Genomic DNA, 119,434 nt, shown 5'->3' on the forward strand with positions numbered 1-119,434 from the left:
GCCGTGCCGTACCCATATCCACAGTAGGTCTCCAAGGTGAACAGCCTCTGGCATGTTATAATAATGTAGGTAAGGGAAATTGTCAAAAAAGATCCGTAATTTCAGGATAAGGATTGACTCTAAGGGCTGGGTCGGTTGGCCTGTGGTGCGAAGCGGGGCTGGGCTCGAGCCGTGGCTGGAGAAGGAGTCGCTCCATCGCCATCCTCTCGCCACCATTGGAAGTTTGTTGTGCGGCCCATCTCGCGTTCTCTCGTGCGTGGTCTCGCAAGAGGCTGCGTGTGGGGGTTCGTCGGGGTGGTGTCCGTCAGGGTGCCGAAGGCGGACCGGTGGGTGGTTGAGTCCGGCGGTTGGCGGCGGCAACTCTGGATGTGCGCCGGGCCCTTCTCGCGGATCTCCCCAGCTATGGCGCTTGCCGGCCCCACACATTGTAGGTGGAGAGGTCTCCTCTACGCTCACTAGACTTGAGGCAGAGATTAAACCCATTTGCCCCGCAGTGATAGGGCATTGCATGGATTTGGCTCATGCCCTACGAAGTGGGAGAGGTATCTCCAGCTTGTCTGGGGAGGGAGGCCTACATCTGATGTGGGTAGTACCATCCACGCCCATTGATTTGCTGCGGAACCATAAAATGGACGGAAGAAGCCTAGGTTCCCACTGGGCACGGATCACTGAATGTCAACTTGATGAAATTCAAAGGAGCATACCCACCTGTCGCGGTCGCACTCAAATCACCCGTGGGGTGACTGTGACCCCCTCATGTCAAAGTGAGGAATATCAATGAAGCGCTGGTAAAGGTGGTTCCTATGGTTCTGTCCAGGAGGGCCACCTGGGCAAGCAAATGATTGAAAGGGGATGATTATTTTCTTTTGCTTCTTCCGACACCTGGTCGATGGTGCCGCTAGATACTGCGATGGGTATTTGGTTCTCAAGCCTATAAGTATTGCACTGGCACTTGATGTCGATTGGGTGTAAAAACCCAGTTAAAGTCCGCTGAAGGTTAGTAGCGGCAATTGATGTCCAGTTTGTAAGACAGAAAAGCCTCTGATGGATGTCAATTTGATGATATCTGACCATTGCATGCTACCCTTCGCAGTCGCACTCAAACTACCTTCGGGGTGGCTGTGACCCCCTCATGTCAAAGTGAGGAAATTCGATGAAGTGGGGGTAAATGGTGGGACATAATTAAGAGTCTCTTGAAGTAGCCAAATGCCACATCATCTAATTAGTGAAGCGCATGAATGGATGAACGAGATTCCCACTGTCTCTACCTACTATCTAGCGAAACCACAGCCAATGGAACAGGCTTGACAGAATCAGCAGGGAAAGAAGACACTGTTGAGCTTGACTCTAGTCTAACCTGGAGGTCAGGAAGGCCCCAGGGAGAAGGCCCAAGTGTAGGTATGTGAGTGACACGGTCCTTCAGAGGGGCAGAGCAGGCAAATTAATGTATAATTGTGTGAGATGAAAATGGACAAACTAAAAGGTGTGGAATATAGAAGGGTAGTCAGTGGACATTCTGAACCTTGTTTGAGTCCAGTAGGTCACATGACCAAGGAGCTATTGAAATTAGAAAGTTTGAAAAATGTATGTAAAAATGTGAGATGAAAATAGACAAGCTAAAGGGTGTGCAATGTGTAGGCCCACTGATTGTACATTCTGAACCTTGTTTGAGGTCAGTAGGTCACATGACCAAGGAGCTATTGAAATTCAAATGTAAAAAAAGTTGGTGCTTTGCTTACGCTCCGCTCCCTAACTAATTCAACTAGGAATACAAAATGCTGCTCACATTTCCACATGTTTATTAGCTTTGCAAAGCGAATTAATGTCCAAATCATGAAAATAAGACCTGTGCAATGTTGTGCACAATTTTCCAACATCATGACACTTATTTGGAGTCTGTGGCTCAAGTGGTTTGAAAGCTATTGAGGGTTGAAAGCGCGAATATCCATCGAATATCCAACCTGAAACTGTTTTTACCTCTACCATGCCGCTATAAAGGTAGCAGCTAGCTTTCATTTCTTTGCATGCAGTGTAAGTTAGCAGCTGCTGTAGCTATCTATGTCCTTGGAAATTTGACAACACTACAATGGAAATTTGAACAGAGTTGACATTAGCGTTCTAGAACTGTGTATATTCTTGACATCTCCAGCCCTAGTGAAAGCTGCTGTGTGGTTTCACCTGCAATACTGTTAGTGTTCTATGGGGTTAGCCAATATAACGTGGGGTTATATAATATGTTTATTCACAATTAAAAAACAACAGCTTAGGTACCTTTTGAGATATTCCTGTAAACATTTCAACAAAATCAATCAATCAAATTTATTTTCTAAAGCCCTTTTTACATCAGCAGTTGTCACAAAGTGCTATACAGAAACCCAGCCTTAAACCCCAAACAGCAAGCAATGCAGAGGCCGAAGCACAGTTGCTAGGAAAAAGTCTCTAAAAGTCAGTAACCTAGGAAGAAACCTAGAGGAACCAGGCGCCGAGTGGTATCCAGTAGGGCTGTGTCGATTGTGGAATTTTGGGTAACGATGAATTATTATGCAAATGTTCATGGTTATTGTTATAATTGTCATTTTTGTGTGTATATATACAGTACCAGTCAAATGTTTAGAAACACCTACTCATTCAAGGGTTTTTCTTAATTTTTTTATATTTTCTACATTGTAGAATAATAGTGAAGACATCAAAACTATGAAATAACACATGGACTAATGAGGTAACCAAAAAAGTGTTAATCAAAATATATTTTAGATTTTAGATTCTTCAAAGTAGCCACCCTTCGTCTTGATGACAGCGTTGCACACTCTTGGCTTGTAAAGCATCATAATGCATCTTTGAGAATTAGCAGTGGTGTAAGTACTTAAGTGAACATATTTTTAAGTTATAAAGTAGTTTTTTTGGGTATCTGTACTTTACTTTAATATTTATATTTATGACAACTTTTACTTTTACTTCTACATTCCTAAAGATTTTTAAAAACTTTAAATTCCATATCTTTTCCATGACCCAAAAAATTAGCTGTTACATTTTGAATGCTTAGCAGAACAGAAAATAGTCACACACTTATCAAGAGAACATCCCTACTGCCTCTCATCTGGCGGACTCACTAAACACAAATGCTTTGTTTGTAAAGGATGTCTGAGTGTTGGAGTGTGCCCCTGGCTATCCGTAAATAAAAAAAACAAGAACATTTTGCCATCTGGTTTGCTTGATTTTAAAGTATCTTTACTTTTACTCAAGTAAGACAATTGGGTACTTTTTTCACCGCTAACAATTAGCTACTACATAGCTAATGAATATAACAGATTTGGTGACACCTCTGGCTCAAAAGCAAATGTAGGAACCATAGTAAGGGGGAGTACTGTACATTTGTCTAACATAATCCTGCTAATGGAAGTGTCAAGGTGGAAGTGTGTGCTTCATCCTCCAGAGGGCTCACTTCTGATTGGTGAATGGCTAGTTGGGGTGTGGTCAAGGGGCATATAACTGCATGTTATTGCTTTGGGGCTCTTCTGTTGGTTGTTGCTTCTAGTTGTATCTTCTATCCAGTTAGGTCAGGACTCAGAAGCAGTGTCAATTAGGCTATCTAGCGTGCTGTTGGCTAAACTAAACTTTCCTCTACACAACTGCCTCAGTCTCCACTCTCCTATTAGTTGAGTTGACTAAGATACCCATCAGTCCATCAGGTTTAGCCTAATCTCTTGGCTTCATACCCATCAGAGGGACACTCATCTCCTGCTCCTTCGCCAGAGTGAAGATGTCTCTCCAGGCTCCTCTCCTACCTGCAGTGGTCCTGTCTCTGGTTCTGGTTGTGTTGGCTCTGACAGGGCTGTCCCATGCCCAGCTCCAGCCCAAGGCTTCTGTCCTGGATTTCTCAGCCAGCCTGGGTAACCTCCTCCCCAGCCTCAGCCGTCCGGCCAACTCCAGCCGGATCTTCTACGGGGTAATGTTTGACGCTGGCAGCACTGGGACACGCATCCATGTCTACACCTTCATACAGAAAGACCCTGGTGAGTTATGTTAACATTCTGATGCTCCCAGATGTGTTACTGTATGCAATGTTGTGGTATTGAATTGCCCATTTATTAAACTAAATTAAATGTGTCTATTATTAGATGCTAATCAATGAACATTACACTGAATGCCCATCTTCATAAAACATCATTAATGTTTGCAAATTGTAGATTAAATGCTTATTGATTCGAGTGGATTTTGTAATTTCAAGTATTTCTTTATCTGTTGACTAATGGTTCATTTGTATATTTTGTCTGACAGAGGAGTTACCAGTGTTGGATAATGAGATGTTCCATTCCATCAATCCTGGTCTGTCAGCATACGCAGACATGCCTGAAATGGTGAGTACAGCAGTGGTTGTAATTGTCGACGCAGCAAGTGATATTCCAATATTCCCAAAACACTTCAAATAGATTTTACTCAAATTCATCATCATCATCACAACCACATTATCTCCCCAGGGTGGGTACACAGTGAGGCAGCTTCTGAAGGTGGCGAAGAAGACCGTCCCGCAGTTGGATTGGAAGATAACCCCACTGGTCCTGAAAGCTACAGCAGGACTCAGGCTGCTGCCCCCAGAGAAAGCCCAGGCTCTGCTGGAACAGGTACTGGCTAAGGCACTGCTATATCTGATAGGGGGCTAGTGTACAGCACTATTAAATCAAGTATGGCACTGCCGAAGGTGTTGACACTACATTCACTATTTCTGTTGTCATCTCTCCATCTTCCCACTCCACCCCTCAGGTGCAGGACGTGTTTGATGAATCTCCCTTCTTCATCCCAGACGACAGCGTCAGCATAATGGATGGTACAAATGAAGGTAACGTCTCGTCTCCCAATAACCCCCCCGTCAACCTCCAGTCAAACCTATTCATCAGCACTTTGGTTGCATGCTCCAACAGTGCTCTCCTCCTGATAGCATCAGTCACTGTTCTCCTTCTACAGCTTGCTGTGCTCTTTCTTTTTCATTGTGTTGGTTTTCCTGAGGCTATTTTACTAAATTACTGTAGATTACCCTGATCTGTTATGATGACGCTGTTGGAAAAAGAGGGTTGTTGTCATTAGAGGCAGTGTTGGTTACATCTCAAAAACGTGTAATTATGTGGTGAATGGATTTAGTGGCTTACCAAGCCTCGTGTGGTGTCATTGTGTAATTGATTTGTCAGCGTTTTGACCACGTCTCTCAAATGATAGCCCTCTCACACATGTAAAACGAATGCTTATGCATGTCAAACAAGTTGTGAGTTAAGTGCACTAAACTGCATTGTCAGATCAGTATTAACCCCACTTCAATTTAACTTTTTTGTTCTCATAGGAATTTTGGCGTGGGTTACTGTGAACTTTTTGACAGGTGAGACTTGTAACTTCTTGTCATAGTACATATTGTAATGCATTCTTGGTTAGACTAATCAATTATCAGGGTGTAGTGTTGGCCATATGTATATACACTACCGTTCAAAAGTTTGGGGTCACTTAGAAATGTCCTTGTTTTTGAAAGAAAAGCAATTTTTTGGGTCCATTAAATAACATCAAACTGATCAGAAATACAGTGTAGACATTGTTAATGTTGTAAATGACTATTGTAGCTGGAAACGGCAGATTTTTCGTGGAATATATACATAGGCGTACAGAGGCCCATTATCAGCAACCATCACTCCTGTGTTCCAATGTCACGTTGTGTTAGCTAATCCAAGTTTATCATTTTAAAAGGCTAATTGATCATTAGAAACCCCTTTTGAAATTATGTTAGCACAGCTGAAAACGGTTGTGCTGATTTAAAGAAGCAATAATAATCCTTCTTTAGACTAGTTGAGTATCTGGAGCTTAGAGTGTCTAGTCCTCAACTGGCAGCTTCATTAAATAGTACCCGCAAAACAGCAGTCTCAACGTCAGCAGTGAAGAGGCAACTCCGGGATGCTGGCCTTCTAGGCAGAGTTCCTCTGTCCAGTGTCTGTGTTCTTTTGCCCATCTTAATCTTTTATTTTTATTGGCCTGTCTGAGATATGGCTTTTTCTTTGCAACTCTGCCTAGAAGACCAGCATCCCAGAGTCACCTCTTCACTGTTGATGTTGAGACTGGTGTTTTGCAGGTACTATTTAATGAAGCTGCTAGTTGAGGACTTGTGAGGCATTTGTTTCTCAAACTAGACACTCTAATGTACTGGTCCTCTTGCTCAGTTGTGCACCAGGGCCTCCCACTCCTCTTTCTATTCTGGTTAGAGGCAGTTTGCACTGTTCTGTGAAGGGAGTAGTACACAGCGTTGTACGAGATCTTCAGTTTCTGGGCAATTTCTCGCATGGAATAGCCTTCATTTCTCAGAACAAGAATAGACTGACGAGTTTCAGAAGAAAGGCCTTTGTTTCTGGACATTTTGAGCCTGTAATCGAATCCACAAATGCTGATGCTCCAGATACTCAACTAGTCTAAAGAAGGATTATTATTGCTTCTTTAATCAGCACAACCGTGTTCAGCTGTGCTAACATAATTTCAAAAGGGTTTTCTAATGATCAATTAGCCTTTTAAAATTATAAACTTGGATTAGCTAACACAAAGTGACATTGGATCACAGGAGTGATGGTTGCTGATAATGGGCCTCTGTACGCCTATGTAGATATTCCATAAAAAATCTGCCGTTTCCAGCTACAATAGTCATTTACAACATTAACAATGTCTACACTGTATTTTTTTTATTTTATTTTTTTTTTTCTCCCCTTTTCTCCCCAATTTTCGTGGTATCCAATCGCTAGTAATTACTATCTTGTCTCATCGCTACAACTCCCGTACGGGCTCGGGAGAGACGAAGGTCGAAAGCCATGCGTCCTCCGAAGCACAACCCAACCAAGCCGCACTGCTTCTTTAACACAGCGCGCCTCCAACCCGGAAGCCAGCCGCACCAATGTGTCGGAGGAAACACCGTGCACCTGGCCCCCTTGGTTAGCGCGCACTGCGCCCGGCCCGCCACAGGAGTCGCTGGAGCGCGATGAGACAAGGATATCCCTACCGGCCAAACCCTCCCTAACCCGGACGACGCTAGCCCAATTGTGCGTCGCCCCACGGACCTCCCGCTCGCGGCCGGCTGCGACAGAGCCTGGGCGCGAACCCAGAGACTCTGGTGGCGCAGTTAGCACTGCGATGCAGTGCCCTAGACCACTGCGCCACCCGGGAGGCCCTACACTGTATTTCTGATCAATTTTATGTTATTTTAATGGACAAAAAAATTGCTTTTCTTTCAAAAACAAGGACATTTCTAAGTGACCCCAAACTTTTGAACGGCAGTATGTGTGTATATACGTACAGTGGGGAGAACAAGTATTTGATACACTGCCGATTTTTCAGGTTTTCCTACTTACAAAGCATGTAGAGGTCTGTAATTTGTATCATAGGTACACTTCAACTGTGAGAGACGGAATCTAAAACAAAAATACAGAAAATCACATTGTATGATTTTTAAGTAATTCATTTGCATTTTATTGTATGACATAAGTATTTGATACATCAGAAAAGCAGAACTTAATATTTGGTACAGAAACCTTTGTTTGCAATTACAGAGATCATACGTTTCCTGTAGTTCTTGACCAGGTTTGCACACACTGCAGCAGGGATTTTGGCCCACTCCTCCATACAGACCTTCTCCAGATCCTTCAGGTTTCGGGGCTGTCGCTGGGCAATACAGACTTTCAGCTCCCTCCAAAGATTCTCTATTGGGTTCAGGTCTGGAGACTGGCTAGGCCACTCCAGGACCTTGAGATGCTTCTTACGGAGCCACTCCTTAGTTGCCCTGGCTGTGTGTTTCGGGTCGTTGTCATGCTGTCCCAGCCACGACCCATCTTCAATGCTCTTACTGAGGGAAGGAGGTTGTTGGCCAAGATCTTGCGATACATGGCCCCATCCATCCTCCCCCCAATACGGTGCAGTCGTCCTGTCCCCTTTGCAGAAAAGCATCCCCAAAGAATGATGTTTCCACCTCCATGCTTCACGGTTGGGATGGTGTTCTTGGGGTTGTACTCATCCTTCTTCTTCCTCCAAACACGGCGAGTGGAGTTTAGACCAAAAAGCTCTATTTTTGCCTCATCAGACCACATGACCTTCTCCCATTCCTCCTCTGGATCATCCAGATGGTCATTGGCAAACTTCAGACGGGCCTGGACATGCGCTGGCTTGAGCAGGGGGACCTTGCGTGCGCTGCAGGATTTTCATCCATGACGGTGTAGTGTGTTACTAATGGTTTTCTTTGAGACTGTGGTGCCAGCTCTCTTCAGGTCATTGACCAGGTCCTGCCGTGTAGTTCTGGGCTGATCCCTCACCTTCCTCATGATCATTGATGCCCCACGAGGTGAGATCTTGCATGGAGCCCCAGACCGAGGGTGATTGACCGTCATCTTGAACTTCTTCCATTTTCTAATAATTGCGCCAACAGTTGTTGCCTTCTCACCAAGCTGCTTGCCTATTGTCCTGTAGCCCATCCCAGCCTTGTGCAGGTCTACAATTTTATCCCTGATGTCCTTACACAGCTCTCTAGTCTTGGCCATTGTGGAGAGGTTGGAGTCTGTTTGATTGAGTGTGTGGACAGGTGTCTTTTATACAGGTAACGAGTTCAAACAGGTGCAGTTAATACAGGTAATGAGTGGAGAACAGGAGGGCTTCTTAAAGAAAAACTAACAGGTCTGTGAGAGCCGGAATTCTTACTGGTTGGTAGGTGATCAAATACTTATGTCATGCAATAAAATGCAAATTAATTACTTAAAAATCATACAATGTGATTTTCTGTATTTTTGTTTTAGATTCCGTCTCTCACAGTTGAAGTGTACTAATGATAAAAATTACAGACCTCTACATGCTTTGTAAGTAGGAAAACCTGCAAAATTGGCAGTGTATCAAATACTTGTTCTCCCCACTGTATATACACATACATACATACATACATACATACATACATACATACATACATACATACATACATACATACATACATACATACATACATACATACATAAACTCAGAGACATCTGAAATGGCAATGGCAATTTTTATTTCTCATAAACCCTGGCTCTCCAGAAGATAACCTCAACTTGTACAACCAGAGTCGATATTGAGCAGGGTTTTATTCCTGAAAGGGACTCCTATCATCTTTCTCAGATCTCCACAGAGTGTTTCACCCCTCTGGATACAGATCCTGGGCTGTACCAAATCACAAGTGTGACTGATTCCTATCTCACCGTCTTCAGAGAGAACTTGTCAATAAAGTTGGTTCAAATGGGAAAATATTTTTTTTTAGGTCACCTCTATGCTGAGACCAGGAAGACAGTGGGGATTCTGGATCTGGGGGGTGGATCGACTCAAATCACTTTTCTACCCAAATCCAAGGTTAGGGTTCATTTGTACAAGCTGATTTATTTTCAATATTGTGCTTCTACACTATGTTGATACAGTGTTTATATTTGAATATGAATAATAAAATAATATATGCCATTTATCCAAAGCGACTTAGTCATGCATGCCTACATTTCATTTGCCAGGCACAAGATCAGTTAGACATACCTGCATTTCATTTTTTCTGGAAAGTGAATTACATTTGTTCACATTTATTTTTCCTGTGCAGAAAACCATTGTAAGTTCTCCTGCTGACTACATTGCCAGATTTGACATGTTCAACTCTACATATGACCTGTACACTCACAGGTAAACAATCTATATCCACTGATGCAGAAAGTATAAACAGTCACAAGTAATTGTTCTATATAACAAACCCGTAATAGTTTGTAAAAGTACTATCCAAATAACTATTAATTGATTGATTTGATTGACAGCTACCTGGGTAATGGACTGATGGCAGCCAGACTGGCAGCCCTAGGAGCACTGGGGGCAGAAGGTGATGGCTCGATACACTTTGATAGAAATTTAAAGGCAGTGTTCCCGCGTTAGCGGACACTGCGTTCACACACAGTAAACGCTGGGTATGTCGGCTCAATCGGAAATTACCTTTAAATTTAAATTGCGCTATAACGCTGAACTTCAGCAATACAGATTGAATCGAGCCCAAACATTCATTTACATATCATCAGCATGTTAGAATCCCCAATTCACACACAATATAGGTTTTAGAACATGCTTTTTACTTTTCAATGTTATTCATAGACCCCCATTCACCATTATTTTGTTACTTTACGCTACAGGGTTGGAGTGGAGAGTGTTCAAAAGCTCCTGTCTGCCCAAGAAGTTCAGAGAGGAGTGGCGCTTTGGAGGACTCACCTACACAGTCAGCGGGATACCTGATGGTGAGAGTCAACCAACTCACTGGATCTGCTAGAACTACCATCAAATATGTACTGTAGTAGAACAACCTTAATAATAATAGATCTGTTTTTTAGCAGACGCTTTTATCCAAAGCGATTTAGTCATGCGTGCATACATTTTACGTATGGTGTGCGTAAAATGTATCTTGGAACAGTTATTTGGGTGGTAACACAAAACGTAGCATGCTGAACTTGGTACCTCTCAAAGTGTCTTCCTATGCAGGGTACTAGGGTTTACCTGGAGTTGCTGTAAAGCAGTCTGTCACAAATGTGTATGAAAGTGCTATACAAATATATTGTATTGATTAAAAACTTGAGCTCATAACAGTATCCTGTTTCGGTCCCTGTCCCAGGTTATGCGGGATACAAGCTGTGTTACCAGGAGGTGTTGAAGGTAGTAAAGGGAATAGTTCACCAGCCCTATGAGTTGAAAGACACCAGTGTGTTCTACGCTTTCTCCTACTACTTTGACCGAGCCGTGGATGCAGGCCTTATTGGTGAGAACACACACACATACAACTTCTACTACAACCAAGCAGTGGACGCATTTGTAGCCCTGTTTATACCTGGTTCCGACAATCGTCCTTTGTCCTGATCTTGTAAACATTCTGATTGTGCCCACAATTTTAAACAGGTGTAGACGATTAAGACACATTGTGATCAGACCTTCCTGACCACCTCCGGAGGTAGTGAGGCACGCATTGTTATAATTGCAGTGTCTTTACATAGGTAAAGAAAGGTTGCCACATTTGGGAGAATGTCAGAAGAGCCCCGTAGGGTATATATTATATCTTCTCCAATTTACTAAAGTGTAGAAAGATCGGGACAGTAAAACTATTTAAGTCATCATTATCCCGCCCTCTACAAACATTGACAGGTTATACCATTGATTTATGACCTCAATATGTGTCTTAAAATAATGACTCACTCCTAGAAGGAGATTCATTCCCCTCCTCCCTCTCGGCAGGGAAAAATTACTAATTTCTGAAGTAACTGACTCAGACTCAGTGGTGTGATGAGTTCTAGATTGTTATTAGAGTGGTGTCCGTGGTCGTCGACTCGTCAGCGAGTAACATGATGAGAAAGGTTGCAGGCCCTATTAGTATGATGGAGATGTACTGTGTAGCCCTGCTCTCATTGTAATGAATGATGCAGTGTAATGACAGTGTTTCTGAAGGAAAGATTAACGACCCCCGTCGTTCCACTCTTTCAGATGGGACCCAAGGAGGAATGCTGGAGGTCAGAGACTTTAAGAAGGGAGCTAAAGAGGGTGAGAATGAGTTAAGTATGATGAGTAATGATATGCATAGCCAGAGATGGGCAAAAATGACAAAACACCATAAAGATTGATGTATCAAAATAAACAACAAAATACTTGTATTTTGAAATGAAAATAAAATACATGTACAGTTGAAGTCGGAAGTTTACATACACCTTAGCCAAATACATTCAAACTCAGTTTTTCACAATTTCTGACATTTAATCATAGTAAAAATTCCCTGTCTTGGGTCAGTTAGGATGTCCACTTTATTTTAAGAATGTAAAATGTCAGAATAATAGTAGAGAGAATTATTTATTTCAGCTTTTATTTTTTTTCATCACATTCCCAGTGGGTCAGAAGTTTACAGACACTCAATTAGTATTTGGTAGCATTGTCTGTAAATTGTTTAACTTGGGTCAAATGTTTCGGGTAGCCTTCCACAAGCTTCCCACAATAAGTTGGGTGAATTTCGGCTCATTCCTCCTGACAGAGCTGGCTTGTAGGCCTCCTTGCTCGCACACACTTTTTCAGTTCTGCCCACAAATTGTCTATAGGATTGAGGTCAGGGCTTTGTGATGGCCACTCCAATACCTTGACTTTGTTGTCCTTAAGCCATTTTGCCACAACTTTGGAAGTATGCTTGGGGTTGTCCATTGTTCATTTGGAAGACCCATTTGCGACCAAGCTTTAACTTCCTGACTGATGTCTTGAGATGTTGCTTCAATATATCCACAATTTTCCCTCCTCACGATGCCATCTATTTTGTGAAGTGCACCAGTCCCTCCTGCAGCAAAACACCCCCACAACATGATGCTGCCACCCACGTGCATCTCGGTTGGAATGGTGTTCTTCGGCTTGCAAGCCTCCCCCTTTTTCCTCCATACATAACGATGTTCATTATGGGCAAACAGTTATATTTTTGTTTTATCAGACCAGAGGACATTTCTCCAAAAAGTACGATCTTTGTCCTCATGTGCAGTTGCAAACCGTAGTCTGGCTGGCTGGCTTTTTTTGGAGCAGTGGCTTCTTCCTTGGTGAGCGGCCTTTAGGTTATGTCGATATAGGACTAATTTTACTGTGGCTATAGATACTTTTGTACCTGTTTCCTCCAGCATCTTCACAAGGTCCTTTGCTGTTGTTCTGGGATTGATATGCACTTTTCGCACCAAAGTACGTTCATCTCTAGGAGACCGAACACATCTCCTTCCTGAGCGGTATGACGGCTGCGTGGTCCCATGGTGTTTAAACTTGCGTACTATTGTTTGTACAGATGAACATGGTACTTTCAGGCGTTTGGAAATGACTCCCAAGGATGAACCAAATTGTGGAGGTCTACAATTTTTTTTTCTGAGGTCTTGGCTGATTTCTTTTGAATTTCCCATGATGTCAAGCAAAGAGGCACTGAGTTAGAAGGTAGGCCTTGAAATACATCCACAGGCACACCTCCAATTGACTCAAATGTTGTCAATTAGCTTATCAGAAGCTTCTGGAATTTTCCAAGCTGTTTAAAGGGACAGTCAACTTAGTGTATGTAAACTTCTGACCCACTGGAATTGTGATACAGTGAATTATAAGTGAAATAATCTGTCTGTAAACAATTGTTGGAAAAATGACCTGTGTCATGCACAAAGTAAATGTCCTAACCAACTTGCCAAAACTATAGTTTGTTAACAAGAAATTTGTGGAGTGGTTGAAAAACGAGTTTTAATGACTCCAACCGAAGTGTATGTAAACTTCCGACTTCAACTGTATTTTAAAATACATAAATACATTTGCAAGTAGCCGGCCCGAACAGCAACATTCTCAGTAACGTTTTACTTGATCTACCTTAGTTGAGTGCCCAGACTGTAAGTTACTCTGGATAAGTGTCTGCTAAATGACCAAAATGTATATGCAAAAAAATTATTAACATACCAAAATGAACTGCTTAGCACACTGGGTATTATTATTGGCCTTGTTTCATGGCGGATATCATTAGAATAATATTCTGCATGCTTTGCAATTGTTCATTTTTACATATACAATTCCTTTGAGTTAATTTAGACACTTGATGCCAACTCCAGGTGAAAGGGATCAACAAAATGGTCAACCGTTATGAAAAATGGGATAGAAAAATATTTTGTATTTTGAAAATACAAATGACAGCTCTCGAAAGTATCTTGTTACATAGCACATTGGAGTGTAGTTCAGCCCGATGTAATACAAATGACAAAATACTCAGAAGTAATTGAAATACATATTTCAAATACATGTAATAGAAATACTGCCCATAGCAATGGATTTATCATTACTGTGTTGGCCCCCCAGGTTTTCTGAGCAAAAAATAATTCAAAAACACACTGCACGCACTGCAATCTGGCAGATAAGTCCCGGCTGTGTGAATTGCCTCCCATTGAAATGAATGGACTTCTGGCAGAACGCATACATACAAGGCTTAGGACTTGTATAATGCCGGGAGCCGCCTGTGGATTTGACTGCTCAAACGCAGTTTCTTTCCCACACCATCAAAACAACAGCTATGCGGGTGTTGGCTAGTGCAGCTCTGATAGCGCAGTAAGGGCTAGATTCTATGCTTGAGAAGTCTTAATGGCTTACAGGTGTCTTCCTCTCGTTTCCCTTTACTGCACTGATCTGGCAATGGATTTCTGTTTCTTATTCCAGTGTGTAACAAGATGTCTAAGTACCGTCCTGTCAGCCCCTTCTTGTGTATGGACATGACCTACATCACCTGTCTGCTCAAAGATGGCTTCGGCTTCAAGGAGAACACTGTACTGCAGGTGAGACCGCCAAGTCATAATGGAATAGTCCTTTTGGCAATTCAGTAACGCAAAACCACACTTTTTAAAGCTAGCAACAAAGAAATAGTCAGACGAGATCTGTTAGACATTTTTACTTAAATAAATACAAAATAGCATGAGTGATTTGGTGTGTGTCTCCTTTCTCCAGCTGATTAAGAAGGTGAACAACGTTGAGACAAGCTGGGCCTTAGGTGCCACGTTCAAACACTTCCAGAACCTAAAGATCCACTGAGAGACATAAGCCACAGGGTTGGTTGGGCTGGTGGGATCACTGGTTTATCACTGGTTTACATGGTGCTCAACAAGAAATAGACTGAGGAATACTTGTTTTAAACTGATACGCCTTTGTGTCTTGTTGTAATGTTTTAAAGATATGCCATATTTGGATTTTACATTTGAGATGACATTACAATTGTTACAACTATTTTGTAACCCAACACATATGACTGGTACTATAGTTCAGTAGGTCTGTTGTTTTCATGTGACTGGCTGCTATACCGTAGCCTTGTATTATATACGTCTCTATTAAAGCACTGGGGGCTGAAACTCAACATAGTTGTGTTACTGTACAAATCTGGATATTTTGACCGTCTGATTTTGATTTTCATTAAAAAATTAGAAGCTGTTGTGTGTAGAGTGTGCTTGTGTTCCATATGCAGCTGTGCATTAACTGTGCCTTCGTTCCAATAGCAGCTTGTGAGTTTGAAACTGTTTCCTTAATGATTAGGGACTGAGTACATTTCTGTGGAGCACATTTAAAAGTACATTTTCAAATTGTTTTATGTAAGCTATTGAGTATTGCAGAAGTTCAGCTCCATAGTGCGATTGAAATGGTCATATGCAGCGTTTACCGAGAACGAAGTCTCAATGTGGAAACATTACCTTGAATTTCAAATCGCGCTTTAGTGCTTAACTTCAACGATAGGAATTGATTCGAGCTCTTGATTAATGTGAATTAAGCTAAAAAGCATCAGCCTTAATATTGTTTAGCAAAAGAAAGATCACTGCATTTTAGCCTTATCTGCACTCAGGCACGCTTACACAATTGATTTAGTATGTTGTTTAACAATGACAAACACAGGTAGCTAGCTATACATTGTTAATTAATAAAACATTATTTGTATACCTGTCTTTTTCTTTGGAAAGTCACCTGATAATTCCTTATATTTATAAACTACAGAAAACGTCTGTCTGTACAAGTTCTAGAACATTTTACACCGTCTTCTCATAAAACCCTCAGCAGCTAATTACATATCTACAGGGCTAAATCTGATCTTTTTTTCCATTAAAATGGTCTTTTGACCAATCACATCATTTCAGATCTTATCTGATTGGTCAAAAGACCAATTAGTGAAAAAAAAGATCAGAATTGGGCTGCCTGTCTTAACGCAGCCACAGTGAAGGATGCAGAGAGTACATGTAGAATTCTGCCTCAAATGCCTTTCCTGAAGTGTGAACAGAGATTTGCACAACAGCCTTGACTACAGCAAAGCCACCACATCCTCTGCGTACGTGTGGCTTGTCGTTGTCATGGTGACCAGGTCATGGGGTTGAGAGAGAACGACCACAGAGTCTGCCGAGCCTAAAACGAAGGGAAGAAGAAGAGATGAGTTAGAAGAGACAGAAGGCACAGGGGGGGTAATTAAATAACATGGCCATAGTTAGACTATATATATCCCCCTGTGGTTTTGGACGATGCCCTTGGTTTGAGTCCTGAAAAATATAACACCATCGCTAACTGTTAAAGAGTGCGAGATTCTGGCAAATAAATAATTTTTCTACTTACCCAGAGTCAGATGAACTCATGGATACAATTGGTATGTCTCTGCATCCAGTATGAAGGAAGTTCAGTTCTACACAGCTAGTGGTAGACTTCCAGTCATCGCGCTAACGCTAGTTATTATTAGCTCGCAAGCTAACTTCCATCATACTAGACAAACATAAAAATGGTATCCACGAGTTCATCTAAATCCACGTAAGTGGAAAAAACACATTGTTTTCCAGAATCTGGCATTTTTTAAAAATGTATTTCAGTTACAGTAAACAATGGTTGAAACACACTACATTGCACATGTGGTTTTATACATTCGATATACCATGGGATCATGCTTTTTGAACGAGGTAGGAATGTATATGCCCATACGAAAATAAACTTAAGTCTTACTTAATACAAAAAAAAATATTTAACATGGCGTGTCTTCAAAACAAAGTGTTTAATATTAGCCTGTCTTATTATAATTGTTCTAAGGTAGATCAATTAAATACAAAGCTTAGGTAGGCAGTTTACTGTAGAGGGAAATTGTAGTGTCTCTACATAGGTAAAGAAAGGTTGCCACATTCGGTAGAATTTGTCAGAAGAACCCCGTAGGGTATATTATATCTTCTGAAATGTAAGACATCTTTAATCCACACAAAATCAGAGGGAGGAGAGGGCGACTTCCACAGAAGTCAATTCAACCTTCTCGCCAACAAACTCACAAAGGCTACACAGTTAGATATGTATTTTGGTAGTCTTATAGTATCAGGTAATACCCCAAATAATGTTATGGAAGTAGGAGCAAAAGGCACTTGTAATAGTTTAGATGTGGTATCAAAGATGGCAGACCAATAGCTATGTAGAGAAGAACAGGACCAAAACATATGTATTAATGAAGCAGGAGCTTGCCGACACCTGTCGCTAACAAGGTGGACATCAGGATTGAGTTTTTTTAATTTGTTTTTATTTCACCTTTAGTTAACCAGGTAGGCTAGTTGAGAACAAGTTCGACAACTGCGACCTGACCAAGAATAAAGCAAAACAGTTCGACACATACAACACAGAGTTACACATGGAATAAACAAACATACAGTCAATAATACAGTAGAAAAAATCTCTATACAGTGTGTGCAAATGAGGTAAGATAAGGGAGGTAAGGCAATAAATAGGCCATGGTGGCGAAGTAATTACAACATACCAGTTAAACACTGGAGTGATTGATGTGCAGAAGATGAATGTGCAAGTGGAGATACTGGGGTGCAAAGGAGCAAGGTTAATAAATAAATACAGTATGGGGATGAGGTAGTTGGGTGGGCTATATTACAGATGGGCTATGTACAGGTGCAGTGATCTGTGAGCTGCTCTGACAGCTGGTGCTTAAAGCTAGTGAGGGAGATATGAGTCTCCAGCTTCAGTGATTTTTGCAGTTCGTTCCAGTCATTGGCAGCAGAGAACTGGAAGGAAAGGCGGCCAAAGGAAGAATTGGCTTTGGGGGTGACCAGTGAGATATACCTGCTGGAGCGCGTGCTACGGGTGGGTGCTGCTATGGTGACCAGTGAGCTGAGATAAGGCGGGGCTTTACCTAGCAGAGACTTGTAGATGACCTGAAGCCAGTGGGTTTGGCGACGAGTATGAAACGAGGGCCAGCCAACGAGAGCGTACAGGTCGCAATGGTGGGTAGTATATGGGGCTTTGGTGACAAAACGGGTGGCACTGTGATAGACTGCATCCAATTTGTTGAGTAGGGTATTGGAGGCTATTTTGTAAATGACATCGCCGAAGTCGAGGATCGGTAGGATGGTCAGTTTTACGAGGGCAACATCATTGATGTATGCAGAGAAGAGTCGGCCCGAGAATTGAACCCTGTGGCACCCCCATAGAGACTGCCAGAGGTCCAGACAACAGGCCCTCCGATTTGACACACAGAACTCTATCAGAGAAGTAGTTGGTGAACCAGGGGAGGCAGTCATTTGATAAGAATGTGGTCAAAAGCCTTGGCCAGGTCGATGAATACGGCTGCACAGTAATGTCTCTTATCGATGGTGGTTATATCATCGTTTAGGACCTTGAGCGTGGCTGAGGTGCACCCATAACCAGCTTTGAAACCAGATTGCATAGCGGAGAAGGTACGGTGGGATTCGAAATGGTCGGTAATCTGTTTGTTAACTTGGCTTTCGAAGACCTTAGAAAGGCAGGGTAGGATAGATATAGGTCTGTAGCAGTTTGGGTCTAGAGCGTCTCTCCCTTTGAAGAGGGGGATGATGGCGGTAGCTTTCCAATCTTTGGGGATCTCAGACAAAACGAGAGGTTGAACAGGCTAGTAGTAGGGGTTGCAACAATTTAGGCAGATCATTTTAGAAAGAAAAGGTTCATATTGTCTAGCCCGGCTGATTTGTAGGGGTCCAGATTTTGCAGCTTTCAGAACATCAGCTATCTGGATTTGGGTGAAGGAGAAATGGGGGAGACTTGGGCGAGTAGCTGTGGGGGGTGCCGGGCAGGTGACCGGGGTTGTGGTAACCAGGTGGAAAGCATGGCCAGCCGTAGAAAAATGCTTATTGAAATTCTCAATTCTAGTGGGTTTATCCGTGGTGACAGTCTTTCCTAGCCTCAGTACAGTGGGCAGCTGGGAGGAGATGCTCTTATTCTCCATGGACTTTACAGTGTCCCAGAACTTTTTTGAGTTTGTGCTACAGCATGCAAATTTCTGTTTGAAAAAGCTAGCCTTAGCTTTCCTAACTGCCTGTGTATATTGGTCCCTAACTTCCCTGAAAAGTCGCATATCCCGGGGGCTATTCGATGCTAATGCAGTACGCCACAGGATGTTTTTGTGCTGGTCAAAAGGCAGTCAGGTCTGGAGTGAACCAAGGGCTATATCTGTTCCTGGCTCAATTTTTTTTTTGAATGGAGCATGCTTATTTAAGATGGTGAGGAAGGCACTTTTAAAGAATAACCAGGCATCCTCTACTGACGGGATGAGGTCAATATCATTCCAGGATACCCCGGCCAGGTCGATTAGAAAGGCCTGCTCGCTGAAGTGTTTTAGGGAGAATTTGACAGTGATGAGGGGTGGTCGTTTGACCGCAGACCCATTACGGATGCAGGCAGTGATCGCTGAGATCTTGGTTGAAAACAGCAGAAATGTATTTGGAGGGCAGGTTGGTTAGGATGATATCTATGAGGTTGCCTGTGTTTACAGATTTGGGATTGTACCTGGTAGGTTCATTGATCATTTGTGTGAGATTGAGGGCATCAAGCTTAGATTGTAGGATGGCCGGGGTGTTAAGCATGTCCATGTTTAGGTCACCTAGCAGCACAAGCTCTGAAGATAGATGGGGGGCAATCAGTTCACATTTGATGTCCAGGGCACAGCTGGGAGCAGAGGGTGGTCTATAGCAAGCGGCAACGGTGAGAGACTTGTTTCTGGAAAGGTGGATTTTTAAAAGTAGAAGTTCAAATTGCTTGGGTACAGACCTGGATAGTAAGACAGAACTCTGCAGGCTAACTCCGCCCCCTTTGGCAGTTCTATCTTGGAGGAAAATGTTATAGTTAGGGATGGACATTTTAGGGTTTTTGGTGGTCTTCCTAAGCCAGGATTCAGACACGGTTAAGACATCCGGGTTGGCAGAGTGTGCTAAAGCAGTGAATAAAACAAACTTAGGGAGGAGGCTTCTAATGTTAACATGCATGAAACCAAGGCTTTTACGGTTACAGAAGTCAACAAATGAGAGCACCTGGGGAATAGGAGTGGAGCTAGGCACTGCAGGTCCTGGATTAACCTCTACATCACCAGAGGAACAGAGAAGGAGTAGGATAAGGGTACGGCTAAAGGCTATAAGAACTGGTCGTCTAGTACGTTCGGAACAGAGAGTAAAAGGAGCAGGTTTCTGGGCGCGATAGAATAGATTCAAGGCATAATGTACAGACAAAGGTATGGTAGGATGTGAGTACATTGGAGGTAAACCTAGGCATTGAGTGATGATGAGAGAGATATTGTCTCTAGAAACCAGGTGATGTCATCGCATATGTGGGAGGTGGAACTAAATGGTTGGTTAAGGCATATTGAGCAGGGCTAGAGGCTCTACAATGAAATAAAACAATAATCACTAACCAGAACAGTAATGGACAAGGCATATTGACATTATGGAGAGGCATGCGTAGCCAAGTGATCATAAGGGTCCAGTGAATGGTTGGGCTGGCTGGAGACTCGGCGATTCAGACAGCTAGCAGGCCGGGGCTAACAAGCTAGCAGAAGGGCCTTAGAGGAATGTCGCGACGGAGGAAAGTCTGTTTTAGCCTCCTAGTGCGGTTCCGTCGATAGACCAGTCATGATGGATTAGTAGGGTTCCGTGTAGCAGAGGGGTCCAGTCCAATTGGCAAATGAATCTATTCAGCTAACAGTCCAAAATGCTCTAGACAGCTAGCGGGCCGCAGCTAGCAGATGGGCATTCAGGGGACGTCGCAACGAAGGGGCCTGTTGAAAAAAAAAAACATTGGGCAGATTACGTCGGTAGTCCAGTCGTGATGGATAAGCAGGGCTTCGTGTGGTAAAAGGGGCCCAGGCCCATTGGCAAAATAGGAATAGTGGCACGAGAAATTGGCCAATGGACCCATTAGCTAACAGTCCGATATGCTCTAGACAGCTAGCGAGGCCGCGGCTAGCAGGCTAACAAATGGGAACTCAGGGGATGTTGCGACGTAGGAGCCAGTTGAGTAACCCCCTCGAGCAGATTACGTTGGTAGTCCAGTCGTGAAGAATCGGCGGGGTTCCGTACCCCATACCGGCAGTAAAAGGGGTCCAGGAGGGAGTGCCTGATGGACCTCTTCAGCTAGCCGGGAGATGGGCCTAGCATGGGCTAGCTCCAGGCTAATTGGTGCTTGCTTCGGGACAGAGTTTAGTCCAGTGAGTGTGGTGTAGGATGTTGCATTGGATCAAACCATGTTTGGCACAAATAGAAGAGGAGTGGACACGGTGCAGAATATCTTCCCATGTGTCATCAGTAAACTCAAACTTTATGTTCCCATAAAGTTTTAATAGCTGCGAATGAAGGATTGTGAAGAGAGTAAATTTGATCATAGCTATAAGAAATAATACCTTTTACTGCTGGGGATAGTTTGAAAAATGTATCAAATCAAATTTTATTTGTCACATGCACCAAATACAACAGTGAAATGCTTACTTACAAGCCCTAACCAACAAAGCAGTTAATAAAGAAAAATACCTACAAAAATAAGAAATAAAGTAACAAATTATTACGATAATTTATTCACTTTATTCGTTCAGGGCCGGAATATTGTTATTCTAACTTCCGCGACGCATATAAGGCCCTCCCCCGCCCTCTTTTTGGAAAAGCTGACCACGACTTCATTTTGTTGCTCCCAGCCTATAGACAGAGACTAAAACAGGAAGCTCCCACACTCAGGTCTGTTCAACGCTGGTCCGACCAATCTGATTCCACGCTTCAAGATTGCTTCGATCACGTGGATTAGGATATGTTCCACACTGCGTCAAACAACAACATTGACGAATACGCTGATTCGGTGAGCGAGTTTATTAGCAAGTGCATCGGCGATGTTGTACCCACATCAACTATTAAAACCTTCCCAAACTAGAAACCGTGGATTGATGGCAGCATTTGCACGAAACTGAAAGCGCGAACCACTGCTTTTAACCAGGGCAAGGTGACCGGAAACATGACCGAATACAAACAGTGTAGCTATTCCCTCCGCAAGGCAATCAAACAAGTTAGGCGTCAGTATAGAGACAAAGTAGTTGCAATTCAACAGCTCAGACACAAGAGGTATGTCGCAGGGTCTACAGTCAATCACGGATTACAAAAAGAAAACCAGCCCCGTCGCCGACCAGGATGTCTTGCTCCCAGACAGACTAAACAACTTCTTTGCTCGCTTTGAGGACAATACAGTGCCACTGACACGGCCCGCTACCAAAACCTGTGGACTCTCCTTCACTGCAGCCGACGTGAGTAAACAATTTAAACGTGTTAACCCTCGCAGGGCTGCAGGCCCAGACTGCATCCCCAGCCGCATCCTCAGAGCATGCGCAGACCAGCTGGCTGGTGTGTTTATGGACATATTCAATCAATCCTCATCCCAGTCTGCTGTTCCCACATGCTTCAAGAGGGCCACCATTGTTCCTGTTCCCAAGAAAGCTAAGGTAACTGAGCTAAACGACTACCGCCCCGTAGCACTCACTTCCATCATCTTGAAGTGCTTTGAGAGACTAGTTAAGGACCATATCACCTCCACCCTACCTGACACCCTAGACCCACTCCAATAGGTACACAGACGACGCAATCGCAACCACACTGCCCTAACCCATCTGGACAAGAGGAATACCTATGTGAGAGTGCTGTTCATCGACTACAGCTCGGCATTTAACACCATAGTACCCTCCAAACTCGTCATCAAGCTCGAGACCCTGGGTCTCGACCCCGCCCTGTGCAACTGGGTACTGGACTTCCTGACGGGCTGCCCCCAGGTGGTGAGGGTAGGTAACAACATCTCCACCCCGCTGATCCTCAACACTGGGGCCCCACAAGGGTGCGTTCTGAGCCTTCTCCTGTACTCCCTGTTCACCCATGACTGCGTGGACATGCACGCCTCCAACTCAATCATCAAGATTGCAGACAACACTACAGTGGTAGGCTTGATTACCAACAACGACGAGACGGCCTACAGGGAGGAGGTGAGGGCCCTCGGAGTGTGGTGTCAGGAAAATAACCTCACACTCAACAAAACAAAAGGAGATGATAGTGGACTTCAGGAAACAGCAGAGGGAGCACCCCCCTATCCACATCGACGGGACAGTAGGAGAGGGTAGTAAGTTAAGTTCCTCGGCGTACACATCACGGACAAACTGAATTGGTCCACCCACACAGACAGCGTGGTGAAGAAGGCGCAGCAGCGCCTCAATTCGGCTTGTCACCAAAAGCACTCAAACTTTTACAGATGCACAATCGAGAGCATCCTGTCGGGCTGTATCACCGCCTGGTACGGCAACTGCTCCGCCCACAACCGTAAGGCTCTCCAGAGGGTAGTGAGGTCTGCACAACGCATCACCGGGGGCAAACTACCTGCCCTCCAGGACACCTACACCACCCGATGTCACAGGAAGGCCATAAAGATCATCAAGGACAACAACCACCCGAGCCACTGCCTGTTCACCCCGCTATCATCCAGAAGGCGAGGTCTGTACAGGTGCATCAAAGCAGGGACCGAGAGACTGAAAAACAGCTTCTATCTCAAGGCCATCAGACTGTTAAACAGCCACCACTAACATTGAGTGGCTGCTGCCAACATACTGACTCAACTCCAGCCACTTTAATAATGGAAAAATGTATCTTATCTGCCTAATTCCGGGATTTGTGGAACAGTGAAGAGTCAGATTATGTTGTTTCGGAAATGAAGCAAGGCAATATAAGTAAAGTTGTAGACTAGACTGAGGTTTAAAATAACAGAAATATGACCGTTTACTCAATTAGCGGCTGTGCTAGCTTGCTGATGAAAGTTTGGTAACTGAATGCAGGCTTCACATGTCAAGTCGCATTTACATCGACTATATCCTTTTTTAACTTTTACGAAGAGAGATGAAAAACCTTGCTTCGGATATTCTGCCGACCAAGGTAACCAAAACTGTGTCAGGAGCAGACAAATATGCCCGCCACTCCAATTGGAAATCTTTCAGGAAAATCCAAGGCTTTGCTGCGGCCTACTTTAGCAATCCTCCATTCAGCAATTCACTGCCATTATTACCGTTCGGAAGAGCAACGAGATATGAAACTATGTCAACAATACTTAGTAAGGCGAAATTAAACAATGAATTAAACTGCTCTAAAATAAATAAAGGTTGTCGCAAGTTGCAGGACCATCGGGAAATGTGTGTTACGTCATTCGTGTCCCCAGAAATCCCCACACTATCCCTTTAAGAGTATTGGGATTGAACTGTATTAAGCATTCAACGGTAAAGTCTACACCAGTTGATTATGGGCATTTGACAAATAAATGTGATTTATTGGGGTTTTGCATTTGTGAAACGTTTTGTATGACTGTGAATGTCTACCTTGTTCTCGCAGCATGGCGTGGTGTACGTTCATGGGCTCCACCCCCGTAGTCATGGTGACCATATTGTCGTCAGGTGACCCGTCAGCCTCCAGCAAACTGCTGTGTGTCAGAGCCTCGCCTGTCAATCACACAGAGGTGCCATACTGTTCATTACAGAGGTGTGTGTGTGTGTGTTATATCGAACATTCCAAATGGAAGACAACGAGCCGGTTATACATAGACACACACAGGTAAACTCCAAGGCTCCGGCTGAATTAGGTGTAGTGTGTTGGGTTGGAATTGGAGGAAAAGCCTATACATCCTGTAATGCTTGTAACCAGGGTTGGTGACCATTGGCGTAATTTGTGTGTCACTGTGTTACCTGTTTCTCTGCCCTCGTTCCCCAGCACCTCCTCTCCGTGTCTCTTCCTCATGTGGACGTTCCTGCTGCCGCTCTGAGAGAACGTCTTTCCACAGACACCACACTGGTGGGGTTTCTCTCCTAGAACACATTCATACACAGGGACACTTATCACTGTCTCCAATGGCACCATATTCCCTATAAAGTGCACTACTTTTGAGCACAAGGCCATTGGGCTCAGATAAAAAAAAAAGAGTGCACTATATAGGGAATAGGGTACCATTTGAGACGCATCCAGTGACAAACTGAAGCTAAAGTTATCTAACTGACTGTTACCACAATTACATTTTTAAACTGTGCTCGTGGACAGTATGAACTCGACTTCTACATATTCAGTTGTTGTTATACCGGTAGTTAACAAAGCAACCTAGCTGTTGTCATTTCACTACGTATAGAATGAAAAGTTGAAACTGTGTTTAAATGCTAGTACAGGGGTGGGCAACCCTTTTCCTGGAGTGCCACAGGCACCACACCTGACCAACTGAGCTAATTGATCAGTTCAGTGATTGCCTAAATTCAACACACCTGGTCTTCCAGGTCTGTTAAAAACATGAAGTGCCTGCGGCCCTCCAGGACCAAGGTTGCCTACCCCTGTCCTAGTAGGTCAATTCAGATTTTATGAACCTATCTGTGGGTGTGGTGTTCTCACCTGAGTGGACGAGCATGTGTTTGCGTAGACTGGAGTACTCTGCAAAGGAACGACCACAGCCATCTGCTTCACACAGGAAAGGCTTCTCACCTATAGACAACACACACACCAATTAAAGATCACACGCTAGAAGGTACATATTAAGGCTTCTCAAATGTAGACAACACACATTAATGATAACACTTTCTCACAGAGAAAGCATTATACCACTCTCCTACACTAAGCACATATCTTCCCACAGCACTGAAAACACCTGAAACATATGAAAGACATTCACTTTACTTCTATGCTCTACTACAGGATACAGAGCAGACTAAAACAGATGTCGCTCCGGTGTATGTGCTCTACTGCTGTGTACCTCTAAGTGTGTGTCACTGTCCCCACCTGTGTGTGTGCGTTTGTGGTTCTTGAGGTTTCCTGCAGTGGTGAACTTCTTGCCACAGTTCTTCTCCTTGCAGAAAAAAGGCTTGTCTCCGTTGTGAGTTCTCATGTGGACCTGAAGACGCTGCAGCACGTAGAAACTTTTCCCACAGCCCTCCGCCCCACACCGGAACATACGGTCGTTCCTGACACACACACACACACACACATTAACATTTGAGGTGATATTTGAGTGTGTGTGTGTGTGTGTGTGTGTGTGTGTGTACCTGTGTGTTTTGAGGTGGTATTTGAGGTGAGCAGGCCAGGTGAAGGTTCTATAGCAGCCCTCAAAGGAGCAGCGGAGGTTCTGTTTAGACGAAAGCGTACGATTGGTCCTCGCCGGCTGCTCTCTCTTCACACCCTCCAACGGAAAGCTGGGCAGGTGGTCACCTAGGCAACAGAAACAGAGAGGGGATGTGATATCATAAACAGAAGTCTTCCTGTTATATAGTCAGTATCAGCTAAATGTCACACCTGCTCTTCAGTCAGTGATCCGTTTGTGGCAATAAACTACCATTAAAGTCAATTTACACACCCCCATTAAAGTCAATTTACCCACCCCCATTAAAGTCAATTTACCCACCCCCATTAAAGTCAATTTACCCATCACCATTAAAAAGTCAATTTACCCACCACCATTAAAGTCAGTGACATTACTGTTGCAGCCGTTCCCAGCCCTGGCGTCCTGGCTAGCCTTGGCATCTTTAGCTAGCTGTGCACGCGTTGCTGCTATGAGGCTGTCGTGTGCCAACTCCTGTACCCGCAGGTACCAGGGGGCAGTGCCATCCACACAACAGTCCCCGGACGAGATCACCTCCTCTTCCTCCTCCTCTGTCCCGTCTGCTGAAAAGATTAGTGGCTCAGAGGAGGCTGCTAGGCCTGGAGAGAGAGGGAGAAAGGGAGGAGAGGACGAGGGGGAGAAACAGAAAAGGAGAGGTGAAGGGAGAGGGAGACAAGGAGGGAGAGAGTTTGTCAGGGCATGATGAAGTGTCCTTGTCAATTTATCTCAGCCCTAAAATGTAAAGAAAACAAGATCATAAGACAATAAATGTGATAATTTTCCCAGCAGAGACAGAGTCTGCCACAGACAGTGTGCAGAGGAGATGATAACACTTGTCGATGTATTTGCAAAGCTGCTTTGTCACATCACAGTACAGATAACCGTTAAATAAAGAATTCATTTCAATACATATATTCACATTACAGCACAACAATCAGACATGCCCTGAAGGAAGGGCAGTGTAGAAATATAGTTGATAGAACTGTTAAGTGTTACATAACAGTGCCTTCAGAAAGTATTCACACTCCTTGACATTTTCCACATTTTATTGTATTACAGCCTGAATTTAAAATGAATGAAATTGAGATTTTTGGTCACTGGCCTACACACAATACCTCATAATATCAAAGTGGAATTATGTTTTACAAATTAATTGAGAAAAAAGAAAGCTGCACACTGCTCTTGCTAGTATCACTGCTCTTTATTAAGCTTTATGTATCGGCCTCATGGCCTTCGCCAGAGCTTTTAAAAAATAAAGGCCTTGAGGCCGACACAAAGCTTATTAAAGAGCAGTGATACTAGCAAGAGCAGTGTGCAGGTTTCTTTCTCTCTCTCATGTTATTACACTGTTACCATGCACGTGCAACAAAGACAGCTCAGATGTGCAAGTGCCTTTTGAATTTGTCAAATTAATTAAAAATTAAAAGCTGAGATGTCTTGAGTCAATAAGTATTCAATCCCTTTGTTATGGCAAGCCTAAAGAAGTTAAGGAGTAAAAATGTGCTTAACAAGTCACATAATAAGTTGCATGGACTCACTCTGTGCGCAATAATAGTGTTTAACATGATTTTTGAATGACTACCTCCTGTTCGTACCCCACACAGTCAAGCAGTAAATTTATAACACAGGTTCAACCAAAGACCAGGGAGGTTTTCCAGTGCCTCGCAAAGGCTACCTATTGATAGATGGGTAAAAATTTAAATAAAGCAGACACTGAATATACCTTTGAGCATGGTGAAGTTATTAATTACACTTTGGATGATGTATCAATACACCCAGTCACTACAGAGATACAGGCGTCCTTCCCAACTCAGTTGTCGAAGAGGAAGGAAACCACTCAGGGACACCATGAGGCCAATGCTGACTTTATAACAGTTACAGAGTTTAATGGCTGTGATAGGAGAAAACTGAGGATGGATCAACAACAACGTAGTTACTCCACAATAATAACCTAATTGACAGAGTGAAAAGAAGGAAGCCTGTACAGAATATAAACATGCATCCTGTTTGCAACGAGGCACTAAAGTAATACTGTAAAAAATGTGGCAAATTCATTCACTTTTTGTCTTGAATACAAAGTGTTATGTTTGGGGAAAATCCAATACAACACATTACTCAGTACCACTCTCCACATTTTCAAACAGTGGTGGCTGCATCATGTTATGGGTATGCTTGTAATCATTAAGGAATGGGGAGCTAAATGGAGCTAAGCACAGGCAAAATCCTAGAGGAAAAGCTGGTTCAGTCTGCTTTCCACCAGACACTGGGAGATTAATTCACCTTTCAGCAGAACAATAACCTAAAACACAAAACCAAATCTACACTGGAGTTTCTTACCAAGAAGACAGTGAATGTTCCTACGGGTCCGAGTTAGACTTTTGACTTAAATCTGCTTGAAAATGTGGCAAGATCTGAAAATGGTTGTCTAGCAATATATCAACAACCAATTTGACAGAGCTTGAATATTTTTAAAATAATATTGGGCAAATATTGCACAATCCAGGTGTGTAAAGATCTTAGAGACTTAGCCAGAAAGACACAGCTATAATCACTGCCAAAGGTGTGTCTACAAAGTATTGAGGGGTGTGAATAGTTATGTAAATGAGATAGACTGACCAGGTGAAAGCTATGATCCCCTATTGATGTCACTTGTTAAAGTCACTTGTTAAATCCACTTCAAATCAGTGCACTTTTTAACTCTGCATTGTTGGAGAAGGGCTCGTAAGTAAGCCTTTCACAGTGAAGTCTACACCTGTTGTACTCGGCGCATGGGACCAATAAAATGGTATTTAATATGGTTGCTTGGGCCCTGCGTCTCCGTACCTTTGGCGAGGTTGAGGAGGACGTAGGAGCTGCTCTCTGACCGCTGCAGGTCATGGAGGACAGGAGATGGGCTGGGGGGTGTGTGAGGGCTGCGGGGATGGGGGTTGGGGTGCACCTCCATGGGGCTCTGCACTGCTCCCCCAAACTCTGACAGGGACAGAGACCTCGTTGACACATGGCTGAGACCACCCTCTGGGGAACCAATCACAGATTACATTAGTGGAGTGATTAGTTGGCTAGAGAACCAATGAGAGAGTAGGTTCTTAGAGAGATTTAGTCCAAGTAGCAATATAGAATCTGAAAAACACAAGGTTATTGTATGGCAGATTGTCTATGATGATTTTCAGTCATTGTCTGTGATGATTGCTGGCTGTCTGACCTGTCAGGGCCAGCTGTGTGCACAGGGAGCTATCTGCAGGGGCCAGCAGGGGAAGGCAGGTGTGTTTGGGATCAGAGTCCTCCAGACCCTGCCCCAGAGGGATGGAAGCGTTCTGGACAAACTGAACCAGCAGCTGCAGAGGAGAGAGGAAGCAAGATAATTCATCAAACAGTTCTGTAGCTAAGGGTGGATCTGTATGTGCAAATGGAAGACCACAAATACATACTACTATGTATTAGTGTTGGCAGGTGAACAATGTGGAGCGCTTACCTCGGGTTTGGAGTCAAGCTCATCTGAAAGCATGGATTACGCCTTGAGAGATCTGTAGGGATAAATCACACTTTCCATTACTGAGTAAAATTAGCTGTTAACTGAGATATCCTATTAGAGTGGGGGTGAGAATAATCATCTCGGTTTCATCAGCATCCAGTGTTTCCCATTCATTAAGTCATAGTCAACCTAAATAGACTAGCTAACTATATGACTTGTTGAAACTAGCAACCAACATTTCAACAAAATATACGAAGTATATTAATTAGCAACTGAGCTGTTAGTCCGTTAGCTCAGTGTTAATCACACAACAAGCTTTGCATAGTTGCAGGTATCTCTGTAAATTACCGAGTTAGATGGCTAACTTGTACAGCTTCTAGTTATGTTTAACTAATGCAGCATCAATAAAGATGGCCGCCTAGCTAGCAAGACAACACCTCCGCTGTTCTCTCCAAAAAGGGTGGGTATAATGTGTTACGTTCCAACAGGAATCTGTTACAAACACGTCGTAAATAACAAGGTTGCCAACAAACAACGCATACAAAGTTGTATAGCAGCATAATAAGATACCAGGTAAGGGTAGGGAGTGGGCTATTTCATTACGTTTTTCACTAACCACGTTTATTCCGAAAAATGTCTGTCCTCACTCTGGTAGCCTATGGACAAACATTAAAAATAAGCTATGTGGTGAGTTGATGCCTATTCGCTAGCTAGTTAGCTAAGTTAGGTGAATTGATCATGTTACTTTGTATGCGTTATTTGTTGGCAACCTTGTAACGTTACTTTACAAAGTTTTGGAAACAGATTCCTGTTGGAACGTTCCACAAATTATACCCACCCATACAAAAATGAACAAATGTCACCCGCTACAATATAGTACCTTTGTGTTACTGGCCAACATTCATTTCCATCTCAGCTAAAAAGGTCGATTGAAAACTGTGGCTAGTTAGATAGCCGGCGAGTTTGTTGTTAGCGTTTGATTTGTTGCCGTTAATAGCATGTTAGCTTCTTATGCCAAAACAAAGCTTCTCAACAGTCAGTATATGTCACACATATACACTTTAATCAAACCACAAAGATAAATTACTTACGAAATATTAATTTATACGCTTTACCTTGTTTTCTTATTTGTACATAGAAATGTGGTAGACCCCAGTTCTACGGGAATACTTGAGGGACAAAACTGGTACTTCCGGGTTTCGTTGCTAAAATATAAACGCAAGTAGCTTTTGATTACTGACATCTGCTGGTTCTTGTGTGGTAACATCAGCTGTTATAAATACTGTAGCTACTATACTCTCCCTTCGTCAGTAGGGGTCGGTATAATTCTCAATTTCCAGAGAAAAGTACGTGCTAACTGTGTTCGTCTGCTTTCTATTTTACTCTGTGATGCTCGAGTTTTTGCATCGCAGTAGTAGCCACCGAGAAATACATTATTTCTAACAAATACAACTAAATTAATAAAAAAGATCAGGTTTCGATGTCTTGCTACGGCAGCGGCTACTCACAGGCGCTATCCCACTACTGGATGGCACGGGGGCTTTTGACCTGCTTCGTTTCAGACCTGGGCCGGTGCATCCCTCCTTGATCGACCTGGTGGCCCCGGGCTCCCCAAGGAGCACTATATCGGTACCGAACTTAGTGTGGACACCCGCTCGACATAGCACGCTACAGCCCAGAGCTCAGCTCACTCGATCCGCCAACCTTAGCCTCCCAGAGACTTGGAATACAGGCACGCGCCACCGCGACCGGCGAGGAATTTAGTTGCAGGTAAAGGTGATAAAGGGCATGTGGCGTCATTTCGAATGAAGTTTAGGCTACAGTCCTTTTATTTGCAATGTCAATGGGAAGAACTAAAAAAAGATGCTGACTAGCTAGTAAGAAATTAAATAAATAGTGGAAGTGGAGCCTACAGGAAAAAACACACTTGTAACTGACAATGAGTTTGAAATATAATTTTTTTAAACATTTAAAAACTGTTTCGGAAATTCAGTAACATGTTTAGAAAAAGCAGTGTGCTCATTTTAAGTCTGCTTAGGCAGACTCTGATCCTGGCAACCTCAACCTTCCTTTCTCTCACCAGACACTTCTGACCTCCAGCACAATGGGTACCCCTACAGTTAACACACACAACTCTTTCCACCAATACTACACATTACTTTGTCTCATGCCCTCCTGCACATCTAGGAATCTCCCTCCTACAAACTTCTGCAACATGACCATAAGCTTGGCACCTAAAACACTTTAATGGGTTTGGTACAAAAGGTCTCACGGGATAACTGACACACCTAACTTGACTTTGTCTGGTTAAGAGAGCATAGCAAGTCCCAGTTGTTATCCCTAGGCGCGTGGTGCGGAGTGCCCGCTCCCAGACGGAAGAAATGCAAAAAATCGTCTCAAGTCCACTTTGAGTTACTTTCATTGACTCAACAGTCCCCAAACTCTTCTCCACCCAACCTGACACTACATATGGATCAGTCAGAAGGCAAGGATCCATTATCTCCAAAAATATCACTCCCACTGGACCAGAATCATATTTGTCATTCTTTCCTGTCTTCCCTCTCTTTACAGATGTAACCAATGTGAAATGGCTAGCTAGTTAGCGGGGTGTGTGCTAATACCGTTTCAATCGGTGACGTCATTCACTCTGAGACCTTGAAGTAGTTGTTCCCCTTGCTCTGCAAGGGCAACTGCTTTTGTGGAGTGATGAGTAACGATGCATCGTGGGTGTCAGTTGTTGATGTGTGCAGAGGGTCCCTGGTTTGAGCCCAGGTAGGGGTGAGGAGAGGGACGGAAGCTATACTGTTACACAGACACATCAACCTCCACACCGTGCAGCTCTGAATCCGCTCCTCCAGTTTAAAAAAAATGAATCATTTCTGTCTTCAACTCCTTCAAACATGTCACTCTCATCAGTTTCACGTTCTGAGCCAATAAAGTACAGTTTTCCATTTTTGTACTTGACACCCAACATCTTCTCTTTCCCCAGGGTTTTTTCCATTTCCATTTCATACAGAACCAGTTCCTATTTCTACAGTCTATGTTAGGGTGGCAGATTTACTTACTCACTGGGCACAGGCGTCAATTCAACATCTATTCCACATTGGTTCCATGTAATTTAATTTAAATGATGTGGAATCAACGTTGATTCAACCAGTGTGTTCCCAGTGGTTATTGATGAAATGGGAGATATATATGTTACCTGAGAATGTAGATGTGCATTGTCACAGTCAGAGTGATATTACAGCCAGACATCTGTGTGACCTGGTGTCTGGAGTCTCCCTGCAGATCAGTACCTGTCTCATCCGTTCAGCTCAGAGTAACACCACTAATGATGAGTGAGTTACAGTTTCCATAATAAGTCCATAATAGGCAGGCAGAGATCATCTTAATGTCGCTGGTCCATCAGGCTTTAGATCTGTCTCTGGTGTGCACGATAAGACTGAGAAAGAAAATTTGATATTTTAACATGTAGAGAACAGTCAGACCCTAAACTCAGTCTCTCTGCTCTGTTGTTATGTTCTTCCTTTTTCACCCTCCGCAGACCAACTTCATCAAAAGTAAGATGTTATAGATCCATGTAGTTGAGGAGTGGTCTAGATAAAAAACCACATTGGTACATGGCAGACTGATGTCATCTCCCACTCTGGAGAACATAGAGCATCTCCACTGACACCTGGATAGACAAAATATGTCTCTAAGAAAATGTGTGATTTGTACTCCTGCCCTGCCCACCTGAGTCTTTTTCAGCCATCTATTTCCTGTGTTTGAGGGGTGCAAAATCTCAATGGATTGATTGCTTTCATTTTACTCATGGGACTCTTTCATACTCTTGCTAGTGTCTGTTACGTTTTCCCGTTAACGTTAAGACTGCAGAAAAATGTGTAATGACCTGTCAAACACACCCCGGTAATGGCTGAAATGAGCTCAGTGGGATACTTGAATCTATAACAGGGATAGGCAACTGGCGGCCTGCTTGAATTAGTTTAGCAGCCAGCTATTGTAAACTTGTTATCATGGTAGAATTACAGGCTGGTGGCCCCCATTGATTTTGTTAGTCAGTCTCACTCAGATATCATATCGGGTATGGATGTGGGTACGCAGACCCGCAAGCAACTGCGGCCACTCACGATGAGTTCAGATTTTTGTGGCCCCCACCTCCATCAAAGTTCCCATCCCTGATCTATAAGAACGCTGAAGCTTCGTCTGGGATTTAACGTACAATCTCGACACTTACATCACAACAAAGGGAAGAAAGATAACTTTATTTTGATGGGTGTTCATTTTTTTGTGGAACTGAAAAAAGTAATAATTTAATACAGTTAAAATGTTTACAAATTAGACGCGCTGAAATGAAAGCAACATCCAAAAATGAACACTTGGATTATAGTGATATTATGTCTGATCTCGCAAAAGTATGTTTAGACAGATGTAATCTACGGCCAAGCCTGTTGATTTTTAATCCAGCTATTGACACACTTGTTGAATTATGCAAGACAACGTGACAACAACAGTAATTAATGAGGCAGTCTAGACAGCACAGGTGAGTGCAAGTAGAGTAGACAGAGTAAGTGTTTGGTGGTTGCAGCCATGCCCCTCCCCTTTATGTTAATTCTAAAAGTTTGGAGTACCTTCATCCATTGTCCAACTGTTGCATTTATAATAATTGTTTTTAAAACTGTTTAACAATTTTCGGACCACAATACCCACCCCTATCCCACTAACCAAAAATCTGATAAATTACAGAGATCAGATAAATGTATCCCTCCAAGGGCCTGGGCCTGGGAGGACAGCACTTCTTCTGCCAACATTTCTGTAGATCTTCCGCAGATGGGTCTCGTTCAGCTGCTTCTAAAGCAATGTACATTTTTGCGCAGCCCAATTTACAACTGTTGTGATGGCCAGAAACCTGGATTTGTCAAAGCACAGTTCATGGGGTCCCCATGTTGTAATGGGAACATTCACTGTTGGTCCTTTTGTAAAGGCAACAGAGGGAGCATTCCTTCCCACTCCACCCTCAACCCTTCTCACTGCCTCTGCATAAGTAACACTCTGTCCTATTCTGAGTTTAGCTACCTGCACCTGTTTCACTTTTATCGGGCACTCTGACGACCTGGCTTTATGATTTCCTCCACAGTTACTACACTGACTGGGCTAGTCCTCCAGGCATGTCTCCACTAGATGGAAACCCCCCACACCTGGTACATCTAGGCTGCTCCTTCCTACACCCTGATGCTACATGACCACATTTCTGGAAACACTGCAGCACGGCAGGCACGGATGTTGTAACCAGGTAGTTTACCTATAGCAACCATTACTCGAGAGGGAAGATACTACAAAATAGGGGTGTGCCGATCTCGTGGTACTCATATTCGTTTTATCATACTTGATACTCGTAATCGGAAAACCTGGAGGCGTGCCTTAAATGGTGGTAAAGCCAAAACCTATGGTGCTCTATCACTCTGAGTGCATCTCAGAGCACATCGTTATGTTCCTTCACACACATTGTTAAACGACCCCAACTGATGAAAATGCACATGATTTACTTACTTAGTCCTATTAAATTATCAACGAAATAGGCTAATAAATAGCCTAATTCATGGCTGGGTAATACTGCCTGCATTTATTCCAGACACAGATTTAGATGAAGGTAGGATAATTCGCTTGCCCCATATATTGTTTCATTTTCGAGGGGAGCAAAACTTCTCTTCCGACACTTATGCCACAACATTTGTACAATCAAAATAAACGATCTACATTTGTAATTTTATTTTCTAATGAACTGTCGCTCGGTATACATGCGTGAGCAATACGAAATAATAATAGCAAGAAGCATGGACTTTGATCAAGACATAACGACAGACGTCGTCAGCAATGTAATAATTAAGGACAGACAAAGCAGGCCTACTAAATAACATTAACCCTTCTGTTGTTTTGGTTTCATGTTAATTCATTCTGTGTTCCCAGTCCAAAATGACCGCCCCATTATAGCTGATTATAAATCCATAATAATAATACATATATTATCACCTAATGTTGTTAGATCTTTTTATCAACTTAAGTTCTTGTGAACATTACACGTTGTGAACTTCTATTTGCTATTTATGGCCTGTAGGCCTCATTGACCTGAGCTCATACAACTCATTTTGAGTAAAAAAAAGCATAATGTATGGATTATTTTGACTATAACAAATACTCAGATTAAACATATTGTGCTATTTATCTTAAGACTACACTGTGTCAAAGTTTAACAAGGACATTTGATTTGAAACCATTTCAAATGTTTAAATAGTGGCACAAAATAACATCTGTTGTGTTCCCGGTCAAAACTGACCGGTATGATTTTATTAGTAAAGAAAGGACATAGGCTCAAAACTACACAAGAAAACTTTACCATATTACAAAATTAATGTCTGAACACATTAAAGAACAACAGTAACAATAACAGTATTACTAACAATTGATTAGTGGTTACATTTTGTGTGTTCTCATGCACATGTTGGACAATACGTGGCGGTTGCTGCATGTGCCTTGCAAATATATGCACTGCATTTATGGCACGTAATGCTCGTTTTGACATTTCTTGGTGCAGACAGATTACACCTTTTGTCTCTTCTGTCTCTGGCGGCCGTAGATCTTCTGACTCTTGTACAGTTGAAGTCGGAAGTTTACATACACTTAGGTTGGAGTCATTAAAACTCGTTTTTCAACCACTCTACAAATTTCTTGTTAACAAACTATAGTAAACAATTGTTTACAGACAGATTATTGGGCAGCGTCCCCTAAAAGTGACCAGACGCTCATCCACTGTGATGTCTGGACTTGGGTTATAGGTGAGTGGCAGGCGCTGTACCCACTTGTGCCAAACCTCTCTGATCGCTGCCAGCTTGTCTTGTTGACAGCGGCCTGGTCTTGTATCACGGTGGTCGAAGCGAATCACCCGTGACAACACGTGAAATGTCTGGAGTGACATTGTGGCTGTCACGACTTCCGCCGAAGTCGGTTCCTCTCCTTGTTCGGGCGGCGTTCGGCGGTCGATGTCACCGGTCTCCTAGCCATCACCGATCCACCTGTCATGTTCCATTTGTTTTGTCTTGTTTTCCCACACACCTGGTTTACATTCCCTCATTATGTGACATGTATAATACCCTCTGTTCCCCCCATGTCTGTGTGTGGAATTGTTTGTTGTAAAGTGTTTGTGCATGTCTAACTGGTTTGCGACGGGTTATTTCAACCCGTATTTTGTTGTTTCTGGGTGCAGTTCATTTTGCCTAAATAAACCGCTCCGGTTGTTACCCATGTCTGCTCTCCTGCGCCTGACTTCCCTGCAGTCAGTTACGCACCCCTTACAGTGGCATGAAAAATTGCCCGACCAGACTCTGCATCCCATAAACTGGTGGTAGATTAGTTTCTGGATCTGTACACACCAGCCAAAATCAAGAGACCCACGTATGCTTGGACGTCTGTCCGGTCTACCTCTTTCCAGTTGTCTTCGTAAACAAGTCTCCCCTCTAAGTTGGTCATGTTTATCACTATAGTTTCGATTGACTCTGTCAGGAACAGTTCGAAGCAGGATTTTATGTCACCAACCCGGGATATGGTGTATTTCGTTGGCCCTGGGGTCATTCTGATGTTTTCAGCCGACAGCCGACCTCTCCTCTCAGGTGGGGATGAAGACCAGAACAAATTCCCATTATTTGACCGGAATGTAACAACCTCAGCAGAGCCCTCTTCCTCATCACTGGATTGTTTCACATCGGTTGTCTCTTGGTCTGGATCATATTCTGTTGTCTTCAACTTCTGACACTTCCTCCTCTAATGCATCTTCACTGTCAGTTTCCTGGCCTCTCTCCTCCTCACCAGTGTCATGATCAAAGACATGATCAAGAGCCTCACATACAGTATATCGTTTGGTCATTGTGCTGCCACAGAATGAATTGTGAGCAAGGCCTCAAAAAAGCTATATATACCAGAGCTGCTAGGAAAGTTCTATATATTATTGAAACAATGTTGCGATTGTTTGTGAGAATGCCATTAATTATCATGCATTACAGTGCATTCGGGAAGTATTCCGACCCCTTGACTTTTTCCACATTTTGTTACATTACAGCTTTATTCTAAAATGTATTTAATAAATGTTTTCCCTCATAAATCTACACACAATACCTTATTCTGCTGTGTGTGCATTGCTGCGCTTACCACAAAGTAGTATAGCTTTCTTATGTAAATGTGGACTCTTACCTCTTGTCAACATGCTTGCCTACGCTCCTGCTTTGAAGTGAGAGGAAGAACATTCACATCCCATCTCTGGATTATTAGTATGTTTTTCTTTTACTGTCAGTTGTCTGTTCACTTGGGATCTCATCCATTTTCTCTACTCAATTAGCTATATTGACTCAGATATTATCATGATTCATCACCATCACCTGGCCCTTCCTTGGACACTGTGCTATCTAACCTCCAAACGAGCTTCAATGCCATACAACACTCCTTCCGTGGCCTCCAACTGCTCTTAAACGCTAGTAAAACCAAATGCATGCTTTTCAACCGTTCGCTGCCTGCACCCGCACGCCCGACTAGCATCACCACCCTGGACGGTTCCGACCTAGAATATGTGGACATCTATAAGTACCTAGGTGTCTGGCTAGACTGCAAACTCTCCTTCCAGACTCATATCAAACATCTCCAATCCAAAATCAAATCTAGAGTCGGCTTTCTATTTCGCAACAAAGCCTCCTTCACTCACGCCGCCAAACTTACCCTAGTAAAACTGACTATCCTACCGATCCTCGACTTCGGCGATGTCATCTACAAAATAGCTTCCAATACTCTACTCAGCAAACTGGATGCAGTTTATCACAGTGCCATCCGTTTTGTTACTAAAGCACCTTATACGACCCACCACTGCGACCTGTATGCCCTAGTCGGCTGGCCCTCGCTACATGTTCGTCGTCAGACCCACTGGCTCCAGGTCATCTACAAGGCTATGCTAGGTAAAGTGCCGCCTTATCTCAGTTCACTGGTCACGATGGCAACACCCACCCGTAGCACGCGCTCCAGCAGGTGTATCTCACTGATCATCCCTAAAGCCAAAACCTCATTTGGACGCCTTTCCTTCCAGTTCTCTGCTGCCTGCGACTGGAACGAATTGCAAAAATCTCTGAAGTTGGAGACTTTTATCTCCCTCAACAACTTTAAACATCTGCTATCCGAGCAGCTAACCGATCGCTGCAGCTGTACATAGTCCATCGGTATATAGCCCACCCAATTTACCTACCTCACCCCCCATACTGCTTTTATTTATTTACTTTTCTGCTCTTTTGCACACCAGTATCTCTACTTGCACATGATCATCTGATGATTTACCACTCCAGTGTTAATCTGCTAAATTGTAATTATTCGATTTATTGCCTACCTCCTCGTGCCTTTTGCACACATTGTATATAGATTCTTTTTTTCTACCATGTTATTGACTTGTTTATTGTTTACTCCATGTGTAACTCTGTGTTGTTGTCTGTTCACACTGCTATGCTTTATCTTGGCCAGGTCGCAGTTGCAAATGAGAACTTGTTCTCAACTAGCCTACCTGGTTAAATAAAGTTTAAATATATATATATTTTTTTAAACCAGACAGAGATCATGTTCCTTGAAATAAAGTTTATTAAGCAAGCAATGCATCTTTAAAAAAGTACAAAAATGTTATCTTCAGCAACACAAACACAGATAATGCATTCACTGATCATCGTTCAAACTGAAGGATGCTCTGATTTGCTTAGCTGCAAAAAGAGTGTTTTCAATGTCCATCCTTTTAGAAAATGTACAGAGCCAGTCAAAAGTTTGGACACACCTACTCATTCAAGGGTTTTTCTTTCTATTTTCTATTTTCTACATTCACAAAACTATGAAAGAACACATATGGAATCATGTAGTAACCAAAAAAGTGTTAAACAAATCAAAATATATTTTAGATTCTTCAAAGTAGCCACCCTTTGCCTTGATGACAGCTTTGCACTCTTGGCATTCTCTCAACCAGCTTCATGAGGAATGCTTTTCCAACAGTCTTGAAGGAGTTCCCACATATGCTGAGCACTTGTTGACTGCTTTTCCTTCACTGCGGTTCAACTCATCCCAAACCATCTCAATTGGGTTGAGGTTGGGTGATTGTGGAGCCCAGGTCATCTGATGCAGCACTCCATAACTCTCCTTCTTGGTCAAATAGCCATTACACAGCCTGGAGGTGTGTTGGGTCATTGTCCTGTTGAAAATCAAATAATAGTCCCACTAAGCTCAAACCAGATGGGATGGCATATCGCTGCAACATTCTGTGGTAGCCATGCTGGTTGAGTGTGCCTTGAATTCTAAATAAATCAAGTGTCACCAGCAAAGCACCCCCACACCTCCTCCTCCATGCTTCACGGTGGGAACCACACATGCAGAAATAATCTGTTCACCTACTCTGGGTCTCACAAAGGCACGGCGGTAGGAAACAAAATCTCAAATTTGGACTCATCCCGACCAAAGGACAGATTTCCACCGGTCTAATGTCCATTGCTCGTGTTTCTTGACCCAAGCAAGTCTCTTATTATTATTGGTGTCCTTTAGTAGTGGTTTCTTTGCAGCAATTCGACCATGAAGGCCTAAGTCACGCTCTCCTCTGAACAGTTGATGTTGAGATGTGTCTGTTACTTGAACTCTGTGAAGCATTTATTTAGGCTGCAATTTCTGAGATTGCTAACTCTAATGAACTCTCTTTGCTTACCATAATATGTACTTGGTCTTTTACCAAATATCTTCTGTATACCACACATACCATGTCACAAAACGAACTGATTGGCTCAAACACATTAAGAAGGAAAGAAATTCCACAAATTAACTTTTAACAAGGCACACCGGTTAATTGAAATGCATTCCAGGTGACTACCTCATGAAGCTGGTTGAGAGAATGCCAAGACTGTGCAAAGCTGTTATCAAGGCAAAGTGTGGCTACTTTAACGAATCTCAAATATAACATATTTTTGTTGTTTAACACTTTTTTGGTTACTACATGATTGAATATGTTATTTCATAGTTGTAATGTCTTCACTATTATTCTACAATGTAGAAAATAGTAAAATAAAGAAAAACCCTTGAATGAGTAGGTGTGTCCAAACTTTTGACTGGTACTGTATCATTTAAAGAAGAATAGTAATAGAAAAACATTGGTACATAATTATCTGTTAGGGCTATGGACCATTTGTCATCAATCACGAGCTATTACCAATGTGCTACTGAAACATTGAGAAATACAATCACAATTAATTGATGTCTTTGCGATAAGGAGGCAGGGTAAAATGATACAAAAAAAGCTGCCAACATTTAAATACAAGACTCCCAATTTGAGTCAAGTTTCAAAATATGTATCCAATCAACAATAGCAAACATTTACACTTTTCACCTATTCAAACTGTGGTAACAAGCAAATACATATCTTATTCAGTTCTTAAAGATGATAAATTCAGGAAGCTCACATTTTAAAATGGCTGACCTGAGGCCTATTACTAGTATTTACACAAGATGACATCTAGCAAATGAGCAAATGATATCACATTCGTTCTATTTGTAACAACTCTGAGGCACACAAACCATTAAAGATGCTTTGCAGGACAAAATGTCAAGATGTGGCACTAAGGTATGTCTGAGAGTCTGTCTTCGTATAGAGAACTAATTTGTTTTTGTCCTTGAGACCACATAATCAATTGTCTAAATAAGGCCATGAATGACCAAACATTGGAGAGAGATACTGTATGTTGGTGTATCTATTACAAAACCCAAAGAATAACAGATAAAAAATAACTTAACCTTATGATAAGTAGTGCCAACCTAGTCTTACTTGGGAGTAACTTCCCACACCATTTTTTTTATTTCAAGGCATTCATTTTATGAAGAGAAGTATATGTTATAAGCGCTTGGTTCAGCACAGTAAACACACTTTTATTTATATTTAAATGAACATCGACTAAAAGGACAACGATTGAAACTATCAGTAAAAAACATCCCTTTAGCAAAAAAAGAAGCTATGCAGGTTCGATGTTCTCAAATGAATCTTCATTTCTGCCTTGAAGAAAATAAGCAACGCTCCATAGAAATTCCTTTGGAACTACCTTCTAATTATTTGAGTGCAAATACAATAAAATGTTTTAAATAAAATTCTGCTTTTGGATAAAGTCTTGACAATTCTCTTACAAAAAATGTTATGACAAAAAGATTTCAGCCCATCTTCCATTTGAGGGACTTTCATTAGTCTTTGTTGTATAAAAAAAATGCTTTGATGAACAGTATCCTCACTAGAGTCCTAAAGGAGTCTTTATGTAAATCACTGTCTTTAGTCCATGAATTCACGAGGGGAAAAAATTATTCTGTGCTGCTTGCTTTCCATTCTCCTTAGACGTGCTCCAGTGGAAACCTACTGTATAAGTGGCTACACACTGGGCAAAGACGTCATTCAACGTCTATTCCACATTGGTTCCACGTAATTTAAACAACGTTGATTCAACCAGTGTGTGCCCAGTGGGTATTGTAAAACGTATCAATAAACATATTTGTTTGAGCCTAAATTAACACCAAATATTTTCATCAAAAACGTGTGGTTTTGTTGGGTTTAATTCAGGTATCCACTCAGCACTCTTACTAACTATACCATGCAAGCCTTCTTCAATATAGGCCTATTTTACTCATCACGATGACTGCTATAAGTGTCAAGTGGTGGGCACTTTCAGCTTCCAGTAAAAAAGTCCCTTAGGGCTTATCTCAGAGATACTCAGAGCACAACAAGACTTCTTCTAAGAAGCAGGAAGGCGGTTTGACAGGAAGAAGGCGAGCCAGGCTGGGTACAACAGAAAAGAGAGAATGCAACGTCCACCACCCTATTCCCCATACACTATACATAGGATCAAAGTAGTGCACTATATAGAGTCAAGGTAGTGCACTATATAGGGAATAGAGCGATTTCATATCATACAGAAGCCTCCCATCCATCCTGGCCTGATTTGGGGGGTAAGGCAGGCAGGCTACAGTGTTTACCAGGAGTATGCCTGGCCTGGTTTAGGGTAAAGCAGGCAGGCTAGTGTGTAGAGGGAGTTTGCCTGGCCTTGTTTAGGGTAGCTGAACCAGGCAGCAGTGCAGGGAGACAAGGTCAGAGTAACTGTCTGTTTGCGTGATCATTGTGGGCACATTACTGCCGGTCCAGCTTCCTCAGTCAGCCCAAGTCCCAGCCTCCCCCACCTCAACTCAGTCTCTCCCCAATCTAACAGATGAAACCCTGCTTTTACTTAGCCCAGGTCTAATCTGTATCTGCCTTTAAGATGCTCTGCTGCCCACTGCCCTTCCCTTTCTCTTCGGCCTCTTTCTCTTCTTCCTGGAGGCTGGTTTGCAGCTTGCTCCAGATGCTGGTGTCTCCGGTCTGCAGGGCCTGCAGGAAGAGGTTGGTGTGCTCCTTGAGCCGGTCCAGGTCTCCCTGGGTCCTGCGGTTCTGACGGAGCAGGTCCTTGGTTCTTAGGGTGATGTCCAGCAGGCCAGACTTGGACAGGATGTTGTACGTGTTGCAGAAGCGCTTACGCTTGATGTCGTGGTCATCTCCATCGCCGTTGTCGGTTGTGGCGGCGTGTTTTGGGAGGGAGAGAGGCTGGGACTTGAGTTTCTCAGGGTGCTCAATGTTGAGGGTGTGAGAAGGGGTTACGGTCAAGGACGGGGCGGGGGTGTACTCTGATCTACTGACAGCGGGGGAGGGTCTAGCAGGGCTGCTACAGGCACTGGAGTCTGTGAAGGAGAGGGCGAGCCTGCGCTGGGGAGAGGGGGACAGAGAGCTAGTTGGAGGAGGGAAACTGAGGGTGCTGGAACCAGAAGAACCAGAGCTAGAACTACCAGACTGCTGCTTCTGCTGTTTGTCTCTGTGGTTGTGATGGCGCTCCCGGTGGCTGGAGGACAAACCACCTCTCTCTGACCCCGAGGAGGAAGAACAAGAGCTTCCTCTCCCAGAGGAACTCGAGCTGTCCCCAGGGTGAGGGGCAATCTTGGGGTAGGACCTGAGGATGGGAAGAAACTTTTTTGGGCGCCGGTGTTTAGAGGAGGCCTCCTTGGGGTTGGAGGTGGTGCAGTGGGAGACCACAGGTTGTAGGAAGACCACCTGAGGCTGCTGGATGATCATGGGGGGCATGTTGGAGTAGGACCCCCCCACCACAGCTAGCTGTGAGGACTGTGCCCCCAACACTGATCCAGGGCGCTGAACTTCTCTCTTGGACACCGAGTGCGATGAGCCCTCAGAATCTGTCGGGTCTATGGTGCTGGCATCTGTAGGGGGAAGGAGGAGAAGATTGATTCGGTGTTTTCGGGACCAGAAAATAAAGAGAACTTCAATGATATGGTTGGGGAAGACAGTTGGGAATTAATAAATGGAAGTGTAGTAGAAAGAAGATGATAAGGGTGGGAGTGAAGACATCAGAGTGAAAGGACAAACCTGAGAAGCCAGAGTCTCTCTCTGAGTCTGTTCTGGAGCTTACAGACTTCATGGTTCGTAGTTTACCCATGTTCCTAGTGTGCCCCTCTGCTTTCCTTTTGGTACTACTCATCTTGTCTCTGTTTCTTTTCAATGGTCTTGTCACTGTAGTTAGTAGATGGATAAGAAACCTGGGATGCACCAAAATAAATGTCAGCATTATGATATGGTTACTACATGCCTATTACTACTTCTTCGTTCTGTTCTAGGTGGTGCACTACTTTTGGACATCTAGCCGGTAGTAGCCAACTTGCTAGCAAACATTAACCAGTCTTGCAGCCAATCATAGCATTTCGTTCCCCCCCATATAGGACACTGAAAACGTCAGACCTGGGCTGGGTAGAATACTCTTTCTGCTCTTATTCTGCTAGAATCTAGCTGTTTCTGTGTCCTTGCTGCTAGGATCATATTTCATATATTGTTATTGTCCTTGCTGCTAGGATCATATTTCAGTAGCTAGCTGCAGTTTTAGCATAACAGCTAGCTAGCTAGTTAACGTTACTCCAATTTCTAGCTATTGAAATTAGCTAGCTAACTAACGTTACTTGGTTATTACGGAATACTATTCCACCTAGTAAGTCTGAAAATAACGTAGCAAGCTACAGTTTTCTAAAACGTATTAGCTAGCAACGATTACATTACAGAACAATGCATAGACATGATTGAAACAGTACAAATGTACTTCGTGCCCTTGCCCTACCTTGTGATCGAACGTTCCCAGTCTCCGCGGCCACAGTCTGTCTGTCTGGTGTGACAGTGTAGTGTCCGCAAGTAGAAATATAAACGGTGCTGTACACGGGACTAGATTTATGGTACACCCCTGTCAGCTAGCGCACATGCAGGGAGGAATGCCACAAGAACCCGCTGTTACAATGTCTTGCTCGAGACCGTACAATTTTCAGAATGACCAACAATGTTCTCCCCGCGGTGAAAAGCAGGAGTGGACACAAGATAGTCTTCTAATACCAATGTTTTATACCTCACATATCCATATTTGGAAGTCTGTGGGCGTCTCGTCGTGTTCCAAGCGTGGAGAGTTGTGGATACGTCACATTCTTTTGTCTATGTAGTCCGCCCACTACTTAGATTTTGCGGCCTCTCATTGGTCGATGAGTTGGCACTAAACTAAGAAACGTGACCGTATGCCAAGAGTGTGGCACGTTGATCACATTGTGTCGAACAGTAAACCATGTGAGTTGTACAGTACAAGCATTTCAAATGTATGGGGAATCCGTGACGTGAGACCTAGTCTTATATTACATTACATAATAGTTCTCAGCCACTGTGTCCCAAACCTAACCTTTGGCTGTCAAGGCTCCTCTTGCAAAGTAAACACATAACTGTACAAATTATTCTGTAATCACATGCCACACCTGCAGTTATTTTACTCGATGAACACTATTTATAGGGTACACGTTTTCCCTGGTCATGCCATTATGTTATTATCATAACATCATAACATAATTAATAACAAAACATCATAACATAATTATAACATAATCATAACAAATAATGCAAACGCTATTAAATCCCTATACTGCCCTACCAAGCAAAAAGGCAGTAACTGCTCATTTGGTAATAAATGAGTTAATGTCATTTTTGCTACATTAAATACATGTTTAATCATGTGGACAAGTATCCTGCCTCTATTGTATTGTGTTTTGGAGAACATGGGTGTCATGTTAGCAGTAACTGCATAAAGTTACCATGAAACAATAATGTTTGTACCATGTTTTATGCTGCTACCATGTTGTGTTGCTACCATGTTGTTGTCATGTTGTGTTGCTGCCTTGCTATTTTGTTGTCTTTGGTCTCTCTTTATGTAGTGCTGTTTTGTCTCTCTTGTAGTGATGTGTGTTTTGTCCTATATTTTTTAAATGTATTTTTAATCCCAGCCCCTGTCCCCGCAAGATACCTTTTGGTAGGCTGTCATTGTAAATAATAATTTGTTCTTAACTGACTTGCCTAGTTAAATAAAGGTTAAATAAATAAATAAAAAACCAAGGTAAATAAAAGCCATTTTTCTCAGTTCCACGCTATGAGCAGTTACTGCCTTTTTGCTTGGTAGGGCAGTATAGTAGGCCTACATTATTTTAACTATAAAACAAACTGATGGGATGGAGGGGAAGTTCTCAGGACACACACACAAACACACACACAAACACACACAAAATCAAAACAACCCACATGAGGACAATCAGATCTTTTTTCCTCTCCAAGAGTCAGTCAGACAACACATCATGACCCCAGTACAATGAACACAGCACATTCCCAAGACAAGGACACTTTTGTGTTAACAACTCAAAATGTCATTCACACATGCCATGTCTGACACAGATAAATAATGAGATACACAAGTCCATTGTTGTAAACTCATTTACATTTTAATACATTTCATACAGAGGAATCCATATGGATTTGTTATTCTTTACTGTCTGATGAAAGTTACAACTTAGAACCCAAAGGAGTTATTTCATATTTCTACCCCTGTCAAGAGCATAATCCTACACATGAAGACACTTGCAGAGTGTAAATGTGTGTGTGTGTACAGCAGATGATATCCTCTTATAGGGACTCTCAGGTTCCGTTGTTAACACAGACATTATAAGTCTTTATATAACTTACAGGCAACTGCAAAAATAAAGGAAACACTTGAGTAAATGAGGGATACAAAGTATATTGAAAGACTGCCAGCAGCTCCATGGGCACATAGGCCATGTGAAAATAGCTTGGATTGTTTTGCCAGCTACAGTTGAAGTTGGAAGTTTACATACGCCTTAGCCAAATACATTTAAACTCCGTTTTTGACAATTCCTGACATTTAATCACAGTAAAAATTCTCTGTCTTAGGTCAGTTAGGATCACCACTTTATTTTAAGAATGTGAAATGTCAGAATAATAGTAGAGTGATATATTTCAGCTTTTATTTCTTTCATCACATTCCCAGTGGGTCAGAAGTTTACATACACTCAATTAGTATTTGGTAGCATTGCCTTTAAATTGTTTAACTTGGGTCAAACGTTTCAGGTAGCCTTCCACAAGCTTCCCACAATAAGTTGGGTGAATTTTGGCCCATTCCTCCTGACAGAGCTGGTGTAAATGAGTCAGGTTTGTCGGCCTCCCACAAAGAAATTTGTGGAGTGGTTGAAAAACGAGTTTGAATGACTCCAACCTAAGTGTATGTAAACTTCCGACTTCAACTGTATTTGCTATGAGGGGGGAACTCCCCCAATGAAATCATTGGATTTTATAGCATACATTTTAACAGCACAAAGTAAATGTACTGTCACGGGTCGCTCAAATGTGCGCTCAGTCAGAACTTCTGGGTCTGGTATCTCTCACAATAAGTCTCTTGTGCCAGACGGCTTACACGGAACCCAAACCGGCTGCGCGCATGCGCCATTGTGCATAAATGTATTTTGTCCCCCTACACCAAACGCGATCACGACACGCAGGTTAAAATATCAAAACAAACTCTGAACCAATGACATTAATTTGGGGACAGGTCAAAAAGCATTAAACATTTATGGCAATTTAGCTAGTTAGCTTGCACTTGCTAGCTAATTTGTCCTATTTAGCTAGCTTGTTGTTGCTAGCTAATTTGTCCTGGGATATAAACATTAGGTTGTTATTTTACCTGAAATGCACAAGGTCCTCTACTCCGACAATTAATTCACACATAAAAACGGTCAACCGAATCGTTTCTAGTCATCTCTCCTCCTTCCAGGCTTTTTCATCGTTTAACTTATATGGTGATCGCATCTAAACTTTCATTGTATTACCATGACAACCGGCAACAGTTCGTCTTTCAATCACCCACGTGGGTATAACCAATGAGGAGATGGCACGAGGGTACCAGCTTCTATAAACCAATGAGGAGATGGGAGAGGCAGGACTTGCAGCGCGATCTGCGTCAGAAATAGGAATGACTTCTATTTTACACGGAACCCAAACTGGCGGCGCGCGTGCGCAATCGTGCGCTATCGTGCATAAATGTATTTTGCCTCCCCACACCAAACGCGATCACGACACGCAGGTTAAAATATCAAAACAAACTCTGAACCAATGACATTAATTTGGGGACAGGTCGAGAAGCATTAAACATGTATGGCAATTTAGCTAGTTAGCTTGCACTTGCTAGCTAACGTTAATTTGTCCTATTTAGCTAGCTTGCTGTTGCTAGCTAATTTGTCCTGGGATATAAACATGGAGTTGTTATTTTACCTGAAATGCACAATGACCTCTACTCCGACAATTAATCCACACATAAAAAGGCCAACCGAATCGTTTCTAGTCATTTCTCCTCCTTCCAGGCTTTTTCATCTTTGAACTTATATGGGGATCGCATCTAAACTTTCATTGTATTACCACGACGACTGGCAACAAAGTTCGTCTTTCAATCACCCACGTGGGTATAACCAATGAGGAGATGGCACGTGGGTACCTGCTTCTATAAACCAATGAGGAGATGGGAGAGGCAGGACTTTCAGTGTGATCTGCGTCAGAAATAGGAATGACTTCTATTTTAGCCCTTGGCAATGCAGATGCTCGTTAGCGCGCGCAAGCAGTGTGGGTGCAATAATTGAATAACATAGATTTCAAAATTTATTTTGTGACGCTCGCGCACGCGACGTGTCCGGTCTGGTCAGCATGTTAGCCCTTGGCAACGCAGATGCTCGTTGACGCCCGCGAGCGGTGTGGTCAGCCTATTATTCCATCCCTTTACTTAGATTTGTGTGTATTAGGTAGTTGTTGTGGAATTGTTCGATTACTTGTTAGATATTGCTGCACTGTCGGAACTAGAAGCACAAGCATTTCGCTACACTCGCAATAACATCTGTTAACCATGTGTATGTGACCAATAACATTTGCTTTGATTTTGATTTGAAGTCATTTAGGGTCTCAACTTACTATTCAGAGTAAGAATAGTAGAATACACCAGGTGCAACTTCAACATCCCTGTATAAACTATTAAACCTGTAAATGTAAACTACATTTCCCAGAAAACCTAAAGAACTCCATGCAGGTGGTGACACCTCAGTTCCTGTTCAATGCGTAGTTATACTGGAATGTGCTTTTTTAAAAACGTTTATTTAACGAGGCAAGTCAGTTAAGAACAAATTCTTATTTTCAATGGCGGCCTAGGACAGTGGGTTAACTGCCTTGTTCAGGGGCAGAACGACAGATTTTTACCTTGTCAGTTGGGGATTCAATCTTGCAACCTTTTGGTTACTAGTCCAACGCTCAACCACTAGGCTAGCTTGCATGATGAACCTGAATAGTTGGTTTATCCCTGATTTCTCTTGGAGCTCTTCAGTATGAGCTATAGGAGAGGATTAACTCTATCTCCCTAATGGTGAACTTACTGTGACGACAAAAAGTGAGTTACAGTATGAGAGAAAATAGCTCTAAATGTGACTCTCAGTGGTAATGGGAGTCATATTTTGGAGCCAGAGAATAAATTGGAGATACAGAAATATGACGTGTTTATGCAGAACTTCACCCTTTACAGAGAGCCCAGTATTTGGAACAAATTACATACAATAAAGAACCTTACAATAATGTGATGTGCTAGTTTTGCTGTATTAAAAGTCATGGAATGATTGATAGCATATCATTCTTTCTGAGTAGCAGTTTTCAAGGAGTAGGCTTAAACGATGATTTATGAAGTAGTAAAGCAGAATCATGACATCATCCCAAGATGACAAAATTGCTTGTCCATTTACACAACACATGTTCCCTGTTGTCTCTTGATAGTGACATATATAAAAACAGTCATACTTTACCTGGGCAGGTTTTAAACGGAACAGAAGAGAGGCCAACATCTGCGAGACGCCGAGACTGTGCATTTTGAAGGAAAAAGTTGTCCTTTTTTTGTAGTCAAATTGTTTAAAAGAAATATAGCCTGGCTAAATTTCACAAAACTGAGCGGCAGTGACAGTCGTGAGTCACGGTGAAGAGATGTGACCATTATCACGCGTTGTAGAAATGAGGACCGATTGAGCGCTCCTCCGATGACCATCGCCGACCGTGAAGATCTGTCAGAGGAGAACTGACTTTTTGTTGGATCGGCTACCTACTATATTGCGGCGCTTGGACATAATCCAAAAGTGATAAGTGAAGTGAAATTCAATCCGGTTACTTTGACTAAAGTGTTTATCAAAGCATTCAAATGTCCCATAATGTCATTCGCGCTCTCTCGCTCTCTCTCTCTCTTCCCAGTTATGTGCAGGCAGCTAAATGGTTGTCAGTCCACCTTGATGTTAACCAAAACGAATTGAGATTTTGTATTAACATTTTAACATATGTGTTTTAGACCTACTTTTAAATGAGTATTTTGTCTCCTGTTTAGTTTTTTATTATTACTACCATGCACTCTGAATCAATTTATGTGCAGTTTAATACAACTAATGTGGTTCTAAAAGTGATAGAGGATGATATTTGATGAGGGAAGGAACATGACAGTTCATTATTGTGACCTGTGCAGGAGGAGATACAGTATGTCTCCATATACCAGTCCCCCCTCACACTAAAGCCAGATTGATGACCTTCAGCATCTAAAGATTATCATCATTATTTATCTTAACAGATAATGAATTCATTATGATAATGAACTGGATTTGGTGCTTTTCCAAGTGCTCAAAGCACTTCATAAGGGAGGAAAGCACCCCTTACATCCACTACCAATACAGTTTTCTCCCACTGGGGAAAAACTGTCTGAATCAATGTTTTTCTGTCATTTCAACCCAAAAAATCTATGTGATGACGTTGAATCAACATGGAAACTGATTGGATTTGAATAAAGTCATCAACGTAAAGGCTTTTTTTTACCCAACTTTTAACCTAAATCCAATGACATGGTGACTTTTAACCTAAATCCAATGACATGGTGACTTTTAACCTAAATCCAATGACATGGTGACTTTTCTGTGGTTGAATTCACATTAGTTGACAACTCAACCAAATTTAATTCAAAACTAGATGTTAAACTGCACCCAGTGGGCTCAGAACAAATGTTTTTACCACCCAAGTTAGAGTGAGCTGGTGCTTCTGACCCTGCGGCAGCAGATAGTCTTTAAAGTGGATGAAGATGAGTAGAACCCTGCAATAGACACAAGCACTATCTGCCTGGACAACACTCTGCGGGCCAGTGTACATAAAACATCGACTTGGGGTGTGCAACTCATAGGCCATGCTACTCACACCTTAGGAGAGATTACCTTCCATCTACATTCATGATAATGGCACAGCCCTGTTATTAGTTGATAAAACAACTCTTACACTGATGATGGTGAATACAGTTACTAGTAGTGATTCTGTGGAATCATAATTTATGTTATTAAAAACAGAGTGATTGACAACGAGTTAATTAGGGAGGTTTGTTTTGAATGTGAGTGTCTGGAGGAGAGACAAGCAGCGTATAAGATTCCCTCCCTCTTTCTCCCTATCCTCCAGCCTTCCCTCTATCCATACCTCCCTCTCTCTATCCCTCCCTCCGTCCTTTTCTCTATACCTCCCTCCCTCCCTCCTTATCTTTATCCCTCTCTCCTTCCCTCTCTCCTTATCTCTATCCTTCCCTCTCTCCGTATCTCTATCCTTCCCTCCTTATCTTTACCCTTCCCTCCCTCATATCTCGCTTGCTCGCTCTCTCTCTCTCCATTATTCTCTCCCTTCCTCCCCCTCGCATCTCACTCTTCTCACATAACACTTACTCTCGGGAGTTGAATCACTTACTCTGGGGGTTAGTACCGTTTGGTTAGTATGCAGTATTGGTAAACTAGATACAGGATTGGTAGACTAGACACTGTTGTCCTTCAGTTCTATACCCATCTCCATATCCGAGAGAGTTTCCAAAGAAGTACTTTCTCCCAACATGGAGAGGCTCAGGAAGAGAACAGTAGTGTGACTGTTGTGTGGTCTGGCTCAGTGATGTCATGCTGAGACCCCAACAGAGATAGCTCCGGGGAAGCCTAAAGAGAGTGAGGGAGACAGGGACAGTGGGTGTTTTTTGTGTGTGCTTGTACAGGCAGAGATTAAGTCAAACTGGGGATTGGACTCTGAGCTATATCAGATTTCCCAGTCTCTGGGCCCAGCTGCATTTTGGGTAATGACACCACACCAGTTCCCAGACAGACACACAGTAACAACCGCCTAAAAAGTTTATGATTTGTGACCTCTGAGGCACACTTTGGTTTCCCTATGGCGCCTCCTTGTGGGCGATACATGTTGTACTCAAAACCTACCTGCCCGGCCAGCCAGAATTACCTACCAATGTCCATATTGGATCCATAATCCACTAGACTGGGACCAGGCCAGATCATAGAGGTTCATTCAGGGTTTTAAGGATACAGGCATATGGTGATCTCAGCTGTATGATTACAAGTCATTGTGGGATTGGGGAATGTGTGTGTTGATATGTGTAAATTGATATGGACCCAGGAGGATAGAAGACCTTGAATCAAATACAGCCACATTTCATGTATTCCAGTTCTGACTGCCATCTTTTATTCATGCCAGAAATGGATGATAATTCATGTTTTAAACATAGTGTACACACATTAAATGATTTGCAGGTACTGGTTTAAAAAAATTAAATGAAATAGCACACTTCTCAAAGCTCACGTTACAACCCAAAATGACAAAGACCTTTGTCAGTGTTGCACAATAAAACAACTTGAGCATTCATTAGTGTGCGGGCATCTTTTCTTTATTTCATGTGTCAGACTCATGGCACTCCATACCAGAGCAGCCAGTGACTGTCGGAAAAGAGACTACTTCAGCCCAGGTAGTTCAGAGATCTGCGTGTGCTGCTCAGCCTGTTATTTCTTATAAGCATGATACAACTGGTGATTACTTTGGCCTGGTGTTCATTACTTTGAAAGTGACAGTGCTGGGAAATACCCATAAACCATCTTCAAAACAATCCTCCTGACTGCTGTCTCATGGAGTGAACATTATTCAGCCAGTGTACTCTATAGTATGCTTTCTAGTAGTGGGCATATCTGTGTGAAACATCACTTAAAGGCTCTGGAGAGTGAGAAATAAGTCTCACGAGAGACAGGGCAGAGCAACATAAACAGACAAGACAGGAACGACAACATGCAACAGCAGGAATGTTTATTTAGCGCTGTTTGAGTTGATGCATTACAGGATAAGAGCTCTGGGGAGATTGAAACTGATATTACAATGTTTTACATGGCAAATAAAAAATAAACACTACATATTAGCTGAAAAGGAATGCCTGGGGGTAGCATTCACAAGGACTACATAAAGAGAAACTTGACAGAGCCAAATTTCAAAACTGAACTGAAATTTAAATCGGTTGAACTACAATTTATCTGGTTGAACTGCAGTACATTTTCTTACTGACAGTTTCTATATACAGCTCAAGAGTGTTTTAACATGACAATCCTCAGTTCAGCTGGAAAACCGAGTCAAATCCACATTTCTGCCTCAAGGGGATAGTCAACACATGGCCAAAACTCTGTTCAAGACCACCTTGTGCACAATGAACTGGACCCAGAACTTGCTCTCCCTGACCCCAGCACAGTACTCTCAATTCAAATGCTGACTACTGTACCAGTGCAATCCTTAGACAAAACATCTAGTTAGCAATAGAGTGAGCAGAATCTGGAACACAGTGTGGCAGGAGTCTTACAGAACAAGAACAGGCACATAGACTGATAAAACTAAACCGCCCACAATCCACAGCCATCTGGGGGTTGAGATGCTGGGTGCATCTCTAGTCTAAAGTGGCTCCCTCGCCTTACAGATGAGGGGAAGGGCATGAGTAGAGGAAACCACAATAGACTATTGAGACACACCCATAACGTCTGATATGTTCACGTTACGTCTGGGGTGAGTTTTAGTGGTGCCACTAAAATGGCACCACTTTCCTTATATAGTGCACTATTTTTGGTTTAGGGTGGCACTGCAGACGCAGACCAGGGGTAGACAATAGTGTCTGGTCTGGTGGTTTATTTCTCTGTGGAGAAGGCTCTCTTCATGAGTGGTGGGGGGGTCTTCCCTGCATCATAGACTGATTCTGGCAGCGGGGAGCTGAGACAGCACCAGTCGGGGATACGGCCTGTCTGGTTGTAGTAGTCGCGCGACACAGAACGACTACCCAGGATGTCTTGCAGTGCTCCAAAGATCGCTCCTACACAGGGAGAGGAAAGCAGGAGACAGGGTTATTCAAAGCTGGTTTACAACCCCCAACTGATCCATACAGCGTCCAAGGACAAGGTTGGTTATCAACTACTCTGTCTCTCACCTCCGAGCCATGCGGTGCAGTTAGGTTTGGCTGGAGGACTGTGCAGCCTGAAGCTCTTGGTGGCCAGGGCGTCGCGATACTTGGGTTTGTCCACCAGGAGGCGTATCTCAGCCAGGAGCCGGTGCAGGAAGCCAGGCAGCATGGCCGTGCCCCCGATAATGACCAGGTTTTCAGATAGCGCCTTACGAGTGTCAATGGGACACTGAGGGGGTTCATCAGATAGAAACACATCAGTATGTATCAATCTTTCGTATTTTATCAAATGTACTTTTCACAAGTTTAACAGTAAGCTGCTTAAGACTGTCTATGGGACAGAAATAAGGATTTAATAAGAACAAAAAAAACATGTGATCAGAAGAAATGTATCAATCAGTCATTCAGATTTGTTTCATTTACTAAATCAGTTGTACTTGTTAAGTGGTTCACAGCAACCAGTGCCAAGCAGAGGCGACAGGGGCAAGAAAAAATTCCTTAAGGACTGGGTGGGACGAAACCTGTTCGTCCACAGTGCTGGTCTCTCAAGAGAGAAATCTCATTGACCGACCCTACACTGTAGAGAAGTGGACTGTTTACAAGCTTACTACACTGCCTGTCACACTTGTCCACAATGAGTGCTTATGGTACTGTGCTTACAGAGTGCAGCACAAGCACAAAGCATGCAAGAAGAGTAATGGAAGCTGCTCTGCCTATTAAGATGAATGGTCTGTCATTGGTCTGATCCGACTCGTTGAGAAGTTCCCTAAACATCAGACTGTTCCCATGGATATCAGTCTGAAAAAAATTAACTGTCAAAAATATGCAATAACGTCTACAAGGCAGAATGTTGAATAAAATTATATTTACACTTACTTTACCATGCTGTACATGCTGTTGGTCATTTTGGCGGTAGGAGGTGGAGATGGGGTATCCACAGGAAATTGTTTACCCGACTTTCTACGGCACCGGTAGGTTCTGTCACTTGTATATTCAATATGCTGACGCATTGCACATGATGCACAATACCGAATGTAGTCAACCGAAGCACTTTTTTTTTTGCAATCAGCTGGAAGTGTTTGCCGTTCCGTTAGGCTCAACCATATTGCGCACATGTTTGTCACGTTCGAATTGCATCAGTATTGAAAATAAAAACAGAAATACAAACGATATACAGACCAGCATACTGAAGGTCGGGTTGATAGTACTACTCTGTGGATATTTTGTTTCACATTCCTACCTGCAAAAGGACCAACTACATGGACAACCAGTAAAGTATAATTTTATTCAGCATTCTGGCTTGTAGAGGTCGTGAGAGGAAACTTTCCTGATACAAATGCTAATTTCTGCCCAAAGTAGAATTCTATGCAATTTAACATCGTGTCTTCAGGCAAATCGAGAAGGAACCGAGACGATTTCACCTCAGTGAACTGGAGAGTCCCGGGAGGCTGGGACTGTTGCTATGGTAACAGGGTTAAAGTCTCTCCTCGTACGTGTCGGTGAAATGCGTTCGTCATTACAAAATGGAAAAAGAAGGAATTATGGAATAGCTGACGATTTTAATTAGAAGACGCAGATGTCTGATGAAAGGTCGTTGCGAACAAATCATCGTCCAGTAATTACTGACGAAGTAACATGAATTCCGTACCCATTTTGGCAGCATCTCATCTCTTGCGGTTTGAGCAGAAAGAAACCCCAGATTAATACATGGTATTTTTCAATTATGAAAACTAATGTTACCTTGACCAGAGTGTCAAGCACTAGAGTGGCCACACTCTTCTCCTCATTGTCCTGCTCAAACAGCATCTCCATCACCGAGTCCCTTCAAAACACAACAACCCACACGTCACTCAGAGTCCCTACAATACAGAACCAACACATCAATCAAGAGTCCCTGCAATAAGTTTGCAAAAAGACAGCCTTGATTTCAATTTAATTTAATAAATGTTTTTTGTGGCCCCAAGGGGCAATTGTAGGTTCATTAGCCACCCCTGAGAAGAGCATACAGACAGACATGATGAATGATGAAAACCTTGCAGAGACAACCCAGATTCAATAATAGAAGAAGGTGACCCAGATATTAAAGAGGAGACACAGAACCAAATATCCAGGTTTGAAATATTCTGGACATGAATGAAATAGACAGAGATTACATCAGAAAACACGACCCCTTTACTGTGTTTTGTAATTGTATCACATTTCAGCTGAGAAGATATATATAAAAAACAGCTACCTGATTGTTCCCTTGATATGCAGAATCTTCTCCCCATCCAATGGGTAATCAACATCAGGGGGTGGTGTTGGTCGCTATAAGGTGGAAGAACATGGATGCAAGGGTCTCAAATGCACTGAACTATAATACTCACCAAACTAACTTTAACGAATGGCATTTCCTGGAAGAACACAGCAATAGCTACTGCTTGAATTTACCAGACAATGCAAAAATAGAAATGACTGACTGCCCAGTTGGGGGTTAAAGGTCACTGACCTCAGCCGTGCCCTCTAGGTTAAACTTGGCCTCCTGGATCTTCAGGCCTCTCTTTAGGTCACTGACAAAACAGGTCCTGACTGGACAAGAAACAACACAAACAAGAGGGTCTATGAGAGTATGCTACCGCCAACATACATGAATGGGGCGAAGATATGTTTTTAAAAATGAATTAGCTTTAGCTGCCTTTTGTAGCTAAATCAATTTACTTTAGCTGCTAAACTGGAATCCCAGCATTGTCTGTAATAAAGGCAATAAAAACAAGTGGTTTCAGTCTCTTTTGAACATACCCTTGATATCTTCCACAACTTCTTCTGGGATGGAGCCTGGGAACAAAATACAGGATGAAAAGTGAGACCTATTTACCAATGACCCACTTATCCTCCCTCACATAGAGCCCTTCCTTTCACGTCAATGGTTCTATTACTGTACTAAATGATTGTGTCTCATTGTAGTCAAATGGTGTGTGTCCGAGACAAGGAGAGGACACCAGAGGTGCACTCATTGGTTGAGGAAGTATGGAAAAAGTGAAGTAGATTATATCAACTCTTGATAAGTTCAGAGCAGTCTACTTGTCCCAATTTTAATACATACTTCTTTTTGTTGCTTGCCTTGGATACGTTTGCTACAGTTTAGTGTTTGCATTCACAACAGTCTCATGCCATTAATTACATAGGCTACATCAGTCATTTGACTGTAATAGTGCATTCAGTTGTGCCGTGGTACTGTAGTGGTGTGGTTCAGTAGTGCAGAGAGAGAGGTGGTCTATGTTATGCCTGTTGAAATTATTTATGCCATCAGGCCTGCCTAGCCCTGCATCAGCTAGCTAGTGAGCTACTGCTGCTCTTCATAGGAATTCACTCTCGGATCAGAAAAGAACAGTACTTCCAGGATACAGTACACAGGGAGAAAAATAATTCAAATAGGCCATGTGTGTGTGTATATATATATATATATATATATATATAACTAAAAGGCCCATTATTTAGAAAGTATTTTTTCTTCTCTGTGATGTTACATACAAACCAGTATCTGCTTTGCTTCAATATATATTATATATATATTAAATATATAATTAAAAAGAGACGGAGCAGATCCTTCCTTTCTTTCACATCAGGCAAAAGCAACGACTTCTGAATACAAAATGTTGCATGATTGATTCACCCAGAGAGAGAGCAATTATAAATTCCTTCCTTCCTCTACATATAACAATGGAACACCAGCATCATTATGAAGCTAATTAGGAAAATCAATTAACAAGATTGCCAACAACAGCTATTCACAATGCATGATATAGCCACAGCAAGAAAACAAGAGGATCCATGGGACGGCTGAGACAGTTTATACAATGACAAAGCACTGCTTGAGTTGTACGGTAAGTTACTTATGTTTTTGACAAGTAGGTTTCTGATGTCGGGGTCTTACCAATGACTGTAGGTAGACTCTGTCCAGTACTGGAGTCTGAGTCTACTGTACACTGTTCCACCAGGAGCCCATCCAACTCCCTGAGGGTTAGAACACACACAGGCACTTAGAACAAAGGGGGGCAAGTACCCCTGAAAGCACACACCTTGATACACTTGATTCTGTCACAGTAGTCAAGAAACTGGGGCTTGAAACACACAGCTCTCAAGAGGTGAACAAAAGGTTGTTTCCCTGAAGTTCAGTACGTGACACAAGCAAAGTAGCACACACGGCAACATCTTTACACCATCTCAAACACATGCACACTACTTACTTATGAATGGCCTTGCCACCCAAAGGCAGGGCTTCCCAGGCTGACAGGATGGGGATGCACTCATACACAGGCAGCACCAGTGTCTCAGTGTAGCCACAGTCCATCACCAGGCCTGAGTTGATGCCCAGAGACATGATGGACATGAGGTGACTGGGAGCAAACAGCACTGAGGGCACCTGGGAAACAGAGGCATCATCCTAAACATCCATTGCCTGATCTGAAAATATAAAATCCATGCCCCTTTGTGTTCCAACTACTATCAGGTGTGAGCACTATGGAGATGGCTCCATCTAGCCTCCCTATTGGCTTAGGGGAGCATTACATTCACCATTTAGCTTACACCCATCTAGTTTGGGTTAGGAGAAGGGGATAGCATTTTTGTACCAGGTAAAGTGGTTCTACACATAAGAGGCTGAGTTTACAAAGGCAGCCCATTTCTGATATTTTTTCCAATAATTGGTTTTGACCAATCACATTAGATCATTTCACATCTGATCTTTTTCAGAGCTGATCTAAATTGGTCAAAATAACAATTAGTGGAAGAAAAAAAAGAGATCAGAATTGGGCTGCATGTGTAAATGCACCCAGAGACATAGATCATTGGTCCAGCTGATCTCAGTACCTCAAACTGTTTGAAGAAGACCTTGGTGAGGGTTTCTCTGAAGTGGGAGGGACAGAGGATGGACTCGATGATCAGCACTCTCCTGTCACGGGGGTTCACCAGCAGATGCCTGGGCAGGACAGAAAGGTAATAGACAGACATTCAATCATCAATGTTATTATGGCCTGGGGTGCATCTCCAAAATGGCTGACTCCCATGGTTGCTTTAATGTTATTGCCACTGATGTGTCAGTCATTACACACACTACTAGCTATGTCAAAAGCTCCTTACCTGAAGTAGAGCGTGTGGATGAACTCCTTGAGGTTGGAGTAGAGTTCCTCTGTGTTGATGTTGTACTGAACCACTTTGATAGACTGTGAGAGAAGACACACCGATAGAAATGGTTATAGATGAGGCTGTCCATTTCAATACTCTGAGTCGGTATTCATGTCATATGAAGGAATTCCCCTCAACCACGCGCACAAATTGGGGGGGGGGAAATGATTCTTTACCATTGACCCCCATTGTAAAAGAGCCAACTATGTCAATTATTTTATTACACAGAAATAACAAAACATGCCGAAAAGCTGCTGTGTTGTTCAGTGCCTTCGGAAAGAATTCAGACTTTTTCCACATTTTGTTACGTTACAGCCTTATTATAAAATGGATCAAATCAAATGAATTCATCAAATCTACACACAATACACCATAATGACAAAGCGAAGAACAGGTTTTTAGAAATGTTTGCAAATGTATAAAAAAAAAAACTGAAATACCTTATTTACATTAGTATTCAGACCCTTTGCTATGAGACTCGAAATTGAGCTCAGGTGCATCCTGTTTCCATTGATTATCCTTGAGATGTTTCTACAACTTGGTGTCCACCTGTGGTAAATTCAATTGATTGGACATGATTTGTAAAGGCGCACACACCTGTCTATATAAGGTCCCACAGTTGACAGTGCATGTCAGAGCAAAAACCAAGCCATAAGGTTTAAGGAATTGTCCGTAGAGCTTCGAGACAGGATTGTGTTGAGGCACAGACCTGGGGAAGGGTACCAAAAAATGTCTGCAGCATTGAAGGTCCTCAAGAACACAGTGGCCTCCATCATTCTTATATTGAAGAAGTTAGGAACAACTAAGACTCTTCCTTGAGCCAAACTGAGCAATCGGTAGAGAAGGACCTTGGTCAGGGAGGTGACCAAGAACCCGATAGTCACTCTGACAGCGCTCTAGAGTTCCTCTGTGGAGATGGGAGAACCTTCCAGAAGGACAACCATCTCTGCAGCACTCCACCGATCAGGCCTTTATGGTTGAGTGGCTAGACGGAAGCCACTAGTCAGTAAAAGGCCCATGACAGCCTGCTTGGAGTTTGCCAAAAGGCACCTAAAGACTCTCAGACCATGAGAAACAAGATTCTCTGGTCTTACGAAACCAACAAATTCTTTGGCTTGAATGCCAAGCATCATATCTGGAGGAAACCTGGCACTATCCCTACAGTGAAGCATGGTGGTTGCAGCATCATGCTGTGGGGATGTTTTTAAGCGGCAGGGACTGGGAGACAAGTCAGAATCGAGGCAAAGATGAACGGAGCAAAGTACAGAGAGATCCTTGATGAAAACCTCTTCCAGAACGCTCAGGACCTCACACTGGAGGCGACGGTTCCAACAGGACAACGATCCTAAGCACACAGCCGAGACAACACAGGAGTGGCTTCGGGACAAGTCTCCGAATGTCCTTGAGTGGCCCAGCCAGAGCCCGGACTTGAACCAAATTAGCAATCATTTCTAAAAACGTTTTGCTTTGTCATTATGGATGATTGATTGAGGAAAATTAACAATTTAATACATTTTAGAATAAGGCTGTAACGTAACAAAATGTGGAAAAAGTAAAGTGGTCTGAATACTTTCCGAAGGCACTGTATATGTAACCTGATCAAAAATCCCGACCTACGGTTCGCAATGCTCCCATGTGGGGAAATGGAGCATGCGAGAAGCGCCCTGTGGCTTCAGGCTATTCAGTGTGTAAGAGTGCGAAATTGTGGGGACCCTTTGTCCAAGTAGGCTACACACAGCTATGTGTGTATAAACATTTAATCACAGGTAAGACATTTAACTTGTGAAGTAAGGTCTGTAACTGCACTCACTACTTGTAGCATTATAGTCGGTTTGTTTGGGTTGTTGGTCTTGGCTATCTTAATAATGTTCTGGTTGGTAGCTAGCTAACCCTCAAGTGGCTAATGTACATGAAAAGAGGCATGAGGGAAGCCCTACAATATTAGGTTTTTCTAAGTAGTGAGAATACTTTTCAACATTGCCTGCTACCAAGAAATCTTTAGACGTGTTGTACTTTTCTTTAATGTAGTTTTGTAATGGACTTAAACAAGCAGACAATAAGAAAATGTTGTTTGAAAAATGTCAAATGTTTGCTATGAGCCAATGGGGTAATCAAGGTAACCATGGGTTGTTTTACCCACAGGCAAACGGGGCCGCAACATCCCATATTAATTACCAGAGCATGTGAGCGGAGTTGAGCAGTTGGAAATCCCGCTCATGTCCTTTCCAACCGCTCCGCTAAAAACCGCTCCATACTCACAGGAAAAGAAACTGCCGGTCCAAATTCGCAACATTATTTTTTTATTTAAATAATCACAATTTAACTAATCTATTTATGTGACTACCCGGACCTACCATTTGGTTATGAAGTATTGAAACCAAAATATATGGATTTGAATGAAAAGTATTTGAATAAACACGAAAAGGTGAATGTAAGATGCACACAATTTCAAATAGGCTACATGTCATATTAAACAGCATATAAACACTCTAAATAGGTCAGGAGCCAGACAGGCAGCCTAAGAAGGAATGAAGATGAATTATTTTGGATATATTATTTAAATTATTTCAAGGCTATAACCTACAAAGAAACACATTGTGAAGTATTTGTGAGTGCGACACAATAGGCTGGTAGGGACAAAGCGCTCAGAATTTAAAAACATAGTTGTATTAAATCATTATAGTCTACAAATTGCACATATAGGCTGTGACTTACTTAGAATTTAATACAAAATTAAAATAAATATTACTTATTAGTGTCTTTGAATTCATTTTTAGAAACAAGTTTAAGGACAGACTCCGGAAAGAAACGGAGGAAGTGACAGATAAAGGGCAGGTAATTAATAACGTGATGGAGTCCAGTTGAGTCCGATGAAGCGCTGATGCGCGTAACGATGGTGACAGGAGGTGTGCGTAATGATTAGCAGCCTGGCGACCTCGAGCGCAAGAGAGGGGGAGCGCGAGCAGACGTGACAGAGTTTGTCCAGTCTGTGGCTTCAGGTTCATGCAATGGTGCCTGGAGAGCAGGCCAGCAGCGGAGAATATCCTCGCTACACCGGCAAAGCCACTGGGGATGCTAAACACCCCTTTGGCTACTCTTGCCAGGTAGAGATGCGGAGTTATTTTTATTTGTCTATAGGTAGGCCTAATGGTTTTTAGGCAAAATCATCCAATCAAAACGGAGAGCTCCTTGAACGTGGGAATATTCCAGGCCTATTGGGATCAAAATCAATGATGGCATATTGTATACAGATAACAGAACAAATTGAACGAAACGTTTAAGAGATCAGATTTTTGGTTTATTAATAATTTGCTATAATGACAGCTATCTACAGCAGCACAGAAGTAGACTAAAAATGCATGCTGGGCTGGGCATGGCCTGAGCTCGTGAAGTGAGCGCTACTGGGGCAAAATTGGAGCGGGTGAGAAGGCCGACGCTCAGCTTTTGGGAATCTTGCGCCGCGCTCCAATCATATTGGGATCGCTCTGATCCGCTCACATATTCTGGACTATACTGCCTGTCCATAAGTTAAAATGGAACTGACAGCATTTTAGCAACATTAAATCTTATTAAAATCTGTCATTCAAGGAAGAATGACACCTTTAAAAAAAAAAATAATAATAATAATAATTTAAAAAAAGATTCTGACAAGCGACCGCTGAGATATGCTCGTTTTGGGAATGTTTAGCAATGATGTATAAGGCATTTGTGAAAGCAGCCATGCGTTTGGACAATTAATAGACCCTGCACTAAATAAAACATCCGTCTCGTACAGGACCAGACTCTACGCAGACTGGTGCACCATAGCCAATCAAAGCTACAGTAGGCCTTTACGCAAACAACTCATTTGCCACACAGGCCTGCCATCATTCACTTTGAACTGGATGTTTGCAGGCAGTTCTAACAGCGCGACTTTAGATCAGTAGAATGCATTCGCCAAAAGCCACCCGAATGGTTTTCTGCAAATATGTAAATACCACAGAAGTTCTATTACATTTGGTAATTTTACAGTCCTATTGACCAAACAACCATGAAAAGGGTAGGCTCTCTCTCCCTCAGTTAGGCACACCAACAACTAATGCTAGCCAGAGCAAAATGAGCTAAAATCTAACAAAGGCACATTAGATAAACCCTCAACTTTTTCTGCTAATGGGCCGTGAAACTTGCACTGATAAACGATGGGGAATTGTAGCCTTCTGCAGCTGCCTTGTCCCAAACAAGCACCCAAGTTAATTGGCTAGTTGGCTAGCTAGCTACCAGACACAAATGAGGGAACATCACACTGACCATTTTACTTGCCCTAGCAGAGCTGATTAGGGTGTTTTCATGTTAGGCTGAGAGAGGATCTCATGTCAGATGATGTGGAAACAATATGGTTACAGGTTCATGTGCCTCACCTAAAGCCTATTCTCGTAGGAAGTTGCTATAGACCACCAAGTGCTAAAAGTCAGTATTTGGACTATGTGTGTGAAATGTTGGATAATGTTTGTGATATCATAAGAGAGGTATATTTTCTGGGTGTCCTAAATATTGACTGGTTGTCATCAAGCTGTACACACAAAAATAATCTCCAATCGCTAACCAGACTGCAATCTGGTTCAAGTCATCAGTCAACCTACCAGGTTTACAAACAGAACCTAAATCATCCATGTGCATTGATCAGGTCTTTACTAATGTTGCAGAAATCTGCTCTAAAGTTGTATCCACACCCATCGGATGTAGTGATCATAATATAATAGCCATATCTACAAAAAACAAAGTTCCAAAGACTGGACCTAAAATTGTGTATAAACAATCATACAAGAGGATTTTCAAGGATTCCTATGTGGAAGATGTGAAATATATTTGTTGGTCTGATGTGTGTAATGAGGAACATCTGGACACTGCACTTGAAGAATTTATGAAACTGCTTCTTCTGGTTACTGATAGGCATGCTCCCATCAACAAACTGACTGTTAGAACTGCCAAATCCCCATGGATAGATGAGGAACTGAAAAACTGTATGGCTGAGAGGGATGAGGCAAAGGGAATAGCAGATCAGTCTGACAACACAGCAGACTTGCAAACATAGAGTAAATTGAGAAATCACGTAACTAAATTAAACAAAAAGAAGAAACTATACTATGGAACACAGATAAATGATATAAAGAATGATAGTAAGAAGCTCTGGAGTAGAGGTCGACCGATTAATCGGAATGGCCGAGTAATCGGGACGCCGATTTTTTTTTTACACCTTTATTTAATCTTTATTTAACTAGGCAAGTCAGTTAAGAACACATTCTTATTTTCAATGACGGCCTAGGAACGTTCTGCCTCGTTAAATAACGAGGCAGAACGACAGATTTTTAACCTTGTCAGCTCGGGGGATCCAATCTTGCAACCTTACAGTTAACTAGTCCAATGCTCTAACACCTGATTACATTGCACTCCACGAGGAGCCTGCCTGTTGGCGAATGCAGTAAGCTAAGGTAAGTTGCTAGCTAGCATTAAACTTATCTTATAAAAAACAATCAATCAATGACTGTCATTGCTCCAATGTGTACTTAACCATAAACATCAATGCCTTTCTTAAAATCAATACACAAGTATATATTTTTAAACCTGCATATTTAGCTAATAGAAATCCAGGTTAGCAGGCAATATTAACCAGGTGAAATTGTGTCATTTCTCTTGCGTTCATTGCATGCAGAGTCAGGGTATATGCAACAGTTTGGGCCGCCTGGCTCTTTGTGAACTAATTTGCCAGAATTTTACGTAATTATGACAACATTGAAGGTTGTGCAATGTAACAGGAATATTTAGACTCATGGATGCCACCCGTTAGATAAAATACGGAACGGAATAAACGTTTTGTTTTCGAGGTGATAGTTTCCGGATTAGTCAAAGGTATATAGTTTAGAGAGAAATAGTCGACGCGTTATAATTCCTGTAATAACTTGCGGCTGAATTTGAAAGGGGTTCCTTCGTTATTTTACCGTTCATGTCTTCCATAGAGAATGTCTTGATCTACTTCAAATAAGGTCTGTGTTTCGTGCAGGCTTAAACCGCCTCGACGTTTTGATACCCGTGTAAATCTCACTAGGATAAGGTAACGTTTGTCAACATATTTTCATAAATCCACTCTACAATTTTTTTTATCTTCGCTTATATTTAGCCAATATTGATCAGAGTTACCTTGTCCTATGGATATCTACACAGTTATAAAATTGGCACGGTGATGTAAGCCTACAGGAAACACAGACCTTATTTTAAGTGAATCTAAAAATATCCTATGCAATAAATGAAGGATTTTGCTAGGTGTCATGGGAATTATGACTCGCACTTTGGTTGTCAATTATTACCATGCCAATTATTAAAATAGGATTTCCTGCATATAGAAATTAAGGTTTTTGTTTTCAACATTCATCACAGGTAACTTAAACTCTATTTTTATTCAAACAGTTGAGAGTATTTGTCTCCTAAGCAGACTCTTCAGTATCATTGTCACTTCAGAGCTGTGTGCGTGTGTGTATTTATGTATTATATTAAGTTAAAATAAAAGTGTTCATTGTTCATTCAGTATTGTTGCAATTGTCATTATTACAAAAATGTGTGTGTGTGTATGATATATATATATATTAAAACATTTATTTTATTTTTATAAATCGTCCGATTAAATCGGCTTTTTTTGTCCTCCAATAATCGGTATCGGCATTGAAAAATTATAATCGGTCGACCTCTACTCTGGAGTACTGTAAATGAAATTCTAGGCAAAAAAAGCAAACACAGCTCCATCCTGCATTGAGGCAGATGGCTTGTTCATAACAAAACCCTTTGATTATTGCCAATCACTTTAAGAACTTTTTTGTTGACAATATTAGCGGACTTAGGCATGACATTCAAACAACAAATGCTGAGCCTTCATATTCATGCATAATGGACCAAATAATGAAAGACAAGCACTGTAGTTTGGAGTTCCACAACGTGGTTGTGGAAGAGGTGAAAAATTGTTGCTATATATAAATAAGGACAAACCACCTGGTACCGACAACCTGGGTGGTAAATTGCTGAGGTTGGTAGCGGAATAGATTGGGACTCCTGTTTGCCACATCTTCAATTTAAGCCTAAAAGAAGTGTGTGCCCTTGAATAGCAGAGCACCCTTTAATGGTTCAAACAGCCGACCAATCAGCCTGTTACATAGGGCGGCGCACAATTAGCCCAGCGTCGTCCGGGTTAGGAGAGGTTTTAGGCGGGGTAGGCCGTCATTGTAAAATAAGAATATGTTCTTAAATTACTTGCCTAGTTAAATACATTTTTTTTTTTTTTTTTTACAAGTGCTTAGCAAACTTTTGAAAAAAATTGTGTTTGATCAAATAAAGTTATTTTACAGAAAACAAATTAACAACAGACTTTCAGCATGCTTGTAGGACACTCAACATGCTCAGCACTGACACAAATGACTGATTTCCTGAAATAAATTGATAGTAAGAATGTTGTGGGAGCTGTTTTGTTAGACTACAGTGCAGCTTTTGATGTCATTTATCATAACCTATTGCTGACTTTTTTTTTGCTGTTATGGATTTGGATCCTCTACCTTATTATGAATAGAGAGTTACACATCTAATAGAATACAGAGGGTTTTTCGTGAATGGAAGCCTCTCTCATGCAAATTCAGTTGAATGTGGTGTACCGCAGGGCAGCCGGATAGGACCATTATTGTTTTCTGTTTTTACAAATGACCTTCCACTGACCTTGAATAAAGCCTGTATGTCTATGTACGCTGACGACTCAACAGTATACGCATTGGCTGCAAAAGTAAAATAAATAACTGAGATACTTAACATAGAGCTTCAGTCAGTTTTAGAATGGGTAACTAGCAATAGGCTGGTGCTAAATATCTTAACTAAAAGCATCATTTTTGTGACAAATCACTCGCTCAACGCTAAACCTTGTTTAGATCTATCATTGAAAAATGTGGCTATTGAGCAAGTTGAGGAGACTAAACTGCTGGGTGTAACCCTAGATAGCAAGCTGTCATGGTAAAAACATATAGACTCAAATGGTTGCTAAAATGGGAAGAGGTCTGTCCATGATAGGGCGTTGCTCAGTCGACCAGACAGGTCCTACAGGATCTAGTTTTGTCGTAACTGGACTACTGCCCAGCTGTGTGGTCATGTGAGGCAAAGTAGGACATAGGTAAATTGCAGTTGGTCTAGAACAGTGGTTCCCAACTTTTTATAGTCCCGTACCCCTTCAAATATTCAACCTCCAGCTGCGTACCCCCTCTAGCATCAGGGTCAACACACTCTCAAATGTTGTTTTTTGCCATCATTGTAAACCTGCCACACACACACTATACATTTATTAAACATAAGAATGAGTGTGAGTTTGTCATTTCCCACGAGCCGGGTTGTGACAAAGAGCTCTTATAGGACCAGGGCACAAATAATAATAAATCATTTTGCTCTTTATTTAACCAGCCTACATATAAAACCTTATTTGTTCATAGAAAATTGTGAATAATTCACCACAGATTAATGAGAAGGGTGTGCTTGAAAGGATGCACTCTGCAATGTTTGGTTGTATTGGAGAGAGTCTCAGTCTTAAATCATTTTCCACACACAGTCTGTGCGTGTATTTAGTTTTCATGCTTATGAGGGCCGAGAATCCACTCTCATATAGGTACATGGTTGCAAAGGGCATCAGTGTCTTAACTTCTTTGGGGTACCCCCCCTTCTTCTCAATTTCCGCCTAAAGACATACCCTAATCTAACTGCCTGTAGCTCAGGCACAGAAGCAAGGATATGCATATTCTCGGTATCATTTGAAAGGAAACACTCTGAATTTTGTGGAAATGTGAATTGAATGTAGGAGAATATAACACAATAGATCTGGTAGAAGAAAATACAAGGAAATAAACATACGTTTTCTGTTTTTTATTGTTGCTGCATCATATTTCAAATGACCAAGAACAGCCAAACATACAGATAGGATGCTGAGGATGATTTGAATGAAGAACATAAGATGGCAACAATAGCTGAGCAAAGTTTTAGACAGATAACTTCAAAAATGAGCGAGCTACATGACATTCAGCATGAAGTCACCCAGGTGTCCCACACAAATGTACCCAAGTGGCCGAATTGGTACAGTGATACATTTTGAAGGAAATAATTATATACAAAATACATTAATGCTATTCTAACACACCCCCAAAAAATAAATAAATATATATATGAAGAAAAAAAATATGAAAAAAAATAAATAAACAAACAAATAACAAGGGTAACTATTTACAAATTTTCTATTTACAATATTGTATATTTTATAAATAAATAAATAGATAGATAAATATTGTGAAGACCCTCAGCCCTCAGTCCTGGTGCCATGGCCCATAGCAGTCTCTTTCTGCTGTAAAGCAGAGGGTTACTGAACAGGTGGTGCAGGTGATGGGACATTTCCTGTGTCAAAGGGCACAACGTCGCCTCCCCACTGTGCCCTTTTTGCCCTGAGGCACATTCATGCCTGCAGAGATTAATCTGGGCAGGTGAACACCACTGGTTGACGGAGCAGAAGGTGCTGCAGTGAACTTTCCTGGATGAGCAGCTCCCTGAAGGCTAGCTGTGAGATGGGGGGCTGTCTCTATCAATTTCCTCTATAATTTGGGTTAAATCTGTATACCTAGACTTTGTTTTAGCTTTTCCTGATTTATTCGCCATAATTTAAATATATAAACTTGTTGAAAATGCTATTGAATATGTACTGCTATGCGTAACACTCGTGGCTCCGTCAAGTAGGATTTGCAATGGCGAATGAACCTCTTTTACGCCAGAGTTTACGACAAAGTCTGGTCTTCAAACATATAACCATTACATATTGCCGTTTACCTCAGCTCATTGGCTATCTTCCAAGCTAGATTTCAAGATGATCAGTGGTCATTGGGCCAAAATACAGTCAATCAACGATAGACCGGTCCTACCATTGGTGCGCAATGAGGTCATTGATTGGTGTCTTCAAATCGGTTTGTTTCGGTCAATACGTCCCGGGAAAAGAGCCATCATGTATGGTTGTGTTAGTAACAACCAGAGGATTGCAATGAAATCAACCATGACTGGATAAACGTTTGTTTAGTGTGTGTAATTACCACGAACGCTTCGTCCAAAGTTGAATGAGAGGGAAATCACGACGCAACCGGTTTACAAATGTTTCGTGTTAGGCTATAAAAATAGATTTTATCAAACAAAATGAACATTCACTATGTAGTTAGGACACTTGGCATTGCCACCAGAGGAAGATCTTCAATGGTAAGCGATTTATTTTATTGTTATTTCTGACTTTCGTGACGCTAATGCTTGGTTGGAAAATGCTAGTAATACTTGTGTGTGTGGGGCGCCGTCCTCAGAAAATCGCATGTTTGCTTTTGCTGTAAACCTTTTTGAAATCTGACACAGCGGCTGGATTAATAAGACGTTCATCTTTTAAATGATGTAAGATACATGTATTTACAAGAATGTTTAATACAACGAATGGTGTATTTAAAATGTTAGCTCTCTGCAGTTTCACCGGATGTTGGCCTGGTGGGACGTTAGCGTCTCACCTACCCTAGAGAAGTTAACAGCCGATTTGCCAAGGCAGGACACTCTGAGTGCAGCCCAATCCAGAAATCTGGCAGTGGCTTCTGATTAAATTCAATTTTCACAGAACCGCTTGTTGCAATTTCGATGAGGCTCTCTTGTTCAGATATCAATAAGTGGACTGGAGGCAGGGCATGATAGGGATTACGAATCCAGTTGTTTGTGTCATCCATTTCGGGAAAGTACCTGGCTCATTCCAAGATGGCGTAGCAGTCAGACATCTTTGTCTTTGTCCTGTTGTGTCCCTTGTATATATCTTTTTATATATTTTTCTTTGTATATCTTTTAAAAATATTTTCCTAAACATCAACTTCTAAATACTCTCCTGCAACCCGCCTCACCCAATGTGGCATGGATCTGTTTTTTCTAAAGTATTTCTATTTACTTCGGATCTGGAATCCCTCAACTGAAGCTAGCCAGCTAACTAGCTACCAGCTATCAGTCAGCAAACCACTGCTAGCGGTCATCAGCTAACCTTTAGCTCGGAAAGCTCTCGCCAGTTCGTACAACGTGACTCAAACCAGAGCATAACGGACCTATTTTCTTTTCTCCATATCCCCGGATTCCTACCGCAAACTCTGAACATTTTCATCTGGATCTTTGCAACTAGCTAACCGCAATCCCGGGTGACTAGTCCTGGCTAACGTTTCCATACCGGAGAAAGCACCAATTAGCCTGAAGCTAGCCCGGCTAGGGCTCCTGGGCTACCACCGAAGCCAACTCCTGGGCTACAATATCCGGACCCCTTCTACTGCCGGTACGGGGCAAGGAATCCCGCCGATCCTCTACGGCTGGAATACCAACATAATCTGCCTGAGGATTCCAACAGGCCCCTCAGGCGCGACGTCCGCTGAAGGCCCATTCTGCTAACCGCGGCCAGCTAGCTACCTAGAGCTACTTGGAACCCTACTAATCCACGACTGGTCTATCAATGTCACCGCACGAAGAGGCAAAAACAGACTTACCTCCATCGCAATGTCCCCCAAAGGCCCTTCTGCTAACTTGCTAGCCACAGTCTGCTAGCTTGCTAGCCCCGGTCTGCCAACTGCTAGCTTGTTAGTCCCGGACTACTAACTGATAGCCCCGGCCTGCTAGCTGTCCCCAGCCAGCTCAACCACTCACTGGACCCATATGATCACTTGGCTACGCATGCCTCTCTAATATCAATATGCCTCGTCCATTACTGTCCTGGTTAGTGATTACTGTCTTATTTCACTGTAGAGCCTCTAGCCCTGCTCAATATGCCTTAACCAACCATGTTGTTCCTCCTCCTACATATGCGATGACATCACCTGGTTTAAACGTCTCTAGAGACTATATCTCTCTCATCATTACTCAATGCCTAGGTTTACCTCCAATGTACTCACATACTACCTTACCTTTGTCTGTACACTATGCCTTGAATCTATGCTATCGTGCCCAGAAACCTGCTCCTTTTACTCTCTGTTCCGAATGTGCTAGATGGCCAGTTCGTATAGCCTTTAGTCGTACCCTTATCCTACTTCTCCTCTGGTGATGTAGAGGTTAATCCGGGTCCTGCAGTGCCTAGCTCCACTCCCACTCCCCAGGTGCTCTCATTTGTTGACTTCTGTAACCGTAAAAGCCTTGGTTTCATGCATGTTAACATTAGAAGCCTACTCCCTAAGTTTGTTTTACTCACTGCTTTAGCACACTCTGCCATCCTGGATGTCTTAGTCGTGTCTGAATCCTGGCATAGGAAAACCACCAAAAACCCTGAAATTTCCATCCCTAACTATAACATTTCCCGCCAAGATAGAACTGCCAAAGGGGGCGGTGTTGCAATCTACTGCAAAGATAGCCTGCAGAGTTCTGTCTTACTATCCAGGTCTGTACCCAAACAATTCGAGCTTGTACTTCTAAAAATTCACCTTTCCAAAAACAAGTCTCTCACCGTTGCAGCTTGCTACAGACAACCCTCTGCCCCCAGCTGTGCCCTCGACACCATATGTGAATTGATTGCCCCCCATCTATCTTCTGTGCTCGTGCTACTAGGTGACCTAAACTGGGACATGCTTAACACCCCGGCCATCCTACAATCTAAGCTTGATGCCCTCAATCTCACACAAATTATCAATGAACCTACCAGGTACAACCCCAAATCTGTAAACACGGGCACCCTCATAGATATCATCCTAACTAACTCGCCCTCCAAATACACCTTTGCTGTTTTCAATCAAGATCTCAGCGATCACTGCCTCATTACTTGCATCCGTAATGGGTCTGCGGTCAAACGACCACCCCTCATCACTATCAAACGCTCCCTAAAACACTTCTGCGAGCAGGCCTTTCTAATCGATCTGGCCGGGGTATCCTGGAATGACATTGACCTCATCCCGTCAGTAGAGGACGCCTGGTTATTCTTTAAAAGTGCCTTCCTCACCATCTTAAATAAGCATGCTTATTTCAAAAATGTAACTAGGAATAGATATAGTCCTTGATTCATTAGCATTCATTTCATTTTAAATGTTACAATATTGTACATTAAGCCTTGATGATTTTTTTTATTTTATTACTTCAGTACTTCTCTTTCTCTCTTTTTGGTTTGAGAAACCACGACTGCTTACTTAGCAACTGAATCATTCATTCATTAAGCTATTTTTTTTTTCTTTCACTCATCGATGCCTTGACGACTATCGGATTTGATTTTGTATATTCTATCTTCTTTGTGCATTTCATTCATTTCATTTTCAGGGAACTTAGGAACAAATATACACAGGCAGTTAGGAAAACTAAGGTTAGCTTTTTCAAACAGAAATTTGCATCCTGTAGTACAAACTCAAAAAAGTTCTGGGACACTAAAGTCCATGGAGAATAAGAGCACCTCCTCCCAGCTACCCACTGCTCTGAGGCTAGGAAACACTGTTACCACCGATAAATCCACTATAATTGAACATTTCAATAAGCATTTCTGTTCGGCTGGCCATGCTTTCCACCTGGCTGGCCACCCCTACCCCGGTCAACTGCCCGGCACCCACCACAGCAACCCGCCCAAGCCCCCACCATTTCTCCTTTACCAAAATCCAGATAGCTGATGTTCTGAAAGAGCTGCAAAATCTGGACCCTTACACATCAGCCGAGCTAGACAATCTGAACGCTCTCTTTCTAAAATTATCTGTCAAAATTGTTGCAACCCCTATTACTAGCCTGTTCAACCTCTCTTTTGCATCGTCTGAGATCCCAAAGATTGGAAAGCTGCCAAGGTTATCCCCCTCTCCAAAGGGGGAGACACTCTAGACCCAAACTGCTACAAACCTATATCTATCCTACCCTGTCTTTCTAAGGTCTTCGAAAGCCAAGTTAACAAACAGATTACCGACCATTTCGAATCCCACCGTACCTTCTCCGCTATGCAATCTGGTTTCAGAGCTGGTCATGGGTGCACCTTAGCCACGCTCAAGGTCCTAAACGATATCATAACTGCCATCGATAAGAGACATTACTGTGCAGCCGTATTCAACGACCTGGCCAAGGCTTTAAACTCTGTCAATCACCACATTCTTATTAGCAGACTCGACAGCCTTGGTTTCTCAAATGATTGCCTCGCCTGGTTTACCAACTACTTCTCTGATAGAGTTCAGTGTGTCAAATCGGAGGGCCTGTTGTCTGGACCTCTGGCAGTCTCTATGGGGGTGCCACAGGGTTCAATTCTCGGGCCGACTCGCTTCTCTGTATACATCAATGATGTCGCTCTTGCTGCTGGTGATTCTCTGATCCACCTCTACGCAGACGACACCATTCTGTATACTTCTGGCCCCTCTTTGGACACTGTGTTAACTAACCTCTAGACGAGCTTCAATGCCATACAACTCTCCTTCCGTGGCCTCCAACTGCTCTTAAATGCAAGTAAAACTAAATGCATGCTATTCAATCGATCACTGCCCGCACCTGCCCGCCCGTCCAGCATCACTACTCTGGACGGCTCTGACTTAGAATACATGGACAACTACAAATACCAAGGTGTCTGGTTAGACTTTAAACTCTCCTTCCAGACTCACATTAAGCATCTCCAATCCAAAATTAAATCTAGAATTGGCTTCCTATTTCGCAACAAAGCATCCTTCACTCATGCTCCAAACATACCCTCGTAGAACTGACCTTCCTACCGATCCTCGACTTCGGCGATGTCATCTATAAAATAGCCTCCAACACTCTACTCAACAAATTGGATGCAGTCTATCACAGTGCCATCCATTTTGTCACCAAAGCCCCATATACTACCCACCATTGCGACCTGTATGCTCTCGTTGGCTGGCCCTAGTTTCATACTCGTCGCCAAACCCACTGGCTCCAGGTCATCTACAAGTCTCTGCTAGGTAAAGCCCCGCCTTATCTCAGCTCACTGGTCACCATAGCAGCAGCCACCACCCACCCACGCGCTCCAGCAGGTAGATCTCACTAGTCACACCCAAAGCCAATTCCTCCTTTGGCCGCCTTTCCTTCCAGTTCTCTGCTGCCAATGACTGGAATGAACTGCAAAAATCACTGAAGCTGGGGACTCATCTCCCTCACTAGCTTTAAGCACCAGCTGTCAGAGCAGCTCACAGATCACTGCACCTGTACATAGCCCATCTGTAAACAGCCCATCTATCTACCTCATCCCCATACTGTATTTATTTATTTTGCTCCTTTGCACCCCAGTATCTCTACTTGCACATTCATCTTCTGCACATCTACCATTCCAGTGTTTAACTTCTCTGGGATATGTGGGACAGTAGCGTCCCACCTAACCAACAGCCAGTGAAATTGCAGGACGCCAAGTTCAAAACAACAGAAATCTCACAATTAAAATTCCTCAAACATACAAGTATTATACACCATTTTAAAGATAAACTTCTCGTTAATCCAGCCAAAGTGTCTGATTTCAAAAAGGATTTACGGCGAAAGCACACCTTGCGATTATGTTAGCTCAGTACATAGCCACAGAAAAACATAGCCATTTTTCCAGCCAAAGAGAGGAGTAACAAAAAGCAAAAATAGAGTTAAAATTAATCACTAACATTTGATGATCTTCATCAAATGACACTCATAGGACTTCATGTTACACAATACATGTATGTTTTGTTTGGTAAAGTTCATATTTATATCCAAAAATCTGAGTTTAGGCGGGACGCTACTGTCTCACTTGGCCAAAAGCCAGAGAAAATGCAGTGCGCCAAATTCAAATAAAATACTATAAAAATCAAACTTTCATTAAATCACACATGAAAGATACCAAATTAAAGCTACACTGGTTGTGAATCCAGCCGACATGTCAGAATTCAAATAGGCTTTTCGGCGAAAGCAAACGATGCTATTATCTGAGTTAGCACCATTGTAAACAAAGAGAGATAAGCATATTTCAACCCTGCAGGCGCAACACAAAACGCAGAAATAAAAATATAATTCATGCCTTACCTTTGACGAGCTGTTGTTGTTGGCACTCCAATATGTCCCATAAACATCAGAAATTGTCCTTTTGTTCGATTAATTCCGTCGATATATATCCAAAATGTCCATTTATTTGGCGCGTTTGATCCAGAAAAACACCGGTTCCAACTCGTGAAACATGACTACAAAATATCTCAAAAGTTACCTGTAAACTTTGCCAAAACATTTCAAACTACTTTTGTAATACAACTTACGGTATTTTTTAACGTAAATAATCGATAAAATTGAAGACGGGATGATCTGTGTTCAATGCAGGATTAAAACAATCTGTAGCATGCTTTCTGGTCACGCGCCTCTATCTAACAGGACACTTCAAGTGACCCTGATTTAAAATGGCCGTACTTCTTCATTACACAAAGGAAAAACCCTCAATTAATTTCTAAAGACTGTTGACATCCAGTGGAAGCTGTAGGAACTGCAAGAAGGTCAATTAGAAATCTGTATTCCCAATGAAAATCCATTGAAAAGAGAGTGACCTAAAAAAAAAAAATCTGAATGGTTTGTCCTCGGGGTTTCGCCTGCTAAATAAGTTATGTTATACTCACAAACATGATTCAAACAGTTTTAGAAACTTCAGAGTGTTTTCTATCCAAATTTACAAACAATATGCATATCTTATCTTTTGGGGATGAGTAGCTGGCAGTTGAATTTGGGTATGCTTTTCATCCAAACGTGAAAATGCTGCCCCCTATCCTATATTGTAATTACTTTGCCACCATGGCCTATTTATTGCCTTAACTCCCTTATCTTACCTCATTTGCACTCACTGTATATATAATTTTTGTTTTCTTTTTTTCTACTGTATTATTGACTATGTTTTGTTTATTCCATGTGTAACTCTGTGTTGTTGTATGTGTCGAATTGCTATGCTTTATCTTGGCCAGGTCGCAGTTGCAAATGAGAACTTGTTCTCAACTAGCCTACCTGGTTAAATAAAGGTGAAATAAATAAATAAAGTAATTGGGCACCCAAACTCACTCAGGTGCTTCTCTATATCACATTTGACATTGTCCGTAAGCTTGAGTTCATTTGCACACAAAAAAATGATACGATGATGGAAAGACCTGTGTGTTGTCCTTAATGCAAACAGAAGAGCTCCAACTTCTTAATCATAGCCTCAATTTTGTCCCACACATTGAATATAGTTGCGGAGAGTCCCTGTAATCCTAGATTCAGGTCATTCAGGCGAGAAAAAACATCACCCAGATAGGCCAGTCGTGTGAGAAACTCGTCATCATGCAAGCGGTCAGACAACTGAAAAATATGGTCAGTAAAGAAAACTTTAAGCTCGTCTCTCAATTTTAAAAAAACGTGTTAATACTTTGCCCCTTGATAACCAGTGTACAACTAACTGTATGTTGTAAAAGTGTTACATGGTCGCTGTCCATATCATTGCATAGTGCAGAAAATACACAAGTTCAGGGGCCTTGCTTTAACAAAGTTAACCATTTTCACTGTAGTGTCCAAAACATCTTTCAAGCTGTCAGGCATTCCCTTGGCAGCAAGAGCTTCTCGGTGGATGCTGCAGTGTACCCAAGTGGTGTCGGGAGCAACTGCTTGCACGCACGTTACCACTCCACTATGTCTCCCTGTCATGGCTTTTGCGCCATCATTACAGATACCAACACATCTTTACCACCAAAGTCCATCTGATGTCACAAAGCTGTCCAGTACTTTAAAAATATCCTCTCCTGTTGTACTGACTTCCAGTGGTTTGCAGAAGCGGATATCTTCCTTAATTGACCCCCCATAAACGTAACGGACATATACCAGGAGCTGTGCCAGGCCTGCTACGTCTGTTGACTCATCCAGCTGTAACGCATAGAATTCACTGGCTTGTATGCGAAGCAGTAATTGTTTCAAAACATCTCCTGCCATGTCACTGATGCGTCATGAAACAGTGTTGTTTGATGAAGGCATTCGTTTTTTTGGCCTTTCCCCCCAGCCATATCCGCAGCAGCAGGAATAATTAAGTCCTCCACAATAGTATGGGACTTGCCTGTCCTAACCACTCGGTAGCTCACCATATAAGACGCTTCTAGCCCCTTCTTATTAATGGTATCTGTTGCTTTTATACATGTCTTACTACTCGAAAGTCGTCTTAATTCTTGCTCAAAAAAAATTTGTGTGAAGGTTTCATCAAGTTGTGAGATAGTACTTTCGCACATATAACACACTGTGGCTGAGGAAAGACACTACTCCCAATATAAGTGAACCCCAAATCACTGTAGTTCTCATAATATTTGCGCCTCTTCGATGGTCCAACGTCCCTGTCTTTTTTTTGCTGCTTTCCCGTGTAAGGGGGCAGCAGCTCTTCAGCTGCATCAGATTCACAACTGTCAGTGTCCATGCTAGCTGGGCTAACAACAAATGTAGAATTACTGATGCTAGCATTGAATGTGCTCGTGGAAGCAGAACAATTTGTGTCGTAGTAGTAGCAGGAACTTTTTTTTTTTTTTTTTTTTTTTAAATACCATTTATCAATTTTCGAGCAAACGGAATGAGCAGCAGCTACTTTTGGCTACATACGGACCGTTAGTGGAATTCCCGCGAGAGAGTAACGGTTGATGTAAGTGGATGTTAATTATTTGACTAGGCTACCTGTATTTGACATTGTGTTGTTATTTCGCTGAACACTAGATGGTTTAATTTTCTTTTTGGCAGTGAAAAGAGGCTACTTAGGTGAGAGAAAAAAACTCACCCAAATGTATAGCCCCGTTGGAAAATATAAATGGACTGTATGAAAATGTGAAAAAAATAAGTTTTATATATATATATATATATATAAAAATGTGAATCGCATTTTTATTTGGCGTACCCCCGACGGCATTGTGCATTGTGGGAATACCTGGTCTAGAACAAAGCAACACGGAGGAAAAGTGTCATGCATGTCAGTCACTCCTGGCTCAAAGTTGAGGAGAGACCAATCACTATTGGTCTTTGTGCGAGGTATTGACGTGTTGAAGGTACCGAACTGTCTGTTCAAGCAGTTGGCACACAACACAAGACATGCAACCAGAGGTCTCTTCATAGTCCCCAGGTCCAGAACAAAGGCTGGAAAACGCACAGTATTAAATAGAGCCATGACTACATGGAACTCTCCACCACCCCAGGTAATGCAAGCTAGCAATAAAACCAGTTTAAAAAAACAGATAATAGAACACCTTACTGCACAAAGGGGACTGTGAAGAGAGCAATTTTATATATATTGTATTGTAATTTGTACTGTACTATGTATTAGACCTAGATATTGTGTGTATGTACTGATATGTAGGCTGTGTGTGACATTATAAAATGTATTTCAGTCCTTGACTAATAATGTTCCCTACTATGTATTATGTCATGTTTCATGTAGACCCCAGGAAGAGTTAGCTGTTGCAAAAGCATCAGCTATGGGGACCCTAAAAAATACTAAATCTAGAGCGTTCGTGACTCAGCAGATGTTGCATGTTTGTAAATTAAACAGTTATTCTGCGCTCTGGCACACAGGTGAGAGTGCTCTGAAATCGGAGTAGCTAGCCAGAGTGAATTTGTGAACGCAAGAGATATGCTAACTGTATAATACAGTCATTCAGGTTCTTGCTAGCTAACAAAATGATACCTGCATCTCTAGCTGTGTATAGCCACCGAAAAACAATGAGTGGGAGAAGTCACTCACACACCCCTCCAATGACATGGTATCCTCCTAGCAGCAAGCTAGCTAGCTAAAGTTAGGCTCTGTGTTTTTATCTTGCTACATAAATAGATACCCATGCCTATTAGCCATGTCATGACTTACTTATGATCATTGCCCTTGCTAGTTTGATTGTATTGACATTCCCAGTCTTAGTTACATTCGTCCATTTTTGTCAAAAATATTGAGTAAGTGAAACAGAATCAGTGCATCCCGGGTGGAGGCAGCAAACAATGTACAAGGCCAGCTGGGATTTACAACCTGATAACAATATTTTTTGGACCACCAAGTAATGTATTGGTGAATTATATTAATCATGCACTGAACTGCATCCATCTATTCTGCTAACAATGCCTTAGTGTACGTCATGGAAAAACCTTTTATAAAGTTGGTTTTGTAGCATAATCTGGGAATTTTATATATTTTACTGATATTATGATTGTCTGTTTGTTTCATATCTGAAAAGTAGTTAAAACGCTGTCAGTTCCACTTTAAAGACCACTAGTTATTATTTCTCTCACACACACACACACACACACACACACACACACACACACACACACACACACACACACACACACACACACACACAAACACACACACACACACACAGAGAGAGAGAAGAGGCTGTCGATTTCAATAATGCCTGTCCATAAGTTAAAGAGCACTAGTTATTCATTAATTCGCTCACTAACTCACTCACCTGCTGTTGTCCCGGCTTCTGTATCTCACTAGGAATGATGAACCTGGGCCCCGTTTCTCCAGCAAAGCCACACCTGCATCATCATACAAAACCATTTAGTTTGTGATGAGTGAAATCATTGACAGTTGTCAGACAGTACTCAATGCCAATGAATGTGGATTTAATGAGTAAAGGTCCTTAGTGTGTCCCAATGTGTGTCTGATTCTCATATGATCTTCCCCAGCCCAGGCACTAGACTGCTGCTGTTCCTTACATTGCTAGCTAGCTAACATTAGCCAGCTAGCTTTCGTTAATATTGCTAGCCCTTTTTCAGCTAAACACATATTTAACACATTGTGACCAACTAAATAACTTGCTTTAAACATTGGATAGTCGGTTTATATTTGCTTAAACTTCTGATGTTCAGTACTTAGCATGTGTGACTGGTAGTGGCCAATGTTGTTAGCATGTAAACGTTAGCTCTGCTAGTTAACGACATATCTAGCTAGCTAAATACTTACTTTGTGTAAGCTGCTCCTAAATCAATGACGACTGCAGTTTTTTCCCCTCCACTCCCCAACCCTTCAAACAAGGGCATTTTATATTTTATATTCACTTAATCGTTTCCGATATACAACATGCAAACGCAAATAAATTGCTGGGCTTGGCAGGGTCCTTTCTTTCAGTTTGAGGAATAACGTCTGATGAACTCGCCTGATTAAAAATATTTTGTCCCTGCTGTAAAATAGTTTATGCAATTATACTTGTATGTTATAAATCAAACGCAAAATAAAAATACATCACGGTCTATACTAGTCATATCCAAATATTTATAGAAGTCATTTTTACACACTAGATATGGACTGAGAATTTGAACGATCTATAAAGAACATGAAATTGTTTGGGCAATATTTTATGCAATCAATTTCATGTTCTTATAGATCGTTCAAGAGTAGACATGAAAGGATGAAAGGAGAGAAATTCGGTGGTTTCTTTATTTGCCATGAAGTGATGCATCGACTAGAGACAGGTAGTCCGACATAATAAATAAGCAGATCAACTTTCATGTAATTTACTTAAATTTTTAGATTTCACATTTATCTTCAATTAATTAATTAATTGCTATAGGGAAGGTAACTTTCTAAGACACCCAACACAACATTATTATTATTATAACACAGGTTTTAGAACCAAGGAGCTGTCCATTCAGCACCACCTCGGGAAAAACAAAATCTGAGGTTCAAATAGAATTTGAAAACATTTCCCCACACTAAAACAATTGCCTGTTATGCAACGCATTGGACATAAAATATTACTGAATGTTCTTCATAAATCATATCTCTACACGCGCTCAATCACAGAGCAGATCGAAGCACTCTGCCAGTTGAGGCGCGCATGCACACGCACTCCGTAGCGTAGCCTACATTGTGTGATCAGCACATTAATAAAGACGAGGCTATTCCTTAAGCTTGCTTCCGGATCGATATTGGCAGCTTATTGATATGATATTGGTTCAGTTGTAATATACAACCCGTTGTTTAAAGGAAAGGCTGGGGAGAAATACATACCGCCCTGTGCAATGAGGTGAACATCATTCCCGTCTACGACTCCGGCAGGTAAGGACAATGCATTATACAGTGCATCTTTTTTTAATGACTTTTCATCTAACATAACCCATTTGTTTCGATTTGTTTAAAATGTAAAACATGATCTATTGATAGAACAATATGGTTCATGACAGGCTTCTAAGATGAGAAGCACCGTCTCTACTGTAGCCGATGTGGCATAGTCACACACGCACATATGAATACACGGATTTTAATGCACTAGAAGACTAGGCTACTTAGATCTCTTGGCCATGAATCTGTACACTAAAGCGGTTTATGCCTGCGCCGCAGTGGCGTGGCGTGGTGTGGGTCTGGATGATGATGTTTGTTTACCGGATGGAGGTCTATTTTAATCCTCAGAATTGGTTCATAACTGGTATTGTGGGTGTCAAGCAGCAGGCGGCTCTCTTGACTCTTGTTGAGTACATTGATTAGTGATGGTCAGCTGGGGTCGGTAGTGTTTGTTAGAGTAAGAAGGTGCGTTTGTGTGTGTGTGTGTGTGTGTGTGTGTGTGTGTGTGTACAATGCACTAACTGGAAGTCGCTCTGGATAAGCACACATGTTACTAAAATATCAAATGTGTGTGTTTGTGTGTGTGTATGTGTGTGTGTGTATGTGTGTCAGGGTTTGACGTTGATGTCTGTGAAACGCCTGTCTGACACCAACCTGCTCTCAGAGCCTTTTGTATTATTGTGTACGTAAATCAGACCTCTCCATTTAGTATGATATGTTGTGTTTTGTATGGTATGTATTCATTTTTGGATGGCTATAATCCATTTAGTATATGTTACAAATTACAATTCGTATGATATGTTAGGAATATGCTAGGTGGCTAACATTAGCTAGACTAGGGGTTGGGGTTAAGGGTTAGTGTTAAACTTAGGGTTAGGAGTTAGGTTAAAGGGTTATTAAGGTTAGGGTTAGGGTTAGGGGAAGGGTTAGCTAAAAGGGTTAAGGTTAGGGGAAAGGTTAGCTAACATGCTAAGTAGTTGCAAAGTAGCTAAAAAGTAGTAAGTTGTTGGAAATGTGCTAATTGTCTAAAATGCTGAAGTTGGCAGTGATGAGATTTGACACACAACCTTTTTGTTGCTAGACTTTTGGATTATAAACCCACGCCCACTCCGACCAACCAACTTTCTTTAGTTTTTGCCTTAAGTAACTTTTTATCTTATGTAACCATACCAAACGTAACATATCATAGTAATTTGACTGAACCGGATTTACATTTACTTTGTTACGTCTAGTCTATGAGACCAGGCTGCTGACACACTGCAGCAACACAGGGGCAGGGTGTCTTCCAGGCAACCCAATGGGAACAGAATTCTCTGTTTACAAGTCAACTCCATTTGCCAAGAAAAATGCCCCTTGCAGATTACCAAAGTATTTGTGCAGTGTCCTAGTCTCTTCCTCACTTGATATTTGAATGTGTTCTTTCTGTTTGTAACGGCGTTCCTCTTCCTCCGAAGAGGAGGAGCAGGGATTAAACCAAAATGCAGCGTTGCGATTTGACATGATATTTATTAAATAAACCGAAAACACGAAGAACACTTGAAAAGATACAAAACAACAAAACGACGTAGACTGACCTGAACGTAAGAACTTACATGTAACACGAAGAACGCACGAACAGGGAAACAGACTACACAAAACCGAACGAACAAACAAACCGAGACAGTCCCGTGTGGCGCGACAAACACAGACACAGGAGACAACCACCCACAACAATCAATGTGAAAACACCTACCTTAATATGATTCTCAATCAGAGGAGATGAAAACCACCTGCCTCTAATTGAGAACCATATCAGGTACCCATTAAACCAACATAGAAACAGAAAACATAGACTGCCCACCCAAACTCACGTCCTGACCAACTAACACATACAAAACTAACAGAAAACAGGTCAGGAACGTGACATAACCCCCCCCTCAAGGTGCGAACTCCGGGCGCACCAGCACAAAGTCTAGGGGAGGGTCTGGGTGGGCATCTGACCACGGTGGTGGCTCAGGCTCTGGGCGAGGTCCCCACCCCACCATAGTCAATCCCAGCTTACGTCTCCCCCTTAGAATGACCACCCTCATTTTACACCCACTTAATTTAAAGGGTAACCTTAAGATAAGGGGCAGCACCAGGATAAGGTAGAGATAGCTCAGGACAGAGAGGTAGGTCAGGATAGAGAGGTAGCTCAGGATAGAGGGGCAACTCCGGACTGAAGGGCAGCTCCGGACAGAGAGACAGCTCTGGACTGAGGGGCAGTTCTGGATAAATGGCAGCTCATGACTGGCTGACGGCTCTGGACGCTCATGGCTGGCTGACGGCTCTCGACGCTCATGGCTGGCTGACGGCTCTCGACGCTCATGGCTGGCTGACGGCTCTCGACGCTCATGGCTGGCTGACGGCTCTCGACGCTCATGGCTGGCTGACGGCTCTCGACGCTCATGGCTGGCTGACGGCTCTCGACGCTCATGGCTGGCTGACGGCTCTGGACGCTCATGGCTGGCTGACGGCTCTCGACGCTCATGGCTGGCTGACGGCTCTCGACGCTCATGGCTGGCTGACGGCTCTGGACGCTCATGGCTGGCTGACGGCTCTGGACGCTCATGGCTGGCTGACGGCTCTGGACGCTCATGGCTGGCTGACGGCTCTGGACGCTCATGGCTGGCTGACGGCTCTGGACGCTCATGGCTGGCTGACGGCTCTGGACGCTCATGGCTGGCTGACGGCTCTGGACGCTCATGGCTGGCTGACGGCTCTGGACGCTCATGGCTCACTGGCGGCTCTGGCAGATCCTGTCTGGTTGGCGGCTCTGGCAGATCCTGTCTGGTTGGCGGCTCTGGCAGATCCTGTCTGGTTGGCGGCTCTGGCAGATCCTGTCTGGTTGGCGGCTCTGGCAGATCCTGTCTGGTTGGCGGCTCTGGCAGATCCTGTCTGGTTGGCGGCTCTGGCAGATCCTGTCTGGTTGGCGGCTCTGGCAGATCCTGTCTGGTTGGCGACTCTGGCAGATCCTGTCTGGTTGGCGGCTCTGGCAGATCCTGTCTGGTTGGCGGCTCTGGCAGATCCTGTCTGACGAATGGCTCTAGCGGCTCCTGACTGACGAACGGCTCTGACGGCTCGGGACAGACGGGCGGCTCTAATGGCTCGGGACAGACGGATGGCTCAGACGGCACTGGGCAGACGGATGGCTCAGACGGCGCTGGGGAGACGGATGGCTCAGACGGCGCTGGGGAGACGGATGGCTCAGACGGCGCTGGGGAGACGGATGGCTCAGATGGCGCTGGGGAGACGGATGGCTCAGATGGCGCTGGGGAGACGGATGGCTCAGATGGCGCTGAGGAGACGGATGGCTCAGACGGCGTTGGGCAGACTACAGACTCTAGCCGACTGAGGCGCACTGTAGGCCTGGTGCGTGGTGCCGGAACTGGAGGCACCGGGCTAAGGACACGCACCTTCAGGCTAGTGCGGGGAGCAGGGACAGGGCACACTGAATTCTCAAAGCGTACCTTGGGCCTGGTGCGTGGTACCGGAACTGGTGGTACCGGGCTGAGGGCACGCACATCAGGACGAGTACGGGGAGAAGGAACAGTGTGTACAGGGCTCTGGAGACGCACAGGTGGCTTAGTGCGTGGTGCCGGAACTGGAGGCACTGGGCTGGAGACACGCACCATAGGGAGAGTGCGTGGAGGAGGAACAGGGCTCTGGAAATGCACTGGAAGCCTGGTGCGTGGTGTAGGCACTGGTGGTACTGGGCTGGGGCGGGAAGGTGGCGCCGGAAATACCGGACCGTGCAGGCGTACTGGCTCCCTTGAGCATTGAGCCTGCCCAACCTTACCTGGTTGAATGCTCCCCGTCGCCCGACCAGTGCGGGGAGGTGGAATAACCCGCACCGGGCTATGTAGGCGAACCGGGGACACCATGCGTAAGGCTGGTGCCATGTAAGCCGGCCCAACGCTCAATCTAGCCCTACCAGTGCGGGGAGGTGGAATAACCCGCACCGGGCTATGAACACGGGCTATGAACACGTACAGGAGACACCGTGCGCTCTACTGCGTAACACGGTGTCTGCCCGTACTCCCGCTCTCCACGGTTAGCCTGGGAAGTGGGCGCAGGTCTCCTACCTGCCCTTGGACCACTACCTCTTAGCCCCCCCCCCCCCAAGAAATTTTTGGGGTTTCTTCTCGGGCTTCCTTGCTAGCCGCGTACCTTCATATCTCCGGTCTTGAGCTTGATTCTCCGGCTTCCAGCCACATCTCCTTGCTGCCTCCTCATATCGCCGCCTCTCTGCTTTCGCTGCCTCCAGCTCAGCTTTGGGACGGCGATATTCTCCCGGCTGTGCCCATGGACCTTTACCATCCAGCTCGTCCTCCCAAGTCCAGTAGTCCTGTGTATTCCACTGCTCGAACATACGCTGCTTGGTTCTGATTCGGTGGGTGATTCTGTAACGGCGTTCCTCTTCCTCTTCATCCGAAGAGGAGGAGCAGGGATTAAACCAAAATGCAGCGTTGCGATTTGACATGATATTTATTAAATAAACCGAAAACACGAAGAACACTTGAAAAGATACAAAACAACAAAACGACGTAGACTGACCTGAACGTAAGAACTTACATGTAACACGAAGAACGCACGAACAGGGAAACAGACTACACAAAACCGAACGAACAAACAAACCGAGACAGTCCCGTGTGGCGCGACAAACACAGACACAGGAGACAACCACCCACAACAATCAATGTGAAAACACCTACCTTAATATGATTCTCAATCAGAGGAGATGAAAACCACCTGCCTCTAATTGAGAACCATATCAGGTACCCATTAAACCAACATAGAAACAGAAAACATAGACTGCCCACCCAAACTCACGTCCTGACCAACTAACACATACAAAACTAACAGAAAACAGGTCAGGAACGTGACACTGTTATTATAATGGTATTATCTATTTGTATGGTACATTTTATATGAAAGTGCACTAACTGAAACGTGTTATTATCTATTTAAAAATATTAACCTGCAGAGTCCAACTGAACAGGATTGAGTCATTCTGGAGATAACCTGCTATTTATAGTTATTTTAAAAGTACAATGCAAGGGTTTGCTGTGTCAGGTTGTACTGACTGTGTGTGTGTGTGTGTGTGAGTGTGGGTCAGTGTTAATTTCATCAACAAAAATAGTAACACAAATATTTGTCAAACACTTGTTTTTCAGTGGCAATTGACGAGACTATAACTGACTAAATAGACCCAGAAAAAACTATAACTAAACATTTTTAATTTCAGTAGACTAAAATGAGACGATACAAAATTATCTCTGTGACCTGACTACTAAGTGGACTGGACAAGAGTTTTTGGAGACATTGAGAGCTTTTCAGTGATAACATATGTAATATTAGCAGCACAGATGCACAGCGCAGTTCTGTTCAGCAGTGGGAAGGACGCACCATACCCGGCACACACAGCCCACATCAGCTGGTGAGCTGCGGGGGAGCAAGCGATGAGTGTGGGCAGACAGACAGACAGGCTCCACCTTCGATTATACACATCGCGCAAATTACCCTCTTGCTTCCACATAGCTAACCAGTCACCCACCAGCCTTCTCGTTAGCTACCCTTTGCCTGGTTAAGAAACACAAGCTGCTTTACGAAATTAAAAGCAATAGCAGCATTGAGTTTAATAGTAAAACAACAGTGTAGCTATGTTTTTCTCTCCATTGAGTATAGAAAAGAAGGCTGTCTTTGGATTTGTAATCTTGTTCAACCCTCTCACTTTCTCCACTGCATTTCATTGCCAGGCGCTACGTTTTTTTTTCTTTCTATCGTGTATTGGTATGCCACATTTTACATTCATAAAGCATATTGCAGGCCAATTCTAAAACTAGGCTACTTGCGGTCCGGACCATTAACCATTTGTTTAGGCTACATCTTGTTCAGTCATTTTACCTCATTAGCTAGCTATAGCTAACAACCTAGGGCGCATTCAGCAGGACTTAACGTTTTGGAATGTTCAGATAGAAATATGTTTTGTAGAACTAACCAAAATGTATTTTGCGTTAATGGGGACCAAGTGACTCAGACTTGAGCACTTGGATCAGGACTACTGTACATATAGGAACTCGGACTTTAGCTATAGGGACTCGTGACCCGACTCGTGACTCGACCATTGGTGACTCGGACATGGACTCGCGCACAGGGGACTCGATTCGGACTCAAAATTTAGTGACTCGCCCACATCACTGGGCGAAACAGTCATTAGCTCCCATTTAAAGTCATTAGCCCCCGTTCTAGTGTTGGACACCAATGTGGCTGCGGTGTCAGTGAAACGTGGATGACAATGGCAATGACGCGACCGAGTGACTGATGTGCAACCCATACTACTTTGCCAATACACACACACACTCTCTCTCTCTCTCTCTCTCTCTCTCTCTCTCTCTCTCTCTCTCTCTCTCTCTCTCTCTCTCTCTCTCTCTCTCTCTCTCTCTCTCTCTCTCTCTCTCTCTCTCTCTCTCTCTCTCTCTCTCTCTCTCTCTCTCTCTCTCTCTCTCTCTCTCTCTCTCTCTGTCTCTGTCTCTGTCTCTGTCCTTGAGAATTTACATGGACAGATAATTCTTACATATTCTTATATACTGTATGTTTGTCATTTTTCTGCTGTTGAGAAGAGAATAGGATGTTATTCAGAAAAATATGTTGGTAGGACAAGGCTATGTATTTTTGTGCACATTTTGGTACTTTATCCCTCAAACTCAACTTTTTAAATGATTCCCATCTAATCAGGGAATGATTTAGACCTGGGACACTAGGTGGGCGCAATTAATTATCCGGCAGGCTCTGGACCTCGTAGGGTAAGAGTTGAATACCCCTGCAGGGTTAATGACGCAATACAAATGTGATGTGACTACAATGAAAGGGCATTTAGTTGACTGGATTGGCCCACTGTTGTCGTCATTTTGACAATAACTAGACTAAATCATTATTCAAATGACAAAATGTGATTAAGACTTAATGATATTTTAATCAAAATGACTAAGACTAGACTAAATGTAATACTGTATAAAAAATAGTCACAAAATTAACACTGGTGTGTGTGTGTGTGTGTGGAGAGGAATGGAGTAGAAGTAAAACAACCAGAGAGAGGGCTCAAAAGTCCACATTTTCCACGAAACTGCCAGACAGCAACATCAAAGGAAAGGCTTACACAAAAGCTAATATAATCCTCAGCCTCAGTTATCTTAGGTTAGAGTTCAGCAATAAATAAGTGGTGAAATTCTTTCCTCAGCTGAATCGCCATACCATCTCCATACCTGCCCCCGTCATCTGACCACCCCCTTCTAGCCACTGCGACGCTTCTCTACGTCTCCATGTTTACTTTGTGGTGAGAGATGGGAAAGATGCTCTTCCCTGCAACTCTCCATCACCTCCTATTGGTAGGGGTCTGTCTCTGCGTCTACAGCACCCCAGTCCCGCCCCTCCACGACTGCGCACCCGCCTCACAGGACAGTGGCTGTGATGGACAAGCTGGGGAGCCAATGGAGGGAGAGCCCTGTGTAACACCAGCAACACCTGTCAGTGTGACATCAACAAGTGTCCAATCTGGGCCCTCTGATCTCGACAGACTGTCCTATGGGATGGCAGAACATATGACTGGCAGCTGGACTGACCTATCAGAGAATATTGGAGCAGGGGGAGGCACTGGCCCTGATGTGATGGGACGCAAACCAGGGGGGATAGAGCCGGTGACGCAGGCACGGAACGTGGACAGTCATGAGGGTATATCTGAACCGGGAAGGGCTAAGAGCCAGGGGAGGGAGGCAGAGACAGGGGCTGCCTCTGAGAGCTTCTTTGAGGGGAAGGAGACTCACAGACTGCCTGTAGAAGCTCCAGAACTCTACACAGACAAAGAGATGAAAGTAGGGCCCGAAGAGGATCCTATGGAGGATGTACCTACTGTCACCACTGGGGCCATGATAGCTTCCCTAGGAGAGAGGCAAGGGATGACGGTGGCCATGAAAACACCCAGAGCTGCTCTACATGGTGCTTCCACAGCAACCAGAGCCCCACAACCAGACAGCCAGACAGGGACGCACCTTGCTGGGGAGAGAAGAGACCTCATCCTGGAAGAGAGGCCAGATCTCCATGGAGGAAAGGAAGGGGAACTCAGAGAGAGCTTTCCCGACCTTGGAGCTCCTCTTCTGGGGCAGGAGACAGAGACGACCAGACCGAGCTCCTCATCTCCCCATAGTATCCTTACAAACTCCCCATTGACCTCCATCCCTCCGTCAGTATGGAGATCCAGCAGAGACGATTCATCACTGCCCCCTAGTGGTCTGGAGGCCGCTGGCCCTGCATCTCCACACCCCCAAGATGGAGAGACAGCGTTTGCTCTCCCAGACCCCCTCCTGCCCGACCTTGGACCAGCCCTGACAGGATCCTCCAGACAGGATGACCCTGACAGCCTCTGGACTGAACCACTACAGCAAAATGGAGGTGAGTATGCAGTATGCTATGGTCCAATGAGTACATACTGGATATGTTAGAGACAGCCACTGGGAACTCAGCCACCTGGAGTGAGTCTACTCTACAGATGCACTTGAGGGCCACATTCTATGTTGAGTTTTTGCACATGCACACACCAACACACTTACTCTGCCACACAACAAGGTAAGGTGCTGCTCTAGCTGTTGATGTGTCACACCATAGAATTCCATTACACGGGTTGCCTGTTTGCCTTTCGCTGGGTTTCATTAAAAAGGGAAGGGAAATGAAAGTGACACGTCTAGCTGCAGAGATCTCCTTTGATGATCGGGGGGGGGGGGGGGGGGGGGGGGGGGGTGAATGCTTGGTTTTTCACGCTTCACTTTGAACCTTAGCAGGCAGGGTTCCAGGGAAGCAGTCTAATTACTTTCTATTTCTGACGGTGGAAATAAACCTCACATGACTGCCAGGAGACAGCAATGACAGGGACTGTTATACAAGTCTGGGGAATTCACTCACCCTTTATCTCTATCTCCCTCCCTCCATCAGAGAGGAACATTAAAGACCTAGGCACTAGCATGGCCAGCCAGGCAGTTTATTACTGTGTGATGCAGTAGAATAGAGGAGTCTGTCTCAGCCAATATGTGTTCCTGACTGTTCCTGCCTGTCTGGCGTCCCTCTAAGGATTGTCTGTTAGCGCTACAGGCAGCCTGTTAGCGTCCCTCTGGGACGTGTGCGTTTATGTACATATACGTATGTGCGTATATTTGTGTGTGTGTGTTCCAGCTTCTCTTTGGGGACATGAAGCTTCCCTACAAGGGAAACCAAGCTACCTTGATGTGTAGTATGTAGAAGGAAGGATTTTCTTTTTGGAACACCCTTTTCAACATGTCAAAAAAAAAAAAAAAAAATGACTGAAAGAGATGCAGAAATAAACATTTTGATTGAATCTTCATCAATTACAAGAATAACCTGTCCCAGAAAGCTGCACCATATGGTGGATTCCTTCCATGGTTATGTTATGTGATATGGGATTTATACCTTTTTTATTTGTGAGCAGAGCAGTTAGAATGTAGTTGAGAACTGGAAGCAGAGCTGTGGGTCTAAAACTCCTCTCTCTTCACCAGTACATACCATCATGTTTCTAGTCACAGGTTGATATCTAGCAGTCACTGAGCCAATACGAATTGCCTATGGACCATCAGTGAGTCCAGACCCAACATCTGTCGGTGTGTGTGTGTGTATTTAACTACCAGCCGTCGATGCCAGTGCCCCTCCCATGCAGGACGCGTCCACAGAGGGCACGATGTCATCGGAGGACCTCCCTCTCATCTTTGAGCCCTTTGATGATGTCACACCTGAAGGGGCGGGGGTAGCGACAGCCTCTCTCGCGCCCAGCAACTCACAGCTGTCTGTCTCCATGGCTACCACGGGGATGCTACTGTCAGAGGTGGAGTTCGACCAGGTGGACACAGGTGACACGGGGCCATCCCGTGTCCCACCCCTGGTGCTACCAGATTGGACTTCGCCATGGCAGACATCCGGGGCTGAGATCTCTGAGCCTATCTGCCCCTCTGGTCCACCCATAGACCCTCCCCCTTCAGAGACAGAACAGCCAGGTGAGACTTCTTTCTTATTAATCTTATTATTCCATTCGTCCTCTTCATCTTTTCACCATATTGCTGACACTCATCCGATCCATTTAGATCTAGAAGTTTCTACAGTAGTATCTAAGGACTAGATGTTGATGTTATTCTTCACTATATCCACTATAATGATCCAGCCGTGATGGTTATATTTAGGTGGTAGTGAGACCATACAGAACCCAGAGGAAACCCCGCCCACCTCCGAACCCAACCCTACAAGCATCGCCTCCCAGCAGACCACCATGACAACGGTCACCAAGACAACCAATCTGCCTGTGGTCAAATCAGGTCTGGAGGAACTGGAGTCTGAAGGTAGGAGTCACACTAACACACACACATAATGCACACTAATACTCTAATGTACACACATTGTTTATACAATGTAAAGATGAAAGTTCACAATTCAAATTGACAGGAAGTTGAATCAGCTGTTTTCCTTCTTTTCTTCCTGTAGAGGAGCCAGAGGTGGATGAGGAGGATGAGAACACAGAGGAGTCAGAGGAAGAGGACAGCGAAGAGGAACAGAAGGAGACCCCTATCCCAGCCCCCACTCGACCTCCCTACAGCCTCATCCCCCCACCTCCTGTCTGGGTGCAGCGCAATCAGGGCCTGAGTGAGAGGAGACACACACGAATGCATGCGCACATAAAACTAACTTTGGCTCTTTTCAATTAGGAAATAAGTGTAATTGAAATAGTGGGTGACAATCTTGTGTGGGTTAAATGTGCTTCAAAGCCACTCTTCCTCCCTTTTTTTCAGTGCGTAGCTGGGTGGAACTGATCAGAGAAAAGGTAAGATCTCCATTAATGGTCATGACAGAACCATACTAACCTCATTATAAAGAACTGTTAGAAAGTGTGGTCCTTTAGGCTGTTTGGCTGTGTAGCAGGGATAATATTGACCCCTATTACCCTTAAGTTAAATTAGTCAAAAAACATCAACTGGAAGAGTTGTCTCTAAGACACTCTGGTCTACGAGTGGTCTGTATTTCCTGTGTGTGGCTAGTTTCTTCTCCCTGCTCGTTCCTCACACACCCCTATCGTTCACCTCTGTCCCTCAACCATGTTCCCTATCCCTCCAGGCAGGGTATGTGTCTGGGATGTTGGCCCCGGTGGGCATTGGCATCATGGGGGCCCTGCTCATCGTTGGGGCCCTCTACAGCATCAGGATGATCCACCGTAAGAGGAGGAACAGCTTCAAACACCAGCGTAGGAGGAAGGCCAGGCACACTGAGGTTAATAGGAATATGCTCACTAGCGCTACACTATTAAAAAAGGATGCATATATCAGCTTGTGGTAGAAATTGCCATTAACCAGTAGTTTAAAGTGGCTTCCTCATCTCCACACCTTTATCTGTACTGATTTAAAGACATTGGACAGTTTCTTTCACATCAGTGCAGATGAAAGAGATGGAAGACACTTTGGACTTATTGAGCTTTAGACAACCTTTAACTCCATGTAATGAATGTCCTGACTTTTGGTATTTGCCGTCTTGTCTCCAGCAACCCAGGGAGCCAAGCAGCAACGGCCAGGACCAAGCCATGCTATTGGCTGACAGCTCTGAGGACGAGTTCTGATCCTGCCCACAGCGCTGTGCCTGTAACCGATGAGACTCGGCCCGCGTCGTCGTTATCATATCTCCATGACTACCACATCTCCAATCACTGTGGGCCGATTGGCTATAATTCATCAGAGAGTATTTGACTGTCTAACCAACAAGACGGGTGGGTATTTGACATGTAAAACAGGGTTGAATGTTTTAACACCTAAGTAGTTACAGGTGCATAGAGGGAAAACAATACAATATTTGAAAAATAAACTCCAGGCTATTGACATTCTTGTATGATCCACAATGTGTTTGAGATCCTTTAAACCAACAGTGTGTAGAGCATACAAGAATAACCGTGTGCTGAAGCCTCTTTTTCAATTACTTTCTATGTAATAAAAGGGCTAGAGCAGAATCCATTTAATAGGATCTCTGTTTATATAGCTGACGAGGAGTGCATTTCAATAGTATGAAGTGGCTTCCTCTTCTTGTCTCCTTTCCTACATTTAGGAAGCCACTTCAGAAATGAAGCCACTACAGGCTATAGAGATGCACTCACGGTTACTGGAGTAAGATGGTCACACACTATTGAGTTCATAACACATCATAGACACTGAAAAAACATAAGCTGTCAACACCAGTGTGCATTAATGTACTGTAGATACTTTCATAGACAGCCATTGCTTGATTCAGCCTTGTCGACTGTTTAAGGCCAAATTAATATCATCCTCCTTTAAAAGCATTCAGCAGGAACCAGCTCTCTCTGTGTGTAGTTACAGGAAACTGATCATTCTATTGTTGCTCCTCCTGACAATGTTTTTCCTCCAGTGCGTGGCAGGCAACCTCTTTCATGACTACAAGGCTAATGCTTATTTAATCATCTCCATATCATTTACTATTGAATAGCCTACTCTACAGAAAGTCCAAGTCATTCAGAATCATTACATCCCATAGCCATGCTGAGGGATTTTTTTTAAAGGGAGACTACTTGTATTTTCACTCAACCTCTCTCTTCTGTACTGTTGTTTCTCCTAATTGCCTAACAATCCATTTTTCTTATTTTGCACTGGGACCTGAAAGAACTGAGGTGAAAGCCAAAAGTCTAAGGAGAAACAGGACGCTTGCTGCTCGTGTATGCACTTAATGTTGACAAAGGTTTCCATTCCCCCTGGTTGATGCCTTTGTGATCCAAATGTATATATTTATTCATTTCTGTGGTTGATGCATCTAGTGTCTGCATTTTAGCACTAAATATTAAAGGTGTTTTGAAAAGTCTAATTCAATGTAATTGAGTAATCTTGCATTGTATAGTAGTCATTCAAGTTTGAAATGTGTCACATTTTGCGTGACCATCTCCTGGTAGGTTGCTTGAGATATATTGCCTGTGAATATGCAATAACAATGTAATGTACGGGTTCTTCTGTAAAATGATGGCCACATTTTGGGCTTTCTTTCTATAGATACCAAATGTGCAGTGTTACCAATAAAGCTCTCTTTTACCCAGGAGGATCTCTGTTTGTGGGAAAGGTTCACTATTTTTGTTTCTATTGCTAAACACAGTTGGAAGACAAAATGCCTAATCATGAATGAATCACATGATACATTGTAATACAATGTAAAATACTGCACTCTTTCAGATGTGCCGTTTGTTTGCTTTGGAACCAAGATAACCATCAGACAACCAAGAGTCAACCAATCCACCTTACCGCATTAAAAAAAATCTAATAATTTATTTCTGTGTACTGTTCCCACATTAAATAAAAGATATCGTCGGACAGATTGAAATCAAAGAGACAGAGGAAGAGGGGCAGAGGAACAGAACTCTGACATGCAAAAATACCGTTCTCTCTTCCCTTACCACACCTTACAGATCACAGGGGTCCAGGGCTAGTCACTGCAAAAAACAGAGATCCCCTTTAGCTGGTCCTGGGGGGGGGGGGGGGGGGGGGGGCACAGTGTGTGGGGTCCCCGAGTGGAGTGGTAAGAAGAGAGTAGATGCCCACTGAGCTAAGGTCAGTTTACATCCTCCCTCTGTAATGGTGAAGGTTAGGATTTGGACATGATAAACTGATCCTAGATCGGTGTACCTAAAGAGAAAATTCTAGCCAGAGCAAGAAGCCAACTGGAATATCTAATAAAAAGCTTGACAACTCTTCCTCTCGTACAAGGAGATGGGAGAAGAGTGGTTGGTCTCTGGGGTGAATGGTAGCTAGGCAACCAGTGGGATGGTGGCCCTCCAAGACCAGTTTAAGTAGCCTTGTCATGTTCTTAGACCCTAAACTCTGAAATGGCAAGACAACTTTTGATTTGTCTGTAGTGAAGACCATTCATTGACTTATTTTGAAGCCATGAGGGATGGGAAGGTATCAGCTTACCTGGATGCCAGTCTGTTTCTTCTTTAGCTCACTCCTTCGTCAAAACAGACCAGAGCCATAGATTAAATAGATGTCAATGTCTTTTGAAATAACACCAGACTCTGGCCACAAACAGACTGACAAGGAAGCCCTTCAACTGGGGTGCATTCAATGAGGTGCAAAGTTAAGAACAATGCAGCTAGAAAGATAATTAATAGAGTAGACAATTCCTAATTCTACATGACAGTGAATCAAATTGGTTCTAGACAAAACATTTATATATGAACATTCTATCTAACAGGGCACCCTCATGAACAGACCTCTGGTGTAGATGGTCAAACGGAGCTGTCTGGCCTATCATGGCAGGCAATAATGTCCACGGTCCCTACTGGCACTGCCAGGGGTTCACACTTTTAAAAACTAGGGGAGAAATAAAGACGTTCAATGAGAATGAGGAAAGTGGGTCAGACCAAAACAAAGACCAATTTAATTTGAAACGGGACAGGAGCCCCCTCACACCTCTAGACTGAACCAGGAACAGAGTGATGTCAGAAAGAGTCAAGATTCAACAGGAAGTGTATCTGCACAGGGAGCCAAATGGAAGTCTTCCCAGTGAATGGAACAGAGTGCCATTGGAACAGTTCAAAGCAGTATGGCTTTGGCACAGCTAGCCTAGCTCCCATCTGTGCTTCCGGATCTCTGATGACATCGTTGCTGTCCAATCCTTTATTCTTATTCTAGTCCTAATAGTCTGGATGGGTGAAAATAAATTAGCAGAGAAAAGAAACAGAAAACCTAACTAATCAATCCCTCCAAAAACACAACACACAAAAAAAGATGTCCTCAGACGTCAAATGAATAGAGCGCAAACACTCTGTATACAAATCGTTTAAAAAAAAAAAAAAAAAGTCATCTGATCGGTCTTTTCAAACACACTCACACACATACTATAACCACCCACACAGCAGCCTGTGTGTAAAGTATCTGTCGACATCCCTTCTCACTTCCTATTCTGCAATGTTAGCCGGTTGAATTGAAGAGACGTTGAGTAATAGCTCCTAACTGTTTGCATCTGTTTTATTAAAGCTGCAAACTCTGAAATAACAGCTGCTAAAACTTTACAGAGATGCAGACACTGAGTAAACCTGGCCCATAATGTGTTGTGTATGCTAGTGTACACCTTATAGCTGCTCTCTCAGCCTATGGGACTTCATCACAGCTCAGCAGTACAGTACATTAGTGTCTCTGCTAGACAAGGAGCAGATCTTTAGTAACTACTACCACCACCACCATTACTACTACTACCACCACCCCCACTACTACTACTACCACCCCCACCACTACTACTACCACCCCCACCACCACTACTACCACCACCATCACCGCCATTACTACCACCACCACCACCACCACCATTACTACTACCACCACCATCATTACTACTACCACCACCACCACTAATACTACCACCACCATCACTACTACTACCACCACCACCACTACTACTACCACCACCATTACTACTACTACCACCATCCCCACCACCACCACCATTACTACTACTACCACCACCACCTTCTATACCTAGCTCCTGGTGTCCCTGTGTCTTCACTATACTTCAGGGTTATCTAGTCTGAAATAACCGATTTTACACCATCAGTCAAAACACACACAGCCGACCTTTGTTCATTTACTCCCAAAAAAAATTGGTTATTTTTTGTATTTTTTTGTTGTCAAAAAACAACCACAAACGCAGATTTTCTTTGCCATTATTGGAGTAGATAGGAACTGCCTGGTGTGTCTGTCGTTCCCAGACAGAGGAGCTCTCAAATGTTACCGGAGTGTGTGCTGCATCAGAGTAGGGCGCCTGGAAAGTGCACACTAGGCTTGGCCACTAAGGGGAGTGAGTGTACGAGTATATAGTACACAATCTAAATAAACTCAGAGAGCAAACAGGAAATAAGTAAACTGCTAACAATACTTTTGCCCTCCTTTACCAGAGGTCAACCAAAGATCAACACACTGACTCAAACACACACACAGAGCGAAGCCAACAGGAATCCAGCATATTTAATAACACTATTACTCCAGCCTGACACTTTGCCATACTGAAACAGGACTCCAGTGCTCTGCATGTTGTTAATTCATAGACAACTGTGATGATTGAAAGACAGCTTGGAAAAAATTGTCTCCAAGTTAGGAGGAATTTGAATGAACAAACTGCAATAGGGAAATAGTTTCCGAGCCCAAACCTAAACTTCTTCTGTCAATAATTATTTATCTTTCTCAGGAGATTTTTGAGCAATGTTCCAGTGGCTGGCAGTGCATTTTGGGAAAATTAGCTTTGATCTGCAAAAAGGGCCAACACAAGTGGCCAATCTCAAATAGGACCCTCATCCTTACCCCTCTCAGCACTTACCAAGTGTATCTGAAATGATTGAATAGGTATTACTAAAATGGAAATAGCTCCACCTTTCCCTCTGACAGGCCAGGAAGAATTTGCACCATATTGCTTACACCTATCCAAACCTTTCAGATCTACACAATTGCCTAGGAGTTAGGACTATGGGTCTGTTTGGAACTGGGCAATGTTCCGAGTGTTAATCAACACACACTCATACCACCACTCTTGTTAAAATAAATGCATGCATATCTTTACAGGCTCCAGCTCTTGGTCTGGGGCACGGGGTGAAAACTGAGCAGCAAGCAGCTGGCGTGTTCGTCTCACAACGTAGGGTTAATGAAAACACAGACAGGGGGAGAAAAGCACACTAACACGCACAACTCATGATTCCCATCAAGCATGCGTGCGCACACACACCCATCCACTACATTACTTCACATCCCTTACTTCACGTCCCTTACACATGTACACAATAGCCTAAACACTTCCTTTTCCAAACCCCTAGGCAAAACACACACTCTCACGAACACACACACACACTCTCACGAACACACACACAATAGCTTTTCCAACCCCCTGTTGAATCATGAGATTAAAAAATATACACAAAAAATAAACTCCACAAATATTTCCTTCGAATCTGTCGTTATCCCACCCTCTTCCTTATTTTCACCCTGTGTTATTATTATTCTTCTGTTTTCCAGTGGGTGATTTTGCGTGATGCATCACCCTCCGGGGGTTTGTGGGTTCACCCTCGACATCATGCCTTAGATACTGCTCCGTTGGAGGGGGGGGTCAATGTTCTGAGGTTAAAGATCACCAGACTACATCACACACTCCTCTTCCTTCCCCCTCTCACAGGGTCCTACAGCTAACAGGGCAAGGGCCTCTTCATAAAAACATTGTGGGATTTCTGTCTGTCCAGTTCAGCCTTGAGCTGTTTTCCAAGATGTCAAGGATCAAAAAAGGGAGGGTTGTATGTACTGTGTATGTCTGTGTACGAGTAGTGTGCATGTGCGTGTGTCTATGTATATGCAAATGTAGGTGAATCTATGCTTGTGGGTGTATGACGATGTGTGTGTGCATATGGGTGTATGACTGTGTGCGTGTGTGTGTAACTGTATATATATAGGTGTGTGTGTGTATATATATATATAGGTGTGTGTGTATATATATACATACATACATACACACACACGTGTGTGTGAGACAAGGGACCAGGGCAGGGTTGAGAGTGAGACTGGAGCTGCTTCAGTAAGAGGGCAGCACCTGTCATGCTCCCTCTCCTCTCTCTCTAGCGGAGCCACAGTTTGAGCCTCAATGCGTCCACACCGTTCAGGTAATATCTGAAGAGCCGCTTGTCTCGGACAAAACCAAGGTTCTCATACAACTTTAGAGCTGACTTGTTAGTGATCTCAGTCTCCAGAACCACCTAGGAGTGAGAGAGAGAGAGAAAGGAGAGAGGGAGGGAAGGAGAGAGGGAGGGCGGGGAGAGATACTGCTTGTCAGAGCTGAAGCAATACAAGTAGTCTTTGTATCATTTTGTGGGGGTTTGTCATAAGATCATATTTTTTCTATTATATCCCCATGTTATTCACTAGAGCACTTCATTTTCTGTACTAGAGTCCACCTAGTGTGGATATATAATATGTGGTTAATACCTCAGGCCAAGTACAGTCAGGGCCACTAGCTGAGTGAAGGCCCCAGAGGGACAACAGGGCCTTCGGACGTCACCATCAGACAGACAGTACCAGTCCGCTTACCTCATCACAATCCCCCTCCACCATGGCATAGATGGCCTTCTTCACCAGGTTAGTACCTGCAACATACAGGCACCAGAAAATCAATTCGGTGGGATGGTACGCATAGAAGTTTGTGGAGAGAAAGAAAATGGAAGTACTTTGAGATCAAATATTTTTTGGCAAAAAGGGCTATTAATAAAACGTGATTAGTCGTCATGTGAAAATGAGAGAGCATGCTGGTTCTCACCAATGCTTTTCCTCCGGTGTTTGGAGTCTACAGCCAGCATGGCGATGTAGCCACGACGAAACATCTTCTTGTGCATGTCCAGCTTACACACAATGGCCCCCACACACTCCTGCTCCACCATGGCCTGGAAATTAATAAACAGTGAGTCATGTTAGTGCTGTGTCCAACCTAAAGCTTTTGAAGCCTTCTTAAGACCAGACAAAACCAGGAAGTAAACAAAAGCCAATGCTTCTAGCCAATGAGCATCAAGAACACATCTACCCTGACCTCTAGTTTGATTACACTGCACATAGCACTTCCTCCTTCCTATAGGTCACTGAGGGCAGTAGACTGAGAAATCATATTGAATAGGTAAGTATCATGGTTACAATGATGAATGGCTCATTCCTTTATGGAGAGGGAGACAGATCAACAGCAAGGACCTCATTGAATTTGTGGACACAAATTGTTTCTTATTAGCCTAGTTCACCTCAAAATACAAAAATGAATTATCAAGACTAGAAACGTTAAAAAAACTTGACTTGCAAGTGTTTCACAGTCAGCAAGCCTCAGAGGTTGCAACACTATGCTAGGGTTAGGCTGTCAAAGGGGGTTTATTTGTGTGTGTGTGTTGTGTGCAAGCGCATGTACATGCCACTTCATGTTCAACTGTATCTGTGTGACACCTCCAGATGATTAAATATAGACATAGTGAACAAGTCTACACTAGCAGTCACACCAAAACTAACCAACCCTTTTAGCCCAACTTAAAAACTAGTTTCACTGTCAGACAAGACAACAGGGAAGAAGAAGGGTGTGTTATTGTCTGGATCTACCTAAAGAGAAGCCTACCCTTTACCTAGAACTTTAGGAACATCAAATGAGCAGGACTGCTATACAGAAAGATAGGAAAAGAACACAATTGAAGCAGACACTGTAACAGTATCTAGGCCTACATCAAAACGGTGCTAAGAGACACTACTGGCCTCTTAGGGTCAGCGGCAACACAGCCAAATGTCCCAACAAACTCGCTTTGTTGCCCCAGAAGCTACTGGCCTCTTTTTATTTTGCTAATGTTCACCAACCAAAACCAAGTCAAGAAGATGTTTTACTAGATAGTGCCATGTCATACTCACCAGAAAGCAGAGCTGAGGCCAGTTGTGGATGAAGTACCTATAGGTATAAATGGAATACGGCTCAGACAAGTCCTTGGTGATCAACCTCATGATTCCTGGCATCTGTAACTCGGACTCGTAGCGGACATAATGAATCCCCTGGCTCTCTTCCGCTTCTCGGTCAGGCGAACAGTTCAGATCCAGCCTCGCTAATTCTGACACCGGCGGCTGGTGTATGACGTCGGGTTCACTCTCTACTCCAGCCCGGTGCTCGCCAAGGCCTTCGCAGTCTGGGGGCTGCTGGCTCGGTGGTCGAGGGGCTTCTGTGGGGTCACATTCCCTTTTCCTAACGTTACCACCGGGGCTGTGTCCGGTTACAGTGTGGCTTTGGAAAGCCTCAGTTCTTGTGATAGTCAACATACCGTTCATGCCATTGTTGTTCAAGTGAGGGTGGCGGCTGCCTTTCGAACACGGACTGTGGTCCTCATGTTGCCAGCAATGGTCGCTTTTATTTTTGTCACTCGGGTCGTCTCCAAAACTGCTGCTGTCACAGAGCTCCATGGACGGTCTCAGATTGTCGGATCGGTTTTCCGTTGAGAGGTTGTAGATCACACCGTCTTCAGACGGACTGACCAACCCGTTCAGCTGCTGTTCCTGTAGGGCCTGCGTTTTGAGGTGTAGCGCAGCCGGGTTAGCATGCGATAGCATGTTTTTCTGTTTTTTCTTACTTGGCCGTTTGTCCTCGCTGACCCGCTGCTCCTGTCGTGTTACAGAGCCCTCCCAACCGCAGCCGGGCTGCTCCCCTTCCCCAGGTTCCACGCTCCCATCCCCGGGGAAGGGAGAAATTTCAGCCGGGGATGCTGGCAATGCGCTGCTAGGCCCAGTCGGCACTGCAGCCATCCCACCTCATCAAGGGGGCAATGCACGTTAGAAAAAAACCTCGAAATATAGTTTCGTCAACGGGTTTATAAACAAAGCTCACTTCACTTAGGCGATAATTGTATAAATCCGAGGGTTTCCGAAACAATTTCGTCTTTACTTCCAACGCCTGTCGTTGCTTTCTCCTCCGTTTCCCCGCTGCCGGAAAGTGCTGTCGCAGCAAACGCCATTGCAGCCGAAAGATGGTTGTCACTACTTACTACAGCCACAAGGTCAGAATTGGATTTAACGTAAAAATTTATGAAAAAAACATTTTGCTTTTTGGTATTCATTTAAGTTTGGGTTAAGAATACGGTTAGCAGTATGGTTAAGGTTTCAAATCATATTTTAAGAAGCTAAAATGTAGAAATAGGCGGGGTTTAGACATAATTATGAATTTGTGGCTGTGATAAGTAGTGACTACCCTGAAAGCGGGTGGCGCTTTACGAGAGTGATGGGAAGCATAATCGATGCACGGGTGCCACTTTACGACAGTGATGAGAGGCATAATCTATGCGCGGTTTGCACAACTTTTTTGGGTCTCCCTCCTCGAGCATCAGCGAAGCTCACAAATTAATTTGAGTTAATCGACGGTGCATTATTTGGTGTATCTAGTTTTAGGCATAAATAGACAATGCAAACCTCTGCAAAGCTAGCAAAATTATGAATGGGCTGGATATTAACAAAGTAAATAGTGACCAAATAAAAAATCAATAATTTTGACGTATTACAAATGTATTCCCTTTCACACCTTTAAGTCAAATTCATAAATTACGCAGGCCATCTCCGGATCCAATACTCTCTTGCCAGCAGAGGGTGCTACTGTTATGTACATTGCAATATGGTGCAAATGTCCAGTTTCTCCCCAAGTATTATGCAGTAGGCTACTAATGGTGAAGTAATGTCAAGTGCAGTGCTTGACTTGGACTGAAATAGGTTCCGGTGCTAATTTTGGGTGCCGGTACCATTTATATAGTATTTAGGTGCAGGAGCTGCTCCACAATATTTTTGAGCTAATATTCAATAAGAAGAACAGGAGCTCAAGCAGTAGAACATTTGAGGTGCCTGTACTCAGCTCCAGTGAGCTCCTGCCAAAGTCAAGCACTGGTCAAGTGTGTAACGGAGAGAGAACTATACTATACAGGTGAAAAATAATAAACAAAAGTAATATCTCTGCAAACGCATTAACCCTAATCACAACTGTTTGTAATATTATTTTCATTGACAGACACTGACTCTATTTGCATACACACACTGCTGGACTCCTAACACCGGGGAAGCCCTTGGCAATGCTAGGCAGCAGACGGGGCACAGAGTGGATGTAGTAAAAGGGAAGGGGGTACACACTCCAGCTGGAGCACGGTTAGGGGGTGGCAGAGCCTAACTGGGGATCAGAGGGGGATGGAGCACCCCCAGCCGAGAGCAATAAGGGGGAAGCTGGGAGGCGTATGTGTGTTTAGGGGGTGGGGGTGTGGCCTGGACTGTTTGGGTGTTTGAGCAGGTGGAGGGATTAGATGAACTGGAGAGGCTGGATAAGGGTTCACCAGATTATGATGTAAACACACACACAGCCAGAGTTCCACCCCATTCAGCTGAATTCCTGTCAGATGAATTGGACATGGAATTCTCTGCAGGAAAACAATTAAACTCTAGAATTGACTGGAATTAGATGGAGTTGACATCAACTCTGGTACAGGCACACACGCATGCACTTATTAACTGGTTTGTGTAGTGCTATTTTAAAACAGACAGGTGGCAGTGTTGCCCTATAACTTTGTCAAGTCCTATCCGAAGCTATCTCTCCAGTAGCCACGTACTGTGGTAGTGCAATGGCTCAGTGGCGTGTCCAGAACATTTTGAATGGGGTGGCCAAGGTAGGGCACAGACCCAGTTTAGGGGGGCCATAACATTTGGAACCTTAATTGATGCAAGGTGGGGGTTTTCTATATACAGTACCAGTCAAAAGTTTGGACACACCAACTGATTCCAGTTTTTCTTTATTTTTACTATTTTCTACATTGTAGAATAATAGTGAAGACATCAAAACTATGAAATAACACATATGGAATCATGTAGTAACCAAAAAGGTGTTAAACAAACCAAAATATATTTTATATTTGAGATTCTTCAAAGTAGTCACCCTTTGCCTTGATGACAGCTTTGCACACTCTTGGTATTCTCTCAACCAGCTTCATGAGGTAGTCACCTGGAATGCATTTCAATTAACAGGTGTGACTTGTTAAAAGTTCATTTGTGGAATTTCTTTCCTTCTTACCGTGTTTGAGGCAATCAGTTGTGTTGTGACAAGGTAGGTGTGGTATACAGAAGATAGCCCTATTTGGTAAAACACAAATAACACATATGGAATCATGTAGTAACCAAAAAGGTGTTAAACAAACCAAAATATATTTTATATTTGAGATTCTTCAAAGTAGTCACCCTTTGCGACAGCTTTGCACACTCTTGGTATTCTCTCAATCAGCTTCATGAGGTAGTCACCTGGAATGCATTTCAATTAACAGGTGTGCTTTGTTAAAACTTTATTTGTGGAATTTCTTTCCTTCTTAACGTGTTTGAGGCTGTGTTGTGACAAGGTAGGTGTGGTATACAGAAGATAGCCCTATTTGTTAAAACACAAAGTCCATATTATGACAAGAACAGCTCAAATAAACAAAGAGAAATGACAGTCCATTTTCGAGTGCAGTCTGAAAAACATCAGGCGCTATGAGGAAACAGGCTCTCACGAGGACCGCCACAGGAAAGGAAGACCCAGGGCTACCTCTGCTGCAGAGGATAAGTTCATTAGAGTTAACTGCACCTCAGATTGCAGCCCAAATAAATGCTTCACAGAGTTCAAGTAACAGACACATCTCAACATCAACTGTTCAGAGGAAACTGTGTGAATCAGGCCTTTGTGGTCGAATTGCTGCAAAGAAACCACTACTAAAGGACACCAATAATAAGAAGAGACTTGCTTGGGCCAAGAAACATGAGCAATGGACATTAGACCGGTGGAAATCTGTCCTTTGGTCTGATGAGTTCAAATGTGAGATTTTTGGTTCCAACCACTGTGTCTTTGTGAGACGCAGAGTAGGTGAATGGATGATCTCTGCATGTGTGGTTCCCACCGTGAAGCATGGAGGAGGAGGTGTGATGTGTGGGGGTGCTTGCTGGTGACACTGTCTGTCATTTATTTAGAATTCAAGGCACACTTAACCAGCATGGCTACCACAACATTCTGCAACGATACGCCATCCCATCTGGTTTGCGCTTAGTGGGACTACAATTTGTTTTTCAACAGGACAATGACCCAAAAACACACCTCCAGGCTGGGTAAGGGCTATTTGACCAAGAAGGAGACTGATGGAGTGTTGCATCAGATGACCTGGCCTCCACAATCACCCGACCTCAACCCAATTGAGATGGTTTGAGATGAGTTGGACTGCAGAGTGAAGGAAAAGCAGCCAACAAGTGCTCAGCATATATGGGAACTCCTTCAAGACTATTGAAAAAGCATTCCTCATGAAGCTGGTTGAGAGAATGCCAAGAGTGTGCAAAGCTGTCATCATGGCAAAGGGTGGCTACTTTGAAGAATCTAAAATCTAAAATATATTTTGATTTGTTTTAACACCTTTTTGGTTACTACATGATTCCATATGTGTTATTTCATAGTTGATGTCTTCACTGTTATTCTACAATGTAGAAAATAGTAAAAATAAAGAAAAACCCTAGAATGAGTAAGTGTGTCCAAACTTTTAACTGGTACAATAATTATGATGGTTCAACGCATTATATGATTCAAATCAAATTTTATTCGTCACATGTTTCGTGAACAACAGGTGTAGACTAACAGTGAAATGCTTACTTACGGCCTTCCCAACAATGCAAAGAAAAAGAAAATAGAGAAATAATAGAAAAGTAAAACATAATAATAAAAGTAATAATAAAAACACGAGTAATGATAACTTGGCTCTATACACAGCGTACCAATACCGAGTCGATGTGCAGGGGTACGAGGTAATTGAGGTAGATATGTACTTACAGTTGAAGTCGGAAGTTTACATACACATTAGCCAAATACATTTAAACTCAGTTTTTACAATTCCTGACATTTAATCAAAGTAAAAATTCCCTGTCTTAGTTCAGTTAGGATCACCACTTTATTTTAAGAATGTGAAATGTCAGAATAATAGTCGAGAGAATGATTTATTTCAGCTTTTATTTCTTTCATCACATTCCCAGTGGGTCAGAAGTTTACATACACTCAATTAGTATTTGGTAGCATTGCCTATAAATTGCTTAACTTGGGTCAAACGTTTCAGGTAGCCTTCCACAAGCTTCCCACAATAAGTTGGGTGAATTTTGTCCCATTCCTCCTGACAGAGCTGTTGTTACGGAGTCAGGTTTGTAGGCCTCCTAGCTCGCACACGCTTTTTCAGTTTTACAGGATTGAGGTCAGGGTTTGTGATGGCCACTCCAACACCTTGACTTTGTTGTCTTTAAGCCATTTTGCCACACCTTTGGAAGTATGCTTGGGGTCATTGTCCATTTGGAAGACCCATTTGCGACCAAGCTTTAACTTCCTGACTGATGTCTTGAGATGTTGCTTCAATATATCCACATAATTTTCCTCCCTCATGATGTCATCAATTTTGTGAAGTGCACCAGTCCCTCCTGCAGCAAAGCACCCCCACAACATGATGCTGCCACCCCCGTGCTTCACGGTTGGGATGGTGTTCTTCGACTTGCAAGCCTCCCCCTTTATCCTCCAAACAAAACTATGGTCATTATGGCCAAACAGTTCTATTTTTGTTTCATCAGACCAGAGGACATTTCTCCAAAAAGTACGATCTTTGTCCCCATGTGCAGTTGCAACACGTAGTCTGGCAATTTTTGGGCAGTTTTGGAGCAGTGGCTTCTTCCTTGCTGAGCGGTCTTTCAGGTTATGTCGATATAGGACTTGTTTTACTGTGGATATAGATACTTTTGTACCTGTTTCCTCCAGCATCTTCACAAGGTCCTTTGCTGTTGTTCTGGGATTGATTTGCACTTTTCACACCAAAGTACGTTCATCTCTAGGAGACAGAACGAGTCTCCTTCCTGAGCGGTATGACGACTGTGTGGTCCCATGGTGTTTATACTTGCATACTATTGTTTGTACAGATGAACGTGGTACCTTCAGGCGTTTGGAAATTGCTCCCAAGGATGAACCAGACTTGTGGAGGGCTACAATGTTTTTTCTGAGGTCTTGGCTGATTTCTTTTGATATGATGTCAAGCAAAGAGGCACTGAGTTTGAAGGTAGGCCTTGAAATACATCCACAGGTACACCTCCAATTGACTCAAATTATGTAAATTAGCTTATCAGAAGCTTCTAAAGCCATGACATCATTTTCTGGAATTTTCCAAGCTGTTTAAAGGCACTGTCAACTTAGTGTATGTGAACTTCTGACCCACTGGAATTGTGATACAATTAATTGTAAGTGAAATAATCTGTCTGTAAACAATTGTTGGAAAAATGACTTGTGTCATGCACAAAGTAGATGTCCTAACCGACTTGCCAAAACTATAGTTTGTTATCAAGAAATGTGTGGAGTGGTTGAAAAACGAGTTTTAATGACTCCAACCTAAGTGTATGTAAACTTCCGACTTCAACTGTATAACTAGGAATAAAGTGACAGATAAACAGTAGCAGCAGCGTATGTGATGAGTCAAAAAAGTTAGTGCAAATATGGTCAATTTAGATATTCCGGGTAGCTATTTGGTTAACTATTTAAACACCCATTTAGCAGTCTTACGGCTTGGGAGTAGAAGCTGTTCAGGGTCCTGTTGGTTCCAGACTTGGTGCATCCGTACTGCTTGTTGTGCGGTAGCAGAGAGAACAGTCTATGACTTGGGTGGCTGGAGTGTTTTACAATTTTTAGGGCCTTCCCCTGACACTGCCTGTTATAGAGGTCCTGGAAGGCATGGAGTTCGGCCCCAGTGATGCCTTGCGGTTGGATGTGAAGAAGTTGCCATATTATGAGGTGATGCAGCCAGTCAAGATGCTCTCAATGGTGCAGTTGTAGAACTTTAAAGGATCTGAGTGTCACGTTCTGACCTTAGTTCCTTTTTTATGTCTTTATTTTAGTTGGTCAGGGCGTGAGTTGGGGTGGGCATTCTATGTTGTTTTTCTATGTTTTGTTCTGTTGTTCTATTTCTATGTGTTTGGCCTAGTATGGTTCTCAATCAGAGGCAGGTGTCAGTCGTTGTCTCTGATTGGGAGCCATATTTAGGTAGCCTGTTTTCCTTTGTGTTTTGTGGGTGGTTGTTTCCTGTGTCTGTACAATACGGGACTGTTTCGATTTTCGTTTGTGCATTCACTTTGTTATTTTGTATTTTTGTAGTGTTCAGTTTTTATATATTAAAATGGACACTTACCACGCTGCACATTGGTCCGATATCTCTTACTCCTCGTCAGAAGAAGAGGAAAGTCGTTACAGAACCACCCACCAACCAAGGACTAAGCAGCGTGGTAAACGGCAGCAGCGAGTTCTGGACTCCTGGACATGGGAGGAGATTTTGGACGGAAAAGGACCCTGGGCACAGGCTGGGGAATATCGCCGCCCCAAGGCAGAGCTGGAGGCAGCAAAAGCTGAGCGGCGGCGATATGTGGAGATAGCACGGCAGCGCTAAAGGCACGAGAGGCAGCCCCAAATTTTATTTGGGGGGAGCACACGGGGAGTGTGGCGGAGTCAGGTTGGAGACCTGAGCCCACTCCTCGTGCTTATTGTAAGCAGCGCGTTACTGGTCAGGCACCGTGTTATGCGGTTAAGCGCACGGTGTCGCCAGTACGCGCCCATAGCTCGGTGCGCTATAGGACAGCCCCCCGAAAGTGTCATGCGAGTGTGGGCATTCGGCCAGGGCGTATTGTGCCGGCTCAGCGTGTTTGGTCTCCGGTACGCCGTTTCGGTCCAGGGTATCCTGCGCCGGCTCTGCGTGCTGTGTCTCCGGGGCGCTGGGAGGGTGCAGTGCGTCCTATGCCTGCGCTCCGCTCGTGTTGGGCGAATGTGGGAATTGAGCCTAAGGGAGAGGTGCGCGTAGTATGCACCAGATCTCCAGTGCTCACCCACAGCCCGGTTCAACCTGTGCCTGCACTCTGGAGGGTCCGGGCTAGAGTAGTCATCCAGCCTGGGGGAGTGGTGCCAAGGCTGCGCACCAGAGCTCCAGTGCTCCCCCACAGCCCGGTCCTTCCGGTGCCTCCTCCAAGCCCCAGGTCTCCTGTAGGTCTCCCCAGCCTGGTGGGTTCTGTGGCAGCCCCACGCACCAGGCTGTCTCTCCGTCTCCTCCCTCCAGGTTCTCTCTCCAGGCCAGAGCCGCCCGTCTGTCCTGAGCCGCCCGTCTGTCCTGAGCCGCCCGTCTGTCCTGAGCCGCCCTTCAGTCAGGAGCCGCCTGAGCCGCCCTTCAGTCAGGAGCCGCCCTTCAGTCAGGAGCCGCCTGAGCCGCCCGTCAGTCCAGAGGCGCCCGTCTGTCCTGAGCCGCCCGTCTGTCCTGAGCCGCCCGTCTGTCCTGAGCCGCCCTTCAGTCAGGAGCCGCCTGAGCCGCCCTTCAGTCAGGAGCCGCCCTTCAGTCAGGAGCCGCCTGAGCCGCCCGTCAGTCCAGAGGCGCCCGTCAGTCCAGAGGCGCCCGTCAGTCCAGAGGCGCCCGTCAGTCCAGAGGCGCCCGTCAGTCCAGAGGTACCCCTCAGTCCACCTTCTACTAGGGTCTCCAATCCGGAGTCGGTGGCGAGGGTCGCTACTCCTAAGGTGCCACATAAGTGGGCCGAGACTATGGTGGAGTGGGGTCCACGTCCCGCTCCAGAGCTGCCACCGCGGTAAATGCCCACCCAGACCCTCCCCTATAGGTTCAAGTTCTGCGGCCGGAGTCCACACCTTTGGGGGGGGGGGGGTACTGTCACGTTCTGACCTTAGTTCCTTTTTTAGGTCTTTATTTTAGTTGGTCAGGGCGTGAGTTGGGGTGGGCATTCTATGTTGTTTTTCTATGTTTTGTTCTGTTCTATTTCTATGTGTTTGGCCTAGTATGGTTCTCAATCAGAGGCATGTGTCAGTCGTTGTCTCTGATTGGGAGCCATATTTAGGTAGCCTGTTTTCCTTTGTGTTTTGTGGGTGGTTGTTTCCTGTGTCTGTACCATACGGGACTGTTTCGATTTCGTTTGTTCATTCACTTTGTTATTTTGTATTTTTGTTGTGTTCAGTTTTTATATATTAAAATGGACACTTACCACGCTGCACATTGGTCCGATATCTCTTACTCCTCGTCAGAAGAAGAGGAAAGTCGTTACACTGAGGGCCCATGCCAAATCTTTTCAGCCTCCCGAGGGGAAGAGGCATTGTCGTTCCCTCTTATGCTTAGGTTTGGTACTTTTCCTTGTTCATAAAAATCATAAATCAATTCCAAAATTCAAATTACGGTGTTTGCATTCAAGGTCAGGATTTTATGAAAAGCTATTAGCAAACAGCAGCTAATTCACTTGAAAGTGCCTTCCAGAGTGTGAATTAAAATTGAATAAAATGTTATTGGTCACAAACAGTACACATTTAGCAGATGTTATAGCGAAATGCTTGTGTTCCTAGCTCCAACAGTGCAGTAATATCTAACTAAATGCTTGTGTTCCTAGCTCCAGCAGTGCAGTAGTATCTAACTAAATGCTTGTGTTCCTAGCTCCAGCAGTGCAGTAGTATCTAACTAAATGCTTGTGTTCCTAGCTCCAACAGTGCAGTAGTATCTAACTAAATGCTTGTGTTCCTAGCTGAGCAGTGCAGTAGTATCTAACTAAATGCTTGTGTTGTGTTCCTAGCTCCAGCAGCGCAGTAGTATCTAACTAAATGCTTGTGTTCCTAGCTCCAGCAGTGCAGTAGTAACTAACTAAATGCTTGTGTTCCTAGCTCCAGCAGTGCAGTAGTATCTAACTAAATGCTTGTGTTCCTAGCTCCAGCAGTGCAGTAGTATCTAACTAAATGCCTGTGTTCTTAGCTCCAGCAGCGCAGTAGTATCTAACTAAAGGCTTGTGTTCCTAGCTCCAGCAGTATCTAACTAAATGCGTGTGTTCCTAGCTCCAGCAGTGCAGTAGTTTCGAACTAAATGCTTGTGTTCCTAGCTCCAGCAGTGCAGTAGTTTCGAACTAAATGCTTGTGTTCCTAGCTCCAGCAGTGCAGTAGTATCTAACTAAATGCTTGTGTTCCTAGCTCCAACAGTGCAGTAGTATCTAACTAAATGCTTGTGTTCCTAGCTCCAGCAGTGCAGTAGTATCGAACTATATGCTTGTGTTCCTAGCTCCCACAGTGCAGAACTATCCAACTGTATGCTTGTGTTCCTAGCTCCAGCAGTGCAGTAGTATCTAACTAAATGCTTGTGTTCCTAGCTCCAGCAGTGCAGTAGTATCTAACTAAATGCTTGTGTTCCTAGCTCCAACAGTGCAGTAGTATCTAACTAAATGCTTGTGTTCCTAGCTCCAGCAGTGCAGTAGTATCGAACTATATGCTTGTGTTCCTAGCTCCCACAGTGCAGAACTATCCAACTGTATGCTTGTGTTCCTAGCTCCAGCAGTGCAGTAGTATCTTACTAAATGCTTGAGCAGTGCAGTGACTACCATCCACATGACCAGATGTCCTTACTGGATGCCATGAATGCCGGGTGTGGAGACACTTCTCCTGAAGACTGCCCGGGTTGGATTAGATATTCCAAAAGATACTTTCCAAGATGCAGAAGATACTTCCCCAGAGAAAACATAAGATGTGATGTTGATGAGAACTTGAGGCCAAATGCAGGAGAGAGGGAGAACTAGAACACTCACAGTACTGTACAGTATGTGATTCTACTATACATGTTGTTGATGGTTTAAAAAATATATATTATTGCAGCCCTGGAATTTGTTTTTTGTTTCAGATTTTTATTTTTCACAAGTAAATTATTATATGCAAAGATATAGAAAAAATGAAGGCTATTGAAGCAAATTGCTGCATTTCTGATGAATTATTGTTACATACAGTTGAAGTCGGAAGTGTGCATACACTTAGGTTGGAGTCATTAAAACTCGTTTTTCAACCACTCCACAAATTTCTTGTTAACAAACTATAGTTTTGGCAAGTCGGTTAGGACATCTACTTTGTGCATGACACAAGTCATTTTTCCAACAATTGTTTGCAGACAGATTATTTCACTTATAATTGTCACGCCCTGACCTTAGAGATCCTTTTTATGCCTCTATTTTGGTTGGTCAGGGCGTGAGTTGGGGTGGGCCTTCTATGTTTTTGTTCTATGTTGTCTATTTCTATGTGTTTGGCCGGGTGTTGTTCTCAGAGGCAGCTGTCTATCATTGTCTCTGATTGAGAACCATACTTAGGTAGCCTTTTCCCACCTGTGTTTTGTGGGTAGTTTTCTGTTGTGTGTGAGTGCCTGACAGAACTGTTGCGTTTTGTTCCACTTTTGGTTTTTTTGTTTCAGTGTTCAGGCTATATTTAAACATCATGAACACGTACCACGCTGCGCTTTGGTCTATTCCTTCTTCCTCAGACGAACATCGTTACAATAATTCATTGTATCACAATTTCGTTGGGTCAGAAGGTTACTTACACTAAGTTGACTGTGCCTTTAAACAGCTTTGAAAATTCCAGAAAATGTTGTCATGGCTTTAGAAGCTTCTGATAGGCTAATTGACATCATTTGAGTGCCTCTTTGCTTGATATCATGGGAAAATCAAAAGAAATCAGTCAAGACCTCAGAAAGAAAATTGTCAACCTCCACAAGTCTGGTTCATCCTTGGGAGCAATTTCCAAACACCTGAAGGTACCACGTTCATCTGTACAAACAATAGTACGCAAGTATAAACACCATGGGACCACGCAACTGTCATACCGCTCAGAAAGGAGACGCGTTCTGTCTCCTAGAGATGAACGTACTTTGGTGCGAAAAGTGCAAATCAATCCCAGAACAACAGCAAAGGACCTTGTGAAGATGCTGGAGGAAATAGGTACAAAAGTATCTATATCCACAGTAAAACAAGTCCTATATCGACATAACCTGAAAGGCCGCTCAGCAAGGAAGAAGCCACTGCTCCAAAACTGCCATAAAATTGCCAGACTACGGTTTGCAACTGCACATGGGGACAAAGGTCGTACTTTTTGGAGAAATGTCCTCTGGTCTGATGAAACAAAAATAGAACTGTTTGGCCATAATGCCCATTGTTAAGATTGGAGGTAAAAGGGGGATGCTTGCAAGCCGAAGAACACCATCCCAACCATGAAGCATGGGGGTGGCAGCATCATGTTGTGGGGTGCTTTGCTGCAGGAAGGACTGGTGCACTTCACTAAATTGATGGCATCATGAGGTGGAAAAATGATGTGGATATATTGACGCAACATCTCAAGACATCAGTCAGGAAGTTAAAGCTTGTTCGCAAATGGGTCTTCCAAATGGACAATGACCCCAAGCATACTTCCAAAGTTGTGGCAAAATGGCTTAAGGACAACAAAGTCAAGGCATTGGAGTGGCCATCACAAAGCCCTGACCTAAATCCAGTAGAAAATTTGTGGGCAGAACTGAAAAGCGTGTGCGAGCAAGGAGGCCTACAAACCTGACTCTGTTTCACTAGCTCTGTCAGGAGGAATGGATCAAAATTCACCCAACTTATTGTGGGAAGCTTGTGGAAGGCTGCCCAAAATGTTTGACCCTGTCACGGCCGTTGAATGAAGAGGACCAAGGTGCAGCGTGGTGAGCGTACATATTACTTTATTTATATGACGCCGACAAAAACAATAAACAATCAACAACAAAAAAACGTCAAGCTAAAGGCTATAGTGCCAACAAACAAAGACACCTTCCCACTAAGACAGGTGGGAAAAAGGGCTACCTAAGTATGGTAGCGGCCAAAACATAGAAATACAAATAATAGTTCGAAAGAACATAGAATACCCACCCCAAATCACACCCTGACCAAACCAAATAGAGACATAAAAAGGATCTCTAAGGTCAGGGCGTGACAGTACTCCCCCCCCCCCCCCCCCGAAGGTGCGGACTCCGGCCGCAAAACCTGAACCTATAGGGGAGGGTCTGGGTGGGTATCTATCTGCGGTGGCGGCTCAGGTGCGGGACGCAGACCCCGCTCCACCACTGGCTCACCCCACTTTGGCAGCACCTCCGGTGCGGGGACCCTCATCGCCGACCCCGGACTGGGGACCCTCGTTGCGGGCCCCGGACTGGGCACCCTCATTGCGGGCCCCGGTCTGGGCACCCTCGTTGCGGGCCCCGAACTGGGCACCCTTCGTTGCGGGCCCCGGACTGGGCACCGTCGCCGGGGGCTCCGGACTGGGGACCGTCGCTGAAGGCTCCGGACTGGAGAACGTCGCTGAAGGCTCCGGACTGGAGAACGTCGCTGGAGGCTCCGGACTGGAGAACGTCGTTGAAGGCTCCGGACTGGAGAACGTCGCTGGAGGCTCCGGACTGGAGACCGTCGCTGGAGGCTCCGGACTGGGGACCGTCGCTGGAGGCTCCGGATATCCGGCACCGGATACACTGGGCCGTGGAGGCGCACTGGAGGTCTCGAGCTTAGAGCCTGCACAACCCGTCCTGGCTGGGTGGTTATCTTCACCCTGCAAATGCGGGGTGCTGGCACAGGACGCACTGGGCTGTGCAGACGTACCGGAGACACAGTGAGCAGAGCTGGCGCAGGATATACTGGGCCGAGAAGGCGCACTGGAGGTCTGGAGAGCAGGGCTGGCTCAACCCGTCCTGGCTGGATGCTCACCCTAGCCCGGCAGATACGGGGAGCTGGAATGTAGCGCACCGGGCTAAGAACGCGTACTGGAGACATCGTGCGCTCCACCGCATAACACGGTGCCTGACCAGTACGACGCTCGCCACGGTTAGCACGGGGAGTTGGCTCAGGTCTCCAACCTGACTCATCCAAACTCCCCGTGTGCCCCCCAAAAAATATTTTGGGGGCTGCCTCTCGGGCTTCCTTGCTAGCCGTGTTCCCTCGTAACGCTGCCGCTCTGCTTTCGCTGCCTCCAGTTCCTCCCGTGGACGGCGATACTCCCCAGCCTGCCTCCAGGGTCCCTTACCGTCCAGTATCTCCTCCCATGTCCATTTCTCCAGATAGCGCTGCTCCCCCTTACCACGCTGCTTGGTCCCTTGGTGGTGGGAAGTTCTGTCACGGCCGTTGAATGAAGAGGACCAAGGTGCTGCGTGGTGAGCGTACATATTACTTTATTTATATGACGCCGACAAAAACAATAAACAATCCAAAAAAAACATCAAGCTAAAGGCTATAGTACCAACAAACAAAGACACCTTCCCACTAAGACAGGTGGGAAAAAGGGCTACCTAAGTATGGTTCTCAATCAGAGACAACGATAGACACCTGTCCCTAATTGAGAACCCTACCCGGCCAAAACATAGAAATACAAATAATAGAACGAAAGAACATAGAATACCCACCCCAAATCACACCCTGACCAAACCAAATAGAGACATAAAAAGGATCTCTAAGGTCAGGGCGTGACAGACCCAAGTTAAACAATTTAAAGGCAATGCTACCAAATACTAATTGAGTGTATGTAAACTTCTGACTCACTGGGAATGTGATGAAAGAAATTAAAGCTGAAATAAATCATTCTCTCTACTATTATTCTGACTTTTCACATTCTTAAAGTAAAGTGGTGATCCTAACTGACCTAAAACAGGGAATTTTTACTTGGATTAAATGTCAGGAATTGTGAAAAACGGGGTTTACATGTATTTGGCTAAGGTGTATGTAAACCTCCGACTTCAACTTTAAATAGTAGCAGCCTCTAAGGTGCAGGGGTTGAGTAACCGGGTGGTAGTCGTCTGGTGATGGCTATTGAACAGTATGATGGCTTTGAGATAGAAGCTGTTTTTCAGTCTCTCGGTCCCAGCTTTGATGCACCTGTACTGACCTAGCCTTCTGGATGATAGTGTGGTGGACATGCCGTGGCTCAGGTGGTGGATGTCCTTGATGATCTTTTTTGCCTTCCTGTGACATCGGGTGCTGTAGGTGTCCTGGAGGGCAGGCAGTGTGCCTCCGGTGATGCATTGGGCAGACCGCACCACCCTCTGGAGAGCCCTGCGGTTGCGGGCGGTGCAGTTGCCTTACCAGGCATTGATACAGACCCACAGGATGAACAGGGAGTACAGGAGGAGGCTGAGCATGCACCCTTGTGGGGCTCCTGTGTTGAGGATTAGCGAAGTGGAGGTTTTGTTTCTTACCTTCACCACCTGGGGGTGGCCCGTCAGGAAGTCCAGGACCCAGGTGCACAGGGCGGGGTTCAGACCCAGGGCCCCGAGCTTAATGATAAGCTTGGAGGGTACTATGGTGTTGAAGGCTGAGCTATAGTCAATGAACAGCATTCTTACATAGGTATTCCTCTTGTCCAGATGGGATAGGGCAGTGTGCAGTGTGATTGCGATCATCTGTGGATGTATTGGGGCGGTAAGCAAATTGAAGTGGGTCTAGGGTGTCAGGGAAGGTAGAGTTGATATGATCCTTAACTAGCCTCTCAAAGCACTTCATGATGTCATTCGGGAGTCTCAACTTTTTCAACGGGACCTCCTATGTGTGAAATGTTTTATAGTAAAGACATGTAATTTAACTGTAAAAATGTATTACCTTTTAATGTGTTATGAACACAACCAGTCGTGATGTTGTCATCTGATTGTCAAACAAATCACTTAAAAAAGTAGGTTAAGTAGGTTACCTGCGTAAGTTCTTCTACTCCAAAATAAGTCCAGCATCCGAATAGTGCCCCCCATTTGAATGGAACGGGACATCTATTACAAACACCATAAGTGTAGTGACATTCAACCTACAAAGTGGTGTGTATTCGTGCATGGCAAGGGAAGCCAGGCTTACCAAAAAATGTTTACATTAAAAAAAGAAACAAACATATACAATTATTTCTCGTTCGTGTCTATCGTTTCATACCTTTAGTTCAATTCGCAAGAGGCTGAACCTATTTCACCATAGAAAGCATCTGAGCGAGGCAAACAGCGACCCTCTTTCTTAGTATCTGTAGCCCATGTATCTGACGCTGTTTAGACAAAATAATATGACATGTCATACTCTTTTTGGCCACACAGCATCATATACATGGGCTACAAATACTGAGACAGAGGGGCGCTGTTTCGCTTGCTCGGATGCTTCCTCCGGTGAGTTATATGAGTATTACTGTTGGTGCCTGTCTTGGTCAAAATTATATCCAATATTATATCCATATTGGTCAATATATTCAGAGACATCCTATCATATCTCAGAATTTCTGGTGGGGCCACTGGGGAGGCCAATCAGATTTCAGGGGTGCCGTGGACATGACACTGCTCAGGCTCAGAGTTTCTCTCAGTGTATGGGGATAGATGACTGCACTATGATGTCCTGCCCATACCTCCGAATCCCCAGTCATAATGGACAGCCATGATACACACAACAAGCTCTCACAGTCTCACGTCAGAACTAGACGTTCAACCATGTTTCTCAAACGTCAAATTTTTAAGTAATTCGAAATGTCAAATTTCGAACTGTTTAAGGTTAAGTTTAGGCATTATCTCAGCATTTTAAAGGTCAGGGGTAAGTTTAGGCATTAATGCCAAAATGTTAAGGTTAGGCATTAACTATGAATGGTTAATGTCAGGGTTAAGGTTTGGCATAGGCTTAAAACAAAAATAAAATAAAAAACGTTCTATCGCTGAATTAGAGCATGCAACCTTTATGGCCATCCACCTTTATCTTTACGCCCATCCACCTTCCACATCCACAATGCCCTAGCAAAATGGTAACAGCGCTCACTGTTGCCCCTAGTGGCCAGTTTCCACGTCATCTCCCAACGTCCTCAGACATGGATGGACGTCGAATACTGACTTGTATCACGGCCACGGGTGACCTGGCTGGATACACTATGAGCAGCACATTTCTAATAATAGCTAAAGAGATCACACAACAACCAGAAGGTAAACATAGATAGGATTTGGCGCTAAGGGACGAGTTTAGAAGTGTTGACATGATGAAGCTGTGATCATCTGTCAGTTTTTCTCAGACACATTGTATTTTTAGTTTACCCTGTAAATTGATTTCATTACAAGAGGCCATTGCTTTAAAGAGGAATATAAGTGTCTCTGTGGCCCACGTCATATTTCCTATCTCATCAACCCTCACATTTCAGTGTGTGTGTGTGTTTGTGTGTGTGTGTCATGTTTGTGGTGTAACAAGTATGAATAAAGTGGTTTTGATTTAGAAAAGAAAACAGAGAGAGAGCGAGAGAGAGAGAAAGAGAAAGAGAAAGAGAGAAAGAGAGAGAGAACCAGTCCTTTGAAAGCTATAAGCCTTGGGACTGAGAACTCTCTGAAGAGCTGGAATCAGACATGCACAATCAGTTCCCCTCTTAAATCTCCTTTCCAGACCCATCTACTTCAACATTCTGCTCTTAATTACCTTCTATATCTTCTATAGCAGGGTCACAGCCAGTACTACTAACTGCCATCTCTATCTATCTGTCTGTCTCACTCTGTTTCTCCATCTTTCCACTCTCTCTCACTTATTCCGTCTCTCCTGCCTTGCAAAAGCTGCATCATATTCTGACTGTATAGGTAAGGGGTTAGATTGGTGGCGTAAATGCAGTGTCTCCCCCTCCCAAACAAAGCAATCATCTGCTCTTAAGAGGCCACTCGTGCATGGCTGCATGCTGAATGGGCTGCAGAAAATTAGCCTTTCCACACACCACTCTGTAAGCAACTGTGTGTTCAGAACACAGTAATTAAAAAACAATGAGTTTCACACAAAGCCTCCAGAGAAAGCCTGCCTCCTCTGCCTAGAGACGCCAGCCACTGCCAAGTGCATTTACTCCGCTCCTCCCATCCCTTTGCTACACCTTGGCTCTCCCAAAGGAAAAAATGCATCTCCTTTCAAACCCTGAGCACCTCTCTCTGTCAAACCCTCTCTCCCACTCTCCTTCTCTCTCTTTTCCTCCCTCTCTCTCCCACCCTCCTCTCTCTTTTCCTCCCTCTCTCACTCTCTACTCGCCTCTCTATCCCTCTTTCCAGTCTAGGCCAACTGTGTAACATCCTGCACCTTTCCTCAGACAACAATAACCTACAGCTCTCTCTCTCTCTCCCTCCCTTTCTCCAGTCTTTTTTAGGGGCCAGGGCCTCAGTGGGACCACTGTTTCCGTTTCTCCACTCCTGTCTGTTACTTTGGCTCGCTCCCTGCTTTCTCTCTACCTCCGCTCCACTCTCATCCCTCCTTCCCTCTCTCCCTTTGTTTGGTGCCTGGTCCAGAAGAGCTGGGTTTAATTAGTTTCTGTTGGGTTAATTAAGGGGGAAAAGTTAGGGGGTTGGACCGGAACAAAAGCAGGTCAGACTGGCTGGACTGACGCAGTTGCTCGGGAGCGGTTGCCAGATTCCAGCATTTAGATTAAAATGGCCTCTCAGCGCCTGGAGTGGACCTAGCTGTCAGACAACCAGAAATTCACTGTCTGGGGACAGATTTCACCGCATATGTAATGGTAACCCAATGTAGAAATGTTAGAATAGATTTTTGGATTTACTTTTAGACTGCAGTGGATGGAATAAATGATTATGATGAAGTATTT

At 43.5% G+C, this 119,434-nt stretch overlaps 6 protein-coding genes across 9 annotated transcripts; 2 read left to right on the forward strand and 4 right to left on the reverse strand.

The window, feature by feature from the left end:
- Positions 1-3,760: 3,760 nt before the first annotated feature.
- LOC120019357 (ectonucleoside triphosphate diphosphohydrolase 5-like) lies at positions 3,761-14,977 on the forward strand. The gene is made up of 13 exons (XM_038962648.1): positions 3,761-4,013; positions 4,279-4,358; positions 4,479-4,622; positions 4,762-4,837; positions 5,333-5,368; positions 9,293-9,381; positions 9,617-9,696; positions 9,825-9,886; positions 10,191-10,292; positions 10,664-10,807; positions 11,524-11,580; positions 14,233-14,348; positions 14,518-14,977. Exons 1-13 carry the CDS (start codon positions 3,761-3,763, stop codon positions 14,599-14,601), a joined length of 1,323 nt encoding a protein of 440 aa, XP_038818576.1. The 3' UTR covers positions 14,602-14,977.
- On the reverse strand, positions 14,446-30,600 carry LOC120019093 (zinc finger protein 410-like). 4 transcript variants are annotated; one of them, XM_038962345.1, is made up of 11 exons: positions 30,541-30,600; positions 29,426-29,477; positions 29,156-29,288; positions 28,777-28,968; positions 26,331-26,552; positions 25,901-26,063; positions 25,638-25,819; positions 25,254-25,343; positions 24,566-24,685; positions 24,203-24,322; positions 14,446-15,951 (listed from the first exon to the last, which is right to left on the reverse strand). In XM_038962345.1, exons 2-11 carry the CDS (start codon positions 29,456-29,458, stop codon positions 15,851-15,853), a joined length of 1,356 nt encoding a protein of 451 aa, XP_038818273.1. In that variant the 5' UTR covers positions 29,459-29,477; positions 30,541-30,600; the 3' UTR covers positions 14,446-15,850. The 4 variants fall into 4 exon arrangements, with proteins under 4 accessions (XP_038818273.1, XP_038818271.1, XP_038818272.1 ...); XM_038962343.1 differs by having other exon boundaries at positions 26,307-26,552; XM_038962344.1 differs by having other exon boundaries at positions 26,307-26,552; positions 30,517-30,598.
- Positions 30,601-41,374: 10,774 nt separating this feature from the next.
- LOC120019094 (CLOCK-interacting pacemaker-like) lies at positions 41,375-44,911 on the reverse strand. The gene is made up of 3 exons (XM_038962348.1): positions 44,656-44,911; positions 43,917-44,086; positions 41,375-43,750 (listed from the first exon to the last, which is right to left on the reverse strand). Exons 2-3 carry the CDS (start codon positions 44,026-44,028, stop codon positions 42,744-42,746), a joined length of 1,119 nt encoding a protein of 372 aa, XP_038818276.1. The 5' UTR covers positions 44,029-44,086; positions 44,656-44,911; the 3' UTR covers positions 41,375-42,743.
- An 8,144-nt stretch (positions 44,912-53,055) lies between these two features.
- LOC120019095 (actin-related protein 10-like) lies at positions 53,056-80,455 on the reverse strand. The gene is made up of 12 exons (XM_038962349.1): positions 80,300-80,455; positions 79,800-79,872; positions 59,320-59,402; positions 59,050-59,158; positions 58,428-58,603; positions 58,115-58,194; positions 56,980-57,015; positions 56,690-56,769; positions 56,435-56,508; positions 55,942-56,023; positions 54,229-54,430; positions 53,056-54,114 (listed from the first exon to the last, which is right to left on the reverse strand). The coding sequence occupies exons 1-12, from the start codon at positions 80,374-80,376 to the stop codon at positions 53,933-53,935; spliced, it is 1,254 nt and encodes a 417-aa protein (XP_038818277.1). The 5' UTR covers positions 80,377-80,455; the 3' UTR covers positions 53,056-53,932.
- Positions 80,456-88,767: 8,312 nt separating this feature from the next.
- On the forward strand, positions 88,768-93,074 carry LOC120019358 (armadillo-like helical domain-containing protein 4). Its single transcript, XM_038962649.1, has 6 exons — positions 88,768-89,863; positions 91,108-91,470; positions 91,654-91,809; positions 92,257-92,288; positions 92,579-92,731; positions 93,000-93,074. The coding sequence occupies exons 1-6, from the start codon at positions 88,768-88,770 to the stop codon at positions 93,072-93,074; spliced, it is 1,875 nt and encodes a 624-aa protein (XP_038818577.1).
- A 4,365-nt stretch (positions 93,075-97,439) lies between these two features.
- On the reverse strand, positions 97,440-102,054 carry LOC120019096 (N-alpha-acetyltransferase 30-like). Its single transcript, XM_038962350.1, has 4 exons — positions 100,906-102,054; positions 99,791-99,914; positions 99,565-99,620; positions 97,440-99,233 (listed from the first exon to the last, which is right to left on the reverse strand). The coding sequence occupies exons 1-4, from the start codon at positions 101,782-101,784 to the stop codon at positions 99,096-99,098; spliced, it is 1,197 nt and encodes a 398-aa protein (XP_038818278.1). The 5' UTR covers positions 101,785-102,054; the 3' UTR covers positions 97,440-99,095.
- Between the last annotated feature and the right edge of the window lie 17,380 nt (positions 102,055-119,434).

Source organism: Salvelinus namaycush, chromosome 24, assembly GCF_016432855.1.
Source record: "Salvelinus namaycush isolate Seneca chromosome 24, SaNama_1.0, whole genome shotgun sequence".
Taxonomy (NCBI): Eukaryota; Metazoa; Chordata; class Actinopteri; order Salmoniformes; family Salmonidae; genus Salvelinus; species Salvelinus namaycush.

Excerpts from the sequence above, each read along its gene's own strand:
- LOC120019358 (XM_038962649.1), top strand. The coding sequence starts at position 88,768 with ATGCTCTTCCCTGCAACTCTCCATCACCTCCTATTGGTAGGGGTCTGT. Across the intron at positions 91,810-92,256 it reads GGAGGAACTGGAGTCTGAAG|TGCGTAGCTGGGTGGAACTG; the intron begins GTAGGAGTCACA and ends CCTTTTTTTCAG. Across the intron at positions 92,732-92,999 it reads GGAAGGCCAGGCACACTGAG|CAACCCAGGGAGCCAAGCAG; the intron begins GTTAATAGGAAT and ends TCTTGTCTCCAG.
- LOC120019096 (XM_038962350.1), bottom strand. The coding sequence starts at position 101,784 with ATGGCTGCAGTGCCGACTGGGCCTAGCAGCGCATTGCCAGCATCCCCG. Across the intron at positions 99,915-100,905 it reads GGCCTCAGCTCTGCTTTCTG|GCCATGGTGGAGCAGGAGTG; the intron begins GTGAGTATGACA and ends ATTAATTTCCAG. Across the intron at positions 99,234-99,564 it reads TGGAGGGGGATTGTGATGAG|GTGGTTCTGGAGACTGAGAT; the intron begins GTAAGCGGACTG and ends TCTCACTCCTAG.
- LOC120019094 (XM_038962348.1), bottom strand. The coding sequence starts at position 44,028 with ATGAGTAGTACCAAAAGGAAAGCAGAGGGGCACACTAGGAACATGGGT. Across the intron at positions 43,751-43,916 it reads GAGAGACTCTGGCTTCTCAG|ATGCCAGCACCATAGACCCG; the intron begins GTTTGTCCTTTC and ends TTCCCCCTACAG.
- LOC120019357 (XM_038962648.1), top strand. The coding sequence starts at position 3,761 with ATGTCTCTCCAGGCTCCTCTCCTACCTGCAGTGGTCCTGTCTCTGGTT. Across the intron at positions 9,697-9,824 it reads TATGACCTGTACACTCACAG|CTACCTGGGTAATGGACTGA; the intron begins GTAAACAATCTA and ends TTTGATTGACAG. Across the intron at positions 10,808-11,523 it reads CGTGGATGCAGGCCTTATTG|ATGGGACCCAAGGAGGAATG; the intron begins GTGAGAACACAC and ends CCACTCTTTCAG.
- LOC120019095 (XM_038962349.1), bottom strand. The coding sequence starts at position 80,376 with ATGCCCTTGTTTGAAGGGTTGGGGAGTGGAGGGGAAAAAACTGCAGTC. Across the intron at positions 79,873-80,299 it reads TTAGGAGCAGCTTACACAAA|GTGTGGCTTTGCTGGAGAAA; the intron begins GTAAGTATTTAG and ends ATGATGATGCAG. Across the intron at positions 59,403-79,799 it reads AGAAGCCGGGACAACAGCAG|TCTATCAAAGTGGTTCAGTA; the intron begins GTGAGTGAGTTA and ends CTTCTCTCACAG.
- LOC120019093 (XM_038962343.1), bottom strand. The coding sequence starts at position 29,458 with ATGCTTTCAGATGAGCTTGACTCCAAACCCGAG. Across the intron at positions 29,289-29,425 it reads AGCTTGACTCCAAACCCGAG|CTGCTGGTTCAGTTTGTCCA; the intron begins GTAAGCGCTCCA and ends TCTCCTCTGCAG. Across the intron at positions 24,686-25,253 it reads ACACATGCTCGTCCACTCAG|GAGAGAAACCCCACCAGTGT; the intron begins GTGAGAACACCA and ends AATGTGTTCTAG.